The sequence below is a fragment of the Bufo gargarizans genome, chromosome 2 (assembly GCF_014858855.1).
Source record: "Bufo gargarizans isolate SCDJY-AF-19 chromosome 2, ASM1485885v1, whole genome shotgun sequence".
NCBI lineage: Eukaryota > Metazoa > Chordata > Amphibia > Anura > Bufonidae > Bufo > Bufo gargarizans.
Window position 1 is genome coordinate 485,624,694 of NC_058081.1, and position 144,179 is coordinate 485,768,872.

General features: G+C 45.5%; 2 protein-coding genes across 3 annotated transcripts; one reads left to right on the forward strand and one right to left on the reverse strand.

Annotated features, from left to right (window-relative positions):
* Nucleotides 1–1,725: 1,725 nt before the first annotated feature.
* On the forward strand, nt 1,726–84,072 carry LOC122928385 (proton-coupled amino acid transporter 1-like). Of its 2 annotated transcripts, XM_044281170.1 has the most exons (12): nt 1,726–2,260; nt 15,776–15,935; nt 17,982–18,072; nt 32,045–32,133; nt 32,909–33,004; nt 41,280–41,364; nt 42,203–42,421; nt 44,676–44,774; nt 60,473–60,639; nt 63,727–63,896; nt 77,179–77,252; nt 82,904–83,036. In XM_044281170.1, the coding sequence occupies exons 2-11, from the start codon at nt 15,781–15,783 to the stop codon at nt 77,232–77,234; spliced, it is 1,227 nt and encodes a 408-aa protein (XP_044137105.1). In that variant the 5' UTR covers nt 1,726–2,260; nt 15,776–15,780; the 3' UTR covers nt 77,235–77,252; nt 82,904–83,036. The 2 variants fall into 2 exon arrangements, with proteins under 2 accessions (XP_044137105.1, XP_044137104.1); XM_044281169.1 differs by lacking the exon at nt 77,179–77,252 and having other exon boundaries at nt 1,739–2,260; nt 82,904–84,072.
* Nucleotides 84,073–104,150: 20,078 nt separating this feature from the next.
* Nucleotides 104,151–126,503, reverse strand: LOC122926495 (melatonin receptor type 1A-like). Its single transcript, XM_044277879.1, has 2 exons — nt 126,317–126,503; nt 104,151–104,923 (listed from the first exon to the last, which is right to left on the reverse strand). The coding sequence occupies exons 1-2, from the start codon at nt 126,501–126,503 to the stop codon at nt 104,151–104,153; spliced, it is 960 nt and encodes a 319-aa protein (XP_044133814.1).
* Between the last annotated feature and the right edge of the window lie 17,676 nt (nt 126,504–144,179).

Below are 144,179 nucleotides of genomic sequence, written 5' to 3' on the forward strand. Positions count from 1 at the left end.
GGAAATAGCAGAGCCAGTGCTCAGCTATTTTTGGCGACCCCATAGAAATGAATGGAGGGGGGCTGCACATGAGCAGTGCACCATCCATGACTTTCAGGGCTCTGTTCTCGGAGTAGGTGTGGGTCCCAGAGGTTGGACCCACACCTATCAGACAATGGGGTCATATCCTAGCGATATTGCCCCATTCTCTGAGATGGGAAAATCCCTTTAAGTGCAGAAACCATTGTCTTCTATTAGGGTCTATTCACATAATCTGTAATGTGTAACTGTAACGTCCATTCACAGATCCGCAAAACACGGACACATCAATGTGCGTTCCGCATTTTGCGTACCGCACATCGCCGGCACTAATAGAATATGCCATTCTCGTCCGCAATTCCATATCCGGGCAGCACATCGTGCTGCACCATAGAAATGAATGGGTCCGCAAAATGCGGAACGAAATTGCGGACGTGTGAATGGGGCCTTAGTTTTACAGCACTGACCAGGGAAAACTAGGCTCTTGCATAGGGCTGCACACTAAGGCTCCATTCACACGTCCGCAACGTGTTTTGTGGATACACGGAGCCACGGATCCGCAAAACACGGAAAGTGGCAATGTACGTTCCGCATTTTGCCGGCACTAATAGAATATGCCTGTTCTTGTCCGCAATTGCGGACAAGAATAGGACATGTTCTATTTTTTTGCGGAAACGGAAGCACGGATGCGGAAGTGCGGATCCGCAAATGTGGATGCGGACAGCACATTCCGGCCCTATTGAAAATGAATGGGCCTGCACCCGTTCCGCAAAATTGCAGAATGGATGCGGATCCATTTTGCGGACGTGTGAATGGACCCTTAGGTGGCTTTTTCCTGGTTTGGTGGATTTTTGCTTCTCCATAACAGCTCATTCATAACACCTGAGGATGGAGTGTCATTTTAGTCCACATTTTATATTACAAACCACAGCAAATTATTTTTATTTTTTATTTATTTTTGTAAAAAGGTGCTAAACTGTAAAATATAATTAAACCGTTATTGTCAAATAACACCCTGCATTAGGCCATGCCTCAAATGACGCCCCCTATTTACCTGCATATACTCGGCTGGTATTTTTGGTTGGGGAAGCAAAGTAGCCAATTTGTCTCAAATTTGGTGAGGCTGTCCCAAATTTTCAGAGACAGTCCAGGCAAATTTGCAATATGCTGGGCTGAAAATAGGCAGGGCTAACATAAACCCCACCCATAAGTGGGTGTTCCTGGGCAGGGACCTATATGTCCCAATTTTACCAACTGAAACGTTGGTAAGTACGTACGGGCAAGATGGCCACCCTATCCGCACTGCAGCTCAATTTCCGCGCGTAAAGAAAAGCACAGTGGGCATGAATTATGTATAGCCTCGTTCACTTTGCTGGGACTGTATTACACTGTGGTCTTTCAGAATGAAAATTGGCGCAGGAAAAATGTGTGTAATCCGCATTGGGTGCAGGTACCCATTAGATGGCATTAGTGCAGCCCTCTGTAGGCTATGAGCAGCTTCTAACATGGAAGACAGCTGTAGGTTGTCTGTAGACCTGTATGTACCTGCCTATCCAACTATACAGCATCATCTGATCTACACATCCACAGCGCCACCACGTGGCCATATTAAGCAAGCTTTAGCTATCGATGATAGACGGCCACCATAGTTTTCATAACGCCACAGCGCCACCGCGTGGCCACACCGACGATAGACTGCCACTGCGGATAACGTCACAGCGCCACCTGGTGACTACACGAAACTACGTCCAGAAACTAGTCACAAAATTACCTGCAAAACAAAGCGAGATATTATTACAAGAACCATTTGTTTTATACTTGAGGAAAAATGGCATAAATAAGGGCTCTTTCACAGGAGCCGATGCCATGCGTGGAATCCACTGCCTGAAAGAGTGCCAAGCAGAGACAGAGAGCATTAACATTGATGATAATGCTCTTTGCTTCTCTGCGACCTTTTTACTACAAAATGACGGTGACCACTTTATCTCACAGAGAAGCAAAGAGCATTATCATCAATGCCAATGCTCCCTGGCTCTGCTGTGAAGCGACTGTTCACACTAAGAAGAACAATAAAGCTTTTCGAAGCACGACACAAAAAAAGACAGTTGTCAGGGCAACGATCAGCTGACCTGAGCCTCACGTGACTGTAGTGTTTGCATCTGGAGGTAATGATGAGAAGCTGACAGAGCGGAGGAGCAGGAAGCGCGTGAGGACCGCCTGGTGTCACACCGGCTCCCAGAATGTAAGTACGGGGGGAGGCGAGGGCCAATATTATCATGTGGCTAATGGCAGTACGGAGGCAGGCGAGGGTCACTATTGGGATGGACAATATGGAGCTTCTGAGCGGATTTATGCCCAAATTACCAAAACATTTTTATAAAAAATTTTTTTAGCCCAAGATACCACAGCCCATGTAAGGCTACTTTCACACTCGCGTTTGGTGCGGATCCGTTTGTATTATCTGTAACATAGCCAGGACGCATCCGTTTGTGTTATCTGTAGCATAGCCAAGACGCATCCGTTTGTGTTATCTGTAGCATAGCCAAGACAGATCCGTTTGTGTTATCTGTAGCATAGCCAGGACGCATCCGTCTGTGTTATCTGTAGCGTAGCCAAGACGCATCCGTCTGTGTTATCTGTAGCGTAGCCAGGACGCATCCGTCTGTGTTATCTGTAGCGTAGCCAGGACGCATCCGTCTGTGTTATCTGTAGCGTAGCCAGGACGCATCCGTCTGTGTTATCTGTAGCGTAGCCAGGACGCATCCGTCTGTGTTATCTGTAGCGTAGCCAGGACGCATCCGTCTGTGTTATCTGTAACGTAGCCAGGACGCATCCGTCTGTGTTATCTGTAACGTAGCCAGGACGCATCCGTCTGTGTTATCTGTAACGTAGCCAGGACGCATCCGTCTGTGTTATCTGTAACGTAGCCAGGACGCATCCGTCTGTGTTATCTGTAACGTAGCCAGGACGCATCCGTCTGTGTTATCTGTAACGTAGCCAGGACGCATCCGTCTGTGTTATCTGTAACGTAGCCAGGACGCATCCGTCTGTGTTATCTGTAACGTAGCCAGGACGCATCCGCCTGTGTTATCTGTAACGTAGCCAGGACGCATCCGTCTGTGTTATCTGTAACGTAGCCAGGACGCATCCGCCTGTGTTATCTGTAACGTAGCCAGGACGCATCCGCCTGTGTTATCTGTAACGTAGCCAGGACGCATCCGCCTGTGTTATCTGTAACGTAGCCAGGACGCATCCGCCTGTGTTATCTGTAACGTAGCCAGGACGCATCCGCCTGTGTTATCTGTAACGTAGCCAGGACGCATCCGTCCTGTGTTATCTGTAACGTAGCCAGGACGCATCCGTCTGTGTTATCTGTAACGTAGCCAGGACGCATCCGTCTGTGTTATCTGTAACGTAGCCAGGACGCATCCGTCTGTGTTATCTGTAACGTAGCCAGGACGCATCCGTCTGTGTTATCTGTAACGTAGCCAGGACGCATCCGTCTGTGTTATCTGTAGCGTAGCCAGGACGCATCCGTCTTGAACACCATTGAAAGTCAATGGAGGGCGGATCAGTTTTCTATTGTGCCAGGATGGATCCGTTTGGCTCAGTTTTGGTGCAGGCTACGTTTTGGTGTCCGCCTCCAGAGCGGAATGGAGACTGATCGGAGACAAACTGATGCGTTCTGAGCGGATCCTTTTCTATTCAGAATGCAAACTGATGCGCTTCGGACCGCTAAAGTAATTTAATTTAACCTAAATTTGATTTAACAAGAGCAGGGAAGTATCCTGGCAGTATATATTGATGACCTATCCTCAAGAGAGGTCATCATTATCAGGTTGGTGGGGGTCCGACTCCCGGCACCCCCGCCGATCAGCTGTTAGAAGAGGAGGCGGCGCCCCACGTACAGTGTAATGAAGGGGAACCAGCAGCCTCCTCTTCAAACAGCTGATCGACAGGGGTGGTGGGTGTCTACACCTAAACATCTGATGTTCTGATCCCTGGCGTATAAAAACCATGTGCCTAGAATAAAAAAACTACATGTAAAAAGGCAGGAATGTAAAATGAAGCCATTTAATTGTATGGGCACAGTATTTTCAATGAATGAAAACCAAATTAATATGGACAAGTCCTAATAACCTGCAGGCCACCTGCCGCCACCACTAGAGGGAGCTTACTGCATATTGTTTATACTGTATTTGAACTGAATACAAATGAGTATGCAGTTGGCTCCCTCTAGTGGTGGAACAAGGATGGTATGTTTTTTGGAATTTGAGCAGTGTATTAAAAAATGGAGCACCTCTTTCTATCTAGATTTATTATTAAATTTATCATCATATAATTTTAAACCTATGTAGGTTATAATAATATCTTACAGGGGTGGACACTCCAGACAGTGCACTGGTTTAGGCCCTTAGGATCAACATTGTACTAACAAGTGGGATCTGGGTGACACATTAGTGTGGTGTGCGATGTGTGCCACCCAAAAAAAAAAAAAAGGCCCCTTTTTGACAGACCACACCCCTTTCCAAACAGGCCACACCCTCTTTACATGACCTGGCACTGCTGCCTCAATGGGTGTTTGGCTGGCAGGGCTTACTCTCAGAACGCAGAATCCCAGGGCTACACACAGTGCTAGTGCCAGGAGAATTCTGCGCCTTCCCCCCGGAGATTGGCCAACTCTCCCAAGAGTCCGGGAGGTCTCTTCTTTTCCGTGGAGCCTCCAAGATCTTCCGGGAGAGTTGGCAAGTAGACACTAAACAGTGTATTGGTTTTACCTGTATTGTTAGGTCATGTGTGGAGGCTCTGAGGACCTGTTGTGATGCCTTCAGGGATCCTTGTACTAGTGCTGAGTATGGCTACATGCACATGTCCGTATGTGTTTTGCGGTCCGCAAAAAAAAAAACGGATGACATCCGTATGCCATCCGTTTTTTTTTTGTTTATCCATTGTAACAATGCCTAAAATTTTTTGCGGGGCTACGGAAAGGACATACGGATGCGGATAGCACACGGTGTGCTGTCCGCATTTTTTGTGGACCCAGTAAAATGAATGGGTCTGCATCCTATCCGCAAAAAAACCGAAACGGAAACAAACAACGTTCGTGTGCATGTACCCTATGTCTGCAGGGTTTTATATGCACCCTGTGACAGCTCGTTGGGGTGCGACCAGCTCCTGACTCTGCTCTTTCTCCAGGAGATGACACTGGTTTCATGTTCCCTATATGAAGTACAAAGGTCTCCGATTGTGCAATCTCCAGACTTGTGATTGCGGCTTGAGAGTTTACAGCCCGTACGTGTCAGTATATCAATGAGCCAATTACTGGAAGTGGACGGCTTCCCAGAAATCATTGCTTCCAGCTGAGAACCCAGACAATATTTTTCTGCATCTTCGTTGGACCGGTACCAGACGGCACAGAACATTTTCTCCTGGCTGGGATTTCCATTGATATGCCAGTAGAATAAGCCTCCAGCTAGGGCTAAAATGATTACTCGATTGGATTGAGTAATTCGACACAAAAAAATCCTCGATGCAAATTTTTTGCATCGAGGATTCGTTTGTGTCATGTGACCACGGAGTGGGAGTGAAGCGCTTGCTATTACTCACTGCTCCGAGGTCATCCGCCGGCCCATACCGCGCTGCACTGGATCCTGACACATCATCAGGTCATAGTGTGTGCTTATGCTCACTATGACCCGACGCTGTCTGACGGAGAAGAAGCTGTGCCCCTACAAGAAAGGTAAGTATTTTATCTCACTGGCGCTGGGGACATGCCACTGAAGGGGGACAGATGGCATGGAGGCACTGGGGGATGGGGACATGGCAATGGATGGCATGGAGGGGCAGATGGCTCTGGGGAAGTGGGGGACATGGCGGATGGCATGGAGGCACAGGGGGAGGGGGACAGATGGCAATGGAGGGGCTGATCTGATGGCATTGGGGGACATCGCATGGCAATGGATGGCATGGAGGCACTGGGGGAGTGGGACATGGCAGTGGATGGCAAGGAGGGGCTGATGGCACTGGGGTGGGGGAGAGCTGAAGGCACTGAGGGAACGGAGCTGATGGCTCTAGGGTGGGGGGAAGCTGATGGCACTGGGGGAACTGATGCACTTGGGCTGATCGCACAGGGGGGAACGAAGGGCGTTGTGGACTGATGGCAGGAGGTCTGATGAGTTTTTATAAAGGAAAACAGTCCATTAATTCATTTTTTCTTATTAGAATCCTCGATTTCTCAAATAATCGTTTACTACAGCCCTACCTCCAGCTCTATAAGACCTGCCAGTAACTGGTAGTATGTGCTGGGAGTTGTGATCACTGACTGATTTTAACTATCAAGCCTCAACTTCACTACAAAGCAATACAACACTTTCAAATCAACAGTTAAAATCAATGAATAACATTATGGAAAGTGTAGTCCTAGCCTTAAAGGGGTATTCCAGGATTTTAACTGGTGCAGCGATTTTCTCCTTCGCCTATGACAGTACCCCTGGAGAGACCGCCTCCTCCTTAGGACAAGAAACAGGAACTAGAATCTTATTAAAAGGGGTTCCACCCCTCTACCCCTAGTTCTGTTTCCTGTCCTAAAGGACAGGTGGGATTGGAATCGCTGTTTGAAAGAATCAGAGGTGCGTGGCCCCCAGGCTTTTTCAAGTATAGGAGGGTTACCCCGGGTGGCGTAAGCCGCTGCGACAAATCTGGGCCCTCTTCTCTTCCTACCCCACTCCGGTCTCTTTTCCGGCCTGGGCGGGTTACAGCCTTCCTGGGTACATCGGACCTCTGCGGGCCGTGTTTCGCATGTCCGGCTGCCAGCACATGTAGGACGTCGCTTCTGGTTGGCAGAGGGAGGAAGCGCTGTGCTGCAGACCAGTAGTGGGCAGTTCCTCCATTATGGCTGTATGATTATGGAGCAGGCTCAGCGCCCTGAAGCCACCAATGATACACCGGTACCAGGGTGGGGTTAGAGGGGTTGTTACCCATTAACATCAGTGTTATGTATTTGCTCATGGGGGCCATCTTCTGTGCCTAGATATGAGTCTTCTAGGAAGGTCTCCAGATCAAAGGAGAAGGCGGGTGCTGTTTGTAAAAGAAAGTTACCATCTGCCTGGGTTATACCCCTGTGTCAAGCATGCATAAGCAAGTTAATGGGGGAGGAAGCTCCATCTCTGATGGTCAGTCTCTTGCAGATAATCTGTGATGAAGTTAAAGAATCTGTTAGGCTACTTTCACATTAGTGTTTTTTGCGGATCCGTCATGGATCTGCAAAAAATGCTTCTGTTACAATAATACAACCACATGCATCCGTCATGAACAGATCCGGTTGTATTATGTCTTATATAGCCATGACGGGTCCGTCTTGAACACTATTGAAAGTCAATAGGGGATGGATTCATTTTCTATTGTGCTCCGCACCACATCGCGAACAGATAAACTCTGCAGGCAGCGTTTTGGTGTCCGACTCCAGAGTGGAATGGAGACTGATCTGATGCGTTCTGAGCGGATCCTTTTCCATTCAGAATGCATTCGGGCAAAACTGATCGTTTTGGACCGCTTGTGAGAGCCCTGAACGGTTCTCACAAGCGGAAAGCCAAAACGCCAGTGTGAAAGTAGCCTTAGCGGCCTGTTTAAAAATCACCCTAGTACCTCTGTGTCCGCGTCTAACCCCCCCCTCTATTGACAGTGATGTATCATCTGGTTGGAAGGAAGAAGGGGAATGGCAATCTCCTAACGATTCTTCTGAGGACGAGTCTGCAGGAAAGCAGCTGTTCAATGCTGAGAACACTAATGCCCTGGTTAAGGCCTCTTTCACACTTGCGTTGTCCGGATCCGGCGTGTACTCCACTTGCCGGAATTACACGCCGGATCCGGAAAAACGCAAGTGTACCGAAAGCATTTGAAGACGGATCCGTCTTCAAAATGCTTTCAGTGTTACTATGGCAGCCAGGACGCTATTAAAGTCCTAGTTGCCATAGTAGGAGCGGGGAGCGGGGGAGCGGTATACTTACAGTCCGTGCGGCTCCCGGGGCGCTCCAGAATGACGTCAGAGCACCCCATGCACATGGTTGACGTGCCATGTGATCACGTCATCCATGCGCGTGGGGCGCCCTGACGTCACTCTGGAGCGCCCCAGGAGCCGCACGGATGGTAAGTATGCTGCTCCCCGCTACACTTTACCATGGCTGCCAGGACTTTAGCGTCCCGGCAGCCATGGTAACCACTCTAAAAAAGCTAAACGTTGGATCCGGCAATGCGCCGAAACGACGTTTAGCTTAAGGCCGGATCCGGATCAATGCCTTTCAATGGGCATTAATTCCAGATCCGGTCTTGCAGCAAGTCTTCAGTTTTTTTGTCCGGAGCAAAAAGCGCAGCATGCTGCGGTATTTTCTCCGGCCAAAAAACGTTCCGTTCCGGAACTGAAGACATCCTGATGCATCCTGAACGGATTTCACTCCATTCAGAATGCATTAGGATAATCCTGATCAGGATTCTTCCGGCATAGAGCCCCGACGACGGAACTCTATGCCGGAAGACAATAACGCAGATGTGAAAGAGCCCTAAAGCAGTTAGAGCTTCTATGGCAGGCATGTCCAAACTGCGGCCCTCCAGCTGTTGCAAAACTACAACTCCCAGCATGCCTGGATAGCTTACAGCTATTAGGGCATGCTGGGAGTATGTAGTTTTGCAACAGCTGGAGGGCCGCAGTTTGGACATGCCTGTTCTATGGGTTTAGATGATGAGAAATTACTGCAATCCGTTCAGGACTTTGTTTGAGGACCTAGGTCCTAGAAAGATCCTTCTTTTTTACCGAAGGTCTCTTTCAGGTTTTTCACCATTCCCAGGAGATGGTGTTACCATCCTTCTGCTCTTCTCCTAAAAATAAGAGTCAGTATTCTATTGTTTGGACGTTAGGAGATGCATTGTTCAGTATCTGCAGGTCATGCAACCATGAAGGTCCTCCTCCCATTTGTTGCTCTTATGTCAGGGTCCGAAGAAGGGTTCTGTTGCCTCGTCCCATATCATAGTTAGATGGATTAGGCAGGCTTTTGCCTTAGCATATTCTTTTAAAGGAGTTCCTTCACCTTTAGGGTTCATGGCCCACTCTACTAGGTCAGTCTCCACTTCCTGGGCAGAAAGGAGTTGTGCTTCCATAGAGCAGATCTGTGGAGCAGCCAGCTGGAGTGCTACTTGCACTATAGACTTCAGCTTCCTTCAAATGAAGGGCTTACTTTTGGTCGTAAGGTACTTCAAGCTGTTGTCCCGCCCTAGATAGGATTCTTGCCTACTCTCCAGTGTCATAGGCGAAGGGTAAAATTTTGATTACACTTACCGGTAATCGGTTTTCTTTGAGTCTATGACAGCACCTGCATGATTCCATTCCCTAAAAATACTTTGTTTATAAAGTAATAATAAAAAAAAAAAAAATGTAAAGATGAAAATTTTATTGTAAAAAACTTGGATAGAATTTATATAAGAAGGTTTTATTAGGATGTTATGTTCCTTAGTTCTTGGAAAAGGACTGGGGATAGAGGGGGTGGACCTTCTTTTAAAGCGATTCTGGTTCCTGTTTTCTGTCCTGAGGAGGCGGTCTCTCCAGGGGTGCTGTCATAGGTTCAAAGAAAACCAATTACCAGTAAGTGTAATCTAAATTCTTTTTTTTTTTCTTTTTTCTCCGTATTTGCGTCTTCATTTTTCATCCCTGCCTTCCTGGATCCATAATCCATAGGAATGATTATATAATTTGTGAGGAATATGGATCACTATTTACTGACAGCCATGATTTTCATCTGATTCACCTTTGTAAGTGTACATGCAAAATAAGTTCTCACCTCAACCCTCTGCTTGTCAGATAGCGGAGGTAGTGAACTTTCACTTTTTTGGCAGATTTTTCCCTTGCCCTACGACAGCACCATAGAGAGAGGGATCCACCCCCAGGGACAGGAAACCTACAGAAATAAAAGGGTGGAGCCTCTCTTCCCATTCAGTGGTTTCCTGTCCCTGGAGTGGGAGACCTACAGTTTCCTTTTCAGGTCTTACCGTGGTCTTGTTTCCTAGGAGTTCCTAGAGGGCTACGGTTTTGCTGCCGGGGTCCATCGCGCTGCTGGGCAGGCTGTCAGGACCCTAGGATGCGGAGGTGCTCCAGGGGCCCTCCGTATCCTGCGGCAGGCATGAGGGTTACCTCTCAGGGAGAGCTCTGCCCCATGGGAGGCGCCTCATGTTGGCGCAGTTGGGTGGCTATCCTCGGGTCTGGGGCTCTACCACCTAACCTTGTACTGGAGCTGTGCAGCGCTTCCACGTGGGTCCGAGGCGGTGAGCGAGTGACGCACTTCCGGTGCGCGGTAAGTATGATGACGTACTTCCGGAGCGTGCCGAGTAGGGCGCACTTCCGGATTCAGGTGGAACGCACATCGGTGCTTCCGGTTCCGGAACTAAGGAGCCGGGCGTTCTCGGTCCCTCATGTTTATTTAAGGGGATAAGGACGGACGATCCCTGAGCCTGTACAGGACGGTCTGAAGCCAGACAATGTAGGAGGCCTTCAGTTGAGTGGCCCTGGCTTATAGTATTTAAGGGTTTTTAATACTATTCTCTTGTATCCCTGAAGTGTATAGACTCCATATTTCCCCCCCATCAGAGGTTGTTATGGAGGAAGAGAGAAGACAAGAATCTGCTGAGGGTGATGTGAATCCCATCCTGGTAGTTCTTTTGATCTTCAGGGGGTTAGTGGCTTATTGTCTGGTTTTTTGCGTTGTTAAGATTTGCGCTTTCTGCTCTCTTTTTTTCCAGCCTAAACCGAAAAAAGTGCTGGCCAAAAGAAAAAACAAAGAATGTCCGCTATGTGGTGCGGCTTTATCCGCTTCTTATGGCAAGAAGCTGTGTCAGACTTGTATTGACAAAACTATATCAGAGGAGTCATTTGGCCTGTCCATGGCGCCAAGGATTTTTACGAAGGTAGTGGCAGAGATGGTGTCGTTCATGAGGATAACAAACATTTTGATAGTCCCATATCTAGACGATTTTCTAGTTATTGCAGATTCCTTACGGGTCTGCCAACAGAATGTTCAGTATATCATTCAGACCTTCCAGGATCTGGGATGGATAGTAAATTACAAAAAATCCAGATTGATACCGCAAAAGGTGCAGAAATTCCTGGGCCTAGTGTTGAACTCCGAGACTCAAAGAACATATCTCCCAGAAGAAAAAATCGCAAAGGTCTGGAGTCAAATAGAATCCCTCTCTTCCACCTCCCTGACTCTTCGGAAGGCTATGTCGGTACTGGGCTCTCTGAATTCCTGCATCCCGGCGGTAGAATGGGCTCAGCTTCACTCCCGACAGCTACAGTCGGAAGTTTTGACAGCCTTCAAAAGACACGGGGGAAAGCTAGATGTCAGAATAAGAATTTCAGGCACAACCAGGAAAAGCTTATCCTGGTGGCTGGTCAGAGACAATCTGATTCAGGGAATTCCATGGTCCTACCCGGATCCCATTGTCCTGACCACAGATGCAAGCCCCTGGGGGTGGGGGGCTCATGTGCGGGGATACAACTTCCAAGGTCTATGGTCCCCAGCTCAGAAGGTCTTTTCCTCCAACCGGAAAGAGTTAGTGGCAGTCAGACTGGCGGTGAAAGCTTCCTTAGCCCTTCTTGGCACAGGCCATGTAAGAATTCTGTCAATCAGACGACAGTAGCATATGTAAATCACCAAGGGGGGACAAGGTCGGTATCCCTACGGTGGGAAGCTGGGAGATTGCTAACATTATTGGAGAGACAGGTCAGTCACGTTTCGGCTCTCCACATAAAAGGGAAAGAGAATATTCAGGCGGATTTTCTCAGCAGATACCCCTTAAGACAAGGGGAATGGTCCCTCAACGCCTCAATATTTTCCAGGATCTGCAGGTCGTGGGGCACTCCAACTATAGATCTTTTCAGTACGAGCCTGAACAAGAAAGTAGAAATCTTTTGTTCTCTAAATCCAAGTGAATCCCCCTATGGGGTGGATGCGTTTCTTCTGAAGTGGAACTTCCCTCTGGCATATGCCTTTCCCCCCTTCCAGTTAATCCCAGCAGTTCTAAAAAAGATCAGGGTAGACAAAGCGAGGGTCATCCTGATTGCCCCCTTTTGGCCCAAGAGGGCATGGTTCACGCTGCTTCGAACCATGTCTATTTCGGACCCCTGGATCCTACCAGATCTACCGGATCTACTGTCCCAGGTTCCGGTCTTCCATCCAGCAGCAGCTGGTCTCCATCTGACTGCATGGAATTTGAGCGGAGCCTATTAGTTAAAAAAAGGTTTTACTCAGGAACTTATCACGACCTTACTAAAAAGTAGAAAACCAGTTACGGTTTCTATCTACGCGAGAACTTGGAAGAAGTTTATGGAGTTCAGTAAACTCAACCCTAAGCATTTGCCAGAATGTGTCCCTATTTCCCAGGTCCTGGAATTTTTGCAGAAGGGTCTTTCCTTGGGTCTCGCTAAAAGTACGCTTAAAGTGCAGGTCTCTGCTTTATCTGCCCTTTTTGAGCAAAATTTTGCCATGAATCCATGGATTGTTAGGTTTTTCAGGGCGGTAGATAGGATGACACCAGTCTCTTCCCCTAGGGTGCCCCCGTGGGACCTTAATTTAGTTCTTAATTCCCTTACCAAAGCACCTTTCGAACCCATTGATTCTATAGGTATTCAGTTTCTTACTCTCAAGCTAGTTTTGTTAGTGGCCCTTACTACGGCTAGAAGGATCAGTGAGCTGCAGGCCATTTCCATCAATCCCCCTTTTACGGTAATTCTTGATGATAGAGTTATTATTCTACCTGATCCGGCCTTTTCTGCTAAGGTATCTTCTAAATTTCATAGATCACAGGAGATTGTTCTCCCTTCCTTTTGTGACCATCCAAAGAATGCGGGAGAGATTGTGTTTCATACGCTAGATGTACGGAGATGCTTGTTGCAGTATCTCAAACTTACGGAAGAATGGAGAAAGTCTTCTGCTTTGTTTGTTCTCTTCTCGGGATCAAATAAAGGGAGGAAGGCTACCAAAAGTACCTTGTCCAGATGGCTTAGACTGGCCATTATTCAGTCTTACTTGGAGGAGGGCCTGTCTCCTCCCCTTTCGGTGAAGGCTCACTCTACGCGTTCGGTTTCCACTTCGTGGGCAGAAAGGTCGGGGGCTTCCATTGAACAAATTTGTAAGGCAGCCACGTGGTCTTCACCTTCTACCTTTTTCCGTCACTACCGTTTGGATTTACTTTCCTCTTCTGATCTTTCCTTTGGGAGAAAGGTTTTGCAAGCGGTGGTCCCTCCCTAGGAAGGGTTCTTTTCTCTGTAATTCGCTCTATGGTGCTGTCGTGGGGGAAGGGAAGAATGATGATTACACTTACCGGTAATCGGATTTTCCAGACCCCATGACAGCACCCTTCCTAATTCCCACCCTTGGTGATGGTTTCTTCTATAAAAAAATAAAATAAAATTGGTATATTTTGATGTAGTTAATAATTGTGCAATGTATAAGCAGTTATGATGTTCTGTTCGGAATAACCAATGGTGTAGGAGTCCCTCTCTTGCTCTGTAATCCACTGAATGGGAAGAGAGGCTCCACCCTTTTATTTCTGTAGGTTTCCTGTCCCTGGGGGTGGATCCCTCTCTCTATGGTGCTGTCGTGGGGTCTGGAAAATCCGATTACCGGTAAGTGTAATCATCATTTTCCCTTTTAATCAAAATTTTTTTTCTCACTAACAAAGCAAGGGTTAACAGCCAAACAAAACTCAATATTTATTGCCCTGATTCTGCAGAAACACCCCATATGTGGTCGTAAACTGCTGTACGGGCAGACGGCATTGCGCAGAAGGAAAGAAACGACATATGGTTTTTGGAAAGCAGATTTCACTAGGATAATTTTAAGCTACCATGTCACATTTGAAGACCCCCTGATGCACCCCTAGAATAGAAACTCCCAAAAAGACCCCAATTTGGAAACTACAGGATAAGGTGGCAGTTTTGTTGGTACTATTTTAGGCTACATATGATTTTTGGTTGCTCTATATTACACTTTTTGTGAGGCAAGGTAACAAGAAATAGCTGTTTTGGCACCGTTTTTATTTTTTGTTATTTACATTGTTCATCTGACAGGTTAGGTAATGTGGTATTTATATAGAGCAGGTTGTTACGGACGCGACCCCATACCAAATATGACTTTTTAGTTGTTTTTTAGTTTTACATAATAAAGCAGTTTAGAATTTTTTTTTTTTTTTATAGCTTCTCCATATTCTAAAAGCCTTTAGTGTTTTTTTTTTTTTTGTTTTTTTTGGGCGACTGTCTTATGTAGGGGCTAATTGTTTGCAGGATGAGATGATGGTTTGATTAGTACTATTTTAGGGTGCATATGACTTTTTGATCGCTTGGTGTTGCACTTTTAGTGATGTAAGGTGACCCCCCAAATTTTTTTTTGCAAAGTTTTTACAGGTTAGGAGGTCATGTCAACTTTTCTTTCCCTATAAAAAATTTCTTTTTAAGTTATTACTTGAAACTTTACTTTTTTTGTGAACGGTATTTTTTTAACTTTTTTTTTTTTTTTTTTTATTTTTTTATTTTTTTATCCCACTCTGGGACTTCAACTTTTGTAGGTCTGATCCCCTTTACAATGCATTACAATACTTCTGTATTGTCATCCATTGGCTGTAGGTGTATTACCACTGTAATACGCTTACAGCCTGCTTGCCTGTGAGATCCACGGGGCATCACCGTAATCACAGTGACCTGGACAATGAAATGAACAGGTCAGTTGTTCCTCATAGGGAACGCCGTAAAAACTAGACTGATACTGTTGTGAATTTTTCAAAATTTGGGGTAAATTCGGGATTGGTGAACTATATTGACTCAAATTTCTGACTATCGTGAAGTACAATGTGTCACGAAAAAACTGTCTCTGAATAGCTTGGATAAGTAAAAGTGTTCCAAAGTTATTACCACATAAAGTGACACATGTCAGATTTGCAAAAAATGGCCTGGGCAGGAGGGCGAAAACTGGCCCGGGGTAGAAGGGGTTAAGGGTCACTGAGCTTTCAGGAAACGTTTGACAATTGGTGGGCACATGACATATACATTTTTTGAAAGCAAGGCCACTTCAATGGGCACCTCCTGCCTTTATTTAGAGTTGATATCCACTTCTGGATTCAGTCTCGCGGTGTATCAATCCTTTCTATGTACATTTCTGTATGCACCCTCAGCCATTACTGAAATCCCCCCATCTCTGCAGTGCACTAAAGAACCAGGATCGGCAGGGATAGTTTCTTCTGCTCAGTGTAGGCAGCACTGGGGTCCTAGGTTGGTGCAACATCTGCTTGGAGTTTGTATGTTCTCCCTGGTACTCTGGGGACTTCAGTTTCCTCCCACACTTATGGGGGCCTTAGATTGTGAACTCCACTGGGGACAGCTTGATGCTAGTGTCTATAAAGTGCTATGGGATACGTCAGTGCTATATGAGGAAAATGCTGCTGGTCACATTTTAAAAATCTTTGATGTGAAATCTGCATCTTACATCATCTCATATGGTTGTGAGATGGCCACTGTGAGTGCCTGTGCCTTCTCAACCAGCTTATCAGCTGGGTCCCGAGTGCCAGGCCCCCCCGCGATCAGATACTGATGACCAGTATTTGATTGTCGGGGAAAACCCTTTTTAAGTACGTTTTTCTCTCCATAACTGTCTCTGGAGCCAAGTACTTTTCTTACTGTAATTTTAAGCTTTTAAAAAAATTTTTTTACACCTTTGTCTAGGAGTCATGGCTACCACCAGGCTGAGAACCGATGAGTACAACAACTACAGCTCCACTGAAGCCAGTCCCAGTGAGGAGAGCGCCCCGGGGATCATCAACAGCCTTGTGCCTAGATCCAGACAGTACGAGAGGCTTGGAGAACATGGCAGCAGCAGCACCACGTAAGTTCATGGCAGGACAGTTATCTACTTGGCTGTTTCTATAGAAGGGAATGGAGAGAGCCACACGTGTGACCCCCTTCTCCAATAATTCTCTGTCTGGATGGGGCAGCTGGTCGGCACCTGCAACTATCAGATATTTATGGTGCCTCCTGTGGATAGGCATTACCTGGCTGAGAAGGGAATAAACACCTTTTCAATCGATTGCATCCTGAGAATAGTAATGGCCAAAGCTCTGTTTTAGTTTTATATAGAGCTCCGAGTCCACCGCATAGACCTAGAGGTAAAGGGGTTGTCCAAAGACCGAAGATTAATAAGCATTTCATTTAACTTAAAGGGGTTTGTCCAGCTTTTGGACATTTTTACCACTGTTAGCAGCATGCTCTAACTGTTGAAGAAAAATCCTACTCACCCTTTCCCCTCCAGACTATTCCAGCTCCCTAGGTTTCTAATTGTCATGTCACCTCTGAAGCCAGTCATTGGCTGCAGCAGCACACATGGCCCTGTCCATCCAGAAGCTTATAGGACGGGGATTGCATGACATCTGAAGGGAGCTGGATCAGAGCGGCGGCCAGCAGGTGAGTAGTTAGACTATGCTGCTATCAGTAGTTAAAAATCTCCAAAAAGCTGGACAACCCCTTTAATTTTATAGCACTTATTATATTTATTTTCTAAGGTGCATGGATTCTTCCTTTTGTATCCGTTAACATGTGACTGAGGCCTAACCTCCACTTCCCTTTTTATGTTGACATGTCACCGATCATATGACAGCAAGTCAGATTGACAGCCCCGTGCATCACATTACTGATCTCTGCTCTCTCCACGCAAGTGTGGAGTAACGGAATGGGAGTTGTAGTTTTCCGGTGTGTGCTGAAAGCCAAGTCCCATAACCCAAAGAAGAATTGTGGGGTCTACAATGACATCAGGGTCCTGTTAATAAGAAGTATAAGTTTCGGCGAGTAAAATAACCTGTACGAATGAAGATCCCTTTTTTTTATTTTTATTTTTTTATTAGGGTTGTTGTCACCATTCAGGCTACCTGTAACCACCACTAGAGGGAGCTTACTGCATACAGAGTTACTAAGAGCTGACTTCTAATTCTGCTACGGAACCAACCCCTCTATACTGTTTGTGTCATACAGAGGATGCAATCACTCAGGAGAGCATGGGGCAGTGCTAAGCTTAAAGGGATTCTCTCACTTCAGGAAATAGCATATATTATGTAGAGGCAATTAATACAAGACAACTACTAATGTATTGCGATTGTCCATATTGCCGCCTTTGCTGACTGGATTAATTTTTCCATCACATTATACATTGCTCACTTCCATGGTTACGACCACCCTGCAATCCATCAGTGGGGGTTATGCTCGCACACGACAGGATAAAGCACGGGTGACGTGCACTCCCATGGTCTTGTCCACCAGATAGGCTGGCGCATTTTTCTATAGTGTGCGAGCACGACCACTACTGATGGAATGCAGGGTGGTCGTAACCATAGATACACGCAGTGTATAATGTGATGGAAAAAATGAATCCAGCCAGCAAAGGAAGCAATATGGACAATTACAATACATTAGTAAGTGCCTTGTATTAGCTTCATCTACATAATACATGCTATTTGCTGAAGTGAGACAGCCCCTTTTAAAGCACATGTCCAACTAAACCTTCTTCTAGACCTGTGCCCCAGGAAGCACTGTGTAGTGTACTTGTTCAATCTTAGAATGCTCATTCCCCCCCATTTCATGCTGTAAGTTAGAAATGGGGTGGAAGGGGGGAGTCGTGCGTACGTCTACCATGCATGACTGTAAATTAGAGACCTGTCTCTGTAGCCTTCAACGTGCAATTACTGTACCTGTCCACACATGAAGAATTAACAGAAGAAACTGCAGCGGAAACCGTGCAATCTGGTAAACATGTTAATAAGGGCCTGTAAGTTGTATTATTTTGGACTATAGAGCTACTATTTGCTGGTAGCTTCCATGTAAATCTGGATGGTTTGAGGTCATTGTGATAGCTGTGATCCCTTTCTGTATTTTCCTACTGTAGATGGTTCCAGACGCTGATACATTTACTAAAAGGGAACATTGGGACTGGACTCCTTGGCCTGCCGCTGGCTGTAAAAAATGCTGGCATTCTGGTATGAAAAACATGAATTAAACCTTTTTATTTCTGAAATATTGAGTTTGAGTTTCCTGGGCCTCGCTGCTCTATTTCACCAACTCGGCATCTTAAAGGGGTTATTCTCCTGAAATAACACTCTTAGGCCCCATGCACACTGCCGTGTTTCACAGCCGTGTGCGGGCCGTGGAACCGCGGCCTGGATCCCTCCTGAGAGCAGAAGCGCACGGCGTCACTGGTTGCTATGACGCCGTGCGCTCCCTGCTGCCGGCAAAGTACAGTAATACACTGGTATAGATCATACCAGTGTATTACTGTATTGCGGCGGCAGCAGGGAGCGCACGGCGTCATAGCAACCAGTGACGCCGTGCGCTCCTGCTCTCAGGAGGGATCCAGGCCGCGGTTCCACGGCCCGCACACGGCTGTGAAACACGGCAGTGTGCATGGGGCCTTAGGCTGAGTTCACGCGAGCGTGACAGATTAGGTCCGGATGCGTTCAGGGTGCGTTCAGTTAAACTCGCACCATTTTGCAAGCAAGTTCAGTCAGTTTTGGCTGCAATTGCGTTTAGTTGTTCAGTTTTTTCCGCGCGGGTGCAATGCGTTTTGATGCGTTTTTCACGCGCGTGATAAAAAACTGAAGGTTTACAAACAACATCTCCTAGCAACCATCAGTGAAAAACGCATTGCATCCGCACTTGCTTGCAGATGCAATGCGTTATTAACGCAGCCCCATTCACTTCTATGGAGCCAGGGCTGCGTGAAAAACGCAGAATATAGAACATGCTGCGATTTTAAAGCATTGCAGAAGTGATGCATGAAAAAAAACGCTCATGTGCACAGCCCCATTGAAATGAATGGGTCAGGATTCAGTGCAGGTGCAATGCGTTCACCTACTGCATTGCACCCGCGCGGAAATCTCGCCCGTGTGAACTCAGCCTTACTCACATTCCCTTTCTCATTGAGCACCTCCGTTTCCCAGGATGCATAGAAAATGGCCCCGGGGATGCATATGGGATTTAATGCCCCCACAATTTCCTTCTCCACTGTCATTACTGTATATTTCTTTGAATTTGGAAGTAGGGATGGATGGATGGAAGGTGTCTGGGCTGCTTCTCGAAGGAGCAGGGAAGCTACTGAGCATGTTGGTCCACCAGTGAATGCAGGAGAAGGTGGACCAGAAGGATAAACAGCAGGGGGCGCTAACCCCTTTATTGCATGTATACTGCAGTAATACCTCATTTGAAAAGTTCATTGCATGGTAATACTTTGTGGGATAACCCATGTAAAAGATATTTACAGGATATGCCATGAATATGATGCCTGCATGTAAAGCTACTCATTTTCTTCACCCGTATCTTGGAGTTTCCTAGTACTTGATATATGTGACCTAATGAAGTGCCTTTATCCACCCTGAAGTGGCTGATAGCAGAGAACAATAAATTACAATATATCAGTATTTTTAGGTTTTAGAGAAGGAAAAGATAAAAAATATTATTCGTTAGACCTCATAAACAGACTACCAATCAGACCCCCAATGTTAATAAGACCCCCAAAAGAACCTCTGCTCAGACCCACCAATGTTATAAGACCCCCAGTCAGACCCCACACTAAACCAACAATGTTAAGACCCCATTTAGACCTCACCTCAGACCCCAATGCTCATAAAACCTCCAATCAAACCTCAGATCAGACCCCCAATGTAAATAATGCACCCCATTCAGATCTCAGATTAAACACCCAATGTGAATGACCCCCAATAAGATCTCAGATCAGAACCACAATGGAAATAAGACCCCCATTCAGACCTCTGATCAGAGCACCAATATGAATGACCCCCATTCAGACCTCCATGCTCGGAGCGGACCCAAAAAAAAAAAAAATCAGCTTACCCCTCCTGCTCCGGACACCACCGCCACTCCTCACATGCACGCTCTTCTTGTTTATCCTGATGCGCTGTGCTGTGACCTGACGCGCAACGCTGCACTCGCTGCTCCCGGTCCTCCTGTACTAAAGAGGGCTTCCATAGTGGAAGCGCTCATTAGTATTCGCCCGTTAAGACACATTGACATTCCCCCCCCCCCCCCACTTTAGGGGAAAAAAGGTACCACACAACCGATGGAGGTCATTTTGCTGTTCTTTCCATTCTGCTTTGTACACATTTCTTGCTGCCAGCATTTGGACGCTGCTCGCATTACACTCCGTATCTGCTTTCATGTATGGATTGCTTTATTATCTGGATGACTGGAGCGGCAGAAAGCTTGTCTTTTTTTTCTTGTTTGTGCATCACTTGGCTTTGATGACAAATTGCTGTAATCTTCTTTTATTTCTAGTCATAAGTGATTCTTAGGGGGGGCGGGTTTGTTTTGTTTTTTCATTTTCAAAAAGATCAAAAAACCTGTTGTTCCTATTTGGGTTGCTGAGAATCTCATGGAACAAAGCTGATACAGAGCAATGTAGGTTGTCAAACCCAGCCAGCCTGAAGCTACTGGATTCTAAGCTTAAAGGGGTATTCTGTTTACAAGGATGTATCCCTTCTCCACTAGATAGATTGGTAGGGGTCCAACTGATCACAAAAATAGAAAAGACAATCGGCGTGCTGCCATCCATCTCTGTGGGATTTTCGTTGTCATTACCGGAATACCCCTTTAATTTCCGTGACCTCTTTATTTCACCTCCACTGAATTCATTTCCCTTTTGTATATTGTCATTATTCTTTGGATAGGCCGTGTAGGAGAAATGTAGCACAGGATGGTCACTTGGTTTATTTTATCTTCATTTCTACTAATTAAATTGACCTCAGGGCTGTTAGGTCATTTTTAAAGGACTTATCCCATGAAAAATATTTATCACCTGCCAACATAAGGGCTAAATAAAACAAGTGGCACTGAGTCCCCGTTCTTAATGTTGGTCCACTACTAATGAATAAAGTCCACTAAGAAGGATAAACAGCAGGGGGCGCTACCAGAGAGGAAATTGTAATAAACTGCCCTATTCATTTCTATTAGAGAAGAGGTGGGCAGTGCCCTGTCTGAACGGACATTTCCTGCATGTCGGCAGAGACCAGAGGGGCACACTGAATCATTTACACCACATGAAGCCCCTTTTCAAAAATTTGGACTGGACGAACAACCCCTTTAAGCTCATCTTAACCACTAGCTTGTGGTTTAGCTTTGTTTCCTGCATACTCAGGAAGTATATATATGAGATAAAGGTCATAGTACATCTTGTGACTCAATGGCTTTTAGCCATAAAGCTACTTTCACATTAGCAGAAGCACTCTCTGGCAGGCTAAGTAAAAGTAGTCTAAGCTGATATTATTTAAAGCTGTACTACTTCATTATGATTGGTTAATCACAAGTTTCCAAGGGGGTTGGGATTGGATCCCAGTATATTTCTGTATTATAGTACCTGAGTAAATCGGAACAGAGTCCTCAGTGTCTTGTCTCCTTGCACAAGTAATAAGGGTAGTCCCAAGATTTAAAGGACTTGTGCCTCTAATATAAATGTATCCCGCCTAACCGATATCGCTGTTATATCATTTTCCCAAATACCTCCATTTAGCAAAACTGCGTTATTCTAAAGTTATTAGCCGACCATTGCACCCTAGGTTGCTCTAGGTTTCGTCCTGTAGTGTAGCCTTGTAATGTAGGAAGTGTCATTGGTAAGAACTAGGGGTGTGGTTAGTGTCACATGATCTGCTGATAGCAGACACCTGACAAACCAGGAAGTAGGATACAAGTATGGACGAGCTCTTCCGCCTGGTTGTCTGCTGGGAGGCAGACAGTCCGCTCCGGCTTTTTCCCGTGAAGAGAATCCGCCCCAATCCGCCAAAATGATGAAGTTCACGGGTGACCAGATCCATGCCGTCATGGACAAAAAGGCAAATATCCGCAACATGTCTGTCATAGCCCATGTGGATCATGGAAAGTCCACCCTGGCAGACTCACTGGTGCGTAAGGCTGGGATTATTGCCTCTGCTCGTACTGGTGTACTGGTGAAACAAGGTTTACTGACACTCGTAAGGATGAGCAGGAGCAATGCATCACCATCAAGTCTACGGCCATCTCCCTGTTCTACAAGCTTTCTGAAAACGACTTGGCCTTCATTAAGCAAGTATGGACGAGAAGAGAAAACTGCCAATGAGGTAAATAAAAAAAATCAAGGAGGAATAGGAGATGGCTGAAGAGAAGTAGAGGATGTCGCTTAGCCATCCCCTTCCTTCCCAAAGAATTGAATAGAGCATCAGCATGCATTCTTGACTGCCTCTCCTTTCATGTTTGGAGACACAGACCCCTGTTCTGCTGATTGGTGAGTTGGAGAACATGTGGTTGGACCCCCAACCAATCAGACACTTATTCATTATCCTGTGGACTCTTAGGACAAACATTTAACCCTTTCCAGACCAGCGCCATACATATACAGCCCGATGATCAGGCGGGTGCAGAAGCTTCGCTCATTCGATCAGCAGCAGGCACCCAACTGTTACTAACACAGTCCTTAGGCCTCTTTCAGACGGGCGTTGCGGGAAAAGGTGCGGGTGTTTTGCGGGAACATGCGCGATTTTTCCGTGCGAGTGCAAAACATTGTAATGCGTTTTGCACGCGCGTGAGAAAAATCGGCATGTTTGGTACCCAAACCCGAACCCGAACCTGGACTTCTTCACAGAAGTTTGGGCTTGGGATCGGTGTTCTGTAGATTGTATTATTTTCCCTTATAACATGATTATAAGGGAAAATAATGGCATTCTGAATACAGAATGTATAGTACAATAGCGCTGGAGGGGTTACATTTTTATTTTTATTTTTTTTAAATTTAACTCGCCTTAATCCACTTGATCGCGCAGCCGGCGTCTCTTCTGTCTGTCTTCCTTTGCTGTGTGCAACAACAGGACCTGTGGTGATGTCACTCCAGGCATCACATGATCCATCACCATGGTAAAAGATAATGTGATGACCAGAATAATGTCACCACAGGTCCTGTTGCTGCACACAGCACAGAAGACAGACAGAAGGAGATGCCGGCTGCGCGATCAAGTGGATTAAGGTGAGTTACATTTTTTTTATTTTATTTTTTAACCCCTCCAGCGCTATTTCACTAAGCATTCTGTATTCAGAATGCTATTATTTTCCCCTATAACCATGTTATAATGGAAAATTATAATGATCAGGTCTCCATCCCGATCGTCTCCTAGCAACCGTGCGTGAAAATCGCACCGCATCTGCACTTGCTTGCGGATGCTTGCGATTTTCACGCAAACCCATTCATTTCTGTGGGGCATGCGTTACGTGAAAAATGCACAAAATTGAGCATGGGCCGATTTTCACGTAACGCACAAGTGAGCCCCCCACCCCGTGTCGGCGAACACCGCAAACCTCAGGTCAATTCAGACCTGTGGTTTGCAGCTTTTACCTGGTGCAGCAGTGGTGCCATTGGGTCCCCATGGGGCTGTGGGGGGGGGGGACCCAATGGCATGGAAGGCAGCACGATGCCTTCCTGAGGCATCTGCGTTGCCTTCTGGGGAAGAGCCTGTGAGATCCAGCCCCCTGGATCTCACAGGCCCCGGAAGCTGTATGAGTAATACACACAGTATTACTCATACAGCCAATGCATTCCAATACAGAAGTATTGGAATGCATTGTAAAGGAATATACCCCCAAAAGTTCAAGTCCCAAAGTGGGACAAAAAATAAAAAAAAAGTTGAAAAAATAAAGTTTTCCCCCCCAAAAATTAAGTTTCAAGTAAAAATAAACAAAAATGTAATTTTCCCCAAATAAAGTAAAAAAAAAAATAGGGGAAAAAAAAGTATACATATTATAAACATATCACATGACCTAACCCCTCAGTTGAACACCGTAAAAAATAAAAACTGTGCTAAATAAACCATTTTTTTTTTTTTTTGTCACCTTTAGGGATGAGCGAACTCGAACTGTATAGTTCGGGTTCGTACCGAATTTTGGGGTGTCCGTGACACGGACCCGAACCCGGACATTTTCCTAAAAGTCCGGGTTCGGGTTCGGTGTTCGTCGCTTTCTTGGCGCGTCATACTACTTGCCCCAAGAGGCCATCACAGCCATGCCTACTATTGGCATGGCTGTGATTGGCCAGAGCACCATGTGACCCAGCCTCTATTTAAGCTGGAGTCACATAGCGCCGCCCGTCACTCTGCTCTGATTAGCGTAGGGAGAGGTTGCGTCTGTGACAGTAGGGCGAGATTAGGCAGATTAACTCCTCCAAAGGACTTGATTATTGATCGATCTGCAGCTGTGGGTCATTGAGCTGCTGATACTCAATTGCTCACTGTTTTTAGGCTGCCCAGACCGTTTGTCAGTCACTTTTTTCTGGGGTGATCGGCGGCCATTTCGTGTCTTGTGGTGCGCCAGCACAAGCTGCGACCAAGTGCATTTAACCCTCAATGGTGTGGTGGTTTTTTGGCTAAAGCCTACATCAGGGTGAAGCTGTCACACCAAGTGCATTTAACCAGCAATAGTGTGGTTATTTTTTGGCCATATACTACATCAGGGGCAAGCTGCACCCGTCACCAAGTGCATTTAACCCTCAGTAGTGTGGTTGGTCAAGCTGTCACACCAAGTGCATTTAATCAGCAATAGTCTGTTCATTTTTTGGCCATCTACTACATCAGGGGCAAGCTGCGCCTGTCACCAAGTGCATTTAACCCCCAGTAGTGTGGTTGGTCAAGCTGTCACACCAAGTGCATTTAACTAGCAATAGTGTGGTTATTTTTTGGCCATATCCCAGTCTAATTCTGTCAGTAAATCTATACCTGTCACCCAGCGCCTAAATACTAGGCCTCAAATTTATATCCCGCTAAATCTGTCATTACCGCTGTACTGTTGTGGCTGGGCAAGTTATTTAGTGTCCGTCAAAGCACATTTTTTGTTCTGGGTTGAAATACAATTCCCAATTTAGCAATTTCCTAATTTAGTGGTTTCTGCTGTATCAGAGCTATTTGAAATCTATCCCTAAAAGGGTATATAATATTCAAGGTGCACATAGGGTCATTCAGAATAACTTCACACACACGCTACTGTGCATTTCCAAGTCTAATTCCGTCAGTAAATCTATACCTGTCACCCAGTGCCTAAATACTAGGCCTCAAATTTATATTCAGCTGAATTTGAATACAATACATTGGGCCAAATAATATTTTTGTTGTTGTGGTGAACGATAACAATGAGGAAAACATCTAGTAAGGGACGCGGACGTGGACATGGTCGTGGTGGTGTTAGTGGACCCTCTGGTGCTGGGAGAGGACGTGGCCGTTCTGCCACATCCACACGTCCTAGTGTACCAACTACCTCAGGTCCCAGTAGCCGCCAGAATTTACAGCGATATATGGTGGGGCCCAATGCCGTTCTAAGGATGGTAAGGCCTGAGCAGGTACAGGCATTAGTCAATTGGGTGGCCGACAGTGGATCCAGCACGTTCACATTATTTCCCACCCAGTCTTCTGCAGAAAGCGCACAGATGGCGCCTGAAAACCAACCCCATCAGTCTGTCACATCACCCCCATGCATATCAGGAAAACTGTCTGAGCCTCAAGTTATGCAGCAGTCTCTTATGCTGTTTGAAGACTCTGCTGGCAGGGTTTCCCAAGGGCATCCACCTAGCCCTTCCCCAGCAGTGGAAGACATAGAATGCACTGACGCACAACCACTTATGTTTCCTGATGATGAGGACATGGGAATACCACCTCAGCAAGTCTCTGATGATGACGAAACACAGGTGCCAACTGCTGCGTCTTTCTGCAGTGTGCAGACTGAACAGGAGGTCAGGGATCAAGACTGGGTGGAAGACAATGCAGGGGACGATGAGGTCCTAGACCCCACATGGAATGAAGGTCGTGCCACTGACTTTCACAGTTCGGAGGAAGAGGCAGTGGTGAGACCGAGCCAACAGCGTAGCAAAAGAGGGAGCAGTGGGCAAAAGCAGAACACCCGCCGCCAAGAGACTCCGCCTGCTACTGACCGCCGCCATCTGGGACCGAGCACCCCAAAGGCAGCTTCAAGGAGTTCCCTGGCATGGCACTTCTTCAAACAATGTGCTGACGACAAGACCCGAGTGGTTTGCACGCTGTGCCATCAGAGCCTGAAGCGAGGCATTAACGTTCTGAACCTGAGCACAACCTGCATGACCAGGCACCTGCATGCAAAGCATGAACTGCAGTGGAGTAAACACCTTAAAACCAAGGAAGTCACTCAGGCTCCCCCTGCTACCTCTTCTGCTGCTGCTGCCTCGGCCTCTTCTGCTGCTGCCGCCTCGGCCTCTTCTGCTGCTGCCGCCTCGGCCTATTCCTCCGCCTCTGGAGGAACGTTGGCACCTGCCGCCCAGCAAACAGGGGATGTACCACCAACACCACCACCACCTCCGTCACCAAGCGTCTCAACCATGTCACACGGCAGCGTTCAGCTCTCCATCTCACAAACATTTGAGAGAAAGCGTAAATTCCCACCTAGCCACCCTCGATCCCTGGCCCTGAATGCCAGCATTTCTAAACTACTGGCCTATGAAATGCTGTAATTTAGGCTGGTGGACACAGACAGCTTCAAACAGCTCATGTCGCTTGCTGTCCCACAGTATGTTGTTCCCAGCCGCCACTACTTCTCCAAGAGAGCCGTGCCTTCCCTGCACAACCAAGTATCCGATAAAATCAAGTGTGCACTGCGCAACGCCATCTGTAGCAAGGTCCACCTAACCACAGATACGTGGACCAGTAAACACGGCCAGGGACGCTATATCTCCCTAACTGCACACTGGGTAAATGTAGTGGCAGCTGGGCCCCAGGCGGAGAGCTGTTTGGCGCACGTCCTTCCGCCACCAAGGATCGCAGGGCAACATTCTTTGCCTCCTGTTGCCACCTCCTCCTTCTCGGCTTCCTCTTCCACCTGCTCATCCAGTCAGCCACACCCCTTCACCACCAACTTCAGCACAGCCCGGGGTAAACGTCAGCAGGCCATTCTGAAACTCATATGTTTGGGGGACAGGCCCCACACCGCACAGGAGTTGTGGCGGGGTATAGAATAACAGACCGACGAGTGGTTGCTGCCGGTGAGCCTCATGCCCGGCCTGGTGGTGTGCGATAATGGGCGAAATCTCGTTGTAGCTCTGGGACTAGCCGGTTTGACGCACATCCCTTGCCTGGCGCATGTGCTGAATTTGGTGGTGCAGAAGTTCATTCACAACTACCCCGACCTGTCAGAGCTGCTGCATAAAGTGCGGGCCGTCTGTTCGCGCTTCCGGCGTTCACATCCTGCCGCTGCTCGCCTGTCTGCGCTACAGCGTAACTTCGGCCTTCCCGCTCACCGCCTCATATGCGACGTGCCCACCAGGTGGAACTCCACCTTGCACATGCTGGACAGACTGTGCGAGCAGCAGCAGGCCATAGTGGAGTTTCAGCTGCAGCACGCACGGGTCAGTCGCACTGCGGAACAGCACCACTTCACCACCAATGACTGGGCCTCCATGCGAGACCTGTGTGCCCTGTTGCGCTGTTTCGAGTACTCCACCAACATGGCCAGTGGCGATGACGCCGTTATCAATACCACTTCTATGTCTCCTTGAGAAAACACTTAGGGCAATGATGGAAGAGGAGGTGGCCCAGGAGGAGGAGGAGGAAGAGGGGTCATTTTTAGCACTTTCAGGCCAGTCTCTTCGAAGTGACTCAGAGGGAAGTTTTTTGCAACAGCAGAGGCCAGGTACAAATGTGGCCAGCCAGGGCCCACTACTGGAGGACGAGGATGTGGAGGAGGATGAGGATGAAGCATGGTCACAGCGGGGTGGCACCCAACGCAGCTCAGGCCCATCACTGGTGCGTGGCTGGGGGGAAAGGCAGGACGATGACGATACGCCTCCCACAGAGGACAGCTTGTCCTTACCCCTGGGCAGCCTGGCACACATGAGCGACTACATGCTGCAGTGCCTGCGCAACGACAGCAGAGTTGCCCACATTTTAACGTGTGCGGACTACTGGGTTGCCACCCTGCTGGATCCACGCTACAAAGACAATGTGCCCACCTTACTTCCTGCACTGGAGCGTGATAGGAAGATGCACGAGTACAAGCGCACGTTGGTAGACCCGCTACTTAGAGCATTCCCAAATGTCACAGGGGAACAAGTGGAAGCCCAAGGCCAAGGCAGAGGAGGAGCAAGAGGTCGCCAAGGCAGCTGTGTCACGGCCAGCTCCTCTGAGGGCAGGGTTAGCATGGCAGAGATGTGGAAAAGTTTTGTCAACACGCCACAGCTAACTGCACCACCACCTGATACGCAACGTGTTAGCAGGAGGCAACATTTCACTAACATGGTGGAACAGTACGTGTGCACACCCCTCCACGTACTGACTGATGGTTCGGCCCCATTCAACTTCTGGGTCTCTAAATTGTCCACGTGGCCAGAGCTAGCCTTTTATGCCTTGGAGGTGCTGGCCAGCCCGGCGGCCAGCGTTTTGTCTGAACGTGTATTCAGCACGGCAGGGGGCGTCATTACAGACAAACGCAGCCGCCTGTCTACAGCCAATGTGGACAAGCTGACGTTCATAAAAATGAACCAGGCATGGATCCCACAGGAACTGTCCGTCCCTTGTCCAGATTAGACATTAACTACCTCCCCTTAACCATATATTATTGTACTCCAGGGCACTTCCTCATTCAATCCTATTTTTATTTTCATTTTACCATTATATTGCGAGGCTACCCAAAGTTGAATGAACCTCTCCTCTGTCTGGGTGCCGGGGCCTAAATATATGCCAATGGACTGTTCCAATGTTGGGTGACGTGAAGCCTCATTCTCTATGACATGCAGACTAATCCTCTGCTGACATGAAGCCAGATCCTCTGTTATGGGACCTCTCTCCTCTGCCTGGGTGCTGGGCCTAAATTTATGAAAATGGACTGTTGCAGTGGTGGGTGACGTGAAGCCTGATTCTCTGCTATGACATGCAGACTGATTCTCTGCTGACATGAAGACAGATTCTCTGTTACAGGACCTCTCTCCTCTGCCTGGGTGCCGGGGCCTAAATATCTGAGAATGGACTGTTCCAGTGGTGGGTGACGTGAAGCCAGATTCTCTGCTATGAGACCTCTCTCCAATTGATTTTGGTTAATTTTTATTTATTTAATTTTTATTTTAATTCATTTCCCTATCCACATTTGTTTGCAGGGGATTTACCTACATGTTGCTGCCTTTTGCAGCCCTCTAGCCCTTTCCTGGGCTGTTTTACAGCCTTTTTAGTGCCGAAAAGTTCGGGTCCCCATTGACTTCAATGGGGTTCGGGACAAAGTTCGGTTCCCGAACCCGAACATTTCCGGGAAGTTCGGCCGAACTTCTCAAACCCGAACATCCAGGTATTCGCTCAACTCTAGTCACCTTACATCGCAAAAAGTACAACAGCAAAACGATCAAAAAGGCGTTTGCCCACCAAAATAGTACCAATCTAACCGTCACCTCATCCCGCAAAAAATGAGCCCCTACTTGAGACAATCGCCCCAAAAAAATAAACTATGGCTCAGAATATGGCGACACTAAAACATCATTTTGTTTTAAAAAAACTGTTATTGTGTAAAACTTACATAAATAAAAAAAAAGTACACATATTTGGTATCGCCGCGTTCGTATCGACTGGCTCTATAAAAATATCACATGACCTAACCCCTCAGATGAACACCGTAAAAAATAAAAACTGTGCTAAATAAACCATTTTTTTGTCACCTTACATCACAAAAAGTGTAATAGCAAGCGATCAAAAAGTCACACGCACCCCAAAATAGTGCTAAAAAAACTGTCATCTCATCCTGCAAAAATCATACCCTACCCAAGGTAATCGCCGAAAAACTGAAAAAATTATGGCTCTGACTATGGAAACACTAAAACATGATATTTTGCCAAGAGTGTGCAAAGCAGTAATCAAAGCAAAAGGTGGCTACTTTGAAAAACCTAGAATATGACATATTTTCAGTTGTTTCACACTTTTTTGTTATGTATATAATTCCATGTGTTAATTCATAGTTTTGATGCCTTCAGTGTGAATCTATAATTTTCATAGTCATGAAAATAAAGAAAACTCTTTGAATGAGAAGGTGTGTCCAAACTTTTGGTCTGTACTGTATATGAGAAGCGGTTTATTGCTGCTTCTGCCTTCTGTGCTGGGTGCATAGCGCTCAGTGAGTGCTATGCAATGAATACAGGAAGCGGCTGAACCGCTTTCTCTATTTGTTCTTACAGTCACTTGACCACCAGGTGTCTCTGGGCCGGAGCAGAGCAGCAGTGTTTTGGCAGACCCTGATCAGCTGTGTGCCATATCCCACTGGGATCCCAGTTACAGTAAAAAAAATTGTACAATTTAAAAAAAAAAAAAAAAGTGTCCGTTACCCCCAGAGGTGTTTTATTGACCTCTTGAAGGACATATTATGTACCAAAAATAAATTAAAAAAAATAAATGAAAACAATATAATAAAGAATGGAAACAAAAAAAAATGCCCACTCCAACTGAAACAGTCACCATAGTCACGCAAAACTATGCATATGGTTTTAAAAATATATTTAAAAAATTAGGGTTGCCGAACCACCACGTGAGCTAAACCACAAAAAAGTGCCTGGCCATATAGGCCTTCTCAGGCCCAATCATGAAAGGGTTAGTTTCTACAAAATGCCTGTGGTGTCAAAATGTTCACTCTATCCCTTGATAAAATACCTTGAGGTGTGTATTTTCCAAAATTGTACCACTTGTAATTCCACTTGAGATTCCACTGTTAGAGTACCTCAGGCACACATGGTGAAGCTCCCAAAAAACATTCCAGCAATACCCTGAGGGGCAGAGTTTCCAAAATGTGGTCACTTCTCTGGGATTCCATTTATTATTTCACCCCAGAGCCTCTACAGTTGTCTGCACAAGATGTGTAAATCGCCATATTAGGACTCCAATGAACATGGTGCTCTTTCTCTCTTGAGCACTGTTAAACAAGATTAGGGCCACATGTAGGGTGTTTATTTACACCCTACATGTGGCCCTTCTGAGTCCTGCAGTATGCCAATACAGAAGTTTACAACCACATATGGGCTGTTTTTGTGAACTGCAGACTTAGGCCTCATGCACACGACCACTGTTGTGTCCGTTGTTCCGTTTTCCGTGATTTTCTGCGGACCCATTGACTTTCAATGTGTGCGTGGAAAACTCGGCTAATGGACCGTTTGTCATCCGCGTCCGTGAAAAAAATATGACCTGTCCTATTTTTTTTTTCACGGACAACGGTTTGCGGACCCATTCAAGTCAATGGGTCCGTGAAAAAACACGGATGCACACAAGATTGTCATCCGCATCCGTTTTTTTTTCCTATCATATGCATGGCAAACTAAACTTTCCTTCATGTTTTGGAGATCCTCCAAAAAATAAAGGAAGACACACGGAAAAAAAAACGGACACGGAACAACAGAACCCCTTTTTGCGGACCGCAAAAAAATACTGTCGTGTGCATGAGTCCTTAGGGTAATCAATAGTGAGGATTTAAATGGAAATTCTGCAAAAAATAAATCATAAATTTAACTTTTTCTTGTGAAACACTTAAAGGGTTAGCAAAGTTCCAAAAATGAGTTTTGAATAATTTGAAGGGTGATCTTTGTGTGATTTCGGTCATTTTTGGGTGATTTTCTGTTATGATTTCTCAAAATCACTTCAGAACCTTATTGGTCCTTAAAGGGGTTCTCTGGTAATGATGACATCTACTAAGTGCCTCACTAGGCTAAGGATTCATAGTTACCAGGAGTTTGTTTTCTTCCTCCTTGACATGTGCTTGATGACCTGATTATCTTCAGCAGAGATGTGTCTACCAGAGAGATGTCACCACTGAAGCCATCTCTGACACAAAAATATCTAAAAACACAGAAGCAGCAAACTTAGGAGAAACCAAAAATTGTGTTGGTCTCAATACTTTTGGCCACGACTAAGTGTATTCAGTTTAAATTTTTCCTTCTTTCTCTTGCAGTTGGGTCCTTTGAGTTTAGTTGTTATGGGAATCATCGCTGTTCATTGCATGGACCTCTTGGTAAAATGTGCAAATCACATCTGTCAGAGGTAAGTATTTGTCAGGGTCTCCTATATAGTCGAAGTTACACCGTATGCATTATCAGTAGGAAATGTAACCGATCAGAGAAAAAGACTTGTTGGCCAATTGGTCAGATTAAATTGCATCAGTTTTGGACAGGAAAAATGGTGCCGCATGGTTATTTATTCTTCCTGGTAAAAATGGCAGAATCTGGTGTAGATGTGAACATAACCTATCAGCTTCCCGCCATGGTAGAATGGATGAAACTAAAGTGTGAGATTTCCCATCATCATAAGTAGTGGTATGTTCCTAGGATATCTCAATTTTTTTCTCATCAGACTGATGAGGCCCCCACCAATCCCTAAGGCAGCTCTTTGTATTTATTTTATGCACTTATATAGCGGTACTATATTCCGCAGCGCTTTACAGACATTGGCATGAAGTGGTCCCTAATGGGGCTCACAATCTAAGCTCCCTATCAATATGTCTTTGGAATGTGGGAGGAAACGGGAGTACCCGGAGGAAACCCACGCAAACACGGGGAGAACATACAAACTCCATCTAGATGTTGTCTTTGGTCGGATTCGAACCTAGGACTTCAGTGCTAACCACTCAGCCGCTGTGCTGCCCACATTTTGTAGACCAAGACATAAGAACCCCTGTGCTTTATCGGCGCTGTCTCTTTTGTATTGTTGTTTTTTTGTTTTTTTTTGGGAGGAGAGGTTTCAGTGGCCGGATCCCTGTAATTAGAAAGAGATCGTAAATCCAAGTAGTAAGATGCCAATCTTATTTTATTTCCCCAAGGAACCAGCTTCCATTTGTGGACTATGGAGATGCTGTGATGTATGGTATGGAGTCCTTTCCAAGTCAGTGGCTGAGAAGATATGCTGTCTGGGGAAGGTATGGAATACGTATCTGTCCTAGTGCCCGAAGCAACCCTCTGGTGCAAGAAAACAATTCAGATTAACTGGGGAACGAGCAGAACACTTTACTTGGTGCCCTCCTTCATCTTTTGAGTTGCAGATCCTCTAATTCTCAGGCTCCTCTTCTGCCATATAAGATGGCCATTTGGTTTCTCAGGCTATGTGGTGCACACCGTGCATAGGTAGTCCAAGACACTTCCTACTGTGCAGCCCTGCTCTTGGATTGGCCAGCACTGTTCACGTGAGCAGTGTTGGCCAATCCAATTGCAGCAGTAAGTGTCTTGGGCTACCAAGCGGTGTGGTAATCTTGGATGGCAGAAGAGGATCCCAGGAATTGGTGAATCTGCAGCTAAAAAGATGAAAATGAGGTCACCATTTAAGTATTCATTCCCCCAGTTAATGTTCAATTCTTGAGCTAGAGGGTGACTTTAATAAACTTGTGTGATGGAAACTAGTGAAGTGCCATCGTTTCCAGACAGGAATGGTCTTTTATATAAAAAAAAAAATGGTAAATTTGATAACTGTCAAAACGCTTATGAACAATGGCTTAATTACCTTGTATTGTTCATTCTTCTTGAAAAAAGGATTAACGTTAATAAGTCTCGTACTCCAAAATAGTCTACAACTTATCCCACAAATGCAAGCAATCCTACAGCTCCATCAATGGTAAAATAAAATAAAAAGTGATTCTCCGAATATGGTCACACAAAAAGCATTGTGCAAAAGTGGTAAAACATAAAACTGTGTAAATTTAGTGTCGCAGTAATCGTACTGACCCACGGAATACAAAATATGCTGTCATTTGTTCTGCATGGTGAATGCTGTGAAAACAAAACACAGAAAGCAATGGTGGATTTTAACCCCTTTCCGACCAGCGCCGTAATAGTATGGCCACCGGGACGTAACTTGCCGCCCAGCGCCGTACTGTTACGACTGGCTGTTCCCGGTAGCCGAAACCCTGCTGTATGCGCCGGCATCGGAAAAAACACCGCGACATCGAAGGGGTTTGCGGGTGAGTGAGCCCACTTTATGAATGAAGCAGGCGGAGCAGGCTCGTCACGTAAGTGAATGACGTTACGCTGCCGCCCGCTCTGCCTGTTATCGGAGCTTCATTGTAAGGTAATAAAGATCATACCGCTGATTTAAAGTTCAAGTTACTGCCGGTTAAGGAAAAGTCTTTAGATATTATACTGCTGTGAGCGGCAGGGTCGGTGTATTGGGGGATACTGTTATGGGGGAGATCTGTGGATGACACATATAGCATAAGATGCTATATAGTGTCATCCATAGATTTCCCCTCCCCATAGCAGTGTCATCCACTGATCCCCCTCCCCATAACAGTGTCATCCACTGATCCCCCTCCCCATAACAGTGTCATCCACTGATCCCCCTCCCCATAGCAGTGTCATCCACTGATCCCCCTCCCCATAGCAGTGTCATCCACTGATCCCCCTCCCCATAGCAGTGTCATCCACTGATCCCCCTCCCCATAGCAGTGTCATCCACTGATCCCCCTCCCCATAGCAGTGTCATCCACTGATCCCCCCCCTCCCCATAGCAGTGTCATCCACTGATCCCCCCTCCCCATAGCAGTGTCATCCACTGACCCCCCCCTCCCCATAGCACTGTCATCCACTGATCCCCCTCCCCATAGCAGTGTCATCCACAGATTCCTCCCCCTTCCCATAAGTGTCATCCACAGATTCCCCCCCCCTCCCCATAAGTGTCATCCACAGATTCCCCCCCCTCCCCATAAGTGTCATCCACAGATTCCCCCCCCCTCCCCATAAGTGTCATCCACAGATTCCCCCCCCCTCCCCATAAGTGTCATCCACAGATTCCCCCCCCTCCCCATAAGTGTCATCCACAGATTCCCCCCCCTCCCCATAAGTGTCATCCACAGATTCCCCCCCCTCCCCATAAGTGTCATCCACAGATTCCCCCCCCTCCCCATAAGTGTCATCCACAGATTCCCCCCCCTCCCCATAAGTGTCATCCACAGATTCCCCCCCCTCCCCATAAGTGTCATCCACAGATTCCCCCCCCTCCCCATAAGTGTCATCCACAGATTCCCCCCCCTCCCCATAAGTGTCATCCACAGATTCCCCCCCCCTCCCCATAAGTGTCATCCACAGATTCCCCCCCCTCCCCATAAGTGTCATCCACAGATTCCCCCCCTCCCCATAAGTGTCATCCACAGATTCCCCCCCCTCCCCATAAGTGTCATCCACAGATTCCCCCCCCTCCCCATAAGTGTCATCCACAGATTCCCCCCCTCCCCATAAGTGTCATCCACAGATTCCCCCCCTCCCCATAAGTGTCATCCACAGATTCCCCCCCCTCCCCATAAGTGTCATCCACAGATTCCCCCCCCCTCCCCATAAGTGTCATCCACAGATCCCCCCCCCTCCCCATAAGTGTCATCCACAGATCCCCCCCCTCCCCATAAGTGTTCATCCACAGATCCCCCCCCTCCCCATAAGTGTCATCCACAGATCCCCCCCTCCCCATAAGTGTCATCCACAGATCCCCCCCTCCCCATAAGTGTCATCCACAGATCCCCCCCTCCCCATAAGTGTCATCCACAGATCCCCCCCTCCCCATAAGTGTCATCCACAGATATCCCCCCCTCCCCATAAGTGTCATCCACAGATATCCCCCCCTCCCCATAAGTGTCATCCACAGATATCCCCCCCTCCCCATAAGTGTCATCCACAGATATCCCCCCCCCCTTCTTTCCCCATAAGTGTCATCCACAGATATCCCCCCCTCTTTCCCATAAGTGTCATCCACAGATATCCCCCCCTCTTTCCCATAAGTGTCATCCACAGATATCCCCCCCTCTTTCCCATAAGTGTCATCCACAGATATCCCCCCCTCTTTCCCATAAGTGTCATCCACAGATATCCCCCCCTCTTTCCCATAAGTGTCATCCACAGATATCCCCCCCTCTTTCCCATAAGTGTCATCCACAGATATCCCCCCCTCTTTCCCATAAGTGTCATCCACAGATATCCCCCCCTCTTTCCCATAAGTGTCATCCACAGATATCCCCCCCTCTTTCCCATAAGTGTCATCCACAGATATCCCCCCCTCTTTCCCATAAGTGTCATCCACAGATATCCCCCCCTCTTTCCCATAAGTGTCATCCACAGATATCCCCCCCTCTTTCCCATAAGTGTCATCCACAGATATCCCCCCCTCTTTCCCATAAGTGTCATCCACAGATATCCCCCCCTCTTTCCCATAAGTGTCATCCACAGATATCCCCCCCTCTTTCCCATAAGTGTCATCCACAGATATCCCCCCCTCTTTCCCATAAGTGTCATCCACAGATATCCCCCCCTCTTTCCCATAAGTGTCATCCACAGATATCCCCCCCTCTTTCCCATAAGTGTCATCCACAGATATCCCCCCCTCTTTCCCATAAGTGTCATCCACAGATATCCCCCCCTCTTTCCCATAAGTGTCATCCACAGATATCCCCCCCTCTTTCCCATAAGTGTCATCCACAGATATCCCCCCCCTCTTTCCCATAAGTGTCATCCACAGATATCCCCCCCCTCTTTCCCATAAGTGTCATCCACAGATCCCCCCCCTCTTTCCCATAAGTGTCATCCACAGATCCCCCCCCTCTTTCCCATAAGTGTCATCCACAGATCCCCCCCCTCTTTCCCATAAGTGTCATCCACAGATCCCCCCCCTCTTTCCCATAAGTGTCATCCACAGATCCCCCCCCTCTTTCCCATAAGTGTCATCCACAGATCCCCCCCCTCTTTCCCATAACAGTGCCATCCACAGATCCCCCTCCCCATCCAGTGCCTTATGGCAATGGACCCACCATCTTTTCCCAGCCCCTAGTAGTTCCTATGTGGGAAACTGGGAATGTGAAAAGAAAAAGATAGGTTACCATGGCAGCCAGGACGCTACTGAAGCCCTGGTGCCATGGTCAGTTCCCTGGACTGGAAAAGATCGTCTTGGAGACAGGGAGGGCTGGGCATTCAGGGGTAGGCTTATACGGAGAGTATAGCCCAAACCCTCTATTTTAAATGGAAAAGTTGGGGGTCATCTTATGCGCCCAGTCGTCTTATACGCCGGAAAATACGGTAATACATAATGTATAAGGTATCACTATGTTTTAAAAGCAGAGAAATTGAAATTTTTAAAATTGCAAATTTTTCAAAATTTGGGGTAATTTGGGATTTTTTCATAAATAAAGGTGAAAAATATTGACTCAAATTTATGACTATCATGAAGTACAATGTGTCACAGGAAAACAATCTCTGAATGGCTTGGATAAATTCAAGTCTGATAAGCAAAAAAAGGCCTGGGCAGGAAGGTGAAAACCAGCCCGGGGTAGAAAGGTCTAAATACTGTGTATCTACCCCAAAATAAAGCCATAAAAAAAATTAAACTTCCCGCAAACAAGTCCTCATATGGCTGCATCAATTAGGAAAATATAGTTCTAAAGGAAGAAGCTAAGCTATGGAAGGTGGCACTCAGAATGATGTCCTCTAGTGGACCCAAGGTTGCAGCTATAATTAGTTGAGGGACGTGTGAAGGGTTCTTAGAACATTTTGACTTTTCACTGTGACAACACCCCACCGGCGGTGTAACCACTAGACATGATGTCTCTTTGGACAGCATGTCTCAGGGCCATATTGTGGGGTCATGCAGGGTTTTCTTTGAAAGGGAATGCTGGTGCCCAGAAGAGTAAATTTTAATGATGTGTAATTGCATCTTTTAGATGCCTACAGGGCCACCAGGTGCTATTTATGGCCACAATATTGTTAATTTTTTTTTTTTTAATAATAATGGGTGTAACAAATGGACGAATGACAAACAAATCACCTACTCTTACTGTAATCTCGCTGTAAATGGTGCAGCTGCCATACATGTGCTGTCCACAAGGTGGCGCAATTTATCAAGCAACCACTTGCGAATGTTCCTCACACTATACTTGCAGTTTTCATTGCACTTGTTCAGCTGGTCTTGTCTTCATACTACAGTCAGCATACAGTTTTCATCCCTTTTAATCGCCATTAAAATGTTTCACATGTCCCACTCCAGTTTTTTTTTGCTCCAATCCTCCCTGTCAAGCTTTTTTTACAAGGCTGCAGCAGTAACGTGCCCACATATCCCACGTGACCGCTGCAGATACAAATTATGATCTTCTTGTTATGTCAATAGAAAAATAAAGAAACATTCGTCAAATAATTTGACATGGTACAAATATAAGTATATCAAGTACTCCCTCTGCAGCTAGTCACCCGTGTGATCTACAGCACAAGAGGTTTACTACGGTGGTCCTGTAGGGATATAAGCAGGGGTGTATCTATCACAAGGCAAACAAGGCATTTGCCTAGGGCGGCACTTGCCAATGGGGCGGCAAAATGCCTTGTTTGCTTAGTGATAGTTACACAATATGCTAAATATTTTTTTTGCCCCTTGTCCGATCCGATCTTTCACTATGCGAGCGGCATCGCCGGCGCCACATAGTGAAGGAGTTGAAAGATTTACTTCCTCCTCCTTCTGACTTCCTCCCGACCTCCCCTGCCTTTTGCGTCCGCGTGTTAGGGGGGTGCCCGAGTTTAGTCTCGCCTAGGGCAGCACAAAACCAAGATACACCACTGGATATAAGGCGTATCTCCAGTGCTATGTATTGGACCTTTTTTTTTTTTTTAACACTTTCTCTGCTTTTGGGCTATTTTTTTTTTTTTATTATCTTAGACAACACCTTTAAAGGCTGTTGACACCGTTGAAGGCTTTATTTCAACTGAAATGCATGTATTTTGGCTATAGTTTTTTTTTATCAACTTTGATATGATCGCTCAGAACAACACAGGAGTAGCTGAGATGGAGCCATCAGATGAGTTCTCTTATGGATCTCCCTGTAAATAGCATTAAACAGAAGCCAAATAGTTAAAAACTTTTAACGAAACCCATTAAAAAAAATGTTTTTTAGCCAAAAATACTAACATTTCCATAAAACAAAAAAAAATAAACTTTCAGGTTTCTTAACCTCTGAAGTGGTTAGCCCTTTACAAGTATTACTGTGCAATGAATAAGGCACTTCCAATGAAGTATTATTGCAATAAAAATATTGTAAGGTTTTTAATGTACCCGTATTTTTCAGCCCATAAGAGGAGAATAATAAGCAAAAAACATCTTTCATTATACCTCAGGTCAGACCACGAATCGGACCCCGAATGTTAAGAAGACCTCAGATCAGACCCCCAATCAAACATCAGCTCAGACCCCAATGTAAATAACCCCTAATCAGACCTCAGATAAGAGCCCAATGCCTCATATCGGCCCCCAGCAGCCTCATATCGGCCCCCAGCAGCCTTATTTGAGCCCCCATTGCTTCTCACCAGCCCCCAGCAATGATATTTCAGCCCCCATTTTATGTCAACAGCCCCCAGAAGTGATATTTCAGCCCCATCAGCCTCATATGGAATAAAATAAAATAAAATCACTTGCCTCTCCTGCTCCGGACATCGCCACTCCTCCTCGCCCACGCTATGTCTTCCTCCTCCTCCTCCTCCTCCTCCTCCGTCTGCTGTGCTGTGAACTGGTGCGCATCGCATGAGGTCACAGCGTGCTCTCACTCTGTGCGCAGCCGAGGACCAGGAAGAGGTGAGTACAGAGCCGTCACTGCTTACCGGTCCTCCAGTACTAATGAAGAGCTTCCATAGTGGAAGTGCTTCATTAGTATTCTCCCCATAAGACACAAGGGCATTTTCCCTTATGGGGTGAAAAATAAATTTTTCTCTCTAGTGGCGTCCACCTGCTCCTGCGTTCATAGGTGGACTAACATGCTCAGTAGCTTTCCAGCTGCCTTCCTTGCCTCTCAGTGCTGGTGTAGTGATTTTAAATTTATAGAAGTATATAGATATATATATCTCTCTAGCCAAGGAGAAGGAAATTGGGGAAGGGGGTGATTATTTGTGAGGGGCTATGTTTTAGGAAGGTGTTAAGAAGATCTGATTGCAATGCACTGCTGGGAGATGTAGGAGCCTGATGATGAGCTACTGCCTGCTCCCAGAAAGGGAAGAAAATTTAAGTCTGGGAGCTGGAGGGGAGAAGTGGGGCTCCTGATGTGCGTGACTTGGCTAAAGCACTGATAAGTACAGCCACTTGGGCTGTTTTCGCCTAATTAGCATATTTATAGAAACATGTTTTTCCGGGGCCTCGAAAAGATTGATTAGGACATAATGGTATATTTGTAAAAGACTATAGGAGAGCCACGCTGCCATACACATGGTTACAACTGGTCCTGGTTGGTGACGGACTCCCTTTAAATGCGGTACATGTAGAACTGGATGAACTGTGTAACACATTTTATCTTCATCCCAAGTTTATGCTTTGGTGATTTCTCTGTATTTGGGCGTTTCGCATGGAAAAAGTATTTTTACGGTTTAAGTCAAGTCCAGTGCTTGTCATCTCCAAGCAGCCTTGCAGTTTTCCTAAAACGTATGTAGATTAGGCCTGCACAATATATCGCCAAAGCAATCGCAATAAATCGCCATATCGCAATCGCCAATTGGCTGACCTAAAAATGCTGCAATTGTATTACCATATTTTTCGGTTTATAAGACAAACTTTTTCCCCCCCAAAAGTGTGTGTGTGTGTGTGTGTGTGTGTGGGGGGGGGGGGAATGGCAGTGCGTCTTATAAAGCAATGGTTGACTTTTTACGTGGCTGACACAGATGTATCGCCGGCCGCTATGCTGCACAGCACGGCCGGCGATACATCAGTTACTGTGCGGGGAGGTGCTGGACGAAAGTCGTTATTTTAATGAACAAATGTTCTTCTATTTATCTGTTCTGTGCAGTGCTATTAAAAGAAAATTGCAAGTTTTGTATTTTGTACCTTTGCAGAAATGCAAATATGTTATTTAATTTAGTAAAAGATGTTTTATTTTGTTTTATTTCTTGAGTTAAGCATAACTACATTTCAGCATTATCAGTATTTGTGTGTGCTTTTGCCTTGAAAATCCAAGCAAATAGACCTCTAGCACAATTCCCTTAAAATATCGCATCGCATACCGTTATCACAATTTTTAGGGCCCTAATCGCAATCGCACAAAATTCCCATATCGTGCAGCCCTAATGTAGATGCATAAATTATTTTACATTGAACTATACTTGTGTTAGTCTTGGTTTACTTCAACCACATCCCTAAGATGAGCTGCTTCCGGTAATGGCCTAACTGAATTGTAATGTATTCTTACTATGTTTGTGCCACAGGAGGACTGTCGGTTTCTTCCTCATTCTCACTCAGCTGGGATTTTGCTGTGTATACTTTGTGTTTCTCGCTGACAACGTAAAACAGGTACCAGTCAAAGCAATTAATTTATTTGACTATTTTGTGGAAATTATGCAGGGCTCCCCACTTCCTGCGCTGCTTCTGGTCCCCGCACCGCCACTACAGCTTCTCCCCGCACACAAATGAAAACATCTGGTGTCTGGGGCGAGCCTCCCTAGCAGCGCGAGTGACGCCATAGAGGCTCATCCCCGTCTGCCATTGGCTGCTCCCCCACCGACACCGGATGTTCTAACATATCAGCTTAACCCCATTCAAATGAAAGTGGGTGCACTTCCATACAATGCCCATAGGCAGGGGTGTTGCTATTTTGGGGAAAATAAACAGACCCCTTTTTTTTTTTATCTCATTGGAATCTCTGATGGTTATGAAGAACCCTGGTTGATAACTGCACCATTAGGGAATGTCATCCAGCTTTTCACAACCGCTAAATAACTTCTAAATCTGGATTATGTTGGTCCAACTCTACTTTAAGTGTCATACAATTGTCATCCTCAGCCAGGAAAGTCTGTATGTACCAAACCTTAGACCTGGCATGGACATGACTGTGGTGGTATAGTTCAGATTATTGACCTGGTTGGGGTCAGAGGGCATTAGGAAGGTGAAGGAAGATGGGAAAGTAACCATTCATTTGTATATACAGTTGTGAGGCTGTGACCAGAATGCAAAGCATTATCACTCCAAAATGGATGTCCTTCTAGGAAGAGCAGCTCTGGAGCACATCAGCTGCTCTTATAAGTGAGATGTAGTGGAGGATATGTCAGAGATCATTTGGTGAGAATGCCTTAGATAAAGTAGATCCGTTTAGCTTCTGTGCATTACATGTCAATTACTTTTCTCCTTGAAGGTAGTAGACGCCGCCAATGGCACAACCAACGACTGCAACTTCAATGCAACTGTGCTGCTGGAAGAGAGCATGGATTCCAGGCTTTACATCCTGTGCTTTCTTCCGTTCCTCATCCTTCTGGTGTTCATCCGGGACCTCCGCCTTCTGTCCGGCTTCTCTCTGCTTGCCAATTTGGCCATGCTGGGGAGTGTAGTTATGATCTACCAGTTTATTGGAAGGGTGAGTATCGGTAATTTGTTGGGTATTTCTGCATCAAACTTTCCATTAAAACATATGGCTTAAGTAGGGCTTTTTATACAGCTACAAACTTGTAAACTTTTTTTTTTTGTTATGAAGGACCATTGCAGTAGAAAACATTTATCACCTCTGCACTGGATAGGAGATGAGTGTTAGCTCCATGGGGGTTGCATCGCATGACTGCGGTACACAGTTGTTTCTGTAACTGCCATTGAGAGTTGTATAAAGTGGCTGATGCCACTGCAGGCTCATGGCAGCAATTGCATAGGTGTAAGGGGGCTGGGGTCCCCTGTTTTTAGGGATTATGGGGGTCCCAGATTTGTCACAAATGAGTGGCAAACCTCATTCACAGCTGCGTTTTGGCCAAATGTTGCAACCCTGCTTTCCAGTATTTAACTAATCAGTGGTTGAACATACAGAGATTTATCAAGCTGGTGTAAAGTAGAACTAGCTTAGTTGCCCATAACAACCAATCAGATTCCACCTTTCATTTTCCAAAGGAGCTGTCAAAATGAATGGTGGAATCTGATTGGTTGCTATGGGCAGCTAAGCCAGTTCTACTGTACATCGGTTTGATAAATCTCCCCCATAGTCTGAGGGTGTAGCCTTAGGGATAGCCATCAGTTTTAGATTAGTGAGGGTCAGCCAATCAGCTGATTTAATGAGCTGTGGCACCCCAGTGCCATGTCTCCTTCATTGTTTGCCAGGAACAGATCTATACTTTTACAATATTAGAGCGAAGGATATACATTTATTGGGGAAAACTGCACCATTAAAAAGAGGTTCCAGCACCCTATTGGGCCACCTCTAGACTGGATGCAAGATGAGACATGGCTTGGCATGGAGGCATACAGGTATGCTGTGGCATATTTGCCCACAGATGTTGCAGATGGCCCTGTAGATTTATAGCAACTTTGCTGAAGCTGGTGTCCCAGCTGGTCTCATAAAATCTGTCCACCAGCAAGCCAAGAAAGTGTTCTAATCTTGAGAAGACACTCCTGGGGAACCCTCTGTGTGGGTGGGGGCGAGCTTTATCCTGCTGAAAATGACAATTTGCAGCCCTACCATGAAAGGCAACACATGTGACTGCAGGATGTCCTGCACATATCACTGAGCTGTTGGTGTCCCTCGTATGGGACTCTCATATGTGATGGCTGCACAGATCATCACACCTGCAGTTGGGTAAGTTTGTTGCCCCACAGCAAAGACAGGATTGAAGCTCTCACCTCGTGGCCTACATGCTTGAACCTGACTGTTGTTGGATACCAAGCAGAACCTGGAGTCGTGGCTAAAGACGATAAGGTTCCAGGCCATAGTAGTCCAGGTTTCTAGTATTCTATACATTTTAAATTCCTTCTCATTTTCTTCTTTGAAGTCAAGGAAGTGGTCCCATCAGTGATTGAGCAGGAATTTAAATGTATAAAATACTAGTTTTACTGAATCTAATCCCATAAAACTACAGTATATTTCAATCTGGTCAGCTTCTCCTGCTCTGTAACATGCTGCCTGTAGATCAGACACCATATTTACAGTCACAGGTTCCTTTTCAAAGGGGTTGTGCATTCTTCCAGACCTGAAAAGGGAAGATGACCCTGCTTCCGGGCACCAATTCCCCATTCGATCTCCTGCAGGTCTGTGATGCTTAGCTGGCCTCCTTCGATATCAACATCTGGTCCGCGGTGATGTCCAGCTCCCCTTGCGTCATGACAAATGGTCACATGATGCAAGGGGGGCTGGACACCACCACCGTGATGTCAAACCGCATGTTTATATCGAAGGAGCCCAGCGGAGCCTCACAGGCCTGCAGGAGAAGGATCGGGGAGTGGCGCCCAGGAACAGGTAAATTAATGAGAATATATGCATTATAGTAAATACATAATATGGCACATAATCTGACAGAATGCCAAATGAAACAGAAGTGTATGCTGTAACTTAGATTCATGTGTACAAAATGTACAGAACTAACTCATACATATTTCACTGCCATACAACAGCCTTCTTGGAAGTTGGAGACATTCCTGGAAATCAGCATAAAACCACTCCCTTCCGCCATGAATTAAAAAAAAGAATTATTGGCTTTGTGTAAAATCCTTCCAGTTTTCTTCATTTCTAGTAGGATGAGTGATCGCCAGCTAATGACGTGTCAGTTCCTTTTATGTTCCTAGCCCCTGGGAAAAGCATCCATGTTTTATGAGTCTGTCTGGTGTATTAATGAGATGACTCTGTTTGCTTTCAGGACATACCGGATCCGACGCACCTTTCCTATGCCGCCAGCTGGCGAACATATCCTCTCTTTTTTGGGACAGCCATCTTTGCCTTTGAGGGCATCGGAGTGGTAAGATGATAGCTTTCAGGAAGGCGGTGTTCTGTAGAATGTGTTCATAGAATTTCTTCCCCTCTTTTCAATAAGTTGGAGTGAAGAGCAGTTACAGAGAGCATCTGTCTCTATGAAGGGCCCTGCACATCCATACATTGCAGCTTGATGATTTCAGTGGGCACAGCGTAATGCTCCCAATTCCCCCATGGTGGCGCTGCAGAATATACTGAACACTAGATTGCACAGACCAGTTTGAGAGAAGGAGCAGAGGAGGAAAAACCTTTTAGACAAATCTATATTCAGGAATTTAGTTGAAAATATTTTTTTAAGAGTTATGTGAGGAAGACGGTGCCTTACAGTATGCTCCATTTATCTGGATTTTCTAGAGGGGCCCCACTGCAAACCCTTCTCTGTAAACCAGAACCAGGGGCCACTGTGCAAGACCAGCTTGCACATTGTTGGAAATGGCACATGCATGCATTACATTCATGTTGCCAGACTCATCCTTGGTGATAACTAGTGTTGAGCGAACTTGTGTTTTCAAGTTTGGCGTACAAGGTTCAGGTTATCTAAGAATTCCGTTATGGATTCCGCTACCACGAATCATAAGGTAGCGGAATCCATAATAGAATTCTTAGATAACCTGAACCTTGTTTGCTCAATTTGAAAACACAAGTTTGCTCATCCCTAGTTCTAACAGCTGAATGCCAGGGTGTAGAAAAGCCATACTTGCTTCCATATAAAACTAGGTTGTCTTCATCGGATTTGTCACTTAATGAAAAGGTAATTTACCCTGATCAGCTGTTCAATCCATCAGCCTGATGTTGTATAGGCCCCCTTGTTCCCCCAGAAAAGCTCTGACCTGTGTAAGCATGGACTCCATGAGACCTCTGAAGATGTCCTTTGGTGTCTAACACCAAAACGTTTGTAGCAAATCTTGTAATTCCCGATTGCTATAGGTAAAGGCTCCATGGATCAGACGCACATTGAGCCTTAGGTGCCCTTGAAAATGTCATCTGTTCAACGCTTTTCTTTACTTGAACCACTTTTGTCAAGAACTTGCGACTGCATAGCGGAACGCCCCACAAGACTTGCCATTTTGGAGATGTTCTGCTCCAGTTATCTAGACATTGGCTTTTGTTAGTCATTCAGAGCCTGAGGTCTTGTTCACATTTCAGTGTCCGTTTGACGTCTGTGAAAAAAATCAGTTCATGTGTCATCTGTGAAGATTCCATGTTTTGTCCATGTGTCTGTTTTTTACACTCCGTGTGTCATCCATATTCCATGACCCTGCTCAGCTGAACGTGTATTTCCAGAGCATTTCCTACCAGTGGTAGTGCATGTCTGTATGATTTTTTTTTTTTTCACCAAGCCACGGTCAGTAAAAAAAACTACTGATGTGTAAACAGACACATTAAAATCAAGGAGTACATATCCTGCCCGTGAAAACTATGGACTGCGCACATCGGTGAAAAACCGGAAATGTGAACGAGGCCGTACACTTGCCCATTTTTCCTGCTTCCAATACGTCAGCTTCAAGAACTGATTGTTCACTTGCTCCCCAGTATATCCCAACATTTGTCATGATACAATCCCTGTTAGTCACTTAGCCTGTGTTGGTTTGAAGGTTTTGACTGATTGGTCTACAGTGGAGCATACAACCATAATAATACTAGAGGACCGATTACATTGATAAAATTCTCGCTCCACTGGTTACTGACACACATCTTATGTGTCCCGCACAGTTCTGGCTTAACCGCTTTAAAAATAAGGCCTGTGGGGGCAGCTCTGGGTACAGTATGTGGCGGATTAAATTACCCCCGTTGGCCTGAGTGAGAGGTTACACACAACATCAAAGCTGTCCTTGGTAATTACAGATTACTCCTGTCTTTTTCTCATCTCAAAACTGCTAACGTTTTTTTTTTTTTTTTTGTGTGTTTTTTTGTGTTTTTTTTAGAGCCTTATAGTATTTCTTGTATAGAGCTTTTGGCCTGCTTGGCTCCATTTCTTGGAAGGCTTGCTGCCTCCTTACATCAGGCAGTAAGGGGTGTAATCCTTATGGAATGTCTTATTACGTCATATTACAATGGCAGCTGCATAGATTATTGTGCTGCCCCAAGAGGGAGCTCGGGCTGCTATTTCGGGTCTTCACCATGCCATGCTCATTAGGTTTCAGTGACAATTTGCCTTGATCTGAGGAGGCTTTGGATATATTTCACTGTGTGACACCTGTTGGGGAAGGGGCATACACTGAAAGGTATTCACTAGAGTACTTGCATTAGCTCACATGTATTTCTATGGGGACAGTGAAGTAAAGTATATAATCTGTGTCAGAAAAGATAATGTGTGCAATATAGGCATAAGAATAATTTTTATTCTCTAACCGATAACATGGTTGTCTAAAACCTATTGGGGTATTCTGAGTTAATACCCCTACTCAGGATCCTCATCTGTTAGCCACAGCAGAACGGGTTATTGCTGTGAAGGACCTGACACTTTCACTTTCATGCTTTAACCTTGGAAAAACCCTCCCAAAAATGTATTTTTTTATTTTTTTTATTGTAGATTTGAATGTGTGTCTCTGCAGCTGCTCCCTCATTCTCCTCCACAGGGAAGGGGGAGGGGTCTGCTTTAGCTGCTCATATCTGGTTTGGTATTATATGGTTTGAAAGCTGACATTCCAAGCTTTTAGGCAATACCAGACTGACAGCAGAATGTTCAGTATAAAGCAAGATATCACTGTTAGAAATCGAGATGCAGTGAACAAAGTTGAAAGTGAAATTAAAAGCAGGTTTTACCCACAATTATTTCCGACTTGATTTCTAACAGTGATATCTCCTCTCCTTAGTCAGGTTCATAAATATTAGGACATCAACACAATTCTAACATTTTTGGCTCTATACACCACCACCACAATGGATTTGAAATAAAACCAACAAGATGTGCTTTAGGCTGCATGTACACGGCTGTGAGTGGTCCGTGGTATCCCGGCCTGGATTCCTGCTGAGAGCAGGAGCGCACGGTGTCATAACAACCAATGACACCGTGCACTCCTGCTCTCAACAGGATGCCAGGCCGGGATACCACAGACTGCTCACGGCCATGGAACACGGCCGTGTGCATTTGGCCTTAACTGCAGACTGTCAGCTTTAATTTGAGGTAAACAGTGTAGGAATTACAACATTTTGCATATGTGCCTCCTACTTGTTAATGGGACAATTGACTTCTCAGCTGTTCCATGGCCAGGTGTGTGTTATTCCCTCATTATCCCTATTACAATGAGCAGATAAAAGGTCCAGAGTTCATTTCAAGTGTGCTATTTGCATTTGGAATCTGTTGCTGTCAACTCTCAAAATGAGATCCAAAGAGCTGTCACTATCAGTGAAGCAAGCCATCATTAGGCTGAAAAAACAAAACAAACCCATCAGAGAGATAGCAAAAACATTAGGCGTGGCCAAAACAACTGTTTGGAACATTCTTAAAAAGAAGGAACACACACCGGTGAGCTCAGCAATACCAAAAGACCCGGAAGACCCCGGAAAACAACTGTGGTGGATGACTGAAGAATTCTTTCCCTGGTAAAGAAAGCACCCTTCACAACAGTTGGCCATATCAAGAACACTCTCCAAGAGGTAGGTATATGTGTGTCAAAGTCAACAATCAAGAGAAGACTTCACCAGAGCGAATACAGAGGAAGGTTCACCACAAGATGTAAACCATTGGTGAGCCTCAAAAACAGGGAGGCCAGATTAGAGTTTGCCAAACGACATCTAAAAAAGCCTTCATAGTTCTGGAACAACATCCTATGGACAGAAGAGACCAAGATCAACTTGTACCAGAGTAATGGGAAGAGAAGAGTATGGAGAAGGAAAGGAACTGCTCATGATCCCAAGCATACCTCCTCATCAGTGAAGCATGGTGGTGGTAGTGTCATGGCGTGGGCATGTATGGCTGCCAATGGAACTGGTTCTCTTGTATTTATTGATGATGTGACTGCTGACAAAAGCAGCAGGATGAATTCTGAAGTGTTTTGGGCAATATTATCTGCTCATATTCAGCCAAATGCTTCAGAACTCATTGGACGGTGCTTCACAGTGCAGATGGACATTGACCCAAAGCATACTGCAAAAACAACCAAAGAGTTTTTTAAGGAAAATAAGTGGAATGTTATGCAATGGCCAAGTCAATCACCTGACCTAAATCCGATTGAGCATGCATTTCACTTGCGGAAGACAAAACTGAAGGGAAAATGCCCCGAGAACAAGCAGGAACTAAAGACAGTTGAAGTAGAGACCCGGCAGCCTCACCAGGGATGAAACCCAGCATCTGCGTCTGATGTCTGTGTTCCAGACGTCAGGCTGTAATTGACTGCAAAGGATTTGCAACCAAGTATTAAAAAGCGAAAGTTTGATTTATGATTATTATGTCCCGTTACTTTTGGTCCCTTCCTACACCGTTCATCTGATTTGGATGTAAATACCCTCAAATTAAAGCTGACAGTCTGCAGTTAAAGCACATCTTGTTAGTTTAATTTCAAATTCATTGTGGTGGTGTATAGAGCCAAAAATGTTAGAATTGTGTTGATGTCCCAATATTTATGGACCTGACATGCTGTCATTTTGGTATTGTATGGAACGCCAGTTTCAAACAAGACCAGTTGCATGCTTCTAGCTGCTACCATTTATGAGATATCAGCAGTTAAAGCCGCCCTCCCCCTCCACTTTCTGCCCAAGCTCAGCTAGGGCAGAACAGTTAAAGGGGTTATCCGAGACTATTAAATTCCCCCCATACGTCTGGGCCCCTCACAATGAATATACTTACCTCGCTCCCTGCTCTCTGCGCTACTTCTGGTTCCCTCACCACCGCTGCAGTGTTATTCCAAATTTGGACATGTAGGGCATATCTAAGTGTCTGATCGATGCCAGTCTCGCGATGGAGAACGGAGGTGCGGCTACCACATCTAGGTGGAGAATTGATTAAGATGTTTCCATAACGCCCAAAGTATTGAGTGTAAAGAGCTGCACATATTCACAGACAGTGGAAAATATCATACATTTCCAAGGTGGGAATACCCCTTTAACTATTCTCATTGTTATAACGTACAATTTGTTTTCCATCTTGGACTGGATTCCTTCTTACTTTAGGGGACTGTTTAGTGGGTATATGCTGAATGATGGCCACCTCAGTAGCTATAGGCCCCCTGCCCAGCTTTCCATAGATCCCTTGTTCCTGCCTGTGATATTCTACTGCCCTAAGTGCCATAGCTCTGTAATCCTATCATTCTATTCATGAAACAGGAGGGCTCAGGATGAGCCGTGCTATTATATGCCTTGCCAATAGGGTTCAAGCACATCCAATTGCTGTGCCTTTTAATGGTAAGCTTGAATACATTTCTTTAGCTGACCGTTTCTGTGATATCCATGACACAGGCCTGGGTTTGTTCCTCACATTGTCAGTAAGACGGTTGTGTAAGAGTTGTTGACTTGCACATAAACCTTTAATTGTCAGAATATCTTTGTCGGCTATTCTCAAGGTAAAATGCCCAACACCATTACAGACTTATATCCTGTGATTGGCCGCAGAACAAAGAGTCTTAATGGAAAGTGATATGTACATGTGTGTTATACATAAAAGACTATTGTCAGCCCTATCAGGTAGGGGTCCTGCCAGCCAGGGACGTGGGAAACGCTGCTCATTGACAGGAACAGGATTGTACCTGGTGATTGCTTTGAAGTTGTGTGATACCAGGTGAAGCAATGCTTGTATAGGACGTGCCCGCTGTATACAGACCCTGTTGTGTGTGTGTGTGTGTGTGTGTGTATATATAAAGAGACATTGTGGGGAAAATAATACATGTTTATGTTATGCGTCTGGTAAATCTAATTATAAGGATGGGGAATTTGAGGCTTTAACACAAAGGTCTCGTCATTTCTTGCTTTAAAAATGAAAGGCGTCCGCTAATAACCTAACAATATAGTTATATAGTTAATGCGGTTGAAAAAAGACATACGTCAATCAAGTTCAACCAAGGGATAGGTGGGGATGCGAATCCCAGAAGGAAGTGAGACTCAGATTTCTACACATTTTCAGAAGCATACTTTTAAGAATTCATCTAAATCCTTTTTAAAACTGTTCACTGTTCCTGCTGTGACCACGTCCTGCGACCACGTCCTGAGGAAGTCTATTCCACACAATTACAGTTCTTACAGTAAAGAAGCTTTGACGCTTCCGTAGACTGAACTTTTTCTTCTATAGTCGGAGGCAGTGCCCCCTTGTCATTTGAGGGCATTTGACATGGAACAGCTTTTCACCATATTTTTTGTATGTCCCATTTATATATTTGTATAGGTTAATCATGTCCTCCCTCTTGTCAAGACTAAATAAATGTAATTATTTTAATCTTTCTTCATAACTAAGACCCTCCATGCCCCTTATCAGTTTAGTTGCTCTCCTCTGTACTTTTTCCAGCTGCAGTGCGTCCTTTCTATTGACTGGTGCCCAGAACTGAACTGCATATTCCAGATAAAGCCACACCAATGCTTTGTTAAGTGGTAGTATTACTTCCCTGCCCGGGAGTCCATGCCTCGTTTAATGCATGACAATATCCTGCTAGCCTTAGAAGCAGCTGATTGATATTGTATGCTGGTATTTGATCTATGATCTACAAGGACACCCAAATCCTTCTCTATAAGTGACTCTCCCAGTGTTACATCACCTAGGACATATGATGCTTGGAGATTATTACTACCAAGTCAGTGTTCAAGTCAGCTTGTGGTTTGTGGACATCTTCCATAGACTGTACAGTACTACATAGCTTGGTGTCATCTGCAAAAATAGATATGGTGCTATTAATCTCGTCCTCGATATCCTTAATAAATAAAATAATAGAGAACCCAGCACTGAACCTTGGGGTACACCATTTACAGGGGAGCACCCAGGAATTTTGTCTAGGGGGAGTCCGAAAGGCAAAAAAATGTGGCATGTGTAGTGTGCTGTGCCAATTCAATTTTTCAAAGCCCCCTTTATATTTAAAACTGCAGGGACGGGGTGTAGTGTGTTGCGCTGATTCTTTTACTTGGCGATTCTAAAAGCTATGTAGGAAGATAAAAATTGGGCCCCGCCCCTTTTTATAGCCCCTCCTACATATAATAGACCACGCCCAACAAACACTGTACAGCTGACATTCTATAGTTGCGGCCTGTCTCTACACATCATACGGAGAGAGGGGAGTGTCTGTCCTGGCTGCACTGCCTTCTTCACATCATACAATAGACAGCAGGCTACAGCCAGGAAGCTCCTCCTCCGCTCTCCTCCCTCCCCAGATCCTGCTGAAGACCTGTGGTTCCCCCCCCCCCCCCCCCCCCCAACCATCTGCCTGCTGCCTCCTTTGGCTGTCCTCACCCAGCTCTGAATCCTCCTTCTGCAAATGGCAGGGGGAGGAGCCGGAGCATCTCCTCTCCTACATACCGCCAGATACCTCTTACATCCAGTGATGTCACCTTTGTTGTAGACGTTCTCTTTCCTCATCTTCTCCATTCAGACCAGACCGGCCTGATGATTTTTCAGCCATCTCCCGGCTCTGCAGAGATTAACAAACAGACATTAGTTTCCCACATTTCCATCATCTTCACATCTTCTGAACACCCTTTCCTGCCATCCCCCAATACTGTGCCCGCTGTGCCCCCAATACTATACTGCAGAAACAGTCCCCCTGGAAATACTACTACCACACAGATAGTGCCCCAATACTGTGCCCCCAATACTATACTGCAGAAACAGTCCCCCTGGAAATACTACTACCACACAGATAGTGCCCCAATACTGTGCCCCCAATACTATACTGCAGAAACAGTCCCCCTGGAAATACTACTACCACACAGATAGTGCCCCCTTCAACAATTATTGGCACATGGTGCTCTAAAAAAATAACTGCGCCCAGACACTAATAGTATAAAGATAATGTCCCCCCAAAATTATTGTGCTAAGCTGATAACGTGGCAGGGTGCCCCCCAAAGTAACAGGGCTCCCCAAAATAGAAATAATTTTCTGCCAGAGCACACTTAGTAGTAATAATGCCCCTATAGTGCCCATACTAGTAATCATGTTGCTCATAGCCCCCCAGTATTAGCAAAGCTCCGCATAATACCTCCTAGTACTAATAATTCTCCCTACAATATGACAGTACATGAAATACCCCCGCTTAGTGCCCGCTGTTGAGCTAATGTCCCCATAATGTATGCCAGTATAAAATACCCCTATATAGTGCCCTAGTAAATGCCCTCATAGTGCTCCTCTCCCCCTTCCCCATAGTGTTCCCCATAATATGCCAGTAAAAAATGCCCCTTCTAAGTGCCACCATATGCCCCAATAGTGCTCCTCTTCCCCATAGTGCCTACCATAATGTGCCAGTAAAAAAATGCCCCCTTAGTGCCACTAGATGCCATAATGCCCCCATAATGTGCCAATAAGAATAAAGGCCCCTTTAGAGCCCCCACTTCCCCTTAGTGCCCCCAAATAATGCCCCTATAGTGCCACCAGATGCCCCATAGTGCCATTCTCCCCTATGTGCCCCCATAATGTGTCAATAAAAAAAAGCCCCTTTAGACCCCCCAGATGCCCCCATAGTGCTCCTTTCCCCATGGTGCCGCCCCATAATGTGCCAGTAAAAATTGCCGCTTCAAAGTGCCACCATATGCCCCAATAGTGCTCCACTCCTCCATAGTGCCGCCCTCCCCTATAGTGCCTCCCATAATGTGCCAGTTAAAAATGCCCCCTTAGTGCCACAAGATGCCATAATGCCCCCATGTGCCAATAAAAAAAAAGGCCCCTTTAGAAACCCCACTTCCCCATAGTGCCCCCAAATAATGCCCCTATAGTGCCACCAGATGCCCCATAGTGCCGTTCTCCCCTATAGTGCCCCCCATAGGGTGTAAAAAAAAAGCCCCTTTAGAGCTCCCATAGTGCTCCTCTCCCCCATGGTGCCCCCCAAATAATGCCCCTATAGTGCCACCAGATGCCCCCTAGTGCCGTTCTCCCCTATAGTGCCCCCCATAATATGTAAAAAAAAAAAAAGAAAAAAGCCCCTTTAGAGCCCCCATAGTGCTCCTCTCCCCATGGTGCCCCCCCATAATGTGCCAGTAAGAAGTGCCACCCAAACAAAAAGTACCACCAGATGCCCCATAGTGCCGTTCTCCCCTTTAGTGCCCCCATAGTGCCAGCTCCCCCCCCCCCCCTCCAAAATAAAAATAAAAAAAAATACACTGATGCTTGCCTCCATCAGCAGCGATGCAGGCCTCTTCCGGCCTGTGTCCCTGCTGTGTGCTGCCCGGCTCAGGCGGCGCGATGATGACTTCATCGCGCCGCCAGAGCCGGCCACTGATAGGCTGCAGGCATTAGTGCCTGCGGCCTATCAGAAGAACAGGGGAGGGACACATCTCTCCCTCCCCTGCCGCAGCACAGGCATCTGTATCGCTGTCCTAAGGAGATCATTAGATATGGAGATGAGCACTTCCACAATGGAAGTGGTGATCTCCTACGCCCCCCCCCCCCCCCCACCGCCGCGAATGCCCGCAATTGCATCCAGGGCCGCGCCGCCTGTGGTGATCGGCGGTGCGGCCCTGAAGGATAAAAAAAAAGGGGCGTAGGAGACCCCACTTCCATTGTGGAAGTGCTCATCTCCATATCTAATGATCTCCTTAGGACAGCGATACAGATGCCTGTGCTGCGGCAGACCCCCCCCCCTGTAGGTGCGCCACTGACCACTTATCACCCTGGACCATTCTGAATAGGAATCATTGACTACAACTCTCTGGACACGGTCCTTTAACCAATAGAACTGAGCTTTTCAGATTCCCCACTGCAGTCCCCATTTATAGCAGCAGGCTCTGGTGACAGCCTTGCAGTAATTTAATGGGTTACTCCAGTGACAAGCTAACTGTTAGATCGTGAGGGACCTGCTCCAAGAACAGGGGTCCTGTGTTCCCCATATGAATGAAGAGGAATTCGAGCATGTGCACTGCTGCTCTGTTCACTCCGGAGATAGCCATACACTGTAATTGGCTATTTCCAGCATTTCCATAGAATTTGAATGGAATGGTAGTGTGCAAGCTTGATCTGCTGCTCCATATGGGGGGAACATGGAGATAAGACCCCCCACCATTTTTCTAATCAATTGGGATCCTAGCAGCTGAACCCCCACAGTTATTTCCTATCCAATGGATAGAGTAATAACTTGCCATAAATGGAATACCCCTTAAAACGGAAACGGTGGTGAACATCATAGTGCCATGTGACTTTTGTCTTATACTGATGTTTCACATTGCTGCAATCTTTTGTAGGGTTATTATAATAAATGATAAAATAACAGCCAAACCGTGCAGGATTTCACTGGGTGACCACTGCTAATCATCTTCGTCCTGTGTATTCTGTTGTCAGTGACTCTCCTCCAGACACCCTCCTGTTTCCTGTACGTCAACCTTTTTGTAGTTTCTAAATGAGTTTGGTTTGGTCTAGTTCTAGTAATGCCGCTTGTAATATTAGTTTATGGAGCTGCAAACGGTTAGAAAACCACATGCTCGGGTCTCAAGAAACCAGCCAGCAAGGCTTTTGCCGTTACCCTTCCCTGCAGAGGGCTGGTGTTTGCACTCTGCCTGTGACATAGGCACAGTCTGCAGCCTCTCTTTTGGTTCTCCAACATCCTGCACTAAATTTTAAATAATTTATATAACTTCTGCTAGATGTCATCTGGCTGCACAATGTGATGGCAAGCAAGCATCACATATTATGTAGTTACCAGAGCCCCTGAGATTACTGCAATCAGGTGGTACAGGGCCATGGAGCCATTACTGGGTCTTTGTATACATGCACTCACTTACCCGATTTTAGAATAATATCAAAGCTTTGTTTTCAAAAGGCATTTTCTTCATGAGGTATACCCTTTAAATGGAGTATGTAGAAGTCTTGCTGCTGTAGGTAGAGGTGTGGTTAGTTATATGGAGAGTCATGGTCTCCATGAGTTATGGTGGAGATGATTAAAGGCTCTTATGGTTGGCAGGGCTTGTCACCCGCATAGGGATTTTTAGAGTCTGTTAGCACGAGGGACAATTCCAGTGAGATCACACTTCCAAGGGTTTGCTACATACTCTCCTTGAGAACCAGAACGGGGTATTATAGACCACATAAGGCTAGCTAGCTACCTTACCTAAACTGGGCCAGATCTCCTGGATTATATGTCCTGATGCCATTTTCTGATCTATACCAGTTAATTCATTTTGCATGCAGTGGTGATAAGATGACATTTCTGGATCCCTTGTGCAGCAGTGCTGTAGACCACTCAAGTTTGGTCTTCTTTTTTTTCCACTTTTTTCATTTTGTGTTTGTTTTTGATGTTATCTACTCAATTAATACTTGCATTATCTTTATTGATAAATAATAAAAGTTAGGTTTTCAAATATTGTTCAGCTTTCTGAGCCCTCTCACTCTGGTTGTTTACGATTTGATACTCCTTGAGCAATAGTTGGTACTCTGGTGACCACTACAAGTTAGTGGCATTGTCCCTCAACTCGATGATGTTGGAAGGTCTTGGTTCTCCATGCTGAGATCCAGCTGCTATAAGAAGTCTTACAAGCAAAATTAGTTTACTGTATTGGCTGTCTAGAAGATAGATAGATATATCTCTCTAGTGTCACCTGTGAGTAGCTGCTCTGTCTGACCCATTAAAAAGCATTGTCTCTGGTTTGGCTGATATCTTATTCATGGTTTTGTCTTTAAAGGAACCTGTCACATTGTTAATACAATGTAATCTGCAGGCAGCATGCTCTAGAGCAGGAAATGCAGAGCAGATTGACATATAGTTTTGTAGGAAAAGATTCAGTATAACTTGTATTTCATTTGTTTAAATTCCTGATCATTCTGGGCTTTGACGTCAAGGAGGTGGTCCTATCAGTGATTGACAGTTAGCTTTGTATGCACAGTCATAGAGGGAAGACTGTCAATCACTGATAGGACCGCCACCTTGACGTCACGTTATACTGAATCAACTCCTCCTGCTCTATAACATGCTACCTGTAGATTACACTGTATTTGCATGGAGATGGGTTCCCTTTAAAGGCTATGTACTCTTTTGGAGGCAATTTTTGATTTTTGCAGATTTGCATTTTACTCCTTTTTGGCTAATCATATTTTCAATTGACCTTTATTAAAAATATTGAGCCATTCTGTCACAAAGAGTTAGCAGTTTATCTAGCTGTGTGACTTTAACTTTGTGCCTATCTAATAACCCTTCTCTTTAGTTTATTAAGAGATCATTAACACTTATTTAAGCCACATTCTTATCAGTAAGATAAGAACTTGTTATAAGAAGTGTTTATAAGGTCAGGGAGCAGAGATAAGGAGTCCATCTGCTCACCAGATGACAGAAAAGAGAGAGAATCCATAGGCTGCTACCCAGATTATGGAAAAGACTGAAAATCCAAAGGCTGCTACTACAGCATCTCCGTTATATACACAAAAAAACGATTCCATATTTTTAATAAAGACCAGTTGAAAAAAAAGATTTTTAGCTCGAAATAAATACAATACAATAATTTTAAAAAACTGTCCAGAAGGTATACATAGCCTTTTAATGGGTTGGACATTGACTTACAAGGTAGTTCCCTATAGATGGCACTAGAGAAGTGGTTTTCCTCCTTCTGTAGGAGAGTTAATTTGGTCTTGGGTTTATTGTAGTGGTAAACACCACACTACATTCATGTGTGTCTGTGCTCCACTGGATGAGACTGGAGATTGCGTTTTCCTGTCGGATTGGGGTGTTTTCCATCTGAACTACCTGTACTAAATTACTGACCGTTTACCGGAGTCTGAATTACATTCATACGATTATAATGTATACCCAGTATGACCGACGCATTGCATTTTTCTTGGATTGCTCATATTGCAGAGAAATTTGAAGGCACTAACAGATCCTCATCATAAAATGGAAAATTTACAAACCAGTGTAAATAAGAGATGTGAGATTGCGTAGCTGCTGCATGGATTTTGAATAGAGTATAATGAGACGAATTAAGGCATGTCGGTCTGTAGTACCGTGTTTATCTATGACCCGGTGTGGTCTTTAGAAGGCAACAGTATGTTATTATGTTAGATTACTTGCCTAGAAATGGGGGAGGGGGCGAAGGCGATGTCCTTCTCTTAACATTTGGCTTTTGCCCTCGTTGCTTGTAAGATAGTGTTTGGGTAACACTACACATATTATAGAGGATAGCTTTCCTGGTATACAAAAAGCACCATTTTTGTACAAACCAAATATACATAAGCATTTGGAAGATGGCTGACTTTGGTCTAGCAAATTTATAAGAATTTACGCCAGAAACTTGGTGTAACTCATGGCTAAAATCTCTCATTCCATAGCTGGCATACATTTCAGGTTTGTTTGGCACGTATTACCTCTGTGGACTTTTGAAGAAGGATGACTGTACATATTCAGTAGCTGATAGCTATCTCTCCTAGCTCCTCCATATACATACACGTTCAGCTCAGCCAAACATTTATGTGTATTCAGTGAGGAGAAGGCTGCTACCAGACACTTCTGGAGGTGGCTTATCTCCAGGGAGCACAAAAGGATTTTGAACAAAAGGACGAAAAAATATTCGCTTCGCCTGATCTTTCTCTTTCCCGACATCATGTTTTGGGGGAGAGTTGGAGCTCCCCACAAACATTGGACTATCGGCTGAACCCGCTGTTCTTGGTGGATTATGCCCACAATACACACGAGCTGCTTTATAAAATGATACAATTTACCCTAAAATAAGGAAAATTGGATTCTACCTCATAAGGGTTTTCTTCTTCCTCTGGATCAACCTCTCAGGATAACGGGCTGACCTGGATGGACAGATGTCTTTTTTTTTTTCAACCTTACAAACTGTTACTATGTAATAAAATAATAAAAGACAATATTCTCGCCCACTCAGTCCTCTACAGTTTCTAGGGGTGCGGCTTTGGTCCTCTCTCAGGTTTGTTCCAATTACTGGCTTCATTGATCTCAAGCTGTACACTGCTGAGGCCAGTGATTTGGCTGCAGTGGTCACATGCCTTGTATAGCTACATCATCGTTGCAGCCTGTATACGTAGATTAGAGGTGAGCATCGGACTGTCAGTGCTGGAAATGGCAGGGAATCCCCACATGGCCCCCTTTAGTAGTACTTTTAGGGTATCTTCACACGGTGAGTTTTAGATGAGGATGCCCAACTAAAAAGCTTAATATAAGGGCATAGTTAAAAAACAAAACAATTGTTATACCATTTCTTAACAAGGTTTCTGTGCTGAAACCGTGGCTGGTCACTGCATGCAGATTAGCCCCCTTGAATGGGACTAAAGCAGCGTATGGCTCTGTGACACAAACAAATCAAAATCATGGCAGAATGAACGTATTCTTAAGAAAGCTATGGGGGGAATTTACTCCTGAAAATCCCCCAGATTTGCTTTAGGTAATTTAAACACTCCCCCCCCCCCCCCCCCGAGTTGCCCTTCTAATATTATGCAACAGTCCTAGATCCTACAGAGATCAGATTCCTTCTGGCACTGTGCACAAGTTGATAGGCATCTGCTCCTTTCCACTGACGCTGGAGCATTAAGATCCTTGATCCTGGACAGGACTAATGATTCCAGATGAGATAGGTTAATGCTCAAGATCAGGAGTTGAGAATTTCCAGGACTGTACTGATGATGAGGGCGCCCCTCAGGGCCTACAGTCAGCTCACTGTACGAGGCCTTACAAGCCTAAACCTATGCAGGCATTTATCGATGCTGTAAAACAAAGCTAATTGCAGGTTAATTACCACAATCCTAAAATAGGTTTTTAGGATAGGTCATTGGCCCTAGAGCAGAGAGCTGACAGTCCATTTAGACTGAAGTTTTGCTGTGTGGTAATATATGAATAGTGTACACTCTGCTGGAAGTTCTACTATTCTTCTAATTACTGTATATTGCAAGCCCTCTGGCCGTGTAAAAACCAAAGGCACTCCCTAGTCTTCTGAGACTTCTAATATTCGTATAACTCGGTGTAAGGGCTCATGAACAAGACCATTGCAGTTTTGCAATCCACAACCCGCAGATCCGCAAAATACTGATGCCAGATGTGTGCATCCCTCACTTTCTGCAGGTCCTATTGTGGAAATGCCTATTCTTGTCCGACAAATTGCTAAGAATAGGACAGTCTATAATTTGCAGAACAGTCGCACAGATGCAGACACGGGTGACATCCATGGATTGGATATCCATACAAATGAATAGGCGCACGTGCGATCCACACAAAAATGCAGACCCAATGTGGATCCAGCCCACAGTCGTGTGCATGAGCCCTAAGGTGTTATATGGTTTCTTACCAGGTCTAACCGCTGCACTCTTTGGTTGACCTGAAGCACCTCTTTTCTCACTGAGGTTCTGCAGCAGCTGAGGAATGTGGTTACAGTGCCCCAGATTTCCAATGATATTCATCACTGAGCAGTGCTAATGGAGCCTGAACTCTATAGATCTAGTCTTGGAAAATTCTTATATGGCACCAACATGTTCCACAGTGTTGTATGCTTTTTCAGTCCTTGTCCTCAGTGAGGCTCTAAATAGTCCTTAAATATTTCCTTAGCCTACACACAAACTTCAGACAAGTGTGGCTGACTGCAGATTCCTATTGAGCGCTGAGTTGTGTTCCTTTCTTTTTCCAGGTCTTGCCCTTAGAAAACAAGATGAAGATCCCTCATCAGTTTCCATTGGTGTTGTATGTCGGCATGGGATTTGTAACACTTCTCTACATCAGCATGGGGACGCTTGGCTATTTACGATTTGGCTCTGATATTAGGGCCAGCATAACCCTGAATTTGCCCAATTGTTGGTAAGTGCCACAATGCTTCCCAGTTCTAAATCAATCATTTGAGATGAAAGTATCCAGAAAGTAAATATCCAAAATTAAAGGGCACCTGTCAGCAGATTTGTACCTATGAAACTGATTGACCTGTTGCATATGCGCTTGGCAGCTGAAGGAATCTGTGTTGGTCCCATGTTCCCACATTGCTGAGAAGAAGAATATTTTAATATATGCAAATGAGCCTCTAGGAACAACAGGGGCGTTGCCATTGCACCTAGAGGCTCTGCTATTTCTGCAACTTCCGCTCCCTCTCCACTTTAATTCATGGGGCCAGGAAGTGAAAACTTCATCACGCCAGCCTGCCCAGTCAATCAAAGTGGAGAGGGGGTGGTAGTTCAGAGCTTCTAGGTGTAATGGCAATGTCATCACTATCAGATCGGCGGGGGTCCGAGTCCCTTCTCCCCACTGATCAGCTGTTACAGGGAGCCTCCACACTGCCATCACAATGATCACTGTTTAATCTATTAATGATGTGCCAGTGATCATTTTTGTAAATATAATGTATGGGCGAATTCCCACCCTTCTTGATAAAATTCTTTCCCTCCTACCTCATTGTCATATGGTATCCTATAGATACGGCCACCACTCGCCTCCTAAATTCATGGGCCGCGCTTGCGCAGAAGACACTTTATTTTCACCCAGCCGGCCGTGCAGGCACAAGACTTATTTCTTCAGTGCCGCGTCTCATACAGAGCCGCGCATGCCCTGTATGCAGCGTGGCTCTGTATGAGATGCGGCACTAAAGAAATCAGCTTTGCGCATGCGCGGTAGAGTGAGCTCTCAGGACTGCAATGAGCGGCTGGCTGGGTGGAAAAAAAAAATGTCTTCTGCGCTAGCGCGGCCCAGGGATTCGGGAGAGAAGCGATGGCCATAGGAGACACATGAAGGAGCACGCAAGGAGTGTGATGTCTGAAGGAGGTGTGGCAGGGCTTCACACAAACTGCTTAAGCTCGCCCAGCCTTAGAAGCAGGAAACCAGGAAGTGAACAGGAGAGCTGGCTGCAGGTGAGGATGAATTAGCAAGGTGGGGAAAAACCCTTTAAAGGGAACCTGTCACCAGTTTTATGGTGTCCTAACTAAGGGCAACATAAATAAGTAACTGATTCTCTTAGCAAAATGCTGGGTCACTTTCTTTAATTGACCCAGTCAATCTGCCAACATCTTGTATTGAAAAGCTCCAGCTGATAATGATGAGTCATGAATATTCATGAGCTCCTGACTCTCCCCGCCCACCTGCTGCTGAGTGACAGTTTGTTTCCATATGAATCAGCAGCAGGTGGGCAGGGGAGTGGCTATATCGCTGAATTAAATATACGCCGGACTCAATGACATCACGCTGGACTCCAATCAGCTCATTAGCATGCGGCATGCAGCATCTTTGTGTGTATATTATGAGGTAACCATCTGTCACACCAGTAAGTGAATACATCTAAGGTATTTTTTAGTAGTTAATGATTGTATATAATTAGTTAGATTATAATCAAATATCCACATGACAGGTTCCCTTTAAGGACTAGGCCATTTTTAGCAAATCTGACATGTCGCTTTTAAGTGGTAATAACTTTCAATGCTTTTATTTATCAAGGCCATTCTGAGATTGTTTTCTCGTCACATATTGTACTTCATGACAGTGGTAAAATTAAGTAAAAAAATGTCATTTTTATTTATTAAAATAAATACCAAATTTACGAAAAAAATATAAAAATGTGCAAATTTCCACCCCTCCCATGTGCTTGTTGTAGTCCAGGATGCAAACTGGTTTGAGGACAGTGGTAGTGGTACCACGTACAGGGACAGTGGAGCTGGCATTAGTGTGACTGGTGGTCAGTACAAGGACATCCCTCTTGTCCTTGTACTTAACCACCAGCATGTTCTCATTGCGGAGAACCCTACTTTTACCCATTCTCAGTGGCTGCCCTACCAGGAGTCTAAGGAGGCCTCTCTGATTTTTGCACTCTGTGCCGCAAGCCACAGAACCTCTGGCAGAATAGGAGTATGCTGGTGTAATAGTTATCCACGGGAAGGGACAGTGACAAAGGGTGGTTTAGGGATCTGGAACAGCTGCAAATGAAGAAAAAAATCTGTGCAGCTATTCCAGATGTTGTTCTTCTTTCTTCTACTTTTCTTCTTTTCAGCAGGAAAGGGGATACATTGCTGTGGTGTGCACCACAAGTCCCATCAAGCCAACAAGCAGCACAGAGAAGCACAGACCTCTCTGCATGCAGTCGCCAGCTAGAATGGCTGCATGCAGGGAGGTTCTGCCTCTTCAGCTACAGCGCTGCCATTGGCTGGAGCATTGTTCCAGCCAATAGCAACACTAGTATCCCCTGCCTGACCTAAGAGGAGACAGGTGCACCGGTCACCTCCAGATGATCCCCCCCCCCCCCCCCCCCCTCCTCTGCAGCTCCATATCGCAGCCGGAACTGCGATGCGCACGTGTGGGAATCCGGCTAATAGCAGCGATCTTCCAGTAAGAGCAGGCATGGAGCCGCAATTAACCCCCCCCCCCCCCCCTTTCGATCCTTCCCAAGAGACCCACGGACATAGTGACGTACATGTACATCACTGGTCCTTAAGTCACATCCAGTTGTATGTCACATACATGTACGTCACGGGTCCTTAAGGGGTTAAAACGTCATTTTTCTCAGCCATGTGGGCACATATGAACATGGGACCAACACAGATGCCTCCAGCTGCCAACCGCACATGTAAAAGATCAGCCATGTTCTTAGATTTGTATGAAATGTCAGTCTTTAGTTGGGTTCCTAAAGACTTGTGCTCAGGGCTATGCTCCCATAGCTGATCTGCAGTGTAATGCTGTTTAAAGGGTATGGCCACCTACACATCTAAAACTAAGCTACTTGTAGTCATTTCGTCAGTAGCCTCACACTTCTTACCAGCTTACTGAATGTATCTTAGTAAGAAGTAAGGGACAGGTGGTGAATGTTGGCAGTATCAGACTACAGAGTGAGAAACCCAGCTTTTAGCCACAGACCGGTGTGACATGTCTTCTGACTCCTTTTCTTGGTCAATATGGCCATTCTCTTTTCTGCAGGTTATATCAGTCGGTGAAGTTGCTGTACTCCTTTGGAATTTTCATCTCCTTCGCATTGCAGTTCTATGTGGCTGCAGAAATAATAGTCCCGTCAGCCACCTCGCGAGTGGGAGAGCGCTGGGGGCTGTTGGTCGACCTTTCTGTTAGGGCAGCTCTCGTTTGTATCACATGTAAGTTTGTTTTTCTATAAAAAAAAAACTGCCCTTTTTTCTCTCTGTAAATAAAGGGGTTGCCTTATGAAGAGTTCCTCTGTCCATATGTCATATTAGGTCACATGGACCTCATAGAGGGGATGCCCCCTTCTAAGAGCCAGAACAGGCAAGTCTGTCTTGCTTCAGATTCCTCAGGCTAAGGCCTCATGCACACGACCGTTTTTTTTTAAGGTCCGCAAAAATGGGGTCCGTAGGTCCGTGATCCGTGACCGTTTTTTCGTCCGTGGGTCTTCCTTGTTTTTTGGAGGATCCACGGACATGAAAAATGAAAAAAAAATCTAAGTCAAGTTTGCCATTTAAATGATAGGAAAAAACGGACACGGATCACGGACACGGATCACGGACACGGATGACAATCTTGTGTGCATCCGTGATTTTCACGGACCCATTGACTTGAATGGGTCCGTGAACCGTTGGCCGTGAAAAAAATAGGACAGGTCATATTTTTTTCACGGCCAGGAAAAACGGATCACGGATGCGGCTGCCAAACGGTGCAGTTTCCGATTTTTCCACGGACCCATTGAAAGTCAATGGGTCCGCAAAAAAAAACGGAAAACGGCACAACGGCCACGGATGCACACAACGGTCGTGTGCATGAGGCCTAAATCTGTGTTTTGCCAAGTGTACCAGCAGTGCCTGGGGGCCACATTCAGAACACTCGATGAGAAGACCCCATTAAACAATTTCATTATTAATTAATATTTTGGAAATTCTCTTTCAGGAATACCATGTTTCAGTAAGATAACCTAACTAAGGGTTTGATCTTAAAAGGAATCTGTCACTGACGATCTCCTTATCTTAATATGCAAATTAGGCTCTGGTGCAATGAGGTGTCACCCCTCCGTGGCTGCTTTGCCACTGCTTGGCCCTGTCAATCAAAGCAGTGACTTAGTGGCTGGCCACAGAAAGGAGCAGAGCTTGGGTGCAACAAGAGCGATGGTGACGCCCTTACTTTATATTTAGTGCAGCTTGCTGGAGTTTTTAGTTATTTTTGGCAACCCCTTTAAAGAGAATTGGTCATGTATTTAATTTTAGTTTCATTAATCACATTTAAGTGTATAAATGATAAATAATGTGTTCAGTCTTTTTTATGTATATATTGCAGACATATATATATTTTTTAATTTATAAAATAGGGGCGGCCATATTGATGACCACTATTTTATTGCTGTATTTCCTGTGTAGTCAGTACAGTAAGGTGTGTGCTCTTTATGGCAGCTGAAATAAACTGATTATTAAGCTTATATTAGACGCGCACATAATCGTGCAGATTATCGCTAACAGGCGTTCGTATAAGCACTCGTTAGCAATGATCTGCCTGTGTAATACTGCCGCTGATTATTGGGCAATCACAATCTTTTAGCAGGTTTAAAAATCATTGTTTGCCAGTGTAATCGTGATCTGCTGCCGGCAAATTCAGTATGGGGGCGAACAATGGCATTACGATCACTGCTCCCCATACTGTAGAGGAGATCGCTGCATGTAGTAGTAGTGGTCTCCTCTGCAGACCATTGTCAGGAAGGAGCGCTTCCCTCCTGACAGTCGTCTGCTTCATCTGCGCGTCTAATATAAGCCTAAAGATGGCCATACATTTGAGATGATGATCAGCCGCATTCATTTTTTAAAAATAAAAACGGACTCCATGGAGCTTGAGCACAATAGCAAGTGATGGGCTGAATTCGGCCGATCATGCCATAAACATGCAGTTTCGGCCGATGGTTTCCAGCATGGTGGATTGCATTTTCGGCAGACAAGAGTCTGCGATTACGAATGCTCGTTCGCACTATTCTTTCAAATGACAGTCGGCTAGAACGGCTGAAATCTGCCATTCCGAGTGACTTTAGTCTTCTGTGTATGGCCATCTTAAGTCTCCAGGAAGTGATGGAGACTCTGTATAAAGGGCTTTATCTGTGTATATAGTGTATAGTGCTGCTCTCCTACCTTGTCTAAGCTTCCAGCAGTACAATGGAGTAGGGTTGTCAACTTGTCACGATCAGGGCTGGCGTTAGTGGTGGGCAAACGGGGCAATTGCCCAGGGCCCACATTCCTAAATGGGGGGGCCCCTTGCTGAGCTGCCCAGACAGAAGTGGAAGAGAGCTGGTGGCCGCACCTGAGAAGGTCACAGACAGCACAGTCTGCTGCACACTGTGGCCCACAGGGTCCTTATGCTGTAGTGAGGAGCTGGGTGCTGCAGTCAGGCAGACATTGGCCCCGCCCCCTTCCTCTCTCTCACCGGAGGCCCTGCACTGTGAATGTAATGGCCTCCTCTAGCCTGCTCCTGTGGTTTACTGGTGAGTTCAGAATGTCACCCTCTAATGACCTGACATACCGTATTTTTCGCCGTATAAGACGCACCGGCGTATAAGACGCACCTAGGTTTTTGGGGAGGAAAATAAGAAAAAAAATATTTTGAACTAATTGTGGTCTGTGGGTGATGCACTGTTATGGGGATCTGTGGATGACGCACTGTTATGGGGGATCTGTGGATGACACTTATAGGGGATCCTCTCTGGATGGCGCTGTTATGAGGATCTGTGTATGACAGTTATGGGGGGGATCTGTGGATGACACATATATAGCATCTTATGCTATGTGTCATCCACAGATCCCCTCCATAAGTGTGGGGGTCGCATTTGCTTTTATAATGGGGGTGGGGGTCGCATCTGCATTTATAATGACAGCGGGGCCCGTGCAGTGACTGTATTCTACTACACGGGCCCCGCTTACTGTACAATCATATCCCTAATACCGTAGTTAATTGTTGTGTGCACTGCATGTAAAAGCATAATGAGCGATGATGAGCGCTATTACTTACAATTAGAAGCGCTTGCCGTTCGGAGCAGGGAGGAGGGAGGAGGCAGGAGGCAGGCCGGGAGGACGGGCGCTGGCAGTGTGAGTCATCCGTCATGCGCCCACGCCGCCTGCTTCATTCATGAAGCAGGCGGCTCAGGCGCGTGACGTATGACTCACACTGCCAGCGCCCGTCCTCCCGGCCTGCCTCCTGCCTCCTCCCTCCTCCCTGCTCCGAACGGCAAGCGCTTCTAATTGTAAGTAATAGCGCTCATCATCGCTCATTATGCTTTTACATGCAGTGCACACAACAATTAACTACGGTATTAGGGATATGATTGTACAGTAAGCGGGGCCCGTGTAGTAGAATACAGTCACTGCACGGGCCCCGCTGTCATTATAAATGCAGATGCCGCCCCCAGCCCCTCCTCCCTCACAGCTGATATACCCGCCGCACGGCATCGCGGCGGGTGTATCATTGAAAACTAAGCAAAATCGGCTACATTCGCCGTATAAGACGCACTGCTATTTCCCCCCCACTTTTGGGGGGGAAAAAGTGCGTCTTATACGGCGAAAAATACGGTATGTGCTGCTGGCCCCTCTCTCCTCTCTGTGCTGCAATAAATGACCAGGGCTGCTAGTTGGCAGACGTAACCTGATAGGTACAGGAGGGGAGGCAGCCTGCGGAGGATATACAGGACCTGTCCTCTGCAACCCCCTTCCCCCACTGTAGCTGTTTTTTTTTTTTTCTTTTGTTTTTTTTACTATATGCTGCCTGGAACTAAATTGTCTAAATATAATGTTCTCTATCTCATATCTATCTACCTATGTATCGCCTATCTAGCTATCTATCTCATTATCTAGCTATCTATCTCATTATCTAGCTATCTATCTCATTATCTAGCTATCTATCTCATTATCTAGCTATCTATCTCATTATCTAGCTATCTATCTCATTATCTAGCTATCTATCTCATTATCTAGCTATCTATCTCATTATCTAGCTATCTATCTCATTATCTAGCTATCTATCTCATTATCTAGCTATCTATCTCATTATCTAGCTATCTATCTCATTATCTAGCTATCTATCTCATTATCTAGCTATCTATCTCATTATCTAGCTATCTATCTCATTATCTAGCTATCTATCTCATTATCTAGCTATCTATCTCATTATCTAGCTATCTATCTCATTATCTAGCTATCTATCTCATTATCTAGCTATCTATCTCATTATCTAGCTATCTATCTAGCTATGTAGAACAGAAAATTCCACACTGCTCCCAAAAGTTGTTCAACGGTCGTGTTCTTGAATCACCAATGCAACGTTTCAGTCCTCTTACCAGGACTTTTCTTAAGCCTTATAATACTGTATGAGAAAAGTCCTGGTAAGACGACTGAAACGTCGCATTGGTGATTAAAGAACAAGATCTTTAAACAACTTTTGGGAGCAGCGTCTAATTTTCTGTTCTAGTTACTTGGATGCTGGATCACTTCCAGAGCTGATAGCACAGCGTCACTTACATTGCTCCTGCTGTACCACTTGTGTTTTTTTTTGGGGGGGGGGGGGATCTAATATCTATCTATCTATCTATCTATCTATCTATTTATTGTGACACAGTGAGAGGTTTGGTTTGGGAAAACAGGTATTTTTTTCCCAGTATGTGCTGCTGGTCTGATTTACAGCCAGGTGAGGTCAAATACCGGAGCGGATTTGAAGTGCCGTTCTGGGTTTTGGCAGCACCTGGCTGTCCTTAAATAGGCAGCTGGGCTTAGAAGTGAGGTCTCTGTGTTGGGATCTGGGAGCCTTGTGTCTGGATGAATGCTTGCTACCTGTTTGCCGTGAAAACAGGTTGGTGCTGCTATGCTTAAGGACTCTTTGAGGCAGAATTGCCGCATGGTGTGAATTACCACCATCACCGCAAGGTGACTTTTTTAGTTTGAATATGACTGCTTGTTTTGTCACTTGCCTAAAGTGTGAATAAAACTCTGAACGGTTTGATCCAAAGAACTTGTTGTTGCCGCTATACTGCGTCCGCTAATCCTGTCTACCAGAGCGAAACCCCACAATTGGTGGAGGATGCGGGCAAGAGCAGTGAGGCTTATTTTTGGTTTTTGCATTTTTCAGGCACGGTTGTATGTCGTACATTTAAACCAACTATATTACAACCAGTGCCCCACGACAAAATGGAGGTTGTTGTGAAGACCCTCATGAAGGCTAATCTGCAGCAGCGAGAGACAAACCTGCAGCAACGTGAGACTATTAAGCAGCAGCAGGAGACTAACCAGTTGCTGCTACAACACGTGATGGCTTTGCAGACAGCAGGAGCAACCCCAAGCGTCCACGATGCCCGGAAAGCAGTCTGTGTCGCGATTCCTAAGGTGACCCCGCAGACAACATCGAAACCTATCTGGCGATGTACGAGAAAGTTGCCATCAGGGAAAAACTACCCCGTGACCAGTGGGCTGAGGTTGTCGCACCGTTCCCGGATTTTTATTCCCAGCGGGTGTATTTTGACTTGCCGGACAATAAAGCGGCCGACTACCAGAAAGTAAAGGGTGAGACTGTGGCAAGACTGGGGGTGAATGTGTTGGTCCGGGCCCAGCAGGTGCATCAGCGGGGGTTCAACCCGGCTGAGCCTGCAAGACCCTAGTATTATAACTCTTGCAAAAATTGCTTCAGCCTGACTTGCTGAGTCCCACTTCTATGCTGGATCGTCTGTTAGCCGATATGTTCTGGAGGGCTTTGCCATACCCTCTCCAGCACTGGATCGGTCAGGTGTCTCCTGGCAATGCCATTGAGATGGTGGAACGCTATGAAGCTACCAGGTATCTAAAGGAGGGTTCTGTCGGGAGAGGGGTCGGCAAACCCCGGAAATCTCCACCCCAGGCCCGGAGATTTGAGCCAATAAAACCAGCCCGGGATGTAGCCACGGCAGACCTGGCTCTGATAGTCTGCGGGTGATGTCAGGAGCCTGGCCATGTAAGGGCTAACTGTACCCATCAGGTTGACCCCATGGACACTAACTATAGCTATCGTCAGTCACTATATGCCAGAAGGGTGTGTGCAACAGGTACCCCAGAGTCTCTAGATTACTTGTGCCAGGTGGAAGTGGGAGACGCTCTGCCGGACCCTAGTAAGGGCTACCCTGCTGCGGTCCACTGACTATACTGGCCGGAAAGTCGGGGTGATGTACATCCACGGAGACTTAAAATACTACCTCACTGCAAATGGATGGTCTGGTAGAACAGTTTAACCAAACATTAAAAAATATATTTCTAAAGATAGGAAGGACTGGGACCTCTTTCTGTCTCATGTTCACAGTGCGAGAGGTACCCTAGGCTTCTACTGGGTTCTCGCCCTTCGAACTGCTAAATGGCAGACACCCTTGCGGTCTCTTGAATGTGGCCAAAGAGGTATGGGAACAACAACCCACTCCACAAAAGTGTCATTGAGTACGTTACCCAGATGCAAGATCGGATAGAGACAGTGTTGCCTCTTGTTAGGGAGCATATGGAGGCAGCTCAGCGAGCCCAGAGTCTGGTCTATATTCGGCAGGCTCGGCTCCGGATCTTTAACCCGGGTGATCGGGTTTTGTTTCTGGTGCCGACCGTGGACAGTAAGTTCCTGGCTAGGGGGCAGGGGCCCTACGAGGTACTCGAGAAAATTTGGAGATGTAAACTACATGGTACAACAGCCAGGGTGGCGAAAGCCGGAGCAGGTTTACCATGTGAATTTACTCAAACCGTGGAAAGATAGGGAAACCTGTACAGAAGACAGCCCGCAGCCGGGTTTTCTAAGAGAAGAGGTACCGACCCCTCTGTCTGATGCAAGGGAGCATGTGTTCCTCCGAGATCCATGCCTCATTCATTTTTTAAAAATGTGAGGTAGTCCACACTGTCGTGAGCTAGGCGAGTGCTCTTATCGGTCACAATCTCCCCTGCTGCGCTGAACGTTCTTTCAGATAGGACACTGGACGAGTGGCAAGCTAAGAGTTCCATGGCAAATTGTGGCAGCTCTGGCCACAGGTCAAGCTTGCACACCCAGTAGTCAAGGGGTTCCTCGCTTCTCAGAGCGTCCACATCGGCCATTAACCCGATGTAGTCGGATACCTGTCGGTCTAGGTGTTCCCTAAGGCTGGATCCAGCGGGTGTCTGTCGATGGTTTGGCTGCAAAAATGATCTCCTATCTGAAGTGACCAACAAATATTCAAACCACTCTCTTTTTGCCAGCGTGGTAGGATTGGTACCCGCCCCTGTTTCGCTGTGGGTGGAAATTCCTCTGCCAGTGCCCGCAACAGCAGAATGCAGCATCTCTCGCAGCAAGGCCTGGAAATTCTGCATTCTGACAGCCCTCTGTTATGCTGGTAACATCATGTCCGCCATTTTGTGTTTGTACCGGGGGTCTAAGTACGTTGCCACCCATTACAGGTACTTGACTTTTATGCTTTTTATACGGGGGTCCCTCTTCAAAATTGGAAGCGGTAGAGTGCCCTGGCTCCTGCTCATCGCCCAGGAGTATGTCGTCCTCTGTCTCCTCCCCCCTGCCACGGACAACACCAGGGATCCCCGGAAAGTTTAAAGCCTGCTCTTCTTACTCCTCCGCCTCCCCCCAGCCACCATCCTCCTCTGACTCCTCTTCAGACTCCAGCTGACTTGTCTCAGATGGAGTAGCCCCCCTGGGAATTCATTCAGCACTGCGACTTCCTCATCTTCCTGCTCCTCGACGGCTTGATCAATGACACTATGCAATGCACGCTCCAGAAAGAAGGCATAAGGCACCCTGGCTGCGACTGACTAGTTTGGTGATCTCATCAAATGGCCACAGAAGTCTGCATGCGTCGCACATGAGCAGCCACTGGCACGGTGAAAAAAAAACAAGCTCCCTAGAACCTGTCCTGCCGCAAAGTTCGTACAGGCAGTCGTTAATGGCACGTTTCTGCTGAAGCAGCCTATCAGGCATATACAAGGTGGAGATCCAGCGAGTCGTGCAGTCACAAATCAGACATGGCAAGTGGTGTTGCCGCTGAGCCATGGCCGTGTAAGATCTAAAATGGCTAGAGATTTTCCTGGCCTGGCGCAATACGTCCTGGACCCCGGGGTATTTGGCAACGAATCGCTGCACGACTAAGTTCAGGACGTGTGCCATGTACGGCCTGTGTGTCATTTTGCCCTGCTTAAGCGCGCTCAGCACCATTGTCACACACCACTTTACCAACTGTCAAAGTGAGCGGGGTTAGCCACTGATCGGCCTGTGACCACAGAGCTGAAAGGAGTGCCGGACCGGTGTGGCTCTTGGCTTCCAGGCACAAAAGCCGCAGCACAGCATGGCAACGTCTCACCTGGCACATTGAATAGGTTCTGGGGAGCTTGGGGGGTGCAGCAGAAGAGGCGGTAGCAGTGGAAAAGGAAGAGTCAGCCGAGGAGGAGACGGAGGATGGAGTAGGAGGAGGAGAAGAGGCCTGCATGCAATCTGTGGCGGTAACACCAAATACACACTGGTGCCACGGCGGGTTACATGCTTGATGGCCGTCAGAAGGTTCACCCAGTGGGCAGTAAAGGTTATGTACCTTTCCTGCCCGTGTTTGCTAGACTACTTGTCTGTGGTCAGTTGTATCTTGGCACCGACACTGTGTACCAGAGAGTTGTTAACTTGTCGCTGAACGTGGCCATATAGTTCAGGGATGACCTTCTGGGAGAAGTATTTCCTTCCGGGGACCTCCCACTGCGGTGTGCCAATGGGCACAAATTTTATAAATGCCTCTGAGTCCACCAATTTATATGACAGTAGTTGGCGGGCTAGCAGTTTCGACAAGCCAGCGGTCAGCCGTTGGGCAAGAGGATTTTCCGGCGTCATAATTATTTCTGAACATTTGGACCATGGAAGCCTGCCTTGTGCCAGATGAACATGATGACGGCAAGGTGGAAGGTGGAGTGGAGGACAAATGAGAGGAGAAGAAGAGGCAGGACGTGGAGTGCCGGGAGTTTGGCTTTGTGCATTCTGATGGCATTGCTCCCACTAGGCTCGGAGATGGTAGGCCAGGTGGAGTCTGCTTTTTACCTCCTATGCACTGCGAGTTCTGCCTGTTTCTCCTCCTTCTCCTCTCTATTTGCTGCTCCGTCTCTCTCTAAACTCACCTCCTCTTCCTCTCTTGTGGGCACCCATGTGACGTCCATCGACACGTCATCATTGTCACCTTCACCACCACTGACATTAGAGATCTCATAGTAGGCAGCAACAGCGGGATCACCCTCCTTGGACTGATCTGGGTACTGTCGTCAGACCTCTGGGTGGCAACCGTTGCTACCTCCCTCTTTCTCATCTGATGCCAAGAATGGCTGTGCATCAGTAAGGTCTGGGAATGAATGGGAAAATAATTCCTCTGACTCGAGTGGAGGGGCTATGGTGGTGGTGGTGTCTTTGGAGGTGCACACAGCAGAGCGTGAGGAGGGTGCAGAAGCGGTAGGCTGAGTGAGCCACTCAATCAACTCTAGTGCGCCCTTTGAAGTTATCGCACGCGCCTTCTCCAACTTTCCACTTAGGCTCTGGCCTGGTGCACCTGCCCGACACCTACCATCCCTGCGGAACGGTCTGCTTCTTCCTCTGCCTGTCATTTTCTAAATAACCCTCGGCCTAAGTCCGTAGAGAAGAGCAGTATTTGGTGGAAGAAGGTATATAGCAATAGCTCCCCTCAAACAGTATTTTGTGAAAGAAGGTATATGGCACCCCTCAATCAGTATTTGGCGGCAACGGGTATATAGCACCCCTCAATCAGGATTTTGTGGAAGCAGGTGTATTGCAGCCCTCAATCAGTATTTGGGCGAAGAAGGTATATATCAATAGCACCCCTCAATCAGTATTTAGTGGAAGACGGTATATGGCACCCCTCAATCAGTATTTGGCGGAAACCGGTATATAGCACCCCTCAATCAGGATTTTGCAGAAGAAGATATATCGCAGCCCTCAAGTTTTTTGGGGGGGCAACAGGTATATCACACCCGTTGCAATTAGTTACTCCAATAGCGCTTGTCCCTCTATCTAGCTGCGGTATCGCAGCAGAACCGCACAGAACTGCTGCACAATACAAATACACTATAATATAATTTCTATGTTAGATAATATGTTATAAGTATATCACACCTATCGATAGCACACGATAGTGTTGGGATCTGGGAGCCTTGTGTCTGGATGAAGGCTTGCTACCTGTTTGATGTGAAAACAGGTTGGTTCTGCTATGTTCAAGGGCTCTTTGAGGCAGAACTGCCGTATGGTGTGAATTACCACCACCAACACAGCAAGGTGACTTTTTGCTTGTTTATGACTGCTTGTTTTGTCACTTGCCTAAAGTGTGAATAAAACTCTGAACTGTTTGATCCAAAGAACTTGTTGTTGCCGCTAAACTGCGTCCGCTAATCCTGTCTACCAGAGCGAAACCCCACACTGTCTGTCTGTCTGTCTGTCTATCTATCTCTCTATCTCTCTATCTCTCTCATGTCTGTGTGTCTCTCATGTCTGTCTATCAAGGCTCCCTGCCTGTTGGTAGTCTATAAATTGCTTAGCTACAGTGTGTATCATTTGCATTCCTTATTACTGAGCCATTGCATTTTTATTTAATTTTTTTAAATCTGGCTTTTGAACAGAAACCGTCCGTTCTGTGCATTGCGGACCGCAATTTGTTGTACCCAGTGCACGGGCACCATCCATGCAGTTGCCGCAGACGGAAACAGACCCATTCAACTTGAAAGGGTCCATGATCTGTTCTTTTTTTTTGTTTGTTGTGCGGAGGCACGGAGATTCCACACCGCACCTTCTGGATTGCGGAACCATTTAAGTGAATGGATCCGCATCCGTGATATGGTAAGCACACGGTCTGTGCCCACATATTGCAGACAAGCAATGGCTGTCTGCATGAGCCCTTAGGCTGAGTTCACACTTCAGTTATTTCCATCAATTATTGTGAGCCAAAACCAGATTCAGGTCAAAAACAACTGAAGTGTGAACTGGGACTTACCTGCTTGCTGACACTGGCTCTCGGCTCCGGTGTTCTCCGACCTCTGCTCAGGTCCCTGGATGTCATCATCCATTTTCATGCTGCCTGCAACTAATCGTGGGCCGTGGTGGGGACTTCTCCGTTTGCATCGTGAATAAATGTGACTGTTGATGCAGTACTTCAGAATTTGGGGCCCCGCTTTTAATTTCGCCCAGGGCCACATTTTGTCTAAAACCGGCCCTGGTCACGATACCAACATTTTGATTCAATTGCGATACTCTATACCAGTAATGGCGAACCTTTTACAGACCGAGTGCCCAAACTGCAACACAAAACCCACTTATTTATCGCAAAGTGCCGACACAGCTATTTAACCTGAATACCAATATGGTTTATCTACCTTGTACTTGATCATTTAGCTATAATATCCTACCTGCATTCACTGCGCTGATAAATGGCAGGAAAAGTCTAAGGCCTCTTTCACACTTGCGTTGTCCGGATCCGTCGTGTACTCCATTTGCCGGAATTACATGCCGGATCCGGAGAAACGCAAGTGAACTGAAAGCATTTGAAGACGGATCCGTCTTCAAAATGTGTTCAGTGTTACTATGGCAGCCAGGACGCTATTAAAGTCCTGGTTGCCATAGTAGTAGTGGGGAGTGGGGGAGCAGTATACTTACCGCCCGCGCGGCTCCCGGGGCGCTCCAGAGTGACGTTAGAGCGCCCCACGCGCTACATCACCGGTGCAGACTGTAAACATAAAGGAAGTAACGCCTGGACTGGCCGTACTGGAAACAGCGTGGGATTAAGTGGCAGCTATTTGTTCTTTATTATTTTATCACATTTGTCAGACAACCCCTTTAAACATGGCTTTCTTTATGAAGCTGAACCTGCGGCACTGCTGCATGTGCCAGAAGCAGTTGTACCTGAAGTATCCAGATCTTTAGAAGAGCGTGGCCCTCATGATGTGTCTCCCACACGCTGTGTCGTGTCACCCCAGCAAACTCCTGAACCAGCTGCCAGAATGTCTTTAGCAAAAGTCAGCAAGATCATGGAATATGTAAGAGATAGACCAGGCACTCAAAATATGCAGTCAAAAATAGAGATTAATTAAATATCATTTAATTGAGCTTCCTGAAATAACATGAATTCATAAGGATAGCAGTTTTAAAAACATATACAACATAAATGGCAGCAATAATTCATAAATATAAATCATAAAATAGCAGCATAAACTTTCATAAAACAATTATCTGAGTAACAGCGGTGGGTGCAATTTGTAGCAGCAGTAATTATCAGGGTCCAAATCTATGGAGAACCGCAGTATAGCAAAGTGCAACAGTGCAAATATAGACAAGTCCATGTACTAAACAGAGTGCAACAGTGCAAATATAGACAGCCGCAGTCCATGTACTAAACAAAGTGCAACAGTGCAAATATAGACAGCCGCAGTCCATGTACTAAACAAAGTGCAACAGTGCAAATATAGACAGCCGCAGTCCATGTACTAAACAGAGTGCAACAGTGCAAATATAGACAGCCACAGTCCATGTACTAAACAGAGTGCAACAGTGCAAATATAGACAGCCGCAGTCCATGTACTAAACAGAGTGCAACAGTGCAAATATAGACAGCCGCAGTCCATGTACTAAACAAAGTGCAACAGTGCAAATATAGACAGCCGCAGTCCATGTACTAAACAAAGTGCAACAGTGCAAATATAGACAGCCGCAGTCCATGTACTAAACAAAGTGCAACAGTGCAAATATAGACAGCCGCAGTCCATGTACTAAACAAAGTGCAACAGTGCAAATATAGACAGCCGCAGTCCATGTACTAAACAAAGTGCAACAGTGCAAATATAGACAGCCGCAGTCCATGTACTAAACAGAGTGCAACAGTGCAAATATAGACAGCCACAGTCCATGTACTAAACAGAGTGCAACAGTGCAAATATAGACAGCCGCAGTCCATGTACTAAACAGAGTGCAACAGTGCAAATATAGACAGCCGCAGTCCATGTACTAAACAGAGTGCAGTTACTAGCAGCCAATAATCAAAGTCCAACCTGTGGACAACCGCAATCCATATGTTGGGGCTTTATCAGTGCTGATCCTCCTAGATGTCCGAATATTGCTCTTTGATAATTATATTATCAGTTGTTTTTAGTTCCAGGTAATATTGCCACTGTATTTTAGTGGCAAGCACACAGATTAATGTTGCAAGTCCTTAAAACAGGGAAGACTAAGTGACACAGTGCGGCAATATGCTGCGGTGGCGTCCCACCTCTTGTTGTTACTGTCTCAGTATTACCTTAGTCTGATCGATGTTCCCCTGTCTTTGTGCGGGCTTGGCGATTCGCAATGAACAAGATGTCAGCTGATTGTGCGTTGATCTCAGCTGGTCGTGCGCTTGTTAAAGTTGCCTGTCATCGGAGCTTTTGTTTCTCTCCAAAGATTGTCGGTCCTCCGATATGGCTGTCTTTACTTCGGATCCAGAGGGACTTCTTTAACCAGCATGCCGTTGCAAGGTATAAACCATACGCGTTTCGGGGATGTTACAAATAACCCCTTCCTCAGTGGATCCACTGAGGAAGGGGTTATTTGTAACATCCCCGAAACGCGTATGGGTTTATGCTGCTATTTTATGAATTATTTATATTTATGAATTATTGCTGCCATTTATGTTGTATATGTTTTAATACTGCTATCCTTTATGAATTAATGTTATTTCAGGAAGCTCAATTAAATGATATTTAATTCATCTCTATTTTTGAGTGCCTGGTCTATCTCTTACATATTGATCATTTCCCTGTGGCTGGGTGGGTCACTCAGACCAAGAGCACCTGATCCAAATTATTCAGCTGTAGCGATCCACAGATACCTTGCTTGTTAAGATCATGGCCTCTATGGCCTCCCTAAATGATACGATATTGAACCTTATATTTTTTTATATATCTTCCAAAATGCCTTAAACCTGTAAACAAGCCATTAGTTTACTATATTGTGTATTTGTTCTTCAGACTGGCTATGCTTTGCCCTTTTGCCCTAGGCCCAGAGATGTAATGTATCACTTCCCCAGCTTGACTATGGCTTCCTGGCCTGCCTCAGTTCTAGTTAGCAGTCTTCGCTCTTCTCAAGCTCTTCCAGACCTAAGAGCACCAGGTTTGGCCTAATGTGCCTTCTGAGTGTTCCGTCTTTCAGACTAACCCACCGAGCAGCCACTAAAGCCACTGGTGCAGAAAGAGAGAGTGATCTTATTTGACAGGTCAGCCCCTTTTCAGTGGTGTAGGGGAAACCAATGAATATTTGATGGCTCCTCTGCTGTGTGTATAATTCAGGAGAATGAGCAAATTAGAGACTTCTCCAGTTACCGATGCCTTAGCCAGCCTTTTAAACTGGCTTTTCTGGGTCTTAAAGGGACTGGCCAAGAACTTGGTCTGGTTTTTAGTCAGTTTTTGGGTGACCCAATGCAAAGTTTGCTAAGGCAATCTGTGAAAAGAATTCTGCATTATTTTTCATCAGTGGTCTGTCAATGATATTCCCTGGTACTAGGAGAACTGGACGCAAATTACTACATATTTCTTAATGTTTTTTAGATGTTAAGGAAAACTGAAGGACATTGGTGAAATTTGATGCACTATGAAATATTGCTGTGTCTATAGAGAGCAATTCCCAGAATCCCACAGACCTCTGAACCCCACATGTAACCTCTTTTTGTGTCAGAATTTCTCTCAATCCCATTATGAGGCTGTCAGGGTTGATGTGTAGATGAAATGCTAGCACCACGAGTTGGTCTCCTTGCCGCTCGCCTTGTCGCTTCCCATAGAGTGAGTTTTCAATTATTGTATTGATTAACGCCTTTCTCTCCTTTTCCCCTTCCCCTTTCTTTTGGACAGCTCTTTATTTCAGCTAGAGCATGACATTAATCTTCATATTGCAGTTTAAAGTAGAGCGTTTCCTAGTGAATATTCATGACTCTGGACCTATAGAAGGTGAAACTCTAAAGTTTCCAGGATGACTTTGAGAAACCGTCCAGAAACCAATTTCTACATTTGACATTCAAAATTGTGGTTATTTTCTTAATAGCAGATATTAAAAGTACTGAACATTAGTCACCATGATCAAGGGGATACTAAACGGAAAAATAAAACGTGCATAGCTCGAAAACGAGGCCAAAGATACAGTAAGTCAATGGAGGCGTTAATTGGCACCATTGAAATGCTGAGAACTGTGTAACATTGTAGTCAAAGGGTCCATGATTTTATCCATGATAACATTGTAAAGATCTCAGATCTGGGGCCTCCTTTTTTCATATATAACAATTCTGATCACTGTGTCGAAGACTGTTGAAAGGCTAAGGTTAGGCTACTTTCACACTCGCGTTTTGGGCGGATCCGTCACAATAATACAACCGCATGCATCCTTCATGAACGGATCCGTTTGTATTATCTGTAACATAGCCAAGACGGATCCGTCATGAACTCCATTTAAAAGTCATTGGGAGACGGATCCGTTTTCTCTGGCACAATAGAAAACGGATCCCATTGACTTACATTGTGTGTCAGGACGGATTCATTTGGCTTCGTTTCGTCAAGCGGACAGCAAAACGCTGCAGCAAGCAGCGTTTTGGTGTCTGCCTCCAGAGCGGAATGGAGACTGAACGGAGGCAAACTGATGCATTCTGAGCGGATCCTTTTCCATTCAGAATGCATTAGGGCAAACTGATCAGTTTTAGACTGCTTGTGAGAGCCCTGAGCGGATCACACAAGCGGAAAGCCAAACGCCAGTGTGATAGTAGCCTAAGGCCTACACTGTGAGTTTGGCTACAACAAGTCTCATGGACAAAGTGTAGCTCTACCTTCATCACATTTAATGAAGATCAATAAGGTTGTGTGGCGGCCTAAAAGTTTCTATGATACTGCCACAACAGTTGTAAGAAATCAAAAAGACTTTTTAAATTGTCGCAATAGTAAAACTGTCTACAGATTCATTTACATAAGAAAGCACGCCCACTTTCAGAAAACTGGCGAGCATAGTGCAAAACAGAAAAAAGTAGCAAATTTTTGTGCAGTTTTAGCGATTGCGCAAAAATTCGCGACTTTTTCACTACATTATTCTGACTTGAGCTAATGCTAAATCTGGCCCATTGACTTTAATGGGTGACCAAATGTAGTATCAAAAACCCATAATAAATGTGAATTCCTATGGCCACCTATGTATCTGGTTATTACCATCTTTAGAAGGGTGTGTAGGAAATCTAAAGCTTGACAATACACGATGGATGATTTTGGGTAGAAGAACACGCTATAATCACTCACGACTCCGTCATCATAGTAATGGGGAGTCCACATGTTCTGCAGTCTCCTTTCCTTCTGCATTAAGTGATTGCAGTGAGCAGAGCTTCTTTTCCTGCACTGTCTCCCATGACTTGTCCGGGCAGTGACCGCAGCGGCCTTTATCCATTAGGTACTGACGGGATTTTCTCATCCACGTGCGTTACCTGGTAATCCACTTCACTTGATTACTTGCTGACTCCCAATGGAACTTATAGAATGAGAGGCCAAAGACCTGGTTTTCATTTCTTTTTATTTTGCATAATGCATTTACTGTAGTTTTTTTTTGTTTTACGGTTTCTTTTGAAGGACCTATACCTAATTATACATATGTTTTTTTGTTTTTTTTATATAAATTTCCATGAACATTTAAAGAGCATCTGTCAGCAGATTTGTGCCTTTAAAACTGGCTGACCTGTTGCATGTGCAATTGGCAGCTGAAGGCGTCTGTGTTGGTCCTATCTTCTTATGTGACTGCACTGCTGAGAAGAATCATTGTTTAAGGGTACCTTCACACTAGCGTTATTCTTTTCCGGTCTTGAGTTCCGTCACAGGAGCTCATTACCGGAAAAGAACTGATCAGTTTTATCCTAATGCATTCTGAATGGAGAGCAATCTGTTCAGGATGCATCAGGATGTCTTCAGTTCAGTCTTTTTGCCTTTTCAAGACGGAGATAATAATGCGGTTTTATCTCTGTCGAAAATTCCGGAACACTTGCCGGCATTTTTACCGTTGAAATGCATTAATGCCGGATCCGGCCCCGAGTGTTCCGGCAAAACGGAAAAAAATAAATAAATGCCAGATCCGTTTTTCCGGATGGCACTGAAGAGACTGATCCGGCATTTCAATGCATTTGTCATACGGATCAGCATCCTGATCCATCTGACAAATGCCATCAGTTTGCATACGTTTTGACGGATCCGGCAGGCAGTTCCAGTGATGGAACTGCCTGCCGGAATCCACTACCGCAAGTGTGTAAGTACCCTAATATGAGCAAATGAGCCTCTAGGAGCAATGTGGGCGTTGTCGTTATACCTAAATGCTCTGCTCTCTCTGCAACTGCCGCACCCTCTGCACTTTGATTGACTGGGCCAGACAGGCATCATCATGCCATAATGGAAGCACTCGTTAGTATTCGCCCCACAAGACGCACTGACATTTTCCCGCTACTTTGGGTGGAAAAAGTGCGTCAGTTTTTAAAAGACTGACACAAACGTATTGAAATGTATGCAAATATGTTAATGACGGCCACAAAATTGCATACATCTGTGTTTGTTTGTTTTTTCCTTTTTTTTTTATACTGTGTGTCTAAACAACATATCTGCTTGACGTACAGCAAAAATGAGGTGTGAACAGGCCCTAAGGCTGGGTTCACATTACATTTTTGTCAAACATTTATGTTGATGGATGCCTCTGACAGGTGCCATACAGTGACATCTGTCTCTATAGAGTGTCATCGTAAAAAATGTATATGTTAACGTATAAGTTGGCCTTTGCAGGATGGAAAAGCGTGGGTACATGCGTCCTGCAAAATGTATACGTTAATGTGTATAATGAAGTAATATTTTTTACAATGAAAATCGATAACAAAAACATGTGAACCCAGCTGTAAATAAGTGTTTATGAGCCGACAGGATAGTACAGATAAAGCTACTTTCACACTCACGTTTTGGGCGGATCTGTCATGGATCTGCAAAAAAGGATCCGTTACAATAATACAACCGTCTGCATCAGTCATGAACGGATCCGTTTGTATTATCTGTAACATAGCAAAGACGGATCCGTCTAGAACACCATTGAACATCAATGGAGGACGGATCAGTTTTCTATTGTGCCAGATTGTGTCAGCCGTTTGGCTCAGTTTCGTCAAGCGGACAGCAAAACACCTCAAGCAGCGTTTTGGTGTCGGCCTCCAGAGCGGAATGGTGACGGAATTGAGGCAAACTGATGCATTCTGAGCGGATCCTTTTCCATTCATAATGCATTAGGGCAAAACTGATCCGTTTTAAACCACTTGTGAGAGCCCTGAACGGATCTCGGAAACGTAAAGCCAAAACACTAGTGTAAAAGTAGCCTAAGAGCCCTGTTTCAAACACTCGGTGAAGCCGCCATGTGAAAATGCCCTCCTGTACAGCAACCAAATAACACAAAAAAAGAAGCTATTGACCACAGTAATAATACAATGGTAAAAATTAGTCACAGAAGGAAATGTAGCAACACTACAGGATCTGTGAGAAAATGAGAATAGAAATTTAATAAGTACCACCAGCCGGGCAATGCCAACTAGGCAGCATGGCCAAACTGTGCTAGAGTACAATACCAACCGGCGTAAAAACTGTCAAAGAACTCCTTTGGGCGCAGCTTTTTGCTCTTCCGAATAAAAGGGAAGGCCCAGTCATTGCATCATTGTCTGTACATGGCAACCTCCATACAGTAGCAGGTAATGGGGATAATAAGTATGGCAGACATATACTGGAGCAATATCTGGGTGATGGGAGTATACAGTGAGAAGAAGCATAAAATGGCGTATATAGGAATGTATATGTGATCTCCTGAAATGGTAACCCATAGTCAACCTTTAGGCCAATTTCACACACGGGTATGAGCGGTCAAAGTGCATCCATGTGAGTACAGTTCAATGGGGACTGGAGCTGACAGCATCACAGATCACTATGATGCCGCGGTCGGTTCAGGAGATGTCATCACATGGACGTACCTTCCAGCCATCTGGAACTGGTAGAGCATTACCATATATATCCTGCTTGGTGGTGGAACATAATGTTACTGACATGTTTATCAGTATAGTCATGTGTGAAACTTTCTGACATTTGCATTTACTCCCCAGGTGTCTTGGCAATCCTCATTCCTCGGCTGGACCTGGTCATCTCACTGGTGGGATCCATCAGCAGCAGTGCACTGGCTCTCATCATTCCACCTCTCCTGGAAATAGCCACTTACTACTCAGAATGTCTTAGCCGTTGGGTCATAGCCAAGGACATTATCATCAGTCTTGTGGGCTTCATAGGGTTTGTTCTCGGGACCTATGTGACCCTATGGGAGCTCATTGTGTCAGATTCCAGTGCAGGTCACGTCAATGCCACTTTATACGCAGTGCAATGAGGCACAGAGCTCCATGTCTTGGTTCCACGAATGTTCCATCTATATATTTTTGGTCTCAATATTAGTGAATGTATTTATTTTACCTGGTGGCTGCCAAATATGCTACACCTGTGGTAAGTGTCCAGCCGTGTAAAATGAGTCGGAGCATTGTCTTCTTGCTCCATGAGAGGTGTACTTTTCTTCTGTTGCTCTCACCCAAAAAATGACTAATACTGCCAATTCTGTTCCAAAAAATGAGGATTTATGTTTAATGTAAGAAATACACAAGGATAGTTCTATTATTACATAGTTAATTATGAAAATGTCTTTCCTAACCTAAATAATTGATAACCCTCAGTGTTATTTTAGATGAGCATCTAGCCCTTTTTAAATGCTGCCATTGTATGTGCTGCTACTACCTCTTGGGGTAGCCCATTCCATAGTTTGACTACTCGAACTGTAAAAAATCCTTTCCTGTATCGATGTCTACAAGATTCCCATTACAAAAAAAAGTTTTTTGGGTGTACAGGATAACTTTTCTCTTAAAAGGACTGTGATCCTAGTACTTTACCAATCTGTATGGGCTGTTAAAACCCAATATGCTCATCTGATAACAGCAGGGGAAGCTGTGGACATTTTCCCTGGCATGGCACCTGGACATGGTCATACATTGCTTTCGCTTAAAGAAAGGGGTTCCAAGTGGGGAAGTGCCCCTTTGTTATCTACAATACGGTATATATTAAGGGGTGGTCCATATAGAACACTCTTTTAAAGGACATCCGTCAGTAGATTTGTTCCTATGAAACTGGCGGACCTGTTACATGTGTGCTTGGAATCTGAAGGCATCTGTGTTGGTCTCATGGTCATATGTGCCCACATGGCCGAGAAAAATGATGTTTTGTTATATGCAAATGAGCCTTTAGGTGCAAAGGGGGTGTTGCCTTTACTCCTAGAGGCTCTGCTCTCTCTGCAACTGCCATGCGCTCTCCACTTTGACAGGGCCAGGTGTGATGACTTTTTCAATGTCTGGCCAATCAAAGTGGAGAGGGTGCAGCAGTTGCAGAGAGAGCTGAGCCTTTAGGTGTAATAGAAACGTCCTCGTTCTTAGAGGCTTATTTGCATATGTTAAAATATAATTTTTCTCAGCAATGTGGGCACATAAGAACATGGGACCAACACAGATGCCATCAGCTGCCAAGTGTACATTGTACAGGCCAGACAGTTTAATAGGTACAAATCTGCTGACAGATGGTCTTTAAATAAAATTTACTTGGGCTACATGGAGTGAATAGAATGACAAGTCTTGGAATAGGAAGTGCATTGGTGAATAATGGCAAAAGTGCTCTGTTCCCCTTTACTGCAGAACCGTGGTGAGTAGGTTGAATGAAGGAGAATTTGAACTTTCACGTGACTTCTCAATTCAAGTCTATGGGACTGCCAGAGTGCTCAGCAGTTTTATTATCCCCATAGACTTTAAATGGAGCAGCATCAGGTACTTTCATCTGCTTTTCATAGTGGATAGGTGATAAATGTCAGTTATGGGAATACCCCTTTAAATGTTTTTTCCAGGATTTTTATATTGATAGCTTATCCAAATGATGTGTTGGACACCCAGCATTCCTGCAGATCATAAACAATTTGGGAATAGTTCCGGCGGTGGAACTACACAGCACTATCCATTGTGGAGTGGAAGGAGCTGGTTACTGAGGCTCCTGAACAGCTTTCTGGTGTGTCCTACCCCCGCCGATCTCATATTGATCCTGCGGATAGTCTGGCAATATAAAAATTCCAGAAAGTCCCTTTAAATTAAAAAACTGGAATTACCATTTCTAACGCCATTATGTTAAACAAAACCAGCGGATCTCTTTGGGGCCCCTGACAGGGGTTCAGAGACGCTAACATCATCAAATTGCTGCTTGAACTATATAAAAGTTATATTTTATAACTGCTCACAATGCCAGAAATCTTAGACGGTTCCTTCACCACACTTGGGCAACCTAGTAATTCATGGTGTCCATATTCTAAGAAGTTGTGGTTCAGCTCCCCCCCCCCAAAAGGGTTATATGGGACTAAAAAATGGCAATTTTTTTCCAAACCTGATCCAATTGTGGCACGGTTCACTTAAAAGGTGCAATACTATGGAAAGCCCGTTGCCAAGAGTGGCGGTGTTGCTGAAAGTAACAGCGTTATTTTCCCTCATGAGCCTTCATAACAGTAAATAGAATTTATTTTTAGTGATATATTTTTTTTTTTATATGTTTAATCTTTTGTAAATTGTAGTTAATATTGCTTCTATTCTCATTCTTTAGAGATTAGAAAAGGTCTGCTGTTTATTTAAAAAAAACTGTGCCAGTCCTGTCTATAGGCTGTGTTTGGTATTGAAGCTCAGCCCCATTCAGATTAATGGGGTGCTGCTGCATTACCAGACTCTGCCTATGGAGAGGCACTTTTTTTGGGGGGAAAACTCAAATCACATTTAGGTAAATGCTACACGGCGACACTGGTCGCGAACAAGATCGCTGAGTACCGGTGATCCCATAGAAATGAATGGGATCGCCGCAGGAGTAACAAGAAATCCAGCCGTGTTGGATTTCTTGCGACTGCCGCAGCTATCCCATTCATTTATTTGGGATCACCGTTACTCAGCAATCCTGACCAGTGTCGCTGCATAGCCCTTGCCTTAATAAAGCGCTCCAGTATTCCCCTGGAGCTAAAATATCTTGTAATCGATAAAAAAAAAAAATTGTAGTAAATATAGATTAACTTCCCTTTTTGAATGTAAGGATGTGTCTACATGAGTGTTCAGCCGGATCCGCAATACACGGGCACTGTTCCGTGTGCATTCTGCATCACAGATGCGGACCCATTCACTTCAATAGGTCCGCAAATCCGGAGATGCGGAACGGAATCATGTAACGGAACCCTACGGAAGCACTACGGAGTGCTTCCATGGGGTTTCGTCCCGTACTTCCGTTCCGCAAAAAGATAGAACATGTCCTATCTTTTTGCGGAAAGGCCGGATCGCGGACCCATTAAAGTGAATGGGTCCGCGATCCGCTGCGGCTGCTGCACGATGGGTGTTCGTGCATTGCAGCCCGCATTTTGTGATGGACCATGACAGAATTTTTTTTTTCCAGGACAGGTTCCAATGTAATGCAGTGTACCACATGCCAAAACTGCATGTTTTTTTTTTTTTTTTTTTTTTTACCGAAAATTGCCATGTTTTTGCAATGCAGTTTTTGGCTGCACAGTATTTACATTTTGTTAATCATATTTTACCTGTGAAAACCACACGGACACAGTAACCACACTGTGGCAATTCACAGTGAAGCTTGCGCGGTTTTGCCACATGGTGATTGTCTGCGTGGCATACAGCTACTGTGTGTGAACTCTGCCTTAGGCCTCATGTACACAACTGTTGTTCGGGTCCGCATCCGAGCCGCAGTTTTTGCAGCTCGGATGTGGACCCATTCACTTCCATGGGGCCGCAAAAGATGAGGACAAGAATAGGCATTTCTACAATGGGCCGCCCGTTCCGTTCCGCAAATTGCGGAAGGCACACGGGTGGCTTCCGTTTTTTGTGGATCCGCAGTTTGCGGACTGCAAAAAACGGCATGGTCGTGTGCATGAGGTCTTATTCTGTTAAAAAGAAAAAAAATGTGTATGTGTATATTTTTTTTTTTTATTTCTCTCTTGGTCGCCATGATAGGTAATGTGCCGTAGCTTTGTCCGTGGTTATGAAGCTCTGCAGACTGGCAATCCAATCCCTATTTAGTAGTGAGCACTACAGTATGGCAGGTCGTCTTTAATCATCTCACTTAATTTCCTGCTTGAGCCTTTGAAGTGCTGGAATGTAATCTACATTTTGATTGTCTGTAAAGCTGCGATGGAATACATTAACAATGGTGTGGTCAGACATGGAATTCATGGGAAAACTAACTATTATTCAGCTAAAGGGCCTTGTGAATGGAAAAGTAGTTGAATGTTTGTGTGTCTGACATTTTGATGCCAGGGTTTGTAACCTCCATCTTTACATCTCCCAGTAGGACTGCTTTCACACCGTTTTTGTAGAGTCCTGGCTCATATGTCTAGTGCACCCATAGGCCCCCATTCACCCGATGGAGACCAAAAGAGGGCATTGGTATAACTCTTTTGTATGGCAAAAAGCTGTTCCATGCAGAGGCATTCAGTAGAAATGTGTAGCACATGGTATACATGGGAGCCTATGGGCGATGGACGCCCTTGTAGGCTACTGTTGGAGGCATACGCCAGGAAATCCTTCCCCCACCCAGTGACATTGTGAATGCCAGCTGTAGGGACCTTTCTTTCAGATGCGGTGTGGCACCTGTTTATGGATTGAGCCTAGTAGGATAGCTCAGTTCAATTGTAGTGAATGAGGTTGAGCTGCAATGCCACTCGCAACCATTGGACAGGTGTGGCACTGTTTTTGGAAGAAAATAGCCTTGTTTTTCTAATCCCTGCATAACCCCCTTACCTGGGCTTTTATGCTGTCATTGTAATGCATTGTACTCTACGCTTCCTGCTATCAGACGCCAATGTATGTACTCCCTAACTATTATATGTTTGTTGCAATCCGCCTTGAAGATGTTACTATGTGAGGGCTGACTGAAGGCCTCCACACGTTACACTATTGGCGGCCAATCCCAATATTTTCTGGCAAATGTTGGTGGAGGGAAGGAACAGGTGCATTCACTTTCAACGTCTCCTCCTTTGAGATAAGCTTCCGCAGTGGGGCTACATAGCCCCCCGATTAGCTGGAAAAAAAAATCTCCATATGAGCAGCAACACAGACTCCCATTGGACGCTGCGCTTATTGTAAATGACTCATTTACTTTCCTAGTCTATTACAGAATTTGGACTACAAGTGATGTTTACAATCTCTTATACTTTTTACATATGGTGCAAAACTGAGCAGCTATGGTCACGTGGAGATAATTCTACGCATGCTGTAATACGCTGGCTTCTGTGCACGCTATACTGCACACATGTGTTAACAGAAGCCTTAAAGGGATACTTGTTTACCACTAACAACCTAATCACAGCAACTTATAGACTGCTACTAGGGAATCTGTTAAGGGGAGGGGTCCATACATATCCATATGGTATGTCCTGAGGTATTCATACACTCCTATGGTATGATATGTCCTGAAATATTCATAAACCCATGTGGCATGCCCCATCTCTGATTGTAGGTAGCACTATATTTAGTGCCAAGGGAATAATCAGGTATTAACTTGTTTGATTTGGAAATCTTGTGTTAAGAAAGGCTTTCCTGATCCCACAGGTTGGTAATGCAATTTTGTTAGTTGAGCCTTGTGGTTAAAACATTAAGACAACTACTCCTCAGAATAGCTTCTTTCGTGCGTCTCTCTCAAACTCCACCGGTTTCACCATTGACATTTTAGTTTACGATTGCATTTTACTCATTTCTGGCTAAAAATCACTATTTCAGTTGACCTTTATTAAAAATATTGAGCCATTCTGTCACAAAGGGTTGACTAGTTTTCTAGCTGTGTGACTGGTACTTTCACTTTCTGCTGTTCATCTAATAACCCTTATCTCTAGTTTACTAAGAGGTCATAAACACTTATTTAAAACACAATATTATCAGTAAGATAAGAACTATAATATAATGAGTGTTTATAACGTCAGAGAGCAGACATAAGGAGTCTGGCTGCTTGTGATCTGACAGAAAAGACAGAAGATCCAAATCGTTCTGCTAGAGCTCTGTACAGAAAAGAGGACGCCATATTTTTAATAAAAACCAATTGAAAAAATTATTTTTAGCTCAAAATAAGTGCAATGTAATAAAATATATATATATATAATTGCCCCCAAAGGTGTACATAGCCTTTTAGGGCCCTTCTCTCTTGGGTGGCAAAAGAACCTAAAATGGAGGCTCATTCTGTCCGCCATTGTCAGTTGATGTGGAGAGGTAACACAGTTGAGTTTGATACAGCTCTTCATGATGTTCGGCCTAGAACAATGCATTCCAAAAGAATTGGATTCATTTCTGCTTCATTGGTACTCAAGTCTATTTCAGACAGGGACACACATAGGTTATCTCTTGGTAGTATCTAATAGAAGGTGCCCCTCTGTATTAGATTAATATACCCTATAGGGCATATAAGAGGTGGTCGTTTATAGCATCATGTGACATACTACTGGAAATTGACAGTCTTGTATGAGCATTAGCCTTGATTGGACTTTACGTCAGTAGTGCCTAAGATAATAAAGGGATTATGCATGTAGTTCAGTTACTGATGACCTACCTGCACCTCAAAAGGATTGAGCAGCGGGACTTTGGAGATTGGTAAGCAGGATAGCATACCCAAATCGGTGACAGCCTTTCTTTGTGCAGTCTTGGGCTACATGCACACGAACGTTGTTTGTTTCCGTGTTTTTTTTGCGGATAGGATGCAGACCCATTTATTTTAATTGGTCCGCAAAAAAAATGCGAACAGCACACTGTGTGCCAATCATGTAACGATCAGCCGGCACTCCGATCAAAAGAGCGTGGTGCACGCGTCCGAGATGGCGATCTCACGTGTATTGGAGGAAAAGACCGGCACTCACTGTATCTTCTGTGAACTCAAATCTTTATTGGTCACATATAGATATAGATTTCTGTGACGCGTTTCGGCTCACAATAAGAGCCTTTCTCAAACAGGTAATGGCATACAAACAGTATAGCACACATGATTTAAATAGACCGCCAAAGCGGAAGTGACATCAGGTAACCTTGGTGATGAACTAAACAAAAAGCAAATAACAGAAAAACGTGCGGAAACAACCCAACTGCAACAGACCAATAAAGATTTGAGTTCACAGAAGATACAGTGAGTGCCGGTCTTTTCCTCCAGCACACTGTGTGCTGTCCGCATCTTTATGTCCTATTCTTGTCCGTTTTAGGCATTGTTACAACGGATCCGCAAAAAAACAAAAACGGATGGCATATGGATGTCATCCGTTTTTTTTTTTTTTTTTGCGGTCCGCAAAACACATACGGTCGTGTGCATGTAGCCTTATTGTGAAGGTTAAAGGGCTTGTGACCAGATTAAAATTCATTACCTAGCCACAGTATCTGATGGAGGTCTTACCGCTGGGAACCACACCCATTCAGATGGGGACAAGGGACTATTTCTTGTTTGGTGGGGTCTCAGTGGTTGAACCCTCACTGATCAAACACATCACTTGTCATCTTAAAAGGTCATAAGTTTCAATGTTTGCACAACCTAACGGTAACGGCTAATTTTCAGTAAAGAGGACAGCTCCCCTGACATTTTTTGGGAAAATGTGATCCGTCATAAAATAACAATTCTATAGCATGTTATTACTCTTCTATGTTTCACAGTTCCTCAGTTATTCCTCTTGCAAATGTAAGGACAAATTCATAACTGGGTGTTCCTATTGGGCATGTCCCTACACATTGACATCGGACAGTGTCCAACATACCTCATTGGCAAGGGGAGCAGTTAAAGGGAACCTATCACCATGTAAATGCAGTGTAATCTGCTAGAAGCATGTTATAGAACAGGAGGAGCTGAGCAGATTGATATATAGTTTTGTGGGAAAAGATTCTGTATTTTATTCAATTAAATTCCTGATTATTTAGTTTTTTCCAGGAGGTGGTCCTATTAGTGACGGACAGCTATCTCTGTATACACAGTTATAGAGGGAAGGCTGTCAATCACTGATAGGACCGTCTCCTGGACTTCAAAACTCAGCTCCTCCTGTTCTATATCTTTCTGCTGGCAGATTACACAGCATTACATGATGTTTGCTTTAAACCCAGTGTGTTACTACAGGAAGTGTACGTTTATTCACAGTTTTCCTGGAAGGATAACCGAGGAACAGCACAACGCAAAGCACTATGGAAAGGTGCTCCACAATTGTTATTTCATGAGGACTTAGAGGACCTTTCATCAGTTTTTACTTACTAAAATCACTACCTCACTCAAGATTAGGAGAAGCCATTGCGCTTTTATTTATTTATTTTCCTGATCAGCTCCTCCGTTGCGGCGCTGTGCCGCCCGTTTGGTTTTGGCGCCCTGTATCCTAATCAGTAGGGTACAGGGAGGAGGAGACTGCTGCATTTCTCAGGGGACGGCTCCTTCTCCCTGGCTGTGGTGTGGTCCAATCGTACCGGACTGTGTCACAGCCAGGGAGACGGTGAGCTGTTTTTTCTCAATGGTTGTGGCACGGTCCGATGCGTTTGGACAGCTCACAGCCAGGGAGAAGGAGACGCACCCTGAGAAAGCATCTGTCTTCTCCTCCTCCCTGTACCGATGCTATGGATTAGAATGCAGGATGCCAAAACTGACCGGGGGCACGGTGCCGCAACAGAGGAGCGGATCAGTAAAAAAAAAAAGAGCACGGTGACAACTCCTAATCTTGGCCTACTGTGTGAGGTAGTGATTTTAGGAAGTTCAAATGGAAGGTCCTCTTTAAATGCTCACGTCAGCAGGGGCCGGCAGAGAGGTCTTCAGAGGAATGCACTTTGTTTTACAGGCTGATTATTTAACATGTATGTTTTGTATTCTACTTTTTAATGTCAGATTTAGGCCTTGTACTGATATCGTTTTTGTAATTTGGAGCTCTCTTGTTTTGATGTTTACTAAATAAATAATAAATTTAAAATTTGCTTTTACGATCACCTTGGCAAGAATTTTCAGGACAGAGAATATTGATCAAAGACCTTCAGCAATGTCATCTTGTCAGTTGGCTATCAAGATTAAGTGTATAATGCATTATAGGAGGGTCACTGCCATTCTACACCAAATAAAGGCCAAGTATAAGTAATTAAAAGGAGAAGGTAATATATGAGAAGGATTAGTGCTCTCAGCTCTAGGAATACAATAGTTATTTTTTACGTGTATTGCTTGTTATCATGTGTTCAGATTACAGATTCCTTTTGCTGGTCCTCATGAGACACAATGTCATTATAAGGGATGTCCCATGAAATGTATTACTCTACAATAAATAGAGCATGTACATGCACTAAAAATATTGAAATATTTAGTTTTTTCATGAACATTTTAGTCTGATAGCGCCCTCTGCTGTTTATCCTTTTGGTCCACCTTCTCCTGTATTCAGAGGTGGACTAACATGTTCAGTAGCTTCCTTGCTCCCTCTCCCTCCTCTCAGTGCTGGCATAGTAACCTCATAGAGCAGTACAGTATTAGTAGGTAAAGCAGCCCTGACACCTTCCGTTCATTCATCTCTACTTCTAAATTCATACTAATACACAAATTGAAAAGAAAAACGCACTCAGATAGAAATTTGAGATTACTGGGAAACTCTTCAGGTAGTTATGTCTTTGTCAGATATGTAAATGATCACAGGTGTGATTGAATTAGACTGAGTGTGAAAGTGCTTTCTCTGTTGCCCTATTAAAAGGCTCTTAGAAGCTACTTTTGGGTAGTATACCTTTTGATGAAAGATCATTGACTGCTAAACATGCTGCTACAATACACTTGAAGACATTTTGCCAAGTTGACACACTTTGAGAGGCTGAACCCGGCCCGTTACAGAGTGATGAGGAGAAACAACTAATATAATAAATATCTTTTACTCCACTGTATTCACGAAGGAAAATAAACTGTCGGATGAAATGCAGGATGTAAAAGTAAATTCCCTGTTAAACTAGACAAATTGCCAGAACCAGATGGCATACACCCTGTATCCAAAGAGAATTAAGTAATGTCATAGACAGAACCTTATTTCTGATATTTAAGGACTCAATATTGAGAGTGTGTGGTGCCAATATTCGAAAAAGGGGTCAAAACCAGAGCCTGGAAACTATAGGCCAGTAAGTTTAACATCTGTCGTGGGTAAAATGAAGGTTTTCTATAAGATGCTATCTTGGAATATCTGAATCGAAATAAGCATATAGCACTATCTCAGCATGGCTTCATGAGGGATCGGTCATGTCAAGCTAATTTTAATCAGTTTCTATGAGGAGGTAAGTTCTAGACTTGACTGGGGTGAGTCAATGGATGTCATACAGGTGAAACTCAAAAATTTTAATATCGTGGAAAAGTCCATTTATTTCAGTAATGCAAATTAAAAGGAATTGCATTAATGCAGTTTAAAATTAGAATTTTGTGAAAAGGTTCAATATTCTAGGCTCCAAGTGTCACACTCTAGTCAGCTAATTAATCCATGAGCAAAGGGTACCTCAAAATTGTGACTTTGGGGTTTCATAAGCTGTAAGCCATAATCATCCAAATTATAACAAAAAAAGGCTTGAAATATCTCGCTTTGCATGTAATGAGTCTATCTCATATGTTAGTTTCACCTTTTTAAGTTGCATTACTGAAATAAATTAGCTTTACACGATATTCAAATTTTTCGAGTTTCACCTGTGTATCTCGACTTCTCCAAAGCATTTGATAACGGTACCACATAAAAGGTTAGTATATAAAATGAAAACACTTGGACTGTGAGAAGATGTCTAAATATATATAAGACCGCTCTCACCTTTGTTGCTTTCACGGAAGCACGGCCCCAGTCCGGACTTCATTGTGTAAACGTAATCCAAAGAAAAAACTTGTGGTCCAGCTTCCCATAAAAACCTGCAGCTTTATTAATAACAATAAAAAAAATAGTTATCCAAACACGAATCACCTACAAGATCCACGATGTGACATTGTGGATCTTGTATGTGATTGGTGTTTGGATAACAGTTTTTATATTGTTATTAATAAAGCTGCAAGTTTTTATGGGAAGCTGCACCACAAGTTTTTTCTTCGTGAGAAGATGTCTTTATGTGGGTAAGTAACTGGCTTAATGATAGAAAACAGAGGGTGGTTATTAACGGTACACACTCAGATTAGGTCACTGTCACTAGTGGGTACCTCGGGGGTCAGTATTGGGCCCTATTCTCTTCAATATATTTATTAATGATCTTGTCAAAGGCTTGCACAGTAAAATATAAATTTTTGCAGATGACACTAAACTGTGTAAAGTAATTACCATGGAAGGTGACAGTATACTACTACAGAGGGATCTGGATAGATTGGAGGTTTGGGAAGAGAAGTGGAAGATGAGGTTTAACACTGAGAGCAACTGCCACGTACACAAGTTATATATATATATATCCTATCTCCATCATGGTTAACTTCCTCCACTCCACAGCATAATTCACTTGCACACTGGAGTTCTCTTATGTTGAAGCCACAGCCATATATACTTTATACCAATGGTAATTCTATACTAAGGCCTCATGCACACGTCTGTAAGTATTTTGCCTTTGGAAAAATAGTAAAGGCTCCTAATAGTAAAGGTACTATCTTTGTCCGTAATGCAGGCAATAATAGGACATGTTTTGCAGTACAGAAATACAGACATACGGAAGCAGAATACACAGGGAGTAACTTCCGTTTCTTTTGCGGACCCATTGAAATTAATAGAATATGGTCCACAAAAAAATGGAATGGACACTGAAAGAAAATACGTTTGTGTGCATGAGCCCTAATAGAAACACTTTGCCCACAATGCTAATGGTGCCGGCTCCCATGAACCCTAGTGCGCATGTCTTTGACTCCCTCACAATAGAGACGCGATATACCCCTATCCAAGATGGAGCCCCGGGCATCACTGACGCTACCACGCATGCCTGCATGTCCGGCCGCCTCATCGCATTGTGCCAACACTATCCAATGAGAGCTTTCCTCATGAGTCAGTCACTTTAGCTCCGCTCCCAATTGGACCATCACTTCTGGGGCAGTGCTCTTAAACACGCCAACAATCCCCCACCACTGTACAGTCGTGGTCAAAAGTTTTGAGAATTGCGTAAATATTGAAAATTTGAAAAGTTGCTGCTTAAGTTTTTTTAATAGCAATTTGCATATACTCCAGAATGTTATGAAGAGTGATCAGCTGAATTGCATAGTCCTTCTTTGCCATGAAAATTAACTTAATCCCCCAAAAAACTTTCCACTGCATTTCATTGCTGTCATTAAAGGACCTGCTGAGATAATTTCAGTAATCATCTTGTTAACTCAGATGAGAATGTTGACAAGCACAAGGCTGGAGATCATTATGTCAGGCTGATTGGGTTAAAATGGCAGACTTGACCTGTTAAAAGGAGGGTGATGCTTGAAATTATTGTTCTTCCATTGTTAACCATGGTGACCTGCAAAGAAACGCGGGCAGCCATCATTGCATTGCATAAAAATGGCTTCACAGGCAAGGATATTGTGGCTACTAACATTGCACCTCAATCAACAATTTATAGGATTATCAAGAACTTCAAGGAAAGAGGTTCAATTCTTGTTAAGAAGGCTTCGTCCAAGAAAGTCCAGCAAGCGCCAGGATAGTCTCCTAAAGAGGATTCAGCTGCGGGATTGGAGTGCCACCAGTGCAGAGCTTGCTCGGGAATGGCAGCAGACAGGTGTGAGTGCATCTGCACGCACAGTGAGGCAAAGACTTTTGGAAGAGGGCCTGGTGTCAAGAAGGGCAGCAAAGAAGCCACTTCTCTCCCCAAAAAACATCAGGGACAGATTGATCTTCTGCAGAAAATATGGTGAATGGACTGCTGAGGACTAGGGCAAAGTCATATTCTCCGATGAAGCCTCTTTCCGATTGTTTGGGGCATCAGGAAAAAGGCTTGTCCGGAGAAGAAAAGGTGTGCGCTACCATCAGTCCTGTGTCATGCCAACAGTAAAGCATCCTGAGACCATTCATGTGTGGGGTTGCTTCTCATCCAAGGGAGTGGGCTCACTCACAATTTTGCCCCAAAACACAGCCATGAATAAAGAATGGTACCAAGACACCCTCCAACAGCAACTTCTTCCAACAATCCAACAACAGTTTGGTGAAGAACAATGCATTTTCCAGCACAATGGAGCACCGTGCCATAAGGCAAAAGTGATAACTAAGTGGCTCAGGGACCAAAACGTTGACATTTTGGGTCCATGGCCTGGAAACTTCCCAGATCTTAATCCCATTGAGAACTTGTGGTCAATCCTCAAGAGGCGGGTGGACAAACAAAAACCCACTAATTCTGACAGACTCCAAGAAGTGATTATGAAAGAATGGGTTGCTATCAGTCAGGAATTGGCCCAGAAGTTGATTGAGAGCATGCCCAGTCAAATTGCAGAGGTCCTGAAAAAGAAGGGCCAACACTGCAAATACTGACTCTTTGCATAAATGTCATGTAATTGTCGATAAAAGCCTTTGAAACGTATGAAGTGCGAGTAATTATATTTCACTACATCACAGAAACAACTGAAACAAAGATCTAAAAGCAGTTTAGCAGCAAACTTTGTGAAAACTAATATTTGTGTCATTCTCAAAACTTTTGGCCTTGACTGTACACCAGACTACCCCATAGCCGCACACTGGACCAGGTAAGGAGATGCTGTGCTTTTGCGCCCTCAATCCATACGCTTGTCTCTTGCTCTCTCTATCCATATGCCTCCTACATGCCCTCTCACATCCAGCCTGCCGATCCTAACATCTTTTTACTACTAACTGCAACTTTTCTATCTGCGCATCACCACCCTATATATCTACATACTGTTTCCATCAGCAACCTATCAACTACCCATACTAATGCACTAACTGCCACAATTGTGTTTTATAACCACACATGCAATACTTTTACTGTGATACGTTCATCCTCTGTAACTTCTGACTGTTACTATATAGGGTCCAGTGACCCCACATAGGGCCAAGTTAGGCCCAATAAATAACACATCCCTGACTAATTTACATAATCATGTACATGTGATTGAGGATCTGTAGCCTAAAACAAGGAAAGTGTCCTATCCAGAACCATGCTGCATAACCGTAGTGCTGTACGCTACTTAATCAAGTACCACCATGCACATTATTTAATCGTGGAATCATGTTATATATTCATGAGATTAAGAGGGTCAAAAGCTCATAAGGATGCAAATGTACTGCCTAGAACAATTCTGCACAACCATGCTGTACACTACAATCATGTACCGCTATGCACATTACCTTGCACACCATAATGCACATGACCTAATCATGGACCATAATTTTCCCACACAGAATAAACCATGACTTAATCATGTATCCTGGCAGTTTCCCTGTCATGTCTCTAGCCTATTCATTACTATACATAATATCGCAAATTTTTATCGCGAATATCGGCACTTTGAGAATTCACGAAGCTCTAGAATATAGTGCTATATCTTCATAATCGCGAATATTCTAGATTTTTTTTCCATCAGTACCCTCACTGTACAGGATATTCTGTACAGACACTGGGGTCTTATCCAGCTATCGCCTACCGCAGGGGACGTAACTTGAAGGACCGTCTGGTTTACAGGTTCTTTCAGACGCCAAGCCCTAGTACATGGTTTAACAATTCTCTGCAAGGCACCTTTTAGATGTAGTGGCTGCGTGGCGTGCAAATTTATTAAATTGGGTGCCCTTTTGCGAGCACAGCCACAGCAAAATCTTTTAACATTCGGTGCTTTGTTAATTGTAGATTGTCCGGCCTAGTCTATCTGGCTACATGCACATGTAAATTGCAATACATCGGCAAAACGATTCGCAAATTTCACCGTAGGATTGGGGAACATGTAAACAACATTTAAAAAAAATGCAGATACCCCAATTGCACGTCATATCAATGTACATCATGCCAGCGACCTGCGTTCTCTCTCTTTTCAGGGCATAGAAATTGTGAGACCGTCCCCAAGAGCAGGTAATTATGACCAACACGTTCTTCAGAAAGAAGACCAATGGACTTTTTGTTTGAATACAGTTCGCCCATTGGGACTTAACGATCCTATTTCATATGCATGTTTTATCAGCAGATAGTCTGTTTGATTCAGGGGCATTCACATTATACCCCACAGGCTGATGTTTGACATACAGATCTAATGTTCCTTTTTTCCTTGTCCCACGCTCATGTATTGACTCCTATGTGGTATTTGCACTGTATGGGGTGATCAGAAATCCCATACTTACACTATACACTGTACGTTTTGTAATTAATGGAATTTATGATTTATTGATTTCCTTCTGGATACAGTGTTTGTACCTCTTCTGTATAGTACTACGCCCCTGAGCGGTGATTATTATAGTCACCTCCCCTATTGCTGGCCATGCGGTTACCTGCCTATGTGTGCCTGTTATCTTCCAATGACAGCCGGCATTGGGGACTTATCGCGCGCTGTCTCTGAGGCACGGAGTGTTGTCGATCCCTTCCCCCTTGTGTCTCATTGGCTGTGCGTCACTTACCCCCCCCCCCCCCCCGATGGGTGTGTCGCTCCTCCCCTTTATATTTCGTCGGTTTTCGCCACAGTGCCGATACGCTGTCACGTTACACCTGTGTGACAGTGCAAGTTTTTCCACTAAGAGTTCTTCCTGCCTAAAATTGCTCCTGATGATTCGAATACGATGAAACGCGTTGAGCATTTATGTAGCATATAGGGGCTCTATTTAGTGTAGGGTAGGAGGCTTTCAGGTCCTAGTGAGGTCAGAAGTTAACTCAAATGGTGATAAACTATCGCCACTCACTGCTTTGGACTATTAGGATCTTTAGCTGACATACAATGCTGCCCATAATTTATACCCCAGGCAAATTTTGACTTAGTTACTTTTATTCAACCAGCAAGTAATTTTTGCCTGGGGTATGAATAATTATCGGCATATCTATTAGCAGTATTAAACTGACCAAGGGTCTTTCATGCCTAACCAATCTAGGACCTAGTTACCTCCCATCGATACATTAGGCGACAAGTGTCTTGTGTGTGTATATGTGTATACGTGTTGACACAATCCCTTGTTTTTAATAGCTTTAATACATTTTATTAGTTTTAGCGCCTCACTTTTCCGTGATATTAGCCATTTGTAGAGACGTTTACCTTACAAATTTTGATAGCATTATTTTTTTTCCCCATCCTATATTATACTCCATCCCAAGCTGTACTGTAATTGACATATTAAATCAGTCAATGTGGTTGTTATGGACACATACATTCCTATGAGACCTGTTACACGCCACGTACTGAATGATGTCAATAATGGAGAATGCTCTGGAGACGGGAGGTTTTCGAGTGTTTGGGATCATATTCCCTTCTCTAAGATTTATATTATGTATTGAAAGTATACATGCTGGTAATCCCATACACAGAAGACCACCTCTCATGGGTTGCAATAAAATTATATATATATATATATATATATATATATATATATATATATATATATATATATATATATATATAAAAAAACTCTCATTATGACTGGTGATCGCCCATTTTGTATTTTGGCAGGATCCCCTTAAGATCACTTGTGTCACTTTATTTGATCCTTCCTCGCACTGCTTTGTCCCATGAAATGAAGTACAGAGAAAAAGACAGGAAGGAACGAGAGCAGGATAGGGAGTTGCAGAGCTTTGAATCTCTAGCTTTTCTCTTACTGCTTCCATCACCGCGCCAAAGAACCCCCTCCATTTAATACATAACGGGGGAGGGAGTCAGAGGGGAGCCATCACGTTATCTGTGCACAGATGCCATTCTGCGTGTTTATAGAGCTTAGTTCACACCATATACTGCAGAAGCAACAATTTTGAGTGTTCATATCAAAGAAATGTAAAGGGGTTGGCAACCTTTCCTTCTGCGCTTTACCGGACCTGTAAAGGGAAACTTACTTATCTGTTCCTTCTTCTCCCGGCCTGCTACGCTCCATTGGGCTTCCTTGAGGTAAGCATCTGGTTTGACATCGCCGCAGCCAAACAACAGTTCAGAGAACCCTGCATTATTTTGTGACAAATGGTGTCATAATGTAAGGGGATCTGATATCCACCACAGCCAGTGATTGGCTGCAGTGATGTCACATCGGATGTTTACATTGAGGGAGCCCAACGAAGCGTTGTAGGCTGGGAAAATAAGGAGCTGGGAACCAGTGCCAGGAAGCAGATCAGTAGTCTTTCCTTTACAATTCCTCCCCTCGCCCACACACACACACACACACACACACACACATTTTTGCCCAACCCCTGTAACTCCTTAAGGACACAGCCATATTTCACCTTAAGGACCAGGCCATTTTTTTGCAAATCTGACCAGTGTCACTTTAAGTGGTGATAACTTTAAAATGCTTTGACTTATCCAGGCCATTCTAAAATGTTTTTTTCGTCACATATTGTACTTAATGACACTGGTAAAATGAAGTAAAAAATGAAAATCATTTTTATTTATTTCTTTTAAATATCAAATTTACCCACATTTTGGAAAAAATTGCAAATTTCAAAGTTTCAATGTCTTCTACTTCTATAATTCATAGTAATACCTCCAAAAATAGCTATTACTTTACATTCCCCATATGTCTACTTCATGTTTGGATCATTTTGGGAATGACATTTTAGCTTTTGGGGACGTAAGAAGGCTTAGAAGTTTAGAAGCTAATTTTGAAATTTTTCAGAAATTTTCAAAAACCCAATTTTTAGGGAACAGTTCGGGTTTGAAGTTACTTTGTGAGGCTTACATAATAGAAACCACCCAAAAATGACCCCATTCTAGAGACTACACCCCTCAAGGTATTCAAAACTGATTTTTACAAACGTCGTTAACCCTTTAGGCGTTCCACAAGAGTTAATGGCAAATGGAGATAAAATTTCAAAATTGAGATTTTTGGGCAAATTTTCCATTTTTTTTCCAGTAACAAAGCAAGGGTTAACAGCCAAACAAAATGCTATATTATTGCCCCGATTCTGTAGTTTGCAAAAACACCCCATATGTGGTCGTAAACTACTGTACACAGTAGGGTGTAGAGGGAAAGGTGCGCGTTATGGTTTTTGGAAGGCAGATTTTGCTGGACTGGTTTATTTACACCATATCCCAATTGAGTTATTGGCAAAGGAGATGGAAAATTTGCCCAAAACTTTAAATTCTCAAACTTCTTCTTTTTTTACAGTTTCATCTGAGGGGTTAGGGGGGTTATTTTTATAGAGCATATTCTTACGGACACGGCGATACCTAATATGTCTACTTTAAAAAAAATGTATTTATGTTTTACACTATATTATCTTTTTATAAACAAAAAAAACATAGTATCTTAGTATCTCCATAGTCTAAGAGTCATTATTTTTATTTTTTTAGCCCATTATCTTAGGTAGGGGCTCATTTTTTGCGGGATGAGTTGACTGTTTTATTGGCACTATTTTGGGGGGCATATGACTTTTTCATCGCTTGCTATTGCAATTTATGTGATGTAAGGTGACAAAAAACTACCTTTTTTTGCACCATTTTTATTTAATTTTTTTACCTTGTTCATCTGCGGGGTTTGGTCATGGGGTAATTTTATAGAGCAGATTCTTATGGACATGGCGATACCTAATATGTCAACTTTTTTTTATTTATTTTAGTTTTACAAAATAAAATTTTTTAATTTTATTTTTAATTTTTTTTTGTGTCTCAAGTCTGAGAACCATAGTTTTTTTTAATCCGATTGTCAGTGGCTAAATTGGGATATAAATTTAGTACTCTATTGAAGTGTGGCACTTTCTGAAGCAACCGACAATGCAGTGTCACGCTGAGTAGTGGTGTCCTTCCGTATCCCCCTCCTGTGACACACTCTGCACTTTTTTGGGGTCCGTCCCTTCTTAACAGTATGGGGGACCACACCTGGTAAGTGTTGGCCAGGGACGATCCGGGTGCCTCCAGTTCCTGAGGTACTCCGGCCTGCTCTTTCCCGGTCAGAGAAGATCAGGGCCTTGAGGACTGCCTCATAGAACTGGAGGAATGTCCCTGTGCTGCCAGGGCTTCGGGATAGTACAAAAGAGTTGTACAAGGCAACCTGCACCAAGTAGACTGCAACTTTTTTGTACCATGCCCAGGTTTTGCACATGGCATTATATGGCTTGAGGACTTGATCAGAGATCAACTCCTCTCATATACCGATTGTAGTCGACGATACAACCGGGCTTGAGGACCATTATCGCGGTACCTCGCACAGGGACAGGGGTGATGCCGTTACTGTGAATTGTGGACAGTATAAGGACATCCCTCTTGTCCTTATATCTGACCAGCAATAGGTTTCCACTGGTAAGGGCAATTGCGGACAATAATAGGACATGGTCTATTTTTTTGCAGAATGGAAGTGCGAATCCGCAAATGCGGATATGGACAGCACATTCCAGCCCCATTGAAAATTAATGGGTCCGCACCTGTTCTGTAAAATTGCAGGATGTGTACCCATTTTGCGGACGTGTGAATGAACCCTATGTTTTTTCACCAAATCCACACCAACACTTTTTTTGTTGCAGATTTGATGCACTTTTGGCGCAGATCTCATCCTTGCATTGAGAAGGGTGAAATTGGCATAAGAGAGCTGCACAAAGAATTGTCATGTAGCAGAGTTCAAAATCTGCATGGCAGGTCAATTACTGCACAGACGAAAAAGCAGACTTGTACATGAGATTTATGAAATCTTACACACTTTGCCGGATACTGTATTACCTTGCGTTTTTCCCGCATCCATTTATCATCTAGCACCTGAAGTGTAGCTAAAAAGTGGCAACTTTCTAACTGTGACTTTAAAAAAAATTGTCGCATCTCACAGTTTTCACTCTGCCCTCGCCCATTTCGTTAAAGGGGTATGGCCAGCAGCAGCTACAAATTTATGTTCATTTATGTCCAGTTATTTCTGTGCTCCTGTTCATAATTGTTAGAGATTCTCTTGGGACTGGTACAGGCAAATGTGGTGCCCATGTTCAAAAAGGGCTGCAGGTCCTCCACAGGTAATTATAGCTCTTTAAGCTCAAAAGGGTTGTCTCACTTCAGCAAATAGCATTTATTATGTAGAGGAAGTTAATATAAGCCACTTACTAATGTATTGGGATTGTCAATATTGCTTCCTTTGCTGGCTGGATTCATTTTTCCATCACATGATACACTGCTCATTTCCATGTTTCGACCACCGAGCATTCCATCATTGGTGGGCACTTCCACGGTCCACCAGAGACGCTTTTTCCTATAGTGTGCAAGCATGACATCACTGGTGGATTCCAGAGTGGTCATAAACATGGAAACGAGCAGTGTATAAGGGAATTGAAAAATGAATCAAGCCAGCAAAGGAGGCAATATGGGTAATCACAATACCTTAGTAAGTGGCTTGTATTTACTTTTTGTACATGATAAATGCCACTTGCTGAAGGGAGACAACCCATTTAACTTCTGTGATAGGACCTTTGCTTGAAAGACTCTTAAGGGACTATATACTGGAGTATGGGAGTGTTAATAATATCATAAGTGATAACCAGCATGGGTTTACCAGGGACAAAAGTTGTCAGACTAGCCTGATTTGTTTTGATGAAGAGGTGAGTAGAAGCTTGGACAGAGGGGCGGGTGTGGATGTAGTGTTTTTGCAAAGGCTTTTGATACTGTCCCTCATTCAGTCACACTCTCACCTTTCCACCACATTCTGTTTGGCCTGTCAACTAGTGTTGCCACACACAAGGTGCCACCCTAGACATTGGACCTCCAGTGCCTAGTGGCAAATACAGCTATGCATCATTAGACAGGTCTGTAAGCTGAGATACATTCAAGGAACCAAACAGTGGAAAATCATGAGAAATCCTTAATGAATGTATATGGAAAACTTTAGAGTTCATTCAAAAGTTTCTCCAATCCCTAGACAATTCTTTTAAACCATAAATGTGACCCATTTGAATAAATGGCTTTTGTTCACATAATACCATACTGATTTGCTTAAAGGGGGTTTCCAGGATTAGAAAACATGGCTGCTTTCTTTCAGAAACGGCGCCACAACCGTCATTTTGTTGCATCTGCTTCCCTGAAGTAAATGGTGCTAAACTGCAATATCACCCACAACCTGTGGACAGGTATGGTGCCAATTTGGAAGAAAACCACCATGTTGTGGACTATGCCTTTAATTAGCTCTTAAAGATAATGTACATTTCAAATTATGTCTTTTTATTTTGGAATAAAACAGGAAATTACATAAAATAATCAACAGCTTTAAGCCAACTGGAAAATGTTCAGCATAATTCTCCTATATTCTCTTCGAAAGTTCTTATTTAGAGCACCGTATACTACAGCATTGAGGCAACTATTGAAATAAGCCATGAAATAGCTTGCAACAAAAAGCCAGGGTGGAATTGACTCTTCTAGTTGTGGGTTCAAGCCCACCAAGAACCCAATGATATTCAGGGGTCCCCAGCATACAGCAAAGAGCACAAAAACTATGAACATAGTGAGAAAACTTTGCATGTTGTTCGGCCATGTCCGGATGTGGACCTGTCTTGTTGGTTTCACCCGATGCTGACTGTTGAGAACTAGTATCCAGATCTGAAGATAGCAGAAGCTCACTACACTAATTGGTAAAAAGAAATGGAGAATCACAATGACAATAGTATACAATGGGCTGACTGACTGAGAAAATGTGCAGGAGAAGACTCTTGGGTCGTATTGCAAGGATCCAACAAAGAGGTTTGGTAAAATGGCTGCAAAAGCTAATGTCCAGACCAGTCCCACATACAACATGGTGCTTGTGTTGGAAAACAGACGGGAGTAGCAGCTGTGGTGACAGATGTAGAAGTATCGATTGACGGCAATGCCTGTTATATTGAAGACTGAACTTATAACACTAAGTCCCATAAAAAATCCACTTAACAAGCAATGAGTGTGTCCCATTCTCCAGCCACGGTTGAAAATTGCAAGAAGAACCAACGGGTAAGGATAACATGCCACCAGTAGGTCTGCCACTGCAAGACTGACCAGAAAAGCATTTCCTGCAGAAGACAGAAGCAACATTGATATACATACATATATATATATATATATATATATATGCGTGACTATTGTGAAACCAAATATAGAAAGTTACCAAATTATCAAAATTCTCTTCTAACTATTAGTGGTCCAGCATCATCACATCATACCTGGATGATGTGCATTTTTATCAGGAGTCATACCCTCTTCTACTTTGAAGATTCAGAAAATGTCACAGTCAATCACGGTAGATGTCTTCACACCGTTGGTCCCTTGGGACATGCAGCGAAAGGAGGGGGGAACACTAATGGGCTCCTGCCTGATGGTAGATGGGGTGCCTTTGATGTTAGGTGTTTGGATGGGTGCAAGGCAGGGCATGTATGGTGTAGGAGTCAGAAAACCAGACCAGTGGTAGAAGAATAAAAAGCTTTTTTTACTGTAGTACAAAATAGGAGTTGTAGTACATCCAATTATACCAAGACACAGTTACAACTGTACACAGTGCAATTCTCTCCCAGATAGCAATGTATGGATTGGGCAATGCTGAGAGCTATGGCCCTCTTTCCTCTCTATCTTGCTAAATTCTCTCTCAGTAGAGTCCATGGCTGACAACAGTACCTTGACAATAATGGCTGTAGTGTCCATGTCCACTGTGGGGATACAGGGTCATGAAGGCACGTTTGGACAGGACGTGTCCAAGTGTGAAGGGAGTCCCTCACAGTAGCAAAATCAGAATGACTGTAGTAGCAGGTTACCTTGCTAACTCCTATGCTTGGCCATGTAAATTCCAGCTTCTCCTTTTCTCTCCTTCTCTCCCTGTAGATCTTGCAGTAACTTTCACTGTGATTTGTTAGTCTCTGGAACTTTCTGGGCCTGAGAAGGGCTCTGGACTCTCTCCTAAGACTGACTAACTATGCTGGGGCAGATCTTGGATCCCCATCCAACCTTCTGCAAACGGCTGAACCAGGAGTTTTAACCTTGGTTGTGCCATCCATACACAGCTATGCTCAGTATAATACATAACAATACATTAACATTGCATAACATTAAATAACAAACCAGGTACTTGCTGCTCTGGGGTACTGCATCTGTGTGAGAGAGAAGGGGGCATGGCAATCGGCAATCAGTCTATTACAGAGGGAGGCATGGGGAACAGTCCAAGTCGGACCATGGGAAGAGAGATGTGGAACCTTGAGATGTAGTCTATGAGAGAGATGGGGCAAAGGAACAGTAGTGTGAGAGGGATGTTAATTCTAGTCTGAGCCTTCATGTTAACCAAGAAACTTCAGGGGTGAGTTACTCACTGGACACCAGAACAGCAACAATAAAGGGGTGTCCTGGTTATAAGACGTTATCCCATATCCATAGGATAGCAGATATTATATTTTTGGGGTTCTGAGCACTTGGACCCCCACCAATCACTTAAATGGGAGCTCTGTACCCCAAAATAAATAGAGCAGTAAGTCCTCTGTCAATCACATAGAGAATGAACGGAGTGGCATGGTGCATGCTTTTTCTGCTGACTTACGCATTTCATGGTACAGAGCACCCATTCTTGTGATCTGTCGGGGTCCCAGTGGTCGGACCACCAAGTCCTATTTTTTTTTATTTATGATTCCATAGTTTTTTTCCTCTGCTTGAACTGGGAAAGATATGCCATTAAAACAATTTACTTTCATTTGTTTGAGATATGTTCCACAAAACCAAATTGTTCAACTATTTATCATTGTTTGATATGTGTAATTGCTACTAAGATAGGTGGATGGATAGACAGACAGATATTATATAATAGGTATTGGATGGGTGGACTACAGTACCCTGAAGGATTATCAAAATTAGGGTTACTCACTTTAGAAAAAAGACGACTGAGGGGAGATCTAATTAATATGTATAAATATATCAGGGGTCAGTACAGAGATCTATCCCATCATCTATTTATCCCCAGGACTGTGACTGTGACGAGGGGACATCCTCTGCGTCTGGAGGAAAGAAGGTTTGTACACAAACATAGAAGAGGATTCTTTACAGTAAGAGCAGTGAGACTATGGAACTCTCTGCCTGAGGAGGTGGTGATGGTGAGTACAATAAAGGAATTCAAGAGGGGCCTGGATGTATTTCTGGAGTGTAATAATATTACAGGATATAGCTACTAGAGAGGGGTTGTTGATCCAGGGATTTATTCTGATTGCCTGATTGTAGTCAGGAAGAAATTTTTTCCCCCTTAAGTGGGGAAAATTGGCTTCTACCTCACAGGTTTTTTTTTGCCTTCCTCTTGATCAACTTGCAGGATAACAGGCCGAACTGGATGGACAGATGTATTTTTTCGGCCTTATAAACTATGTTACTATGGAAGGATAGATAGATAGATATTAGAATATAGCTATTAGATACATCAAAATATAGATTATATAGTGTACAGTCAGTAAGGGATTGGACCCATCTCCTCGTTTTTTTCATTATGCTGCTGCTGTTTCTGTGGTAGATAAATAGGTAGATAGACAGAGAGAAGAGAAAATAGCAGCACTCCTAATCAAATGCTAGGTGCAATTGCTCTGTAGATCCTGGACCCAGATTTGCAATGTAAAAAGATATGAAAGAAAATGCAGCACTTCAACTTCAGTGAAGAAAGGATAGGCGGTACCTGGGCTGCAAGCCTGTTGGGAGGCCTGCATCACTGGTTTGGAGGGAGTGGGGGAAACTGGTAGGCATGGGGTTAAGGGTGGCATTGGGAGGAGAGTAGCTGGTGGGAAGGGTGAAGGTGATTAAAAAGGGGACTGAAGGCAGGAAAGGGGCCATTTTGTGTGGGCACAGTAATGGGAACAGTGCCTTCACAGTTGGGGGGAAGGGGGTTTGTTGGTATAGTTGGGGGCCAGATAGGTGGTTGCTGTTGGTTGGCCAGATCATTCTTTAGTCATAGTGGCCTTGGCGGTTGGGGGGGGGTCCTTGAAGTTGGTGAAATAGTGGCTCTGGAGTGGTGGGAAGGGAGCCAAGAGGGCTCTGGCCTCAGGCATTGAAATTGAAGGAATGAGATGGCGGGAATCTGCCCAGGTTGTAGTCCATGTTTGCACAGTTCTGCCTCTGAGCTGGCGGCAAGAGGTAATTAAGTTGAGGGGCGGGGCAGATTTCCACCAGGTTTTGGGGCACCAAGGACACTCCCCTGTTAGGAATGTTGTTGGTCTTGGAGGGGCCTTATAGAAAAAAAGACCTTTGGGGGTGTTATTTGTTATATGGTATTTATAGTGTTTTTGTTAATAAAATGGCTGCTGTGGCCAACTAAATCCTCTTTTGGCTGAAGTGTCTTTCTTGGGGATAAGGGAAGTTGGGGTTGGTGGTAGCTAGGAGGGAGAGAGCAATTCGACAATACCCTAGTCAAGTAGATTTCTTTATTCACACAATTCTGGGCATATTGGGTGAATAAAATATCCACTTTCTTCACTGAAGTCGGAGTGCTGCCTTTTCTTCCATATCTTTAGATAGAAATCTAAGAAAGCAACACTTCAAATATGGAGACTGGTTGCCATTGACCAGGGCCCAGATACAAAGGCCAAGCTGTCTACATAAAAGAGCAGCACTCCCAACATTGCTGCAATCTTTTTTCATATAGATAGATAATAAATATATATTACATAGATAATTAGATATATACATATATATGAGAAAAATCTATAGACAGATATTAGATTGATAATAAATATTAGATGGATAGACATTAGACATGAGATATATAATAGATAAATATTACATGGATATGAGATAGATAGATATTGGATATGAGATAGATACATAGACAGATAGATAGTGGAAATGTATTTACCTGAAATTTTCATTTTCTATAGTCTTACAGTAGCAAAGTCACAAATGGGTTAATGCCCCCTAGGTACAACTAGACTGAGTCGAGACAGCTTAATAAGCAGTAATGATCAATCAGTCAATCAATCAATCAATCAATCACCATGGCCCCTATAAAGCTGAGCATGAGGAAGGCGCCAGTGTATTTTTATAAAGCAATATTGCATTTTTATTAAAGAGAGGTAAAGTTGTGCAGCCTATGGACTATGGGAAATAAAAATTTAAGGTAAATAAATTTGTTTTCCTGGATGTCTTATGGCAGCACAGTCACAAATGGGACCTACAAACCAGTGTTCAAGTGGGTGGGACAGAAGTTTACATTCAAATATTCTATTGTAAATCGAGGCATATACAATGCCATTCCTCCTGCCCTGACCTTGTGGATCCTAGAATTCTGTGATAAGGTCCCTTGTATGACAAATCCAGTAGTTCACTAATATGCCTTGCAAATGTGAGGACAACTATCAAAAAGATCTTGAAAATGATGACCCTAAGCAAAGAATCTTCTAAGGCCGGGTTCACATCACCAGTTCGTTCTTCATTCTTCATTCAACATTAAAAAAAAAATGTAACAAAAAATCTGGATCCTGTTTTTTAAGCATTTGCATCCATTTTAGCCATTCCTATCTGAGATCTGTCTTTTTAAACAGAAAAAAAAAAATACTAATGTGTAGGACTTTTTTCCATCTAAAATAACAAATCTCAGACAGAAAAGGCTAAAACAAATGCAAAATGTGCACAACTGAGCATAATGGAAAATGAAACGGTCATCTGATTCCAGCCTAATGTTTTAAAATGATGTTTAGTCAGTGCAGCTGACACTATAGACAATCGCAAGAAGGCCTTGATGGTGGTGAAGTGAATTGGGTTTTTTAATACATTCCACAAAAATGTTAAAGGTCTTCAGGAAACTAGCATAGCATTAATAATCTCAGTGGAAATCCTAGGTATAACAGGCTGTCCTTGCCAGCTTCCACACCCTGAGACATTTCTGCCTATCAAACTCCAGAGAGAAGATTGTAGAGTTTATACCCCACTCCTCTGGATATAGCTCTTTGCAGCCTGTTTCTTGATATAAACAGTTTAGTAAATTAGCTTGACTAAACAAGCATTTGGTGGTTGCGAAGGTAAGGTTGAAAGTGAGCTAGTCAGTCTGACTGCCCTGAGATCTTTCGGGTTGGATGACAATCCCATCTTCTTGAGCCACATGTTCTGCAGTTAGAACCTGTCTACATGCACACCCAAGTTGCAGGAGTCATCCATAGTCAGGGCCATCATTGGGGGGGAGGGGCAAACTGGGCTATTGCCCAGGGCCTCAATCCTCTAAGGGGCCCCCTGCTTCAGTCCTGCCAGGCAGATGCAGTCTAGACACCAGAGTGGGGAATTTCCCAGCTTAGGAGGCCCTGCTCTGACTCCATATATGCATTTGTCCATATATGGAGTCAGTCTTATGAACATGAAAGGGGTATTCCCAAGCATTGTTATTATGCTTAGGGACAACCTGTGTATATAAATATAGTGTGTATATAGTGCTTAATGCTATGTCAATGCTGAAAAACCTCATAGAGGTTTCTCTTGTATAATACAAGAGAAACTTCTATGCTGTTTTTACCAGAAGAAAAAACTTCTATGATGTTTTTCAGCATTGACATAGCATCCCAGTGGTTAAGGTTTTTGCCCTTAATGTAGAAGGGTGTTCAAATCCATACAGAAACTTTTTAAAATAGTCTAAATAAAACTTAAATACACAGGGTGTTTCCAACAGTGAAAAACTTGATTTTATTGAGATTTTTTTTTTAGCAAAACGTAAAATATGATCAAATAACACCCGTATTAGCCTACACCAACCATTTTAACTTATGTAACCAGTATTTTTAAATTGTTTGCGTGAGGATTAAAACTCACAACCTTCTACATTACAGGTAAAAACCTTAACCACTGGGCTATAGAGCTCACAGCTTAGTTACTGCTGAAAAACCTCATAGAAGATTCTCTTGTATAATACAAGAGAAACTTCTATGAGGTTTTTCAGCAAAAACATAGCATTGAGCTCTACAGCCCAGTTGTTAAGGATTTTGCCCTTAATGTAGAAGTATTAGTAGGTTGTGGTGGCTCACTCGTTAATAGTTATGGTATGGTGCTGCAAGCTCAAGTAGAGGGAAACACCCAACCCTCTAAGGGAAATGTAAAATAGAAATAGAAAAATGAGCGGGCACTCATACACTTGGCAACCAGATTGAGGTGTGCAGAAAATATTTATTGCTATATCCCCATAAAATATAGAATTTTAAAAATACTGTAAAAATACAATAACATAAACGAAAAGCAATCAGTAACTTCTGTGGTATATATCGTGCCGAAGTTCTTCAATTAATATACCTAGACTTCGTATATACTGTTATTTCAAAAAGAGAGAGAAGGGGTTTCCTTTGTGTCTATATCCCAGATTAGGAAGGTGAAAGTCACTTCAGATGTTGTGGGTACATTTACCATAGGAACGCAGTGTATTCATATATTGTCCACAGAGTTCAGATGATACTGGACTGAGGTCTCTTATAACACTTTCCTTATCAGTAAAGGTAGACTTGTAATCAATGTTCGGCTTACCATCTGGTGTCTGCTGTCTCCCGGTAGCTTGGACGAAGCTTTAGATGTCCGCCGACTTGTTCACCTGCTCCTTGAGACAAGCTAGTTCGAATCCCGCGGGAGTTCCAAAGATCGCGGGAGTTGATACTCTTTTCCGCGATTTCCTTCTGTGCAGCGTTCAAAAAGAGGATGTTTGTTCCTTTCCTGTAGAGATTTTTTAGTATGGCTATACAATTTTATCGGAGGACTTTCAATGCAGGTACATCACTTATTTCACCATATGCGTTTCGGGTAGATTTACTCTCCCTTCCTCAGTGGTCTACTTTAAAAAAAAATATTTTAATAGTATGGGCGCTTTTGCATGCGGAGATGCCCATAATTATATTTTTTGGGTTTCTTTTTCTTTTGGGAAATGGGGGTGATTTACATTTTTATGTTTTTTTTTTTATATTTTCAAAACTTTTTTTTTACATTTTTTTTATCTTTTTGTTAAGTCCCCCAAGTGGACCACAACTTACAATCATCAGATGTAAATTGCTCCATTATTCTGTACAGAAATCACTTTATCACATTTCAGTGCTGCCATCTAGTGGCCTGAACTGGGATATACTAACAATGAGCCTGGAAGCCTAGTACAGGCTGCGACTCATTTTTAGAACAGGGTGCTTTCCCTGATCTCCTCTGGGGGAAAGCGTGCCTGAAGAGGAATCCCACGCTTCCGGTTTTTAACACTCTCAGATGCCGTGAGTAAGGGGAACTCATTGTTGTGAGGGGAGGGGGCATGTGGCATATTCTGGGGCCATAAGGGTGAAAATCTGTGAGGGAGCGCTGGAATCGACAGAATGTAACTGTGTTGTTAGTACATTATTACAAGATTTGGGGCCCCAATTTAGATTTTTCCCAGGGCCATATTTTATCTAAAACCGGCCCTGTCCATAGTGAAAACTTTCCTTAGGCTGGCGAATTAAAAATATGCCATGCAGTGGGTGCTGGGGTTTTAGCCACAAATTCAGTTCTTGGCGAGTTTATGGATACATCCAAAAATCCCCATCTGTAGGCTCTTGTGAAATCAGTTCTAAGGAGAGTGTATATTGTCTATGAGATATGGACCATAGTATTACCTGTATGATTACCTGTATGATGAAGATAGATTCAAGACTTTGGGTTGAGGAAAGAGGTGACTCGTCCACTTCATGATTGCATCGTTTTAGAGTTAAAAAATCGATGGCCGAAGTTATTCACAAAAGTCTCGCCGGAGTGCACACATTTTAATGCTGTACGGACACGAGTCTCTGTACAGCAATAAAATGAAGTTTGGAGCGAATCGACTTCAGATCTAGGATCCAAATCTCAATGTGCTTAACACTAGTTGTGAGTGTGACCCCTTGTAAATGATCCAGAGGCATTGATTTTGTAACAGATGCATGGTTGTATACAGATCCATCAGAAGCTGTTTGGTGGGAGATGTCAGTCACACCTTACATCCTGAGGGACCCTGTAAAAATTACTGTGATCTTGGTAAAAACTCTGGGAGCAGATGATGGGCAGGCAAGTGAATTATAGCAAAATAATGTCCAAGTTTGTATATACTGTGATTCTGAGAAATTTCTTGTGGTTGGGTAACATGGGGATGCACAGGTAGATACAGTCAAGTCCATAAATTTTGGGACATCGACACAATTCAAACATTTTTGGCTCTATACACCACCACAATGGATTTGAAATGAAACAAACAAGATGTGCTTTAACTGCAGACTGTCAGCTTTAATTTGAGGGTATTTACATCCAAATTAGGTGAACTGTGAAGGAATTACAACAGTTTTGCATATGTGCCTCCCACTTGTTAAGGGACCAAAAGTAATGGGACAACTGGCTTCTCAGCTGTTCCATGCCCAGGTATGTGTTATTCCCTCATTATCCCAATTACAATGAGCAGATAAAAGGTCCAGAGATCCAAGATGAGATCCAAAGAGCTGTCACTATCAGTGAAGCAAGCCATCATTAGGCTGAAAAAACAAAATAAACCCATCAGAGAGATAGCAAAAACATTAGGCATGGCCAAAACATCTGTTTGGAACATTCTTAAAAAGAAGGAACGCACCGGTGAGCTCAGAAACGCCAAAACACCCGGAAGACCACGGAAAACAACTGTGGTGGATGACTGAAGGATTCTTTCCCTGGTGAAGAAAACACCCTTCACAACAGTTGGCCAGATCAAGAACACTCTCCAGGAGGTAGGTGTATGTGTGTCAACAATCAAGAGAAGACTTTACCAGAGTGAATACAGAGGGTTCACCACAAGATGTAAACCATTGGTGAGCCTCAAAAACAGGAAGGCCAGATTAGAGTTTGCCAAACGACATCTAAAAAAGCCTTCACAGTTCTGGAACAACATCCTATGGACAGATGAGACCAAGATCAACTTGTACCAGAGTGATGGGAAGAGAAGAGTATGGAGAAGGAAAGGAACTGCTCATGATCCGAAGCATACCACCTCATCAGTGAAGCGTGGTGGTGGTAGTGTCATGGCGTGGGCATCTATGGCTGCCAATGGAACTGGTTCTCTTGTATTTATTGATGATGTGACTGCTGACAAAAGTAACAGGATGAATTCTGAAGTGTTTTGGGCAATATTATCTGCTCATATTCAGCCAAATGCCACAGAGCTCATTGGATGGCATTTCACAGTGCAGATGGACATTGACCCAAGACATACTGCAAAAGCAACCAAAGAGTTTTTTAAGGGAAATAAGTGGAATGTTATGCAATGGCCAAGTCAATCACCTGACCTGAATCCGATTTGAGCATGCATTTCACTTGCTCAAGACAAAACTGAAGGGAAAAAGCCCCAAGAACAAGCAGGAACTGAAGACAGTTGCAGTAGAGGCCTGGCAGAACATCACCAGGGATGAAACCCAGCGTCTGGTGATGTCTATGCGTTCCAGACTTCAGGCTGTAATTGACTGCAAAGGATTTGCAACCAAGTATTAAAAAGTGAAAGTTTGATTTATGATTATTATTATGTTCCAATACTTTTGGTCCCTTAACAAGTGGGAGGCAGATATGCAAACTGTTGTAATTCCTACACCGTTCACCTGATTTGGATGTAAATACCCTGAAATAAAAGCTGACAGTCTGCAGTTCTGCACATCTTGTTCGCATCATTTCAAATCCATTGTGGTGGTGTATAGAGCCCAAAATTTTAGAATTGTGTTGATGTCCCAATATTATTGGACCTGACTATCTCTGAGATGTATTGTCGTCAGGATATTGTCCTTCTCCAATAACCGCCTGACATTGATTTAGAATTTCCTCTTCATCAGGTTTTTTTTATCCCTTCTAATACCTAATTTTCCAAAACTACTTGAAGACGAAGAACACCTGGATTGTTTGTTTTCGGTACAAAGGCATTTGGAAGGAATCTTCTGTTAAACTCAGGTGGATAAATTTTTCTTATTCTTGCGGAGACCCAAGTGTCTGATGGGGTTGGATCATACAGAAAATATATATTTTTTTCTTTTTAGCCTGTCCCATATTACTGGTGTCATACCCATATGCCTAGTGTCAAAAGATCTGACATTTTCTGGCTGAGCCTCAACTTGAGGATCTTCTTTTTATCCCTAAGGCTACTTTCACACTAGCGTTCGGGCGGATCCGTTCTGAACGGATCCGCCCATAATAATGCAGACGGAGGCTCCGTTCAGAACGGATCCGTCTGCATTATATTAGCTAAAAAAAGCTAAGTGTGAAAATAGCCTGGGACGGATCCGTCCAGACTTTCAATGTAAAGTCAATGGGGGACGGATCCGCTTGAAGATTGAGCCACATTGTGGCATCTTCAAACGGATCCGTCCCCATTGACTTACATTGTAAGTCTGGACGGATCCGCACGCCTCCGCACGGCCAGGCGGACACCCGAACGCTGCAAGCAGCGTTCAGCTGTCCGCCTGTCCGTGCGGAGGCGAGCGGAGCGGAGGCTGAACGCCGCCAGACTGATGCAGTCTGAGCGGATCCGCCTCCATTCAGACTGCATCAGGGCTGGACGGCTGCGTTCGGGTCCGCTCGTGAGCTCCTTCAAACGGAGCTCACGAACGGAAACCCGAACGCTAGTGTGAAAGCAGCCTAAAAGGATCTAATAGGGTGCACTTCTTAGTGTCTACGACTTGACTCCTTTGACATTGTTCAAAGACATTTCTCTACTTTAGGACCAAACAATAAACCTGGTTGAAACAACAGATTGCAGAAATAGTTCTTGGATTTCTAAAACGTGTTCCTGGAGTTTTTATTTTAAATACCTAGAGCAGAGAGTCAACAGAATCAGGGATTTCCAAACAGTCTCCCAAGCTGCTACTTGCCAGGCATTAAGCTGTGTAAGGGTACTTTCACACTAGCGTTATTCTTTTCCGGTATTGAGTTCTGTCCTAGGGGCTCAATACCGGGAAAAAAAATCAGTTTTATCCTAATGCATTCTTCATGGAGAGCAATCCGTTCAGTATGCATCAGGACTAGAGTTGAGCGGACACCTGGATGTTCGGGTTCGAGAAGTTCGGCCGAACTTCCCGAAAATGTTCGGGTTTGGGATCCGAACCCGATCCGAACTTCATCCCGAACCCCATCCCGAACCCGAACCCCATTGAAGTCAATGGGGACCCGAACTTTTCGGCACTAAAAAGGCTGTAAAACAGCCCAGGAAAGGGCTAGAAGGCTGCAAAAGGCAGCAACATGTAGGTAAATCCCCTGCAAACAAATGTGGATAGGGAAATGAATTAAAATAAAAATTAAATAAATAAAAATTTACCAAAATCAATTGGAGAGAGGTCCCATAGCAGAGAATCGGGCTTCACGTCACCCACCACTGTAACAGTCCATTTTCATAAATTTAGGCCCAGCACACAGGCAGAGGAGAGAGGTCCCGTACACAGAATCTGGCTTCATTCACCAGAGAATCTAGGCTTCATGTCAGCAGAGAATCAGTCTTCATATCATAGCAGAGAATCAGGCTTCACGTCAGCCACCACTGCAACAGTCCATTGTCATATATTTAGGCCCAGCACCCAGGAAGAGGAGAGAGGTCCCTTAACAGAGAATCTGGCTTCATGTCAGCAGAGAATCAGTCTGCATGTCATAGCAGAGAATCAGGCTTCACGTCACCCACCACTGTAACAGTCCATTGTCATAAATTTAGGCCCTGGCACCCAGGCAGAGGAGAGAGGTTCCGTAACACAGAATCTGGCTTCATGTCACCAGAGAATCAGTCTTCATGTCATAGCAGAGAATCAGGCTTCACGTCAGCCACCACTGCAACAGTCCATTTTCATAAATTTAGGCCCAGCACCCAGGCAGAGGAGAGAGGTCCCGTAACAGACAATCTGGCTTCATGTCAGCAGAGAATCAGTCTGCATGTCATAGCAGAGAATCAGGCTTCACGTCAGCCAACATTGGAACAGTCCATTGGAATATATTTAGGCCCCGGCACCCAGACAGAGGAGAGGTTCATTCAACTTTGGGTAGCCTCGCAATATAATGGCAAAATGAAAATAAAAATAGGATTGAATGAGGAAGTGCCCTGGAGTCCAATAATATATGGTTAAGGGGAGGTAGTTAATGTCTAATCTGCACAAGGGATGGACAGGTCCTGTGGGATCCATGCCTGGTTCATTTTTATGAACGTGAGCTTGTCCACATTGGCTGTAGACAGGCGGCTGCGTTTGTCTGTAACGACGCCCCCTGCCGTACTGAATACACGTTCAGACAAAACGCTGGCCGCCGGGCAGGCCAGCACCTCCAAGGCATAAAAGGCTAGCTCTGGCCACGTAGACAATTTAGAGACCCAGAAGTTGAATGGGGCCGAACCATCAGTCAGTACGTGGAGGGGTGTGCATTGTTCCACCATGTTAGTGAAATGTTGCCTCATGCTAACACGTTGCGTATCAGGTGGTGGTGCAGTTAGCTGTGGCGTGTTGACAAAAGTTTTCCACATCTCTGCCATGCTAACCCTGCCCTCAGAGGAGCTGGCCGTGACACAGCTGCCTTGGCGACCTCTTGCTCCTCCTCTGCCTTGGCCTTGGGCTTCCACTTGTTCCCCTGTCACATTTGGGAATGATCTCAGTAGCGCGTCTACCAACGTGCGCTTGTACTCGCGCATCTTCCTATCACGCTCCAGTGCAGGAAGTAAGGTGGGCACATTGTCTTTGTACCGTGGATCCAGCAGGGTGGCAACCCAGTAGTCCGCACAGGTTAAAATGTGGGCAACTCTGCTGTCGTTGCGCAGGCACTGCAGCATGTAGTCGCTCATGTGTGCCAGGCTGCCCAGGGGTAAGGACAAGCTGTCCTCTGTGGGAGGCGTATCGTCATCGTCCTGCCTTTCCCCCCAGCCACGCACCAATGATGGGCCCGAGCTGCGTTGGGTGCCACCCCGCTGTGACCATGCTTCATCCTCATCCTCCTCCATCTACTCCTCATCCTCATCCTCCTGGTCCTCCAGTAGTGGGCTCTGGCTGGCCACATTTGTACCTGACCTCTGCTGTTGAAATAAACCTCCCTCTGAGTCACTTCGAAGAGACTGGCCTGAAAGTGCTAAAAATGACCCCTCTTCCTCCTCCTCCTCCTGGGCCACCTCCTCTTCCATCATCGCCCTAAGTGTTTTCTCAAGGAGACATAGAAGTGGTATTGTAACGCTGATAACGGCGTCATCGCCACTGGCCATGTTGGTGGAGTACTCGAAACAGGGCACACAGTTCTCGCATGGAGGCCCAGTCATTGGTGGTGAAGTGGTGCTGTTCCGTAGTGCGACTGACCCGTGCGTGCTGCAGCTGAAACTCCACTATGGCCTGCTGCTACTCTCACAGTCTGTCCAGCATGTGCAAGGTGGAGTTCCACCTGGTGGGCACGTCGCATATGAGGCGGTGAGCGGGAAGGCTGAAGTTACACTGTAGCACAGACAGGCGAGCAGCGGCAGGATGTGAACGCCGGAAGCGCGCACAGACGGCCCGCACTTTATGCAGCAGCTCTGACATGTCGGGGTAGTTGTGAATGAACTTCTGCACCACCAAATTCAGCACATGCGCCAAGGAAGGGATGTGCGTCAAACCGGCTAGTCCCAGAGCTGCAATGAGATTTCGCCCATTATCGCACACCACCAGGCCGGGCTTGAGGCTCACCGGCAGCAACCACTTGTCGGTCTGTTGTTCTATACCCCGCCACAACTCCTGTGCGGTGTGGGGCCTGTCCCCCAAAGATATGAGTTTCAGAATGGCCTGCTGACGTTTACCCCGGGCTGTGCTGAAGTTGGTGGTGAAGATGTGTGGCTGACTGGATGAGCAGGTGGAAGAAGAGGAGGGGGAAGCTGAGGAGGAGGAGGTGGCAACAGGAGGCAAAGAATGTTGCCCTGCGATCCTTGGTGGCGGAAGGACGTGCGCCAAACAGCTCTCCGCCTGGGGCCCAGCTGCCACTACATTTACCCAGTGTGCAGTTAGGGAGATATAGCGTCCCTGGCCGTGCTTACTGGTCCACGTATCTGTGGTTAGGTGGACCTTGCCACAGATGGCGTTGCGCAGTGCACACTTGATTTTATTGGATACTTGGTTGTGCAGGGAAGGCACGGCTCTCTTGGAGAAGTAGTGGTGGCTGGGAACAACATACTGTGGGACAGCAAGCGACATGAGCTGTTTGAAGCTGTCTGTGTCCACCAGCCTAAATGACAGCATTTCATAGGCCAGTAGTTTAGAAATGCTGGCATTCAGGGCCAGGGATCGAGGGTGGCTAGGTGGGAATTTACGCTTTCTCTCAAATGTTTGTGAGATGGAGAGCTGAACGCTGCCGTGTGACATGCTTGAGACGCTTGGTGACGGAGGTGGTGGTGTTGGTGGTATATCCCCTGTTTGCTGGGCGGCAGGTGCCAACGTTCCTCCAGAGGCAGAGGAAGAGGCCGAGGCGGCAGCAGCAGAAGAGGCCGAGGCGGCGGCAGCAGCAGAAGAGACCGAGGCGGCAGCAGCAGAAGAGGTAGCAGGGGGAGCCTGAGTGACTTCCTTGTTTTTAAGGTGTTTACTCCACTGCAGTTCATGCTTTGCATGCAGGTGCCTGGTCATGCAGGTTGTGCTAAGGTTCAGAACGTTAATGCCTCGCTTCAGGCTCTGATGGCACAGCGTGCAAACCACTCGGGTCTTGTCGTCAGCACATTGTTTGAAGAAGTGCCATGCCAGGGAACTCCTTGAAGCTGCCTTTGGGGTGCTCGGTCCAAGATGGCGGCGGTCAGTAGCAGGCGGAGTCTCTTGGCGGCGGGTGTTCTGCTTTTGCCCACTGCTCCCTCTTTTGCTACGCTGTTGGCTCGGTCTCACCACTGCCTCTTCCTCCGAACTGTGAAAGTCAGTGGCACGACCTTCATTCCATGTGGGGTCTAGGACCTCATCGTCCCCTGCATCGTCTTCCACCCAGTCTTGATCCCTGACCTCCTGTTCAGTCTGCACACTGCAGAAAGACGCAGCAGTTGGCACCTGTGTTTCGTCATCATCAGAGACATGCTGAGGTGGTATTCCCATGTCCTCATCATCAGGAAACATAAGTGGTTGTGCGTCAGTGCATTCTATGTCTTTCACCGCTGGGGAAGGGCTAGGTGGATGCCCTTGGGAAACCCTGCCAGCAGAGTCTTCAAACAGCATAATAGACTGCTGCATAACTTGAGGCTGAGACAGTTTCCCTGGTATGCATGGGGGTGATGTGACAGACTGATGGGGTTGGTTTTCAGGCGCCATCTGTGCGCTTTCTGCAGAAGACTGGGTGGGAGATAATGTGAACGTGCTGGATCCACTGTCGGCCACCCAATTGACTAATGCCTGTACCTGCTCAGGCCTTACCATCCTTAGAACGGCATTGGGCCCCACCATATATCGCTGTAAATTCTGGCAGCTACTGGGACCTGAAGTAGTTGGTACACTAGGACGTGTGGATGTGGCAGAACGGCCACGTCCTCTCCCAGCACCAGAGGGTCCACTAACACCACCACGACCATGTCCACGTCCGCGTCCCTTACTAGATGTTTTCCTCATTGTTATCGTTCACCACAACAGCAAAAATATTATTTGGCCCAATGTATTGTATTCAAATTCAGCTGGATATAAATTTGAGGCCTAGTATTTAGGCGCTGGGTGACAGGTATGGGTTTAGTGACAGAATTAGACTTGGAAATGCACAGTAGCGGGTGTGTGAAGTTATTCTGAATGACCCTATGTGCACCTTCAATATGATCTACCCTTTTAGGGATAGATTTCAAATAGCTCTGATACAGCAGAAACCACTAAATTTTTACATTTCTAAATTGGGAATTGTATTTCAACCCAGAACAAGAAATGTGCTTGAACGGACACTAAATAACTCGCCCAGCTACAGCACTAACGACAGATTTAGCTGGATATAAATTTGAGGCCGAGTATTTAGGCGCTGGGTGACAGGTATGGGTTTAGTGACAGAATTAGACTTGGAAATGCACAGTAGCGGGTGTGTGAAGTTATTCTGAATGTCCCTATGTGCACCTTCAATATGATCTACCCTTTTAGGGATAGATTTCAAATAGCTCTGATACAGCAGAAACCACTAAATTGTTAAATTGCTAAATTGGAAATTGTATTTCAACCCAGAACAAGAAATGTTCTTGAACGGACACTAACTAACTCGCCCAGCTACAGCAGTAACAACAGATTTAGCTGGATATAAATTTGAGGCCTAGTATTTAGGCGCTGGGTGACAGGTATGGGTTTACTGACAGAATTAGACTTGGAAATGCACAGTAGTGGGTGTGTGAAGTTATTCTGAATGTCCATATGTGCACCTTCAATATGATCTACCCTTTTAGGGATAGATTTCAAATAGCTCTGATACAGCAGAAACCACTAAATTTTGAAATTGCTAAATTGGGAATTGTATTTCAACCCAGAACAAGAAATGTGCTTGAACGGACACTAACTAACTCGCCCAGCTACAGCAGTAACGACAGATTTAGCTGGATATGAATTTGAGGCCTAGTATTTAGGCGCTGGGTGACAGGTATAGGTTTACTGACAGAATTAGACTGGGATATGGCCAAAAAATAACCACACTATTGATGGTTAAATGCACTTGGTGTGACAGCTTGACAAACCACACTACTGAGGGTTAAATGCACTTGGTGACAGGCGCAGCTTGCCCCTGATGTAGTATATGGCCAAAAAATAAACAGACTATTGCTGGTTAAATACACTTGGTGTGACAGCTTCACCCTGTTGTAGGATTTAGCCAAAAAACAACCACACCATTGAGGGTTAAATGCACTTGGTGACAGGCTCAGCTTGCCCCTGATGTAGTATATGGCCAAAACATAAACAGACTATTGCTGGTTAAATGCACTTGGTGTGACAGCTTCACCCTGATGTAGGAATTAGCCAAAAAACAACCACACCATTGAGGGTTAAATGCACTTGGTCGCAGCTTGTGCTAGCACACCACAAGACACAAAATGGCCGCCGATCACCCCAGTAAAAAGTGACTGACAAACGGTCTGGGCAGCCTAAAAACAGTGAGCAATTGAATTTCAGCAGCTCAATGATGCACAGCTGCAGATCGATCGATTAATCAAGTCCTTTGGAGGAGTTAATCTGCCTAATCTCGCCCTACTGTCGCAGCCGCAACCTCTCCCTATGCTAATCAGAGCAGAGTGACGGGCGGCGCTATGTGACTCCAGCTTAAATAGAGGCTGGGTCACATGGTGCTCTGGCCAATCACAGCCATGCCAATAGTAGGCATGGCTGTGATGGCCTCTTGGGGCAAGTAGTATGACGCTTGTTGATTGGCGGCTTTGCAGCCTTTCAAAAAGCGCTAAGAAAGCGACGAACACCGAACCCGAACTTTTACGAAAATGTCCGGGTTCGGGTCCGTGTCACGGACACCCCAAAATTCGGTACGAACCCGAACTTTACAGTCCGGGTTCGCTCATCCCTAATCAGGACGTCTTCAGTTCAGTCACTCTTTACGGTATTTGGCCGGAGAAAATACTGCAGCAGTTGCCGGAATGCCGGATCCAGCATTATTTTCCATTGACATGCATTAAAGCCGGATCCAGCACCAAGTGTTCCGGCAAAATGGATCTGGTTTTCCGCTCTGCGCAGACCTTTATGATACCGGAGAGATGGATACGGTGTTTCAATGCATTTGTGAGACAGATTCACATCTGGATCCGTCTACGACTACAAATGCTATCCGTTTGCACATGGATTTCCGGGTCCGGCAGGCAGTTCCTGCGACGGAACTGCCTGCCGGATCTTTTACAATGAGAGTGTGAAAATCCCCTTACAGCTGCAATCTCACAAGTGAAGGCACATTCAGCTTCACCATAAGAGACAGACATCTAATAAGAAAACATACACAGCATGAAAACTCTGAAGGTGATCACATAGTCAGAGCAGAGACATCTCCTAGGGAAGCGCAGCCCAGCCCAGCCCAGCCCAGCCATAGAATGCCATGTACTATGGTAGGTGCACATTGTCTGCCTTACTTACCTGGGTAAGTAGAGGGTGTAATCCGACAGTTGAGTGCAGCATAGCACAGAACTAACAGTAATATCACATGATATAATGCATACCACCAGGTAACATACGGCAGAGTGAACATAGCTATGATAAATACACTGACATGGTTTTGTCTTACTCCTATAAGTAGAGGACATAGTTTGCTGGCTGAGTACGCCATCGGTTCATACAGAACCAGAAGTCACAACCCATTCAATCTAGCATCACGCCGCGTAATTCCATGAATGCACTGTATCATCGGCTCAGCTGTACCTAACAGTACATGCTTTAGGAAAGTCACATAGACCCGCATAGGCTTCAGTGTATCACCACACCTAACTCACAGAGCAAGGAGGCGGTACACAGACAGGGAGCCAGGCAAGGTTTTGAAAGCGCTGGAGAAGTGTAAAAGGAGTAGATAATGTGCTGCAAGAGGCGCAATGTATTAAAATTCAAGGGAAGCGCCATCTACTGCACCTTCGAGCTGAGACCACTCCCTGTATACAGTTCGGTAAGATGGCAGGATCCTGGGATTTCATTATATTGGAAGATCTGGTCTATCTCATGACCTACAGTGCTGCTCATAATTATTCATACCCCTGGCAAATTTTTACTTAAAGTTACTTTTATTCAACCAACAAGCAATTTTTTGATGGGAAATGACATAGGTGTCTCCCAAAAAATAATAAGACGATTTACAAGAGGCATTATTGTAGAAAAAAAAAACAATTTCTCAGCTTTTATTTACATTTGAGCACTGTGGAAAATCTCAAAAGATGTGGTTGGAAGCCAAAAGTGACACCTGTGCTGGCCAGGAGGATAGTCAGAGAGGTGAAAAAGAATCCAAGGATCACCACCAAGGCCATCCTGGTGAATCTGGGCTCTGGCAATGTCTCAAGGCAGACAATCCAATGGACACTGCACATTGCAGACCAAGGAGGACACCACTTCTCCAGAGACACACAAAAGCTTGCTTGGCCTTTGCAAAAGCTCATCTGGACAAAGAAGACTTCTGGTCTTTTGTGTTAGGGTCAGATGAAACAAAAATTTTATTGTTTGGTCACAATGATGTTTCCTTCATTTGGCGTTAAAAAATGAGACGCCTTCAAACCAAAGAACACCATCCCCACTGTCAATCATGGTGGTGGGAACCTAATGCTTTGGGGATGTTTTTAAGCCAATGGACCAGAGAACCTAATCACAGTAAACGGCACCATGAAAAAAGAGCAATACATGAGGATTCTCAATGACAACATCAGGCAGTCTGCAGAGAAACTTGGCCTTGGGCACTAGTGGACATTTCAGCATGACAATGACCCAAAACACACAGCAAAAGTGGTGAAGAAATGGTTAGCAGACAACAACATTAACGTTTTGGAGTGGCCCAGCCAGAGTCCAGACGAATCCAACTGAGAATCTGTAGAGGGAGCTAAAGAAGTCCCTCCAACCTGAAAGATTTGGAGCTCATTGCTAAAGATGAATAGGCAAAAATACCTGTGGAGATATGCAAAAAGCTGGTCTGCAATTATAGGAAGCATTTGATTGCTGTAATAGCCAATAAAGGCTTTTCTATTAATTATTGAGAAGGGTATGAATAATTTTGGACTGGGCACTTTTTTCTCAAATGTAAATTAAAGCTGAGAAATGTTTATTTTTGTTCCACAATAATGCCTCTTGTACATCGTCTTATTATCTTTTGGGAGACACCTATGTCATTTCCCGTCAAAAAAATGACTTGCTGGTTGAATAAAAGTAAATTTAAGTCAAAATTTGCCAGGGGTATGAATAATTTTGGGCAGCACTGTAGAGAGAAATAAAATACACTGGCTTCTTCCTCCTGCTCAGCTTAGATTAGTTAATTGATTGATCATTACTGCTTATTAACCCGTTTCTGTCTAGTTGTACCTAGTTGTGACTGTGCTACCATAGGAAGTCCAGGAAAGATAGATAATTTTAAAGAGAGATAGATATATAGATATATAAACAGATATATATATTAGATAGATATTAGATGAGATAGATAATATATAAATAATATATAGATATTACATGGATATGAGATATTGTATATGAGATAGATACATAGACAGAAATTAGATAGATAGATCAATAGTTAGATGTCAAACAGATAAAACCACAGAAATGACATGAATTTCTGCTTTACTAGGCAGCGAAGGTCAAAACACTTAGGGTAATCTTTAAGTCAAACGTTGTACTTGAGCAAATCCCATTCTTTGAAGCTTACCAGTGACAGTAGTGAAATGTGACTGGCTGAGTACTCTGTGAGTCTGCTTCTTCAATATGACTGGCGCATAATCGATGACATAGATTTCTGCCGCTAATATGTCATAATCTCATAGTGTCCGGGTGTCATTCTGATTTAGGAAGTCACATGTCATGCGTCTGGCATCTCTCTTGTCAGTACTAACATGATGTGGTAGAACATTGCAGCTTTATAGAATGTTATTACATCTGTTGGCTGCCCAAAATAGACTAGACTGGAAACCTGGCAGGCGTTTTGGGAGGAATTGGAGCAGACTAGTATCTAGAAGTTCTCTAGTATTAAAAAAAGGAGTCAGATTCTTTTTCTCAGAAAAAGTGTCACTATTGTCAATGGCTTGTGTCTGAGATTACATTTTATCACCATTCAAATAAGAGAAACTGACATGCAATACCCAACACCCTATGAACAAAAGTAGCACAATTTTGTGTGGCTTTGAATTTTTCAAATCCCAGCCAATTCCTTTAAAGGGGTATCCCAGCCATAAACCTGCATCACCTATTTATTAAATGTTATATTGTGGGGTTATCATTGCTGGACCGCAGTCCTCCATCCACCGCCAACCCCATCGCTGCAGTGAGGAGGTGTTTGAGCTGAGCAGTGGCTGAACATGCACACCACCTTTCCATTCAAACTCTATTGGAGTTATGGAAACAGCTGACCACTCCATTCATACTCCTTCTTACAGATTTCTTGTGATTGGAGCAGGCTATGGATTGGGGGATCCCAGCGGTAATAGGGAGGTCGCTGGTAGTTGATAAATGTTTCTGGTTGGGATTCAACGTAAAATTACTCCAAGGATATGGTACCTGTAATTCTTGTGTCCATATATGGCACTATGAAAATCCCATCCTGTTACCTATGAATTCCAGTCTAGTATATTAGAAATGAATATAACATATTAAAAAAACTTCATAAGAAGGAAGAAAATGATTAATTTTGAAGAAATTTTGGATAAATTCTAAAAATTAACCTGAGTTAGACAAAAAAAAAAAAGAGCAAATTCTGAAATCTTAGCTTTCTAGTTTTCCGAGATCACAGCTGTGTGCAGAAGGTTACATTCAAGTGGACAACTTCTTTCAATGACTGATTCATTCAACACGTAACATGAAATGGATGAGAATGTCTAAAACTGAAAATGATTTTTAATAAATTATGTGCACCTGCTTTACGAAGTTTCTTGTTCCTGAAGACAGATGAGATGACCAGAAGGTTCCCAAAAATGTCACCACTGATAGTCACAATGAGGATTGTAGTGAGCATGCTGACCACCCAGTTGGGATATTCTTCTTCCTCCTCCTGTGGGTCCCCAGCTGAGTGCTGGCTCTGAGTAGGGGCCACCTGTTCCATTCCCCTGACAGCAGTGCATGCTTTGTCTCCTACCTACAGTCAAGACATCTTGTAGCTGGTACCTTCTTTACTTCAGTGTGTCGACAGAAGAAATACAAATGAAACTCATCTGTCTCCACTTCCTTACATCACAGTATGGGTGGGATTTATCAGTTTCTCCATTCGGCTCTTCATGGTCCAGAGGAACGACTCTCCCTTCAGTGTGAGAGCTGTGATTATATGAATGCATCTATAGATTCTCAGCTGTCATAATCCGCTGCTTACTGTTATTGCTGTTACTCTGTCAGATCAAGGGTGGACAGTAAACCCCCTTCAAGTCATCTTTTTCATCTACAACCATGCATTAAGGATATAAGAGCCAGCGCTGATCCTTAAATTGAAATCTTCTAAATTGTGTATTTCTGTGCAGGCATCAAAAGGACCAGCATAATGATTTCTACTGCTCTTCAGTCTTCCAGTTGTCACCGTTCTCTTGTGTTCTCTTGATAATTGAGCAGATAGGTGAATGCGTTTCTCCACAGGCAGAGGAGAATTGGTTTGTATGTGCTTTATAAATAAGACTGCATAAAAAATAAGAACAAATATGACTGGAAACAAGTGGCATACCTCCAATAGAGGCAGACCACACAGCTTCTATGGGGCCCCTCTGGAAAAGGGGCCTGCAGTGAACCAAAGGCCCCATCCCCTAATTACACTCTTTACCTTCCACTCCAGTATACTATTCCTATCATCAGCGGGGAAAGCTAAAGGACCTGTGATGATGTCATCACAGGTCCTGTATATCTAGCAAAGGAACTAGCGTTGAGCGAGGTTATGAAAAATTGGATTCCACTGATTCGCCGAATTTCACAAAGAGGTTCGATTCATGATGAATTATTTTGTCATAAAAGCACATTCGTTTGTATGTAGCAGGAGCCATGAGAGGGAACACTGTGTAAGGGATTATACTCTCAGGATTGGCGGCGATGACAGATTCTCTTGCAGACACAGGGTTAAAGTCCAAGTGTTGCTTTATTTATCACACTCCGGCAATACAGGCAACCCTAGTTATGATTCACTGGGTAAGGTGAAGGCCCAGCACCACAAAACATAAACCAAACCAAAAATAAACTCCTGTCCCTCTGGGCTCTACTTAAACATATAGGTTTCCCTAACTCCCCGCTAAGTACCGCTTAGTGTCAGGGTCTCAGGCTCCAAGCCTTAGCAGGTTCCACTCATCAAGCGTCAGTCCACACAGGGGAGAGATCAGGCTTCGCATAGGCTTCACAGAGCCTATGCTCCAGTATCACAGAAACTCTCCCTTCTCTCAGACTGACCTACTCTGAGGCGCTTTATGCCAGCCTGATTACAGCAGGCCTCACCTGCGATCACCTCAGGTAGAAAAGAAAACCCGTACTAGAAGGGTATGGACTGGCAACTCCCTCTACCAACCTAGCCACCAGTCCAAGTAAAATCCAGCCCAGAAAATGTATACAAAAATGTCTCAGAAAACTATGCTTTGCTGAGACTACTGCCACTCTATGGATTGTATCTGTCTCACCCATCTGAGGCACCTGCAGTGGGACAACACACCTTCCAGCACTATTCACATTACCACAACTGTCATTGAACCACACAGAATTCATCGCTGATCGCGGCATCTGATGCTAGAGTTGAGGCCTTTCAGAGGTTAATCTGGTTAAACAAAAAGTAAAATACATACTCACCTTATCTATTTGCTTTCGGACAGGCTTTTGCAGCCATCTTGATTGAAGACACTGCGTGAAATCTCACACGGTGACGTGGTGACATAATCACTGATGACGTTACACATCAGCCCATGCTAGATTTCGCGCAGTATCTTCAAACAAGATGGCTGCGACTGCCTTTCTGCCATCACTTCAGGAAAAATAGATTCATTACCATGAAGCACAAGGAAATTCGGCTTTGTGGCAAATCAAATTTTTCCTGAAATTCAGATTGAAGTCAATTTGTTTGGCTCGACGCTAATGGGACCTGCACGAAGAATAGTGTAGTTCCCAGGTTAGATAGGCGCATCTGCCAGGACCTGTGGTGACATTATCTTCAGCATCACAGGTCCTGTACATCTAGTAAAGGTACTGTACAGAGCATCATCACAGGTCCTTCAACCTTCCTAACAGCATGGAGAAGAACTGCAGGATGATCTCTAGAGATAATCGAATCAGACGAAGTGGAATTTGATCTGAATTTCAGGAAAAATTTGATTTGCAACGAATGCAAATTTATTCGCGCTTTGTGGTAACAAATCGCAATTTTTCCTAAAATAGTGGCTACAATGGTGTTTACATGTGTGAGGACATGGGGCAAGGAACTCTGGGAAGGTGGGCTGACCCATAATGCCATGCATGCAGCCAATCGGCAGCCAGCCAGCCCTGTGATGTCACAGCCCTATAAATACGACGACCATCTTAGAGTCAGACATTTTCCAGCGTTCTGAGTGCAGGGACAGACGTGAAAGGCGCTAGGGACAGCAATAGAAAAAACCTAAATGTAAAAAAAAAAAAAAAAAAAAAAAAAAGAAAAATCGATTTATAAGTGCAGGGAAAGGATAGGGAGGATTCATTTCACAGTATCTTAGTGCAGGGAGTGACATCTGAAGTTGCTTGGGACAGTGCTAGAAAACCTCATTGTGAAAAAAAAAGCTATTTGCAAGTGCAGGGAAACATTATTTGGGGATCCAAAAAGCCATTATACAGCTCTGGCATTCCAACAATTTGTTCTTGTTATTGGGGTGCAAGTGCTATGTTGAAAAGCCTTTAGTGGCTTATATCTATGGAAAAAGAAAAATATATACACATTTCACTTCTACAGTTATATGTGGTGAAAGTGTTCATTAACAAAAGAAAAAAATATACGCACTTCACTGTAGCATTTATTTGTGGTGAGTTTAGTGGCCTATTTCAGTACAAAAAGGAAAAATATATATGCATTTCACTTCTGCAGTTATATGTGTTGAAAGCGTTTATTGGCCTATTTCAGTGCAGAAAGAAAAATATATTCTCTGTTCACTTCTGCAGTTATATGTGTTGAAAGAGTTTATTGGCCTGTTTGAGAATAGAAAGTAAAATATATACACACTTCACTCTGTGCATTTATTTCTGCTAATAGCGTTTAGTGGCCTATTTCAGTGAAAAAGAAAAATATATTCTCAGTTCACTTCTGCAGTTATATGTGTTGAAAGCGTTTATTGGCCTATTTGAGAACAGAAAGTCAAATATATACGCACTTCACTGGTGCAGGTATTTGTGGTAAAAGCGTTTAGTGGCCAATTTCAGTACAGAAAGAAAAATATATATGCACTTCACTGGTGCATTAATTTATCCTAAAAGCGTTTAGTGGCCTATTTCAGTACAAAAAAAATATATATTCTCAGTTCACTTCTGCAGTTATATGTGTTGAAAGTGTTTAGTGGCCTATTTCAGTAGAAAAATAAAAATGTTTTTTGTCGCTTTTGGGGGTGTTTTAATTTGCTTTTTATTTATTTAGTTCAGGTAAAAGTATGTCAGATAGAGAAGTGCCAGGCCCTAAACAGAGGAGTGGCAGAGGCATAAATGCTTCTGGTGCAGGCAGAGGTCGCAGCAGAGTAAGGAGGCGTGGCAGCAGGAGTCGCAGCGATTGGCCTGAGCTCTCGGTGTCATCTAACAGTCATGTCTTGACCAGCAACCCAGCGGTTCTTGATTGGTTAACTCGGTCATCCACTTCATCCCAAGTGACATGAGACACCCCCAGCCAACAGTCGGTGGGTTCTTCAGACACAACCCTTAGTTGGCATGGCCCGGGAGCAGGCCCTGTGCCCTCAACTGTCCTCAACCTGCCTCTGTTCTTTTCTGTTCCCTCACCACGAGAAGTATTATATGCTGTAAGCTTAGCTCCACTTTTAAGCAAAGAAGAGTTACTAGAGGACAGTCAGCAGCTACTGCTCAGCCAAGATCTGGAGGAGACATCCGCCGCTTCCTCCGCTAGGTGGGAAAGTAGTGATGAGCGTGGGAGGTGGTGTTAAGCCAGACACCGTTGAGGAGGACATCAGTGACGTGCACACACTACTTAATGATGATGATGCCGATTGCACTTGGGAGCCGGGTGCAGAAGAGGCTTCATCATCATCAGGAGAAGAGGGTGGCAGCTTGCCCGTGAGGCAGCGGCTGAGCCAGAAAGGTGGTAGCATAGCTGGGAGTTAGCAGTGTGGCAGCAGTGGTAGGTTGGAAGCCAAATGTGCCCAGGGTAGACCACCTGCTTTGCAGGAGCTTACCTGCCCGGGAAGTAGTGGTGCAGGGGTTCACAGAGGCAGCGGCGGTAACAGTCAGTCAGTGCGGACTGTTGGGGGTAAAAACACCTACTCAGCGGTGTGGCAGTTTTTTGTTAAGCCGCCGGAGGAGGTTACCATGGCAATATGTAGAATATGTGGGCAGAAGGTGAAGCATGGCCAGGGTGCCAATGTTGGCACCACGGCCCTGCATCAACATATGCAGAGTCACCATAAAGTGGCTTGGGAGAACCGTGGATCCGATGTGGTCCAGCCTGCTGCAGCAGCCGCTGCATCACCCAGTGGCACGCACCCGGTTTCACCCAGTCAAGGCTCCACCACCTCAGCCGAAAAGAGCTGTCTGTTCTTCCCATCTTCTGCTGGTCCAGATGCTCCTGCTTCTCTTCTCCTCGTCAGTCATTCCATCAGCAATCAATCACCAAAGCGATTGCCAAGAGACAGCAGTATGCGTGCACGCATCCAATGGCGCAGAAGCTAAACGTGCTTCTGTCCCAGTTGCTGATACTGCAGTTCCTCCCTCTGCACCTTTCAGAGAACCTATGGCTTGTGCCGAGCTGTGGTGGAGAGTCCCAAGCTTAGTGGCGTACCTACCATATAGGCAGACCACGCAGCTGCTATAGGGAGCCCATGGAAGGCCCCGCCCCCTACATCTGCAGACTCAGCTTATCGGGCATTGAGGCAGCTCATCCACTTGTCCTCCATTCAGTCTAGGCCCTGCTTGCTTTCCCTATGCTCAGTCAGGGCGCCCTTCGAACCTCCCCAGAAAAAAATACTGCAGAAGGAAAGAATCGCAGGTAGGAAACTAGCTGTCTGCCACCTCCCTCTAGCCTGCTGTTGTTACCAGCCCTGCGATCCTGCTGGTGTTGCCAGCCCTGCTCAAATATATAGAACAGAAGGTGGGCCAGTACTTGAGCCTGTTGGTGTCTGCTAAAGTGCATCCCAGTGCCAACGTGTGGAGCTATAACTACGGTCAGGGACAGTACATGTCCTTTATGGCCCACTGGGTGAATGTGGTTCCTGCAAAGCCACACTTGCAACTTGACCAGGTCATGACGCTTTCGGCTACACGTCACGCCGTTGGTCCTGCGATAATGTCTGCCTCTGCCTCCTCATCCTCCACCGTGTCCTCAGCCTCTTCCGCAGGGCCAAGTCACAGTGCCCCTCCAGCATACCACATGTGCAGAGCACGGCGGTGTCACGCTGTTCTGCACCTCGTTTCCCTGGACGAATGGAGTCACACAGGGGAGGAACTGCTCCGTGTCCTTCATCAATAAATCGAATCCTGGCTTTCTCCCCGACAGCTCAAAATCAGAACTATAGTGACCGACAACAGGAAGAACATTGTGTCAGCGCTGCATCAAGGAGGGCTGAGCCATGTGCCCTGCATGGCACACATGTTCAATCTGGTTGTCAAGCAGTTCCTGAAGTCTTCCACCCATCTGCAAGACATCCTAAAAATGGGCAGGAAACTATGCATGCACTTCAGCCACTTGCACACTGCAAAGCACACCCTCCTTGAGCTGCAGCGGCAGAATGGCATCCCCCAACATAGGCTGATATGTGACGTTTCCACCCATTGGAATTCCACACTCTATATCAGGCATCCTCAAACTGCGGCCCTCCAGCTGTTGCAAAACTACAACTCCCAGCATGCCTGAACAGCCTACAGGTATCAGCCTACAGCAGGGCATTGTGGGAGTTGTAGTTTTACAAATGCTGGAGCGCCGCAGTTTGAGGATGCCTGCTCTATATGTTGGACTGACTATACGAACAGAGAAAGGCCATCAATGATTTCTTAATGATGCAAGCGGATAGGAGTACTCCCCTGTGTAACTTTGATGTTAGCCAGTGGCAGCTCATGCGTGACACCTGCCATTTGCTCCGGCCTTTTGAGTACACCACATTATTTTCCAGTCCCCAGGACTACGAGATGAACGACGTCATTCCACTGCTTCATGTCCTGAAACAGATGGTGGTAACAATGGCTGGTCAGGGGACTGGAGACGTGGTGCCTAGATCTCACAGCAACATGAGCCCTGTGAGGGCTGGAAGGGGAGGAGGACATTGGAGCACAGGCAATGTGTAGCAAAATTGCTGGTTTTTCAACTTAGCTGACAGGAGAGGAGGAGCAGGAGCATCCAGAGGAGCTACAGGGCGATGAGGAAGATGAGACAGATGACCCAGACACAGCGTGGCAGTATGCAGTGGTGATGGAGGAAGGGAGTCCCTCTAAGTCACTTGCACAAATGGCCCAATGCATGCTCACTTGCTTGCGTAGTGACAGCCGAATTGTCACTATTCGGCAGAGGGATGACTTCTGGCTCTCCACCTTGTTGGACCCTCGCTACCGGTCTTGAATGGGGGCCTTTTTTTACACCCACTGAGAGGGAGGACAAACTGAACGACTACATAGACATCCTACGTAGTCAGTTGGCCGCTGTCTAGCTGCACCATTGTCCATCCTCTCGCAGGTCTGACCGGGGGTGCCCTCTGCGCTCACATTTCACTGCCATGGCTGCCGGGGAGGGGTGGGGTGGCAGGAGCATTACCAGCTCCATCAGCAGCAGCCTGAGTCTACAGTCGCTGATGAGCAGCTTTCTTCACCCGCATAGTGAAGAAACTACTCACCAGCAGCAGCAGGTAGACCTGGAGCAGGACCTTAACAAGCAGGTGGTGGCATAGTTGTACCGCACCCTGCCACCCTACATTGAAGATCCGCTGGACTACTGGGCAGCCAAACCGGATTTGTGGCCGCAACTGGCCAAGTTTGCCCTGGAAAAGCTGTAGTGTGGCATTAGAGCAGGTGTTTAGTGTGGTGGGGGCCATAGTTACCCCAAGGAGAACTCGCCTGTCCACCCAAAATGTGGAGACACTGACCTTTGTCAAGATGAAGCAAGGATCAGCCAGGATTTCCAACCACCAATTTCAGATGCATCAGACTAGATCATTCATGGTGCCACACAAACACTTTTATAAAGAGACCGGTTTCTTCCAGCTACCTGCCTCAGCAACTACTCTGATGCTGCAACCTGCCACACATCTGATGCCAAGTGCTCCTTCTTTCAACCATCTTCGTCAGCAGGTACTGGTATTGCCACCCACCGCCCCACTCTGTTACTGGGTCACTTTGTGGTTTCCTGATGCTGCTGCTGCCATCTCCACACTATGTAACCTTGTCACTCTGTGGTATCCTGCTGCTGCCATCTCCACACTATATCACCTTGCCACTCTGTAGTATCCTGCTGCCATCTCCACACTATGTCACCTTGCCATTCTGTGGCCTCCTCCTGATGCTGTTGCTGCCGCCACCTCTACACTCTGTCATTGGGCCACTCTGCAGTCTCCTCATGCTGCTTCCACCTCACCACTATGTCATAGGTCCACTCTGTGGACTTCTCATGCTGTTCCCACCCTCCCCACTTCATTACTGTGCCACTATTTTGCCTTTTGCCCTAGCTGACATCATCATTTATTTGACCTTTCTTCTGATCTGTCAGAAGGAAGGAAAAATGAGACGCACAATGGATCCTGTCTGTGTAGCATCTGTAAGGCCTGTATGATCCCATCAGAATTGGCTTATGATTTGGAAGCCAATAGCAGGAGTGGGTACAAAACACAGAAGACATGCAAATAATCCATTAACGTGTCATCTCTGTTTTAGATCCACTCCTGTTTTTTTTTTCATTAGCAATACTGATGGATTATTGAGCAAATGCTGACCAAGTTAAGGCGTATGCTCCATTTGTGGGTTATTGTACTGATGGATCAGATAAAGGGCAAATTGATCAGTGATGTCAACACAAACTTACTTCTGACAACCTCTCCACTCTGTCTGGGGGGCTCTACTTGTATACGCGTTCAATAGAACAGGTTCTGTAGACATCTATGTGGAATCAGCTGGTGACGGTGTAAAAGGATTCCGCTTCTTCTTGATGCTAACATCGACCCGTAAGGCTGAGTTCATACTTGAGTTATTTGGTCAGTTTTGGCCCCTTGACTGCCCTAATAAGTGAAGTGTGCAGTGATTCTAAGAGTGACGCCTGTCATCTGCATGTCATACGGACTCACAGTATTATTTCACTACCAAAGCATACTCCCTATGCGTGTTACTACAAAGCACAGTGTTCTACACCACTATAAAGGCTCTTAGCAGCCAGGAAATAGCCATTTTCTAACGTAATTCGCCACAAATATATTCTGATCAAACCAAATTTTTCCACAAAAATTCAGTGAACTGGCGAATCAAATGTCTTAAATATTCGCTCATCTCTAATGACCTCTACTCTGAGACTAGAATGGAGTGGTAAGAGCAGTTTTAGAAAGTGCTACCAGAAGGTATAGACTGTATTAGACAGCCAGATTAGTAAGGTGAATTTCGGGAGGAAAGCGCAATCACCTGCTCGTTAGCGGAGGAGACCGCTGCTATTACATGCAGTTACACCATCGCTCTTCCCCATACTGAATTAATGTTTGCCGACAGCAGATCATGATTAGACACCATGATCTGCTGCCTGCAAACAATGACTTTTAAACGTGTTGAAACATTTTGATTGCCCAATGAACGAACGTTTGCTCGTTTATCGGGTAGTTGGTGGCAGTTTCACACTGCCAGATGACGAATGCTCATTAGTGATTATCTGGCAGACAATGTGCCTGACTAATATAGCCTTAACCCCATTAGCAAACTAAAACACACAGTATTACTTAGTGGTGTATGGTGGTATTATTTGGGAGTGGAATTGTAGTAATGATGATGTCTCTTTTGGAAAGTCACCATTTGTTAGAAGGCTTCCATGACAATAAGTTGATGACAAAGCGATCCTCTGTTGGGACCTACCATGATCAGCTATCTGGCATTAAACCTGTTATGTCTACAGTATAGGCCATCATCTGATCAAGGGGAAGGGGGTCCGTCACCTCACACAAATCCCTGCTGATCAGCTGTTCATAAGTAGCTCCAGCACTGGAAATAGGCACCAGAACTATGCAGCTCCATCCATTGTGTATTGACATTGAAGTGAATGGGAGCAGCACTGCAGTAACCGGAGAGGCCAACCCATTTAAATGCGCATTACTCAGTGTCCTTGTCCTATCACACGCTCTTGATAGAGGCACTCTTTGTAATTGCTCTCCACTGTGGGCAAGAGATGAGGATCCTAAACAGAGGTCACCCTCTATTAACTCAGAATTCCCTAATAGAACTATGGATATGGGTTGTACAGTACCCCGAAGCAGGAGGTATCTGAAAATGGTTTGTCGATTAAATGTAATGTAACATTAAAAGGGTTGTCCAGTTTCCAGTTACAAAATAAACACCTGCCCGGCGGAGCTCTACCTAAACAAGGTATCTTCCTACCTTACTTAAAGCACCGTTCGCACACGGTAATTACAAGCGGCTCTCCCAGCCCGGTGTCCCACAGCCGCCTGGCTGTACAGAGCCCTGTTCACACACTGTCTCACATCCAGTCCCTTCATGGGGTAGTGTGGCCCAGTAGGCCCTCCGACTCTGGCCTCGTGACCCTTGCGCCCAGGCGTCACGGCATCCCCCAATGCTCCGGCTAGCACCTAGCCCCGTGGTCCCTCAGCAAGTCTGGCTGAGACCATTAATACAGAGCCTCCAGCAGGACCCTGTTGCACAATGAATCTCCTTCCCCCAAACTGAGACCCTGGGAAGTGCTTTATGCCAGCCCGAGCACCTCCAGCTGGTCTCACCTGTGGTGGAATAGGGGTGTGGGCTGCACTATCTACCCCTTCTTTGCCTCTCACCTCTGTGAGATCTGTCACTATCTCAATATATATATATATATATATATGTAGAGAGAGAGAAAAGAAAAAAAGGCAGCACTCCAAATTGTGATGAAAAAAGTGGATGGTTTATTCACCCATCTAGCAGCAACGTTTCAGCTCTCTCCTTGGAGCCTTTGTCCAGCTGAATAACATGTGCATAATGGCATACATAAATAGTGCAAGTAATTGACAATTGCTTGCACTATTTATGTATGTTGATTTGCACGTGTTATTCAGATGGACAAAGGCTCCAAGGAGAGAGCTGAAACGTTGCTGCTAGATGGGTGAATAAACCATCTGCTTTTTTCATCACAATTTGGAGTGCTGCCTTTTTTTCTTTTCTCTATACATTTGGAATCTTGGTCTCAGGTCCTCAGGAGGATTTGCACCCGCGTTTATTGTGTGCTGCTTTTTTTCTTTTTCTATCTATCTATCTATATACAGTACAGACCAAAAGTTTGGACACACCTTCTAATTAAAAGAGTTTTCTTTATTTTCATGACTATGAAAATTGTAGATTCACACTGAAGGCATCAAAACTATGAATTAACACATGTGGAATTATATACAATGAAAATGAAAGCGACGGAATGAGGCGCAGCCATAATGGAGTGCGGCTTGACTTAGGGGGAAGACTGCAGGATGGGAAAGGGTTAAGGTTAATCATGGCTAGGGGTCGGTTTAAGGGAGGAAGAGGAGGGTCAACAGATTCGCGGGCAGTATATAGATGTGGGTATAGGAGGGGCTTAGGCAGTCTTAGAAAAAGCAAGCGCGTTTAGGATGTCTTCGCTGGAGGAGTTGATGGCTGCGGTTAGGGCTGCGGTGCAGGTGCACGGTGCTGCGCGTCTGCAGGAGACTGTGCTCGCTGCCCTGAACCCCCCTCCTGTGTCGGATGAAGCTGTGCGGCCTGCCCGGGCTAGGCGGTCGGTCCCTCCGGAGCGCCTGAGCCCCGAGGCTACACCGCGTGTGCGCCGGCGGGTCCGGAGTCCTTCAAGGCACCCTCCGCTGCGGTCTGCGAGGGCTGATGCGGTCCCTAGGCGCAGCGGGAGGAATGCGGCGCGATGCGGTCGGCTGGCGGGGGAGGGACGGTCCGGTCCGGGTTCCGTCTCCCGGTCTCCAAGGGTGAGTGAGAGGAGGAGTGCGGCTGCCTCGCCGCTGGAGGAGCCGCGGGCGGCGCGGGGTCACGACTTACCTGCTGACGGCGGGGACGGAACGGCTGGGTCTGCGGCTGGCCTGGGCCTTGAGGGTGTCGGCGGGGACGTGTCGCAGGCGCCGCGGTCGGGGTCCTCTGACCGGCGGCTTCATCGCGGAGGGAGCGTGGCTCGGAGTCCTTCTGCTGCTGTGGTGAGGAGTGCGGCGCGACCTCTAGTGGTGGGTCGGCGTCATGGCACCTTGCCCAGGACTGTTGAGGGGACAGCGCCCTCTGGTGGTGGCCGGGGTACTGCGGCTCACAGTTTCCCTGCTGTGGAGCTTGGAAGTCCGGATTTGGCATTGGAGAGGGATCTGCGGCCGGGTGCGGGGGCCTCTGCTGCGACGGGCGTTGAGGATGTCCGGTTCCTGCGCGCTGAGTCTGAAGGGGAGTCGTCGCCGCTGGAGGACGGTGAAGTCGACCCGGGAGACGGATCTGCGGCTGGCGGTCTGTCCGGCTCCTTCGGGGGAGACGCTGAGCCATCCAGGAGTGACTTCCCGTCGGTGGTACCAGGAGGAACGCTTGCGGCTGCCGGTGGTTCTTTCCGGGGACGGCCAGGTGAGAGATCTTCGTGTCCGGTTCCTGTTGGGGGTGATGTAGTGCATGCTGGGGGGGGGTTCTGAGGTGTTGGTGCGGGATGTGTTGTCTGGTATGCTCGCGTTGCTGTCTCGGTTGGGTCCGGGTTATGCTGGGTCGCCGGCGGCGGTGTGGTCTTCTGCTCCGGAGGTGGCGCTGGTTCCAGGGGCGGCACGGGGTGTGTTGGGAGCGGGTGACGTGGGCGCAGGGGTTGATGTGGTGGCCTCGGGTTCCGGAGTGGCGGCTGGGCCTAGGGGTGATGTGGGCGACGGTGTTAGGTTGGCGGATGCTGCGAAAGGCGAGATTTACGTGTGTTTTGAGGGGCCGCTGGGGGCTCATTTGAAGCAGGAGGTCAGGGAGAAGATATGGAGGGATGAATATGTGGAGATTTTTTCCTTGCTTCCGTTGGAGAAATTTAACTTGGACAGGGGTAAGCCGGATGAGAGTAAGAAGGAGGAGGAGGAAAGGAGGCGGTATTGGTTGATTCCGCGGACTTTTCAGAATTGGCTGCAGGCCTTTGCGATTTTGGCTAGCGTGGTGGGGGAAAAGGCTACACCGCGTGTGCGCCGGCGGGTCCGGAGTCCTTCAAGGCACCCTCCGCTGCGGTCTGCGAGGGCTGATGCGGTCCCCAGGCGCAGCGGGAGGAATGCGGCGCGATGCGGTCGGCTGGCGGGGGAGGGACGGTCCGGTCCGGGTTCCGTCTCCCGGTCTCCAAGGGTGAGTGAGAGGAGGAGTGCGGCTGCCTCGCCGCTGGAGGAGCCGCGGGCGGCGCGGGGTCACGACTTACCTGCTGACGGCGGGGACGGAACGGCTGGGTCTGCGGCTGGCCTGGGCCTTGAGGGTGTCGGCGGGGACGTGTCGCAGGCGCCGCGGTCGGGGTCCTCTGACCGGCGGCTTCATCGCGGAGGGAGCGTGGCTCGGAGTCCTTCTGCTGCTGTGGTGAGGAGTGCGGCGCGACCTCTAGTGGTGGGTCGGCGTCATGGCACCTTGCCCAGGACTGTTGAGGGGACAGCGCCCTCTGGTGGTGGCCGGGGTACTGCGGCTCACAGTTTCCCTGCTGTGGAGCTTGGAAGTCCGGATTTGGCATTGGAGAGGGATCTGCGGCCGGGTGCGGGGGCCTCTGCTGTGACGGGCGTTGAGGATGTCCGGTTCCTGCGCGCTGAGTCCGAAGGGGAGTCGTCGCCGCTGGAGGACGGTGAAGTCGACCCGGGAGACGGATCTGCGGCTGGCGGTCTGTCCGGCTCCTTCGGGGGAGACGCTGAGCCATCCAGGAGTGACTTCCCGTCGGTGGTACCAGGAGGAACGCTTGCGGCTGCCGGTGGTTCTTTCCGGGGACGGCCAGGTGAGAGATCTTCGTGTCCGGTTCCTGTTGGGGGTGATGTAGTGCAGGCTGGGGGGGGGTTCTGAGGTGTTGGTGCGGGATGTGTTGTCTGGTATGCTCGCGTTGCTGTCTCGGTTGGGTCCGGGTTATGCTGGGTCGCCGGCGGCGGTGTGGTCTTCTGCTCCGGAGGTGGCGCTGGTTCCAGGGGCGGCACGGGGTGTGTTGGGAGCGGGTGACGTGGGCGCAGGGGTTGATGTGGTGGCCTCGGGTTCCGGAGTGGCGGCTGGGCCTAGGGGTGATGTGGGCGACGGTGTTAGGTTGGCGGATGCTGCGAAAGGCGAGATTTACGTGTGTTTTGAGGGGCCGCTGGGGGCTCATTTGAAGCAGGAGGTCAGGGAGAAGATATGGAGGGATGAATATGTGGAGATTTTTTCCTTGCTTCCGTTGGAGAAATTTAACTTGGACAGGGGTAAGCCGGATGAGAGTAAGAAGGAGGAGGAGGAAAGGAGGCGGTATTGGTTGATTCCGCGGACTTTTCAGAATTGGCTGCAGGCCTTTGCGATTTTGGCTAGCGTGGTGGGGGAAAAGGCGCCTGAGCACTGCTCGGCTCTTTTTTGCTATATGGATGCGGTGGGGGAGGCTCATCGGACGTATGGGGGTGTGGCGTGGCTGCGGTATGACGAGCAGTTCCGGCAGCGGAAGGCGGTCAGGCCCAGCATTCGTTGGGACCATAAGGATATTGGTCTCTGGATGCGGTTGATGGCGGCGCCCCGGGGGGGGTCTCAGCCCTTTCGTGGAGCGGCCGGGGGTGCCTCGGCTGCGGAGCCTCCAGGGGGGGCTAGAAAGGGTTGTTGTTGGCAGTTCAACGAGGGACATTGCCGGTTTTTGTCCGACTGCAGGTATAAGCATGAGTGCTCCGGTTGCGGCCGGGCCCATAGCCTGTCTCGATGCTTCCGGCGGGGGAAGGGTAAGGGATCCGAGATTGTGCAGAAAAGGGGCGACGCCGGTGAGGGTGGGAGAGATGGAGCCGTATTTAAGGACGTACCCAAATAGGGAGGCGGCTCGGTTGTTGTTGAAGGGGTTTACTGTGGGGTTTGTTATTCCTTGTGGTTTGGTCGGGGCTCAGGTTGCGCCCCGGAATTTGTCTTCGGTTTTGCGTTTTCCTGCGGTGGTAGGGGAGAAGATTGGGAAGGAGGTTGCGGCCGGTAGGGTTGTCGGCCCCTTTGCGGAGTCTCCTTTGCCGGATTTGTGGGTTTCCCCTTTGGGTTTGGTCCCTAAGAAGGAGCCCAATAAATTCAGGCTCATTCACCACTTGTCTTTTCCGGTGGGTGGGTCGGTGAACGATGGGATAGTGGAGGAGTTGTGCTCAGTGTCATACACGTCTTTTGACGAGGCGGTGCGTTGGGTGCGGCGTTTTGGGCATGGCGCTCCGCTTGCTAAAACTGATATCGAGGCGGCTTTTCGGTTGCTGCCCATTCACCCGGATAGTTTCCATCTGCTTGGTTTTCGATGGGATGGTTGTTTTTATGTGGATTGTTGTTTGCCCATGGGGTGTTCGATCTCGTGCTCTTTGTTTGAGTTGTTTAGTTGTTTTCTTGAGTGGGTGGTGAAGCAGGAGGCGGGGTGGAGCTCTGTTTTGCACTACCTGGATGATTTCTTGTTTTTGGGCCCGGCCGGGTCCAGGGTGTGTGCTGTCTTGCTGCATACTATGGAGCGGGTGGCGGCGCGTTTTGGCGTGCCGTTGGCCGTGGATAAGACGGAAGGCCCGTCCACTGTCATTAAGTTTTTGGGGATTGAGATCGATAGTTTGGCTATGGAATGTCGTCTGCCTGGCGACAAGGTGCTGGATCTGTTGCAGGAGGTGGCGTTTTTGAGGCGGGCTAGGAAGGTTCAGCTCAAGCGGGTTCAGTCGGTTTTGGGTAAGTTGAATTTCGCCTGTCGCATTTTGCCGATGGGGCGGGTTTTTTGCCGTCGTTTGGCTCTGGCGACTGCGGGTGTTACTGTGCCTTTTCATTATTTGCGGTTGCCGGGGACTGTGAAGGATGATTTGGCGGTATGGGAGTCTTTTTTGATGACTTACAATGGCAGGTCTGTGTGAATGGATGCGGGGGTTAGTAATGTGGATTTGGACTTGTTTTCGGATGCGTCTGGTTCGTGTGGTTACGGTGTTTTTTGCAGGGGGAAGTGGAGTGCGGAGGCGTGGCCGGTGGAGTGGGAACGGGCTGGTTTTCTTTCCAATTTGGTGTTGTTGGAGCTTTTTCCGATTGTTCTGGCTACTGAATTGTGGGGGGACTGGCTTAGGAATCGGCGGGTGCGCTTTTACTGCAACAATATGGGTGTTGTTCAGGCGATCAACAGTCAGTCCGCCAACTCGCCGCCGGTGTTGAATCTACTGCGGCATCTGGTGTTACGGGGGTTGCAGTTGAATGCCTGTTTTGTTGCAGTTCATGTTCCGGGTGTTGATAACTCACTTGCTGATTCCCTTTCTCGATTTCAGTGGGAGCGTTTTCGAGGTCTGGCGCCGGGTGCCGAGGTCCGAGGGTTGCCCTGTCCCCAGTGGCTCTGGAGCGTGGCCTTGGGGTTTCAGCGGACTTGATTAGGAGGTCGATTAGTAGCGGTACGTGGTCGGCTTACTCTTCTGTGTGGTCGTTGTGGGAGGCTTTGATAGAGCAGGTGGGTGGTTGTAGCTCGTTGGAGGATTTTAGGACGTTGTTGGTGTTCTGGGTGGGCACGTGTTATGCTGATGGTCTGTCCTTTTCGGTGGCGTCGAAGAGGGTAGCGGCGGTGGCGTTTTGGTTGCGGTTGCGGGGCATCGCTGATGTGTCTCGGTGTTTTATGGTGCGGCAGGCGTTGAAGGGTTATCGTTGGGGACGGGTGCGGAGGGACACCCGTAGGCCAGTGTCCTTGGCGGTGTTGCAGATGCTGTGGACTGCGGCGGGGTCGATTTGTGAGTCGGAGTTCGAGGTGTGTCTGTTTAGGGCGGCGTTTACGTTGGCCTTTTTTGGGGCTTTTCGCATATCGGAATTGGTGGCGGCTAGTCGCAAGGGTGACGGGGGTTTGTTGTGGGAAGACGTGGTAGAGGTGGATGGTGTTTTGCGGTGTTATGTTCGCAGGTCTAAGACGGATCAGGAGGGTAAAGGGGTGGTTTTGTGGCTGAGGCCGATGGTGGGGTCCTTGCTTTGTCCTGTGCGGTGTGTAAGGGATTTCTTGGCGGTTAGGCCCGGTGGCTTGGGGACGTTGTTGGTTCATCGGGATGGTTCGCGGTTGTCGCGTTTTCAGTTTGTCGCTGTTTTTCGGAAGTGTTTGGCGGCCGCGGGTTTACCTGCTAAGGAGTATGCCTCTCACTCTTTTCGGATTGGGGCTGCGACCGAGGCGGCCAGGTGGGGCCTGGGGGAGGAGGTTATTCGGCGTATTGGGCGCTGGGAGTCTGATTGTTTTCGTTCTTATATTCGGCCTCATCTGTTGTGAGGGGTGTGGGGATGATGTGGGTTGTTTGGTTGGTGGTTGTGGTTAATTGTGTTTGTTTTATTGCAGGGTCGGCGCCTTGTTTGGCTTGGATTTTCGGGCACTCGTATGTTCATTGGGGGGCCTTGCGAGCGGATGTACGGAGGAATGGACGTCAACTGGGCTTCTCGGCGGCTGTGCTGCAGATTAGGTGGATTGGTTTGCGGGGGCTTCTGTGGGGGCGGGTTTTGCCCGAGTTTCATTTGAATGTGCAGTTGGATCGGCCTCCGGATATTTTGGTTTTGCACGTTGGTGGGAATGATTTGGGGGTACGTCGTTCGCGTGATGTCATTCGGGATATTAAGCTGGATGTGTTGCGGCTGTTGGCGGATTTTCCGGATGTTTTGTTGGTATGGTCTGAGGTGGTGGCGAGGAGTAGCTGGCGGTTTGCTAGGTCGGTGGAGCGTATTAATAAGGCTCGGGCAAAACTGAATAAGGAGGTTGCACGGTTTGTGCGCAGGCAAGGTGGGATAGTGGTGCGTCATAGGGAATTGGAGGCGGCGTCGCCTCAGTTCTTGAGAGCGGATGGCGTGCACCTTAATGATGTTGGAATGGACATGTGGGCGTTGGGCATTCAGGAAGGTCTGGAGACGGCCCTGAGGGTGTGGCAGGACGCCCACAGGTGAGGTGTCACCTGTGGTCTTCTGTGGCTGAGTTATATGGGATCCTGGGGAGCAATACAATGGTTAAGAGATGCGGGACATGTTGGAGCCTGCATCTCATGTGGTTTGGCAATGCTGAGGATGGGGCTCCTGTTTGGGCTAAAAGGCCTACAGGAGGAGTTGCGTGGATACTTCAAGGATTTGGTGCTCTTGGGTCGGTGAGTGCGGCCAGGGGTAAGCTTGAAGTATATGGTGAGACGGTTGAGGAAGATGACGCTTGTTTGGGTTGCCCTCCAGGATCCTTGTTATGGTGCAGCGGGTCATGACGTTGAAGGTTGTGTTAAAGTGTCTGTTGTTATTATTGTGATTATTATCATTGTATATGAATAATAAAGTTCGGCCGTCATGGTCA

What these genes read in the sequence shown, in the direction of transcription:
- LOC122928385 (XM_044281169.1), top strand. Translation starts at nt 15,781, where the DNA reads ATGGCTACCACCAGGCTGAGAACCGATGAGTACAACAACTACAGCTCC. An exon ending in CATGGCAGCAGCAGCACCAC is followed by an intron (nt 15,936 to 17,981) that starts GTAAGTTCATGG and finishes TTCCTACTGTAG; the next exon opens with ATGGTTCCAGACGCTGATAC. An exon ending in AGCTCTCGTTTGTATCACAT is followed by an intron (nt 63,897 to 82,903) that starts GTAAGTTTGTTT and finishes TTTACTCCCCAG; the next exon opens with GTGTCTTGGCAATCCTCATT.
- LOC122926495 (XM_044277879.1), bottom strand. Translation starts at nt 126,503, where the DNA reads ATGGAACAGGTGGCCCCTACTCAGAGCCAGCACTCAGCTGGGGACCCA. An exon ending in CAAGAAACTTCGTAAAGCAG is followed by an intron (nt 104,924 to 126,316) that starts GTGCACATAATT and finishes TGTCTTCTGCAG; the next exon opens with GAAATGCTTTTCTGGTCAGT.